The sequence below is a fragment of the Piliocolobus tephrosceles genome, chromosome 6 (assembly GCF_002776525.5).
Source record: "Piliocolobus tephrosceles isolate RC106 chromosome 6, ASM277652v3, whole genome shotgun sequence".
NCBI lineage: Eukaryota > Metazoa > Chordata > Mammalia > Primates > Cercopithecidae > Piliocolobus > Piliocolobus tephrosceles.
In genome coordinates, this window is record NC_045439.1 from 55,396,317 (window position 1) to 55,540,495 (window position 144,179).

Sequence of the window (144,179 nt, forward strand, 5' to 3'; positions counted from 1 at the left end):
TTACTCAAGGAGTTGTGTAATAACATTTCAGAGCGAGTAACATCAGAAGCAAAGTGGGGAATAGCCAGGCACGGTGGTGGGTGCCTGTAATCCCAGCTACTTGGGAGGCTGATGCAGGACAATCACTTGAACCCGAGAAGTGGACGTTGCAGTGAGCTGAGATCACGCCACTGCTCTCCAACCTGGGCAACGGAGTGAGACTCTGTCTAAAAAAAAATGTAAAAAGCAGCAAAGACAGGGAAGTGGGATGAACTCACAGCACAGTGAAGGAGATAGGATGAACTGGAAAAGAGGGTTTGGAAGGCAAGATGGGATTAGCCAAGTGCGGCCTGACTCTCAAGGGCCTTGAGAGCCAGGTAGTTGAGATTGGACGTGATGTGGTTGACAAGAGCACTATGAACCAGAGAACCTTGGGTTTCTGAATGTGGTGAAAGATGAGGTAACATCAATAAATCTGTTAAGATGTGGTTAGCATCAGTTGCTTTTTGCCTTTAACTTTCAATCCTACCTCCTGTTGCAAAAGCACTTCAATTTCCTTAGAACCACTGTTCTGCCCACATGGCCCAACGACTCTACCTCTATCCCTGGGTCCAGGGGTGGGTGAGCACAGGAACCAGATCTAGCCAATAGTGTCTTAGGAAGGGTTCCAGGGATATAGCTAGAGGCTTCTGCTAGAGCTGTTGTTATCTTTCTTCCTTGATCGCTAAACTGTTGAGATATAAACCTGGGCCTGCTGACACCATCTTGATGCTGCGAGGCAAGAGTCTGAGAATTAAACCAGCATAGAGAAGAGCATAACCAAGGGATGACAGGGACATCCCATGACATCCTCTAAGCATCTGGATCCAGCTGGGCTTGAAGTGGGACCTATTTTGGGGCATTAGGTTTCTATCACTTGCAATCAAAGAAGTCCTAATTAATGAACACTCAGGGTCAATTGGGTGAAAGTGGGAGAAGATGAGTGTCAGAATGGCCATACCAGCTGGTGTGATGGGAATTCAGACATGAGACACTGAGGGTCTCAACCAGGGCGTTTGGGGACTAAGGAGAAAGGAGGCGAGTTAAGAGGTAAGCAGGAGCTATCTAGCGGTTTCCTTTCTTTGAAGGTTGCTGTCAAGTAGAGTCTAATGGTTCTTTACCACCTCTGCCTTCATGATGCCCCTTTACCTCTTTCATTTTTCTTTTCTTTCTTTGAGATGGAGAATTCCATAAGGTCTCGCTTTGTCACCCAGGCTGGAGTGCAGTGGCGTGATCTTGGCTCACTACAACCTCTGCCTCCCCGGTTCAAGCAATTCTCATGCCTCAGCCTCCCGAATAGCTGGGATTACAAGTGCCCACCCACCACCACCCTTGGCTAATTTTTGTATTTTTAGTAGAGGTGGGGTTTCACCATGTTGGCCAGGCTGAACTTCTAACCTCAAGTGATCCGCCTGCCTCAGCCTTCCAAAGCACTGGGATTACAGGCGTGAGCACTGTGCCTGGCCTCTTTCATTTGTTTTTGAACATTTTGTGAGATAAATGAATCAGGTATTCTTGTCCCCACTTTATAGCGGGAGAAGTCAAAGGACTTGCCCAAGGTCGTATGGGAGCACTGGGGCCTAGTTCTGGTTCTCTAGTGCATGCTAATGCTTGAGCACAGGTGGACTGAACTCCCCAGGCACCGTCTTTCTGTTGCTTCATAGTAGAGATGCAATACCCGGCTCCCGGCTGTTCTTATGACTTCCAGGGAGAAACAGCAGTAGTTCTTGCTGAGGAAATGCCCAGGAGCCCATGGCCTTCTTCATTAAAATAAATTCTGCCTGAGTCTCCTGGTTCTAAATAGAAGAAAATGTAGATGTGGGGCAGAACCGAAGGGAAAGGGATTTCCCTTGGTAAATTATTTGCAATTTGTGGATTGGAGCTGACCCAGCTCCAATTCCCTCTGTCATTGTAAGCGCCGTCTACAATGTGACCAGCTTATTAAAGATTGAGAACTGGAGGCAGTCCTCCCACAGGGGCACAACAAAACAGGAGCAGAGTCAAAGCCCAGCGGTGTCTTCCTCAATGTGGCATGTCTAGTTGCTGGCTAGATTCTCACCCTTCAGTTACATGTTCATGCCTAGGCAGTCACTTCTGGAGGCTGTGGGAAGAAGAGCGAGAATATTTATGAGTTGTTTGTGCCTTTCCTTTGGCAGTATGAAAAGCTAGCTGTCATAAATACTGTAGTGGTCCTCAGACTATAGCATGTAACAGAATGCATGTTCCTGAGTCACGGCCAGGGATTCTGAGTTCGTGGGTAGCTCAGGATCTGCCTTGTAAAGAGGCATTCCAGGTATTAACACTTCTGAAGCAAGTGGTCCATGGACCACAGTCTCAGAAACACTGATGTCAGTGGAGCACTAGTGTGCAAACTCCAAGTGGCCCCGTTCATCCATGGTTTAAAGATGCCGCTGTTGTTGGCACAAGTCCCAGGAGATCCAGTGTTTACTTCTTTACTAACAGGGTCTGTTACTGGCATAATCTGAGGGACATTTGAAAGTCTTTCTTGACTAAGAAGATCTCTGAGGAGCAGCTGCATCTAGAGTTCTAAGGACTTGACTTCTCCTGTACTCGTTTTAAATCACAGATAGCTACAGAGAATAGCACTTCTGTTGTTCAGTTTTTATTTTTCCTAAGGGAAAAAGCCCACTGTGGCATACCTGCAGCAAGTGAGAGTGTCAATACAGCTCCTCTGTCTGCATAGTCCACCCTGTCACAGAGCCCCGGACTCTCCTCACAGCTCCCACCTTTCTCTGTCTCCAAAGGCTGTACCCTAGATGTACAGACCCAGTAAGAAATGCTTTTAGACTGTCAAGTGAGGTTTTTCTTCTTCAGGACATCTCTATTAACGAAATCCTAAAGAAAATCAATGGATTCCTATTTCCCCATCCATTCATACCATCAGGTTCTTCTCCAATTAGCGACAGAATCAGTGGGTGAGGTGGTCCACAGGCCTCCACAATGAAATTGACTGCATATGAAATGAATCTGAAAATTCCATTTATTAAAACACATACATTGTCCATGTGGGATGAAAATGTGCACATCACATTCAGGTTTTCCTGCTTTAACATTTCTGTAGTTCTCTCTTCGAAACACACACTCCACAGATCTTATATAGGAAAAATGTGAACAACTTTTGGGCTGCAAAACATTAATGCATACATAACAATTCATCATTGCCAAGAGCAGCTAGAAGCAAATATTTAGGAAGAAAAAGAAGTATAAAAATTCCTAGAGACAGCATGCTTTATTTTCTCAAAATTCCCTATGTGACTATGAGTGTATGGAGAAATCGTTTGTTGTTTGATTTTTAAATGTATTGTTTAATTTGTCCTTGGTAGGCAATCTCCTTCAAATATTATTAGCAAAATCAGACATAGATCAAAGTATTTATTTGCATCTTCTGACTGAAATTAAGCAGTACTTGGTTTCAAATGTTTTAAAAATAACACCTTTTAAACTGGAGTTGATATTGAGGATCATGTAAAATTGTTCTTTATAGACTTTGCATTCTAAATATGAAGTTTATTTTTACTACTTATTAGTTAATTCCATGGCAGAGTTTCATTACTATTGAATATATTATATGTAGAAACTAGGGTCTTAAATAATTCAGTTGACTTTTCCTAGTAGTTATTCCTTAAGAGAAAATTATGCTGGTGATGGGACTGTTGAATTTCTCAAGAAATTAAGCTCTTTAGAGGCATAAGTAATCGAAAGACTTTTTCCCCTGAATAAGTACAAATACCAATAAGCCAAAACTCATATAAAGATTTTTGTATTATAATTCCATACTCTAAGACATAAAATTATGAAAAAGCCAAAACATTTTCCTTAAAATGCTCCCTAGAAATTGTAATTCCATCTTAACTGCTCCAAAGATCTAGATTTACATGGAAATATAAAGAGTCCTTCTGAGAAAAGGAAATACTGTGAATAGTGGAAATCATCTGGGCCTTCTAATGATGCCTCAAACACTACCAAAGAGTGCTTTATTCATTCATGCTTGTTTTCATGTGACCACACAATCAATTCCTGCTTTGGCCCATTTAAAAACTGTGATATGTTTTAGCTTATTCCACAGTGTTACTAAGCTAATTGTACAATGCTGTAGTTTAATAAATACTCTGCTGTTACTTTCACCCCTAAATCTTCATGGGTGTCCTGACTGTAACAAAAACCCCACAATTTGAAGAGAAGCATCTGGTTACAGAAGTACATTGATACATTTCACAAATGTTTCAGTATCTTCTTCTCCCCGACCTCAGCATGAGCTTTAATTGGATGTATTTATTCTTTTCCCCACATGCCCATGAAGGAGCTAAGGAAAACATTTACCAAGTCTGTTTCAAAATCTGTCCTTGGCATACCAAATCTTTTTCTCTTCCTTTTTCATGCCTTAAAAAAAAAAAAAAAAAAAAGACAGGAGAAAGAGAATAGAGAGGAAAGAGGGGAGAATAAAATTAATTGGGAGATGGAGATGGTATTTGGGGATTTGAAAGCAAACAAGATGTAAGAGAGGGCCTCTTTGACTGAAAATGACACAGAAAAAGGTGATCAAGCCTTCCAGGGCCTGCTGTTACTGATGGAGACTACAGCTACAATGAAAAATTACTCTCACTACCATATCTTGGGAAAGGAGCACGCTAGTTGCCAGGAATTTGTAAATAAAGACCAAGAGACTCTAACAAACAAGATGGAGAACAAAAACAAAGATTCTATTAAAAAATTTGTTAAGTGAAAAACCAAGACCATCTCAGTGGACAGAAGAGCCAGAACTCTTCCTGGTAGAGCTGGCTGTGGGGACCGCACCTGCTGCCCAAAGAGTGGCGATTTGAGGTCCTTCTGAAGAGCCAGAGTTCTGAGAATGGTCACCTTCTCTGGAGCTGTGGGTTTATTTCTTCCAATGCTTGAACAAAGGAGGGCCAGGGTTTTCTTCTTAAGAGCAGAAAAAATGTTCTTTTATTCTAGAATGTCCATGATTCAGGGAAGGAGGGAACTTGCTCAAACTCATGGCAAAAGCACTTCCCAACTCATGGTGAATCCTTAACTCTCCTGCTTGGTGACAGCTGTGCTGCCCTGGGTTCCGGATAAACCAAAATGCTTTGGATTCTGGAAAACGTATTGAAGAGGCATTTATACCACTATTAACTCAGAGGTATTTTAGGCATGGCTAAGGCTCTGAAGTAATCTCAATTTTCAAAATACTGAGATTTCCTTTCCTCCCCAGGGTCTTCCCCCTCTCATTTCCTTTCCTGGCTTTAGAGTAAAACAACAAAACTTCTGAATGGATGTAACATAGGGACATTTTCATGCAATATTACTCAAAAATTGTCACAAGTATATGAAAGCACCAGTCACAACACATGATTTACTTTTACTTGCAGAATCAAAGCTATCATGTACACGTTAGGAATAGTGAAAAGAGAACACAGACAACCGGCATTTTTTGTCATTGTTACCATGAGGATACACCATGGGGAACATCTCCCTACACATTTCTTGTGATCATTCTTGGAGTTCAATCTGATAGACAAGTCCAGCCTTATCTCCACACTACTCTAATGGGAAGGGGTGGAAGGAGGGGTAGAGGAGAAGGAAAAAAGAAAAAGAAAGGCACAATGACTATACATCAATGCCATTAAACAGAATGTCGGCTACACGGGACAGCGCAGCTTATCAAAGGGTATTCTAAAGACAATATTCATTCCAAGAAGGTCATACATATCTTACCTCAGTACAGCTGTCTGTTTTAATTGTTATTCTTTAAAATATGAAGCAGAAACATGAGGATTTGGGGGGGGGGACGGGGGGATAGCAGAAAAGAAGTGACACCAATTTTATTTTTATATATTCCCCTCCTCCAGGCAGTTCGGCAGAATCAGATCTCTTAACTCAGGATGTGGATCAGCTTGCATTCTCATAAAGGGGACCAGATCTTTAAACATGCATAGCCTGGAGTTTCCAGGATGGTTCTCCTCGCGCTCTTCAAATGCCGTGGACTAGAAAGGTGCCCACTTTGCTAAAAACTCTACGTCAATGTCCCAGGAGCCCAGAGGCTCTTCAGGCCCCTCTTGAAGACTTAAAGGATGGCACAGAAAAACTTCTTCTCCCTAAACGGGTTTTCTGAAGCCGGAACAGGGGTCAGGAGGGGATCTTCCTTGGCATGTGCTTCACAGTAGGCCATCAAATCTGCAGCTGCCTTGGACACCTGGAAAACGAGACAAAAACAACCAACACTGGAATCTGGTACAGTCAGTCAAGGCCCAAGGTTTTGGACCCCAATGTCCTGGCGTCAAATCCTTGCTCCATCGTTGTGTGAAAGTGAAGCAAGATACTCAGGCTCTAAAAGCCTCTGCTTCCTCATCTGCAAAGAAGAAAGTTGATGACACTGACCTCACAGGATTCTTGCCAGCAAGTCTGGGACTAGGTTAAGGTGAGTGAGGCACTTAGGGTGCAAAACTGAAGGATGCACTTGCTGGCAGGGGCATGCAGGTATCAACCCTGCACTTACACAGCCCCGCGGGTGGCTGTCTCCTTCATTTTTTTTTTTTTGAGATAGAGTCTCGCTCGGTTGCCCAGGCTGGAGTGCAGTGGCTCGATCTCGGCTCACTCCTGGGTTCGAGCAATTATCTTGCCTCAGTCACTCTAATAGCTGGGACTACAGGTGTGTGCCATGGTGCCTGGCTAATCTTTTGTACTTTTGGTAGAGACAGGGTTTCACCATATTGGCCAGGCTGGTCTTGAACTCCTGGCCCCAAGTGATCCATCTGTCTCGGCTTCTGAAAGTGCTGGGATTACAGACGTGAGCCCCTGTGCCCGGCCCTCGTTCACTTTTGTGCTCCGATATCTCATTGCGCCACCCTAGTCCCAGCCCTGGTAACAAGGGTTAAATGAAATAATCCATGTAAATCATTTAGTGTCTGGCACATAGCAAGCTTTCCACACAGGCTAGCCGTTATTATCATTCTGTAGCCGTGCCTCTGCTTCAGGAGTTGTGCTAGGGATGCTTAAAGCCATGTCAATTTCCCTTTTTAAGCAGACACATCAGGAGGTATATCTATGTATACACACACTATATAATACATAGTTTTATATATCATATACATTTAAGTGTTATATCTGTGACTTTAACCAAGCATTGTGCCCTTTAGTGATGTTTCACTGGGAGGCCGTCACTGATTCTGGCGATGCTGTCATTTCTTAGAACACATTTGTAGCTGCTTGTTAGGAGTTCCCTGTAGTACCGTCCTTTGACCATCTTCACCAGAGGAAATTTTTACTACATGAGAGGGTGGATTTAATTTCAGGAAATAAACTAAAAGTCATCTATAGCTACATCTGAGGACTAGGTAAATGATCAACCTGGGGAATGCCATTTGGGGTCAAATTTATGATATAAAATAACACCACTGTACTACTATGAAATGAAAGCACCTACTGAAAGGATATCAAAGCAACTACTGAAAGGATAATCTAATGTAAGATTGGGGCGAATTATATTATTACTAAAGATAGTCACCGCCCCTCCCTACAAGTGGGACATACATGCCCACATGACGACACCAGATTTGCCCAGTGACATAAGCTTGCTCTGGCCAGAGAGACGTGAGCAGAATTTATATGGATAACTTATGGGCAGAAGCTTTAGGAGCCAATGCACAGTTTGCCATGTCCCTTCCTCTATGCCACTTTATCCAACTGAAATAATTTATGAGGAACCCTCCTAATTGATGCAGAGATTTTAACAAATGGCATAGTGGCCATACCCTTGATTTGTTTCTTGTCCCAGGGCTGAGTTGATTAAACCTTTGTCACTCCTGCCTCAGCCTCCCGAGTAGCTGAGACTACAGGTGCATGCCACCATGCCTGGCTGGTTTTTCAAACATTTTCTTGCTATGTTGCCCAGGCTGGTCTTGAACACCTGACCTCAAGCCATTCTCCCACCTCACCTTCCGGAGTCCTGGGATTACAGATATAAGCCACTGCACCCAGCCTTTGTTACTTAAGGCTCCTTCAACTTTATGATTTACTGGTTGGGTAGGGAAATCAGTTTCCTCTTCTCATCCCATAAACCCTTCAACTTTTTGACTCTCTGTTCCCTTTGCCACAGAACAGATAGAGGCAACATTCCAGACAGAGGCTGCTCTGTCTGCCAGCATTCCTGATGAAGGTGACATGGAGTGGAGTGGCAGCTGATTTATGATTGACATGTGGTAGGAGTGAGAAGTGTGCCTGTGCTGTTGCAAACCCCTAAGAATGAAGGGTAGGGCACCTTCTGTTACTACCACAACATCTAGCCAACCCTAACTGACACAAAGAGGTACAGGTATTGGTTTGTGTATTTGTTTCCTCAGGCTGTCTTGAACAAGTCATCACAAACTGGGTAACTTAAAACAACAGAAATTTATTCTGTTAGAGGCTAGCAGTTTGAAATCAAGGCATCAGCGTGGTTGGTCCCTTCTGGAGGCTCTGAGTGAGAATCTGTTCCATGCTTCTCTCCTAGTGTCTGGTGGTTGCTGGCAATCTTTGGGGTCCCCTGGCTTATAGACATATCACTCCAATCTCTATTTTCACATGGAATTCTCCCCTGAGTGTCTGTGTCTTTATGTGGAATTCTCCTCCCTGTGTGTCCAAATTTCCCATCTCACCAGTTAGAGTTACCCTAATCCAGTATGATTCCTCTTAATTTGATTACATCTACAAATACCCTATTTCCAAGTAAGGTCACATTCTAAGATTCCAGGTGGGCATAAATTTTAGGGGACACTAGTCAACCCAATACATGATATGTACGTAAAAATCAGTCTCACTCTTTAATAGACATTACAGTACTTATAAAAATATTTTTATTGTGTCATTATTTTGTTCCAGACATTGAGTTAAATTTCCTCTTTTGATCTTCACAGTAATCCTGAGGTAAGAATTATTATCCTCTTTATATAGATGAAAAATTGAGGCTCAGCAGATTATGTAAGTTGTTCAATATCATACAGTAAAGCACACAGCAGAAAAAGAACTTGAACTCGAATGTGTTGCCATTAAGTCACGGCCACCTGCATATAAACTACTCAACTGTGGGCTTTGCTCCAAAGGTTGAGATTGAAATTCTTTATGAAATGCCTCTATGACAAAATGAAAGGAAACAGCCTGTTCATGTCTTAGCTCCCCTACATGAAAACAAAGGACAGATTTTCAGACTGAAGTGAGATCACTTTTTTCTGTCTTCTTGTTTGAGCAATAGTCATTGTTACACCAAACAGGAGCTTAGCTGTTACACAGCGGAGACTGTAAATCAGTGATATCTGAAACTCATTTGTTACGAAGAGAAGCAGCACCGTCCATCCCTACTCATTTGTAACACTCACATACAACTATGTGGCATGAATATTCAAAATCTTTTTATGATACAGGAAGTGCTATACTAGGAAAATTTAATAACTTAGAGTTGCTCACATCTTTATATTTGAACATTTGATTCTGAATGGTTTCCTTCTTAAAATATATTATGCGTTTTATCTTGTTTCCTCAATGAGATTGCAATCTCCTGTGGGCAATGCTCCAACAGTGTCAGAATCCCAGCAGTCATCAGAATAATTGCTAATATTTATCAGCCCTTGCTATGTGTCAGAACTGTGCTAACCACTTTATATACGGTATCTTATTTAATCCTTGCAACAACATTACGGGTCACAAGCTATTATCATTCTCATCTTAAATATGTGAAGTGGAGGCTTCATTAAGTGTTTGCCCCAGGTCCCACAGCTCCTGAGCTACTGAGTTGTGAGTCTCAGTGTCCCTGACTTAATCTTCATGAACATTCCTCCTTTTTAACCTGTGGCTGTCTTCCTTGTCCTTTGCCTTATAATGAGTCACAGCAATCGTGTGCTTAGCGGATCTTTCTGCTTTCTGACAATCCCTGCTAACATTCTGCACACAGCTTCTTTTACATTCCTATGCCTACTTCTACGAAGATTTCCCCACTAACTCCACAAAATCTCTCCCTTTTCTGACCTGTTGATTCTTCCTCCAGAGATATCTCTAATTTGGCTCCCTTCCTGTTATCTCTGTTGCAGCTACCCCAGTTCATACTGCAGTCTTCTCTCTTTGTGATTACTAAAATAACTTTGTAAATAAAAAGCAATTAGTTTGGATTACCCCAGGGGTCCACAGATAGAATTTGGGGGGTGGTATGTGAACTTCAAATAATACAAAAAATTTCCATCTTTATTTTTCACTAACCTCAAATGGAAATGTAGCATTTCCTCTCATTATAAATATAGACAACACACTGTAGTAGCCCTAGCAGGACATGTGACTTGGCCACTGATAGAAACCAGGTACTTTCAATCATATTATATTCATTGCAGACACCTCAACATTGCATTTATGTTCATCCACCTTATGACTGTAGGCCTATTAGATCTTACATAATCAGTTAACAAAGGAGTACGTTTGTGTAACTACATCATATATATTTTTAAAAATTGATATTTTAAAATATTTTAAAGAACATTATTTAAAATGTTTTATAAAAATATTCTAATGACCCTCATGTCAATATCGTCAGTTCCTTTTGTGTTTAAACACATAATTCTGAGAAGGAGACCATAGGCTTCAGCAGACAGGCAATTCAGTCGAGAGCACAAAAATGTTTAATTTCCTCAGTCTTAAACGACTTTCTATGTTCATAACTATGCAGGAGTAGTATTCTCCACACTGTAGCTAGAAAGATATTTTAAAAATATAAGTGGATTCCTATCATTCCCCTATTTAAAGCCTTCAATAACTTCTCATTGTAATTTGTAGAAAACCAAAACTTTGTAAAACAGCCTGTGGGTATTGCATGTTCTGGGCCTGCCCCTCTTTCCAAGTTCATGTCGTAGCATTCTTCCCTCTCACATATCGCCTTTACTTTTCGAAAGCTCCAAGTTCTTTGTTTGCCTCAGAGTGTCACATATTCAGTATCCTATAACATTCTTCTCATCATCTCCTCAACGGGTTGGCTTCTTATCTTCCTTCAGAAGTCAGCAGAAATACCACCTCCTTGCAGAACCTTCACTGATCGCCTCATCCACAGCGACTTTCCTCATTATTCTCTCAGAGTACTTTCTCACATTCTTTTCTTTCACAGAAAATTATAAATTGCTATCACAATTTATAATTGCGGACATCGTCTGTTTATTTGCCATTTAATATTTGCCTTTCCCTTTAGGCTCTGGGCTCCACGAAGGCAGGGACCACACCTGTGTTATTTACCACCGCATAATCAGTGCCTGACACGTATTCAACACTCATAGTAACTGCTGAAGGAGTTCTCAAACATAATCTTCTTCAACAGATATTTCATGCAACGAACATTTACTGAGCATCTAATATGCCAGGTGTAGTCTGGATACTTGCAATAACCAGGGAACAAAATGTACAAACATGCTTGTCCCTGTAGAGCTTGTATAGCATTCTATACTTCCGATTTTGACTATGACGGAGTAATAAGGGCCAACTAAACTGTCCTGCCTCAAATTAAAAACTGGGCAGAATATATGAAGAAATAATTTTTAACTGTTAGACAATAGGCAGCACAGAGGAGTGATACCTGAGAGAAGGGAGATAAGATAAATTCTACAGTTTCCCCAGCTTACTGCCTGCCACTGCACAGGGAGGGAGTACCCAGACAGAGTTCAGCAATCTCCCTGAGTTGAGGAGAGAATAGCAGAGAAGAAAGAATTACACTGGGGGAGAGAAAGCTCTTAAGGCCTCTGGAGGATTCATCTTGAGTCTTTAGTTAAAAACTGATTGGCACATGCATAGGAGAAAACCACTTGAGGCTATGCAAAGAATATCAGGAAGGAGCAAGGAAAACAATCCTGGAGATCACATAGGGACAGAGTAGAAAGGCTTCCTAGCACACAAGACATTAAGTGGAGTCCTAGCAACAATGCATGATGATAGTAGCAGACTGTAAACCACTGAATAAAAGAGCAAATTCCTTCCCAAACTCCAAATACTTTTTAACTTCAAAAAGAAAACAAATAGGTTTGTGTAGAGAAATCTGGAAAACACATTAGTCAGGTAATGAAACTTAGCATTACCAGTCAGTGACAATTTGAGATAATGTCCCACTGATAGAACAGAATGAAATGAATACTCCATTAGTTCTATGATATTAATGCCAAAGTTTTGTTACCTGAATTTAATTATAATTATCTGACAAACCCAAACTGAGTGACATTCTAAAAAATGGTCTATAATCTCCAAAAGTGTCAAGGTCATGAAGGTCACGGAAGTCTAAAGAACTGTGCCAGACAGGACAACTAAATGCAACAAATGATTCTGAACTCAGTCCTCTCGCTAAAAGGGACATTACTGGGATGATTTGCGTACTTAAATGGGATCTCAGGATTAGAAGGTAGTAATGGGTCAATGTTAATTTCCTGATTCTGATGATTGTATTATGAGTATGTAGAACAATATCCTTACTTGTAGAAAATACACATTACAGTACTCAGAGGTGACAGGACATCTTTTGACAACTTATTCTCAACTGGTTCAGGAGAAAATAAAATTCTTTGCAACATACATGCAACTCTTCTGTAACTTTGAGATTATTTCCAGAATAAAAATGACTTTGCAAAAGAAAAGGAAAAGAGAAATTAGAGATGGTGGATATAGATGATTTTTTTTCAAAGTCATACTGCAAAAAATGTAAACAAATGGGGCAGTTGCTGGAAGGGGAAGTGGAGGGATCAAGGAAAACATCAAATTTTATTTAAGATGGAGAAATAACACCATGTTTGTATGATAGTGGAAATGATGTAGGGAATCAAAAACTGTTGATGCAGGATAGGCAGAAGGTGGAAGAATAAACTGCTGGAGGAGGTTTCTTGGTTAGAGAGATGGGATCTACTGCACAAGTGAAGGACTTCACTTTTGATCACAGCAAGGATCTCCCCAGATCAGCAATTGCTAAAATCCTGCTATCCAGCATCCTCACCAAACCAGACTGGGACTGCGAACCAGGAAGTAAGGAGTTGTGGGGGTGGCGGGGGGCGGGGGTGCTCTAGACAGCTTCAATGAAGGCTACCGGACTGTGATTCTAGGCTCCAACAAAACAGGAGAATTACTCTAGGAAGACTGCTTGACAATGCCAAGAGGAAGCAGTTGTCAGTGAGGATAAAAACCAGATCCCCAAGTTTAAACAGAAGGTAGAGATATAATCCATCTTCATTACATCTGAAATTGAGACACATCTTAAAATTGATGTTGCAAAATGCTTGCAAGCCATCAGGCAAAAAAATAAGCCCGGACAGGCTGTCATTGCCTGTACACATGGGAAATTGCCTCTGCATTAAGGATATCAGTCATAAAATCATGGCTTCAGTTGGGTTGCCTGCATTAATGGAGCCATCTAAGGTTGACTTAATTTTAATTTGTTTTTTAAAAGGATTTCAAAGATTATACTGGGTGGAGGCTTGAGATTATACAGAAAAACAATCCAACTGTTTCCTCCTACTCTATACTCACACCACTCTACATACTTCTTTTCTGATACCAGATGTGCGGGTTTTCCCACACCAAGCAATTCTCTGGCCCACCTGGGTGTCCTACAATTTAATTTAATTCTGATACTATCTACGTGGAGATAGAAACAGATCCCACAGGTTAAAAGCTTAGTCTCACAAGACTGTCCCCGCCCCATTTCAAATGCCAATAGCAAGTAGTAGGCCCCCAGGTTACTCACAACTTCTGTTCGACTTGGCTACAAATCGGAGGTTCCTGTGGCTACCTCTTCAGGTTGGATAATTTGCTAGAGTAGCTCACAGAACCCAAGAAAACAGTTCACTTGCTATTTCCAACTTATTGCAAAGGGTATTTTAAAAGCTATAAATGAGGAGTTGGAGAAAGAGATATATAGGGTGAGGTTTGGGAGGGTCATGAGGGTAGGAGCTTGTATCCGCTTGGAGTTGGGGTATTCCACTTTCCCAGCAGGTGGATGTGTTCACCAACCCCAAAACTCTCAGATCTCCATTTGTTGTTGTTGTTGTTGTTTATGTTTAAGAGACATGGTCTCCCTCTGTTGTCCAGGCTGGAGTGCAGTACCATGATGATAGCTCACTGCAGCCTCAAACTCCTGGGATCAAGTGATCCTCCTGCCTCAGTCTCCCAATTAGCTAAGATTACAGGTGCACACCACCAGGCCCAGCTAACTTTTAAATATTTTGGAGACATGGGGTCTCACTTTGTTGCTCAGGCTGGTCTCAAACTTCTGGCTTCAAGCTATCATCCTGCCTCAGCCTCCCAAAGTTCTGGGATTATAGGTATGAGCCACTGTATGTGGCTCTGAACACTGTTCTTTTGGAATTTTTATGGAGGGTTTGTCATGTAGTCATGATAGATTATTAGCTCATCTAGAAGCCCACCAAGAGTCGCCTCACTGAAACAAAATATGCTCTTATTACCCAGGAAATGACATAGGTCTTAGAAATCAGGGTCAAAGACCAAATACGAGAACGAAGATTGTCTTAGCCCCCTTATTTACAAAGGTTTTAGGAGCTCTGTGTCAGGAACTGGGGGCAGAGACCAATGCATATATATGTCTTACTACTTCACAGCATGTTATTGTAACAGAACATATACAGGTCTGGCAATGTGGGCAAACACAAAACAAACTGCCTAATCACTGGGAGGAGATCACAGAATTTTCAAACAAGGAGAGGTTGGTCTGACATTTATTTAGAAAGTTCTTTTACCAGGTCAAAAGCTGTTGGCTACTTTATTTATTTTTTATTTTTAATAGAGATGGGGTTTCACCATGTTGGCCAGGCTGCTCTCGAACTCCTGATCTCAGGTGATCTGCCTGCCTCTGCGTCCCAAATTGCTGGGATTACAGGCATGAGCCACCCCACCTGGCCAATTGGCTACTTTAAAGAAAGGCTTTATTTTTCTTTGAATCATTAATGTGTAATTCAAGTCAGGAAAATTAAAATCTATGTCAAGCAGTGTAAATGCATAAGAAAATTCAGTACTCTCTCATGTGTCTTGAAATTATACTAAAACTATGAAATGTGCTATGGAGAGCAAGATCACTAATGTAGGGAATGAAAAGCAGAAGTTGTCATGATGCCTGCATCACCATGATGCCTGCATGATCATGATGACTGCACCACTATGATGATGGCAGCACTATGATGTCTGTGTCACCATGATGACTGCATCACCATGATGTCTGTGTCACTTTGATGCCCTACATCGCCATGATGGCCTGCATCACTATGACGACTGCATCACCATGACGTCTATAACAGCATGATGACTGCAACACCTTGATGCCATATATCATCATGATAGCCTGCATCACCATGATGTCTGTATCACTTTGATGCCCTATATCACCATGATGGCCTGCATCACTATGATGACTGCATCACTATAATGTCTGTGCCACCATGATGACTATATCACCATGACTGCATCACCCTGATGACTGCATCACCATGACATCTGTATCAGCATGATGACTGCAACACCTTGGTGCCCCACATTACCACGATAGCCTGCATCACCAGGATGTCTGCATCACCATGTATACAATACCTTGATGCCCTACAGATCACCATGATGGCCTGAATCACTGTGATGCCCGTATCACTGCCAGTGGCCAAAGGTGAGTCTAAAGGATTTTGCCACTATGATTGTGAAGAATGCCCACAATCAAACTTTGATTGTGACACTAGAGAAAGTATAATTGTATGAACAAGTGTCCACTATTTTTGTATTTATAAAATCATGTATGACTCTCCCAAGTTGTCTTCTTCTTCCTGCTCCTTCAAGGTGATATTAAGCTGAATGTACTTATTGATAGGATTCTTTTTGAAGGAAGTAAATAATTCGCAAAACAGTCATTAAGCAAAGTATATTATATGTATTTATTTAATGAAAGAAGAAAGACATTCAATACTAGCATTAAAATAGTTACATTCTTAAGAAGGGAGAGTTTATCTGGTATAAAAACTAGGCTATTCAGAAAAATTCACTTCCCAGAGGTTTCAAATTACCAAAGTTACATAGTACTACTTCTATTGCTGTTAGATGTGATGCACAAGGCTAAATATGTACTTGGTAATTAGTATCTATTGAACTTTTAAAAATTATATCAACCATCATAAAAATGAAGTTTTATGCTTCATTATTAATGTATGCCTTACTTCAACTTTAAATGTGTTTGCTTCATTTTCAGCAAATTAAATGAATTAGCATTGGCCATCTTTGAACACAGCCCTTTCCTCTATTTAGTCCTTTGATACACTTTACTGATTTTATCATGCCTGATAATACTGTCAGTTGACCCAGAAGGAGGATTGTATTCCATTTTTCCTAATAAAATTGAACACAAGCATTTTAGGGAAGGGATACTCTCAGCTCAAATGCTGGAAAAATACTCAAAATGTCCTAAACCTGGAATACATGTCCTCTCTCTAGTTCCAAGCATAGTGTCTAACTGGACCATTTCTCACTACAGGGTTCCATGAAGTTCAATTTCAATCTATTATCATAATCATCATAAAGATGACTTAATCATTAGAAACGTCCATATTCAGCTCACTAATTTATACATATTTGTCCTCGTTGTGGAGAAAGTCAGTCTGTTCTTTTTATATGTTAAAGTGTTTTAAACAGAAGGCACACTATAAACGCTAGATACTTATGATCAATACAATGATATGAAACAATTTACCTTTCTTTAAAATGACTAATTCTATCCTTTTAAAAAATATTTAATTTGAATTCCCCATTACTACAGTTTTATTTGTCCAGTTACATTCATGCTTGGAATCTCCAAGTCCATAAATATAATTGGGAATGTCATGGGGAATACAGTAATGTTTTGTTGTATGACACTCTTAATATACAAATTTAGAGCTGTCTACTAAAAAAAGTTTTTACAAAATGCTTATGTACCCCAGTAGCATGAAAGATGCAAACAAGTAGACAACATGGTCTTTGAAAAGGACTATGTAGTTTAGGTGGAAAAATTTATTTGATGAAGATGAAACTAATTAGTAAATTGGTTAGTAAATATGATCAGAATAGAAAAAAAGAGATTCATGAACAAGTAGGAACTTGAGCTGACCCCTAAAGGAGGAATAAGATTGGCAGAGGCAAAGAAATAAGGGGGAAGGGTATTCTCAGTGAGAAACCCAGAATAACCAGGGAGGTGACACTTTGCATGGCACACTTTTAGAACAATAAAGGGAATCACTTGGAAAGGTCTGTGGTGAGTATATGGGAGAAATGAGACATTTTTTCCTGTGGGGTCAATTTATGGAACAGCCAATTAATTAAGAAGCAATAATTTTACCCATGCTCCTGGCCTTGCATCTTATATCTTTTGCTCTTAAATCTACATTATTTTTCATAGTACTGATAGCAACTCCTGCCAAAGAGCATCTTTCCAGCTTACAATGATTCCCATTCCCATTCCCATTCCTCCAAATGGGCAGGTTAATTCCTAGGGTCTATGTCTGTATAATGGAGTTCAATTCGAATGTCAGTTGATTGAAGCTGGAGACAGCTCATTCTTGCTGGAACAGAGATGGCACTCTAGGACTATGTGCTATGGAGACTGAAAAGGATTGAATCAAGCCATCTCTTTTTTCATGGAGCTGGAACTATGAGTTGTGATCCTGGGAACCATGGCCAATCATCTTGTGCCTACTATATGGACCTGGCAGCTAAAACATCCCTTCTTCTCAGGAAAAGGAAGAGGCAGACACAAAGAGAGAAGCAGAGACAGGTGATGGAGCACTCGCAGTTCTCAGTGGCCTTCCAGTTCTCGCTTCCACTGCCTATCCAGCCACATTTCTGCTCTTGGATTGAGACATCCTGTATCTTTTATAATCAGTACCTCTTTCTGCTTAAGCTAGCTTGGTTTAGATTCCTATTATTAGAAACTCAAAGAGTCCTAATACAATGATGAATAAAGAGATTTACCAAAGCCCTGCTGTCCTTTACTTTTGTGCATGTTCCCTCCTCTTGTGCTCTAAGGACAAGGTTTATTTCATTTTGTCTTTGGTTAGTGTTAATGTGAGGTTATTGTTGTTTCATTCATCCAGGTGTCACAGTCCATAGCCCCCTCTCCCCCTTCCCCTAACTCTCTTCCCAGTTTCGTTTTATTTCTCTTTACCGTCTGTCCTTGAATGAAATCCTAACAAAGAAATACTCCCAAAGAGGCTGGGAGTATAATTTATACATGCCTGAGGCTTATGAACAGATAATGGGTTCACTTAGCCCAAATCTCCCAGGGTCTGTGATGTAAAGGAATAGAAAACAAGAAGGCTTAAAAAACAAACATGTTATCCATGTGACTATGTTATTCATAGAGTAGGGCTACTCTACGCAGCGTAATTTATTCTGGGGGTCACATGAGGGATAAGGCCACCGCCTGCTTAAGAGACCCTCAACAACTCCAATTCCAGCTGTGTCCCCAAATCCTCTTAAGAGTCCTATTCTTTGCCACCTCAGTTGCAGTAGGTTCTGCCAGACATATATAAAGCCATTTCTATCCTTTATAGTTTGAAGAGGTCACTACTCTCACTAGAAAATCACAAGCCTGGGATCTTCAGAGAGAAGCCCCTTTCTGCTGACAGGATCGTGTATGGGAAGTAGGTGGAGAAGGCTGAATGCTCAAAAGCCTTGAAAAGACTTCTAAAGGCAGATAACCAAGCCCTAAACCAGCTAGCTGACAACCGTGTCAACACAGTCAACATTTTATCCAACCGCTCAACTAAAAATAATCTGTCACTTCACCACAGCAAGGCTGCCTGGCTCTGAGGTACACAGCAAATGCTGAAATACAGGCTGCTGCTATATTTCTAACAATGTAAGGTCCAGTGGCGTCAAGTGGGATTCAGAGATTTGAATGTGAAGATCACCTAGGAAGGCAACTACTCACTCCCAGTTTTTCAGGTTCATGCTTTGCTTCTTTTTCAGTAGTGATTTATTTGTGTCTCTTCAAAGGGCAATCAGAGTGTGGAGTTGGCTTCTTTCTGACGACATTTGGTAACTATGCTTCTTGGATATCTTGTTTGCATCAATAACAGGCCTTGTTCAATTTTTTTGTAGCCCCCAACTAGGTCAGGGATCTCTGAGAGCAAGAATCATGTTTTTGTCTATCTCCATCTCTTTAGAACCTAACAAGCCCTTGCAATTTAGAAAGCTCTCAGTAAGACAGCTTTATATAAGTAAATGTATGAACAACTGAACAAACAGCAAAAATCTAACCTTGTGATGAGGATCTAGGAAAACTTTTTAAAAGATCTAATAATTTGATCTGAATCTTTAATGATTCAATGCAGTGAAGTGTTAAGTAAAGTCAGGTAAGTAAAGCAGCGAGGTAGAGGGGCAAAGGAGATTGGATGTTCTAGGTATTTGAAATTTCCATCAAAAGAATTAAAACTGGTTCTACATGGCATGCAGAAAAGAGAGCAGGAATGAAGCTGAAGAGATGACAGGGGTCAGAGGAACTTTATACACTGCTAAAGGGTCTGAATTTTATTTTACTGGTAATGGGGAACCATGAGCTGATTTTCAGTGAAGAGGAGTATAATTAGATTTTCTTTTAGAACATTATATTTGGCAGGAATATGGAAGGTAATTGACGGTGGGGATGGAGATGTGTTCAGATGGAATTGCAGACAGCAAATAGGAGCCCCTTGCATTCAGTAATTCAGAAGAGGGATGATAAAATCTAAACTATTTCTGAAAAGCTCTATTTCTATTATCTTTCTTCTGCTGTCAGTTTTCATCACCCATAAGCACATTACATCCTCCTTCAGGAACAGTAACTGGGGATGCTGAATATTAACAGAAAACATCAACCACAGTAAAGCTTTGCAAATTTTTATCACAGTTGGACCACCTCAAAAATCAAAGTGGTATTTTCTAGAAGGCCCATAGGCAGAACCTCCTCTCCCTCAAAAATAACTGAATGGCCCTTTCTGATTTGACAATCCATGGGCCACCTTACTTCTCTCAGCAGTTAGTGTGCCCACCTGTCAACTTGTGCTTTTTCAGCAAGATAGTGAAAAAGAAGAAGCAAGAAAAGGGGAGAAAAGGAAGATGGCAAAGGAGCAAGGTAAGGTCCCTTTATTGATCTCAGTCATGAGTAAAGAATAAGAATTAAGGCTGTTGAAAGAAGAGCAGGAGCTGATTAAATCCTGTGGTCCATTACTAGGCATCACATTTTACAAAGGAGATTCAGGATAAATGGGAAGACATCCATGGGTATTTTCTCATCTTACTTGTAGAGCAAGAATAGCTCTCTCTTCACTCTCTAGCACATACCTGATGAAACTTAGCAGAGGCACACTCCTTCCCATAGGACAGTGGTTCTCAACCTTGGCCATACGTCGGAATGAACTGAAATATTCTTTTTTAAAAATACTGATGCCTGAATCATACCCCAGTAGATTCTAATTTAATTGGTTCGGGTGTGGCTCGGTAATTGGTCCTTTTATAGAGCTCTCTGGGTGTTGGGAATGCACAGATGAGCTGAGAACCACTGCTGTAGCCCAGGGGTCAGTGAGCTTTCTATAAAGCACCAGAGAGTAACTAGTTTAGCTTTGTGGGCAATATGGTCTCTGTTACAACCACTCTACTCTGCTGTTTTAGAGTGAAAGTAGTCATAGGCAATATGTAAATGAGTGTGTTCCAATAAAACTTTATTTATAAACCTAGGCAGTGGGCTGGATTTGGCCCATAAGCTACAGTTTATTGACCCTGTCAGACTCCAAAGGACAGCTGGATTGCCCAGGTGCTGAATTAAGTATGGAGAAAATAGGAAAAATATTCTAGTTTTAAAAGGGCATTTGGAAGAATGTTGTAGCTTTAACTTAGTACAATGAGATATGTTTCTGAGTTGCATTTCATAGAATTCTTGGGTAAGGCATTTTACTTCTGGGGCAGTAAAGTTTTGAAGGTTAACAAAAATTCACTTTGCCACCATGCCATAGCCATCTATTAATAATGACAGCATATTAGCCAACTTTTCATCTGAAAACTACCAACAAAGGGTCTGAATTTGAAGTCTTGGTTCTAGGTGCATTAGCCCCAACTTACGGCAAAGCTGTCAGGTTAGGTCTGGGGAGGGAGAGGAAAAAAAGAAACACACAGACTTCTGAGGGAGGCAAGGTGTGACTTCTGTGTTTTGCAGGAAAAAAAAATTCAATAAAGAAGAAAAAACTTACAATGTGCAAGGATAACTAGAAGGGTTAGACACAAAGGATAGACATTTAGCCTTGGAACCTGAACCAGGACAGAAAAAATTAAAAACCAAATGAGAAAAAGGTTTCTGTGAGGACAGGGAGGGGAACTAGTGCACTGATATGTTTCATATGTTCTCTAATTTCTGTCACTGGAATTTAACCATGAGCCTGTTTTGCTTTTTTGTTGTGTTGCATTATTTGTTTTTAATTCTACATGGGAAAGAGCATCTAATTTACTCTATTGTTTTATGCTGGAGGAGGGAAAGATACATTAGAAATGAACTTCTGCTCTCCTGTCATTACTGGTCTTATCCCTCTCTAGGAAAGAGTGGTCACATGACAGATGATGGCAAATCATGTTCCTTAGACTCAGGCTAGATGAAGTGTGGGGTTAGGCCATCCTCACCTTTATCCTGTCGATGTTGGCTTCCATCTTAAGCTGCTCTACCAGCTTCCTGGCTTGTGCTATGCTGGCGGTGTTGTTGCTGGCCATCGGAGTGCTGGATAGATCTTTCAGAAACACTAGAAAAGAAAACAAAAAGAAGATTATATCAGAGAATTCACGAGCCAGCAAATGTGCAAGTTCATCGCAACTAGGGGATCTCAAAGCAGTGGCTGTAGCCAGGCCGGGCTTCTCCAGCCCTCTCCATCCACGGTCAGTATTACCTCAGATTGGCAGGCAGACCAGAGGATGACGTTTGATTTTCCAACTCTCCCTACTTCCCCATCCCTTCTTCAGAGAAAAAAACACACACACACACACGCACACAAAGAATGTTACCAAATGTTCTCCCAGTGGGCTCAAACTCTATCCTTCTGGTTAACTGTGACCACCTCAGCGTATTATACTACAGAGACACGGTAGTGGGAGGCTTGGCTTTTCAGTGTCACTTAATCCAGCATTGTTGTAAATAGCCATTCCTCCCCACTCTATTTGAAATTAAGTTTGAGTCACAACGATCTACGTTACTCGTAATTCCTCAGGGACATGTCTATCATGCCAAGTGGGAGGGATTGCCATGCCTAATGGTTAAATATGTCAATTAGTTCACCAGTGTTATTCTAAATGAAGTACAACAAACTTATTAACTTATTTCTTTTATAAATCTGGAACATAAACATTTTGAGAGTAGAGTTCTTGGCTGGGCATGGTTGCCCACGCCTGTAATCCCAGTACTCTGAAAGGTCAAGGTGGGAGGATCCCTTGAGGCCAGGAGTTTGAGAGTAGAGTTCTGTTCCTATGCAGACTGTGAGATCGTTTCTTTGTCTCTACCATACCTCTTTCTCCATGTGTGCTCTCCTTCAAATCCTATCCCACATTCATTTCTCTTCTAATCCTTTCTTGATATACCATCTCACTTTATTATTGTTGTTCATCTTGGAAAATATCTTATTTTATTCTCAATGCCCATTTCCCCCACATTCTGAATCAATCTTACTTTGTGTCAAGGTGTCATATGCAATTTTAGGACCATCTGTGTAAATGTGCTCCTTGAGATCACTGATATCCTATTGGATAAAGCAAAACCTAAGTGCTTTGATTTGACTAGAGTGCATGACCCATGAAACAGAAACATTAAATACTGCCTCGTCGACACTAATGGAATCTTGTTCTGAAGATACTATATAAAAATAATGACTTCTGCTAGCTTTGGGCAATCTTTTTACCAAAGGATGAAGCAAGATCAGGTTATTTATCTTAAAAAGAAAAAGAGAGAACACACAGAAAAGCTGGAAAAGGAAGAATAACCCATAACAAATTCTGTACATAGATTTTTTTTTTAACATACCAACTAAAATCAACAAATAATTCTTTTCTTAATGACCAAAAAGCAAAAATCTATGAATTATCTCTTTTGGTACTTATTTCTTGATATCCAATTTTTCAAGACAAAAGAAGAAATTATGTATAACTCTCTGTAATATACAAGTCCCTTCATGGAGAATATTATGTTAAAGAATACTACAAAATAAGCCACCCAACAACATTTACAGAATAAATTGGAGGGCAATTAATTGTTCCCTCAATTTCTTTTCTTTTCTTTTTCTTTTTCTTTTCTTTTTTTTTCTTGAGACAGTCTTGCTCTGTCGCCCAGGCTGGAGTACAGTGGCACGATCTCAGTTCACTGCAAGCTCCGCCTCCCTGGTTCACACCATTCTCCTGCCTCAGCCTTCCAAGTCGCTGTGACGACAGGCGCCCACCCCATGCCCAGCTGATTTTTTGTATTTTTAGTAGAGATGGGGTTTCACCGTGTTAGCCAGGATGGTCTCCATCTCCTGACCTCGTGATCCGCCCACCTCGGCCTCCCAAAGTGCTGGAATTACAGGTGTGAGCCACCGTGCCTGGCCATCCCTCAATTTATTTTCAAGGAGTTTGGAGACAATAAAATGGGAGGGAAGACTGAAGGAATTTTTGAAGTCACAGAGATCTCTGAACTCTACTTTTGTACATTTGGAGATCAAAGGAAGGAGAATTGCATGGAAAAACAAAATAATAAAAGGAGACTTTAACAAGTATTATTTCATCAGCATGGTTAGGGACCCAATCATCGCAGCCTCATAGGGAAATTACATGCCCCACAATTAAACAAACATCTAACAGCCTAGGAAGACTTCACAGGGCCAAGATAGATCATTGACTTATTCAGAAGAGTAGCTTCTTCTATTCATCCAACGTTGGATGCAGCCACGATCTACAAGCCCCTGGATGCTGTTCTGCGAAGCTAATGTTTCTGCCAAACTGGAATTCATTCATCACGCTGGAATGCAGACTATCACAGAATTACCAAATTCTTATTGGGAGATTTAAGATTCTGGCCAGTGACTCTTTTGCCCTGAATCTACATCAGATTACAGGGTGACCTGTGGCAGAGATCACAACTTGCCTTCTAATCCCTCTTCCTTTCTTCTTCATTAGTAATGGGACTTTTTTTCTTCTTAGCGGAGACCACAAGAACCCTGAATTTTAGCTAGGTGTATTTTGCTGAAAGATACATTCCAAGCCTCCCTTGAGGCTAGGTATAGTTACATAACTAAGTTTTGGCCAATGAGATATAAGCAGAAATGTTCTTGAAGGGAAGAGGTATATGCCTTGTCTCTCCTTCCCCCTGCTACTGGTCTGGGAGGCATCTGCATTGATCACAGAAATCCATCTTAAACCTCTAGAATGACTGCTACACTAGGGTGAACAAGAAGGATCTGGGTCCTTACTGACTTTGTGGAGCCACCATGCCAACTGTGAGATGGCTACCTTTGATGTGAGAGAGAAATAAGTGCCTATCTTATTGATGCCACCATTATGGAGGAGTTCTCTGTCATTAGCCAACAGACCTGCTATTAACTGAGTAAATGACCCATTATTGTCATTCAAGCATCAAGGAAAGTCTGTGTCTCAATGCCTTTCATGCTCCCTGGGAAAAGCTCCATCTCCTGATGGAGTGGCTTGAGGAGACTGAGATAGAGAATATATTGGTTCTATTGCTGCTGTAACATATTACTACAAGTTTAAAGGCTTAACAATAGAAATTTACTATCTTATAATTCTGGAGAGCATTAGTCTCAAATGGGTCTCACTGGGCTAAAATCAAGGTACAAGTAGGGCTATGTTCCTTTTTGAGGCTCTGAGAGTCCACTTTCTTTTATTTTCTAGCTTCTGGAGGCTGTCAACATTTCTTGGCTCTTGGCCCTTTCCTCCGTCTTTAAAGCTGGCAAAGGTGAGTGGAGCCCTTCTCATGTCACATCAGTCTGACCTCCTCTGAAGTCACATCTTCCTCTGACTCTGACTTCTGCCCACCTCTTCCACTTTTAAGGACCCTTGTAACTACATTGTGCCCACCCAGATAATCCAGGTTAATATACTTTCAGGTCGGCTGATTAACAACCTTAATTCCATCTGCAACTTCTTTGCCATGTAATGTAATGTATTTCTAGGTTCTGGGAATTGGGGCATGAACATCTTTGTGGGGGCTGTTATTCTGCCTATCATGGAAGAAGTCCTCTGTATAGGCAGGGAAGGGAAGTGGGGAGGCGGGAAGTTGAGATGGAGAAACAAGAGGGATGGGGTAGTAGTCTAGAAATGCAGGAGGGAAAACACATTTGAAACCTCAATGGACTTAAGAGAAAAAGTAAACCTAGGCTTTGGTTTGTGCTCCTAGTTTTAGGCAGCTACACCCTGAATGTTCCTGCTTTACTGTATGAACCAGGCAGAGTCGAGCACCACGTTTAGAATCAATTAGTGCATTTTTCCCTTTTTTTCACATCCAGCTGATTTCCCATAAAAGCAATGAAAAAATCCCCTCCTGAAGACTGAAAGAATTGTAAAGTACTAGGCCAGTGTTCCAAAGAAGTGTTTATTTTCCTAAGAGGTGACAGTGCATTTGGGCTAAGGGTGAGATTCATGTAAAATGGATACTGGATCCATTTTGGGTTTAGAGTCACGTAGTGGGGGATCTCCACAGGCCAGAAGCTAAAATAGGAGCAAAAGAAGGACACCAGAGAGTAGAATCAACTGGTGAAGGAGTAGGGCTGGGTAACAAAAGCAAAAAAGACAAATTGGACTCCATAAAATATAAAACTTCTGTGCTTCAAAGGACAGTTCAACAGAGTGAAAAGACAGCCCATAGAATAAGAGTAAATATTTGTAAACCACTTAAATGATACAGAATTAATATCCTAAATATGAGGCACTTAAAACTCAACAACAATAACAAAAACCAATTCAAAAATGGGCAACAGACTTGAATAGGTATCTCTGCAAAGAAATATGAATGGCCAATAAACACATGAAAAGATGCTCAATTCATTAATCATTAGGGAAATGCAAATAAAAACCAAAGTGAGACACTATCTCACACCCATTAAGATGGCTACTATAAAAATAATAATAATAACAAGTGTTATCATATGATCCAGCAATTTCACTTCTGGGTATATCCCCCCAAAATTGGAAGCAGGGTCTTGAAAAGATGTTTGGACCCCCTTATTCACAGCAGTCATAGTAGCTAAAACATGGAACCAACCAAAGTGTTCATCAAGAGGTGAATGGATAAAGAAAATGTGGTATATACATACAATGGAATATTATTCAGCCTTCAAAAGAAAGGACATTCTGACAGGCTCAAGTGTGGATGAACCTTAGAGACATTATGCTAAGTGAAATAAGCCAGTCACAAAAAGATGAATACTATATGATTCCACTTTTATGAGATACCTAAAATAGTCAAATTTATAGAGACAGAAAGAATGGTGGCTGCCAGGGGTTGAGGGGAGAAGGGAATTGGAAGTTATTGTTTGATGGGTATAGAGTTTCAGTTTTGCACGATAGAAAGAGTTCTGGAGATGGATGGTGGTGATAATTGCACAACCGTATACATGTATTTAATACCACTGAACTATATGCTTAAAAATGGTTAAGATAGTAAATTTTATATTGTGCATTTTATCACAGTTTTTTAAAAAAGAAAAACGAATCAGTGTAGAGGTCTTCTTTTAGCATAGATGGAGGGGTGTGTGCATGTATGTGCATGTCTGTGTGTGTGTGTGTGTGTGAGAGAGAGAGACAGAGAGAGAGAGATGCAGGGTCCAAATACCTCAAGCTTAGAAGACAAACTTTTTCTTATTTACACACTTAAAAATCAGAATGCGTTTTCTTCTTTGTTTTGTTTGCGATAGTTGGCTTTATAAGGTTTGAACAAATTCAAATAAACCATGAATAGAGGTACATCACTTGGCGTTTCAGAAAATAGCTAGAAAGCATGGATGCATGTATGTTGTCTTTTTTATCATATACAAAGTCAATACTTGCTTCTCGGACAGCATGCGTTTAACGTTTTGGGGTGTAATATTTCATTTGCTTGACCCTCAAATTGTGCAGAAGTCACAACATGAGCAAAAAGTCTACAAGGAAATGAGCTTCAGAAAATTATGATCTGTTTTTAAAAGATCCAGCAACATAGCATTCAAAGTTGGAATTTTGTGATTCACAGTAGAGGTGGGGAAGATTGTCTATTGTGGACCACGCTCATGGATGGAAAATTAGATGTAGGCAAATCAAAAGCAACTAACAACTAGTATTCAGATGTTGTCTGATGTATGGGGAAAGTGGAAGAAAGAAAATATCTTAAGAACACAGGAGGTAATTCAGCAAATTCCAGTGAATATTTAGATGTACATTCTACATTGTGGTCAGTTTAAAAGAGAAAGAAAAAGGAAGAGACTGATCACAAAGAATAAAAAACCACTGGGTGGAAAGGAATGAAGCATCAAAATGTGCACAGTTTCAGAGAAGGGTGTAAATGGCTTAATCCAGAGTCTTCTCACACTGCTCTAGCTCCACCCCAGTGTTTCCAGTTGTGGTCATCTTCCTCTCTTCCGCTCACCAACACTGGATGCCATTGTGTCTCCTCCAGCCCTGGTGTTATATACAAATCCAATGTCATGAAGCTTTTGCCCTATGTTTTCTTTTAAGATTTTCATAGTTTTTAGCTCTTACGTTTAGGTGTTTGATCCATTTTAAGTTCATTTTTGTTCACAGTATTAGGACCAACTTCATTCTTTTGCCTGTGGACATCCAGTTTTTCCATCATGATTTGTTGAAAAGGTTGGCCTTTCTCCATTGAATTATGGCCTGGATGTTTGTGTTCTCTCCCACAATCACATGTGAAAGCTTAATCCTCAATATAATGGTATTTGGAGGTGGAACCCTTGGCAGGTAATTAGGTCATGAAGGTAGAATTCACATAAATGAGATTAGTACTCTCATAAAAAGAGAAATGATTTCTCCCTCTCTCTCAGCCACGTGAGTAAACAGGAAAAAAATAGCCATCTCCAAATTAGGAGGAGAACCCTCACCAGAACCTTATCATTCTGACATCTTGATCTTGCACGTTTAGCCTTTAGAACTGTGAGAGATAAATGCTTATTCTTTAACCACCTTGTCAATCACATTATTTTTTTTGATAGCAGCCCAAATTGAGTCAGACAAATGGTCTTGGCATCCGTCTCAAAAATCATTTGACCATATATGTAAGGGTTTATTTCTGTGCTCCCTATGCTATTCCATTGGTGTATATCTATGAGTTGTCTGTCTTTATGCCAGTGCCACACAGTTTTAACTACCATGGCTTTGTAATAAATTGTGAAATCAGCAAGTGTTGAGTCTTCCAACTTGTTCTTTTTCAAGATTGCTTTGGCTATTTGGGATTCTTTGAGAATCTATATGAATTTTAAGACAGATTTTTCTATTCCTGCAAAAAATATTGGGATTTTGAAATGGATTACAGTGAACTTGTACACTGCTTTGGCTAAGTATTGACATTTTAACAGTATTGTCTGCTAATCCATGAACATGGGATATCTTTTTCCATTTATTTATGTGTTCTTTCAGTAATTTTTAAAAAAATGTTTGTTGAATAAGTCTTTTACCTTCCTGGTTAAGTTAATTCTTAAGTATTTTATTCTTTTTGGTGCTACTGTAAACGAATTTTTTTTCTTAATTTCCTTTTCAGATTACTCATTGTTAGTGAATAAAGATACTACATTCACTGATTCTTTTTATTATTATTATTATACTTTATGTTCTAGGGTACATGTGCACAACGTGCAGGTTTGTTACATATGTATACATGTGCCATGTTGGTGTGCTGCACCCATTAACTCGTCATTCACATTAGGTATATCTCCTAATGCTATCCTTCCTCAACCCCCCACCCCACAATAGGCCTCTGTGTGTGAGGTTCCCCTTCCTGTGTCCAAGTGATCTCATTGTTCAATTCCCACCTATGAGTGAGAACATGCAGTGTTTGGTTTTCTGTTCTTGTGATAGTTTGCTGAGAATGATGGCTTCCAGCTTCATACATGTCCCTACAAAGGACATGAACTCATCCTTTTTCATGGCTGTATAGTATTGCATGGTGTATATGTGCCACATTTTCTTAATCCAGTCTGTCATTGATGGACATTTGGGTTGATTCCAAGTCTTTGCTATTGTGAATAGTGTCGCAATAAACATACATGTGCATGTTTTTATAGCAGCATGATTTATAATCCTTTGGCTATATACCCAGTAATGGGATGGCTGGGTCAAATGATATTTCTAGTTCTAGATCCTTGAGGAATCATCACACTGTTTTCCACAATGGCTGAACTAGTTTACAGTCCCAACAACAGTGTTAAAGTGTTTCTATTTCTCCGCATCCTCTCCAGCACCTGTTTTTTCCTGACTTTTTAATCATTAAAAAGTCAGGAAACTGGTGTGAGATGGTATCTCATTGTGGTTGTGAGACTGGTGTGAGATGGTATCTCATTGTGGTTTTGATTTGCATTTCTCTGATGGTGAGTGATGATGAGCATTTTTTCATGTGTCTGTTGGCTACATAAATGTCTTCTTTTGAGAAGTGTCTGTTCATATTCTTTGTCCACTTTTTGATGGGGTTGTTTTTTTCTTGTAAATTTGTTTGAGTTCTTTGTAGGTTCTGGAAATTTGTAGTCCTTTGTCAGATGAGTAGATTGCAAAAATTTTCTCCCATTCTGTAGGTTGCCTGTTCACTCTGATGGTAGTTTCTTTTGCTGTGCAGAAGCTCTTTAGTTTAATTAGATCCCATTTGTCAATTTTGGCTTTTGTTGCCATTGCTTTTGGTGTTTTAGACATGAAGTCCTTGCCCATGCCTATGTCCTGAATGGTATTACCCGGGTTTTCTTCTAGGTTTTTTTTATGGTTTTAGGTCTAACATTTAAGTCTCTAATCCATCTGGAATTAATTTTTGTATAAGGAGTAAAGAAGGGATCCAGTTTCAGCTTTCTACTTATGGCTAGCCAGTTTTCCCAGCACCATTTATTAAATAGGGAATCCTTTCCCCATTTCTTGTTTTTGTCAGGTTTGTCAAAGATCAGATGGTTGTAGATGTGTGGTATTATTTCTGTTCCATTGGTCTGTATCTCTGTTTTGGTACCAGTACCATGCTGTTTCGGTTACTGTAGCCTTGCAGTATAGTTTGAAGTCAGGTAGCGTGATGCCTCCAGCTTTCTTCTTTTGGCTTAGGATTGTCTTGGCAATGTGGGCTCTTTTTTGGTTCCATATGAACTTTAAAGTAGTTTTTTCCAATTCTGTGAAGAAACTAATTGGTAGCTTAATGGGGATGGCATTGAATCTATAAATTACCTTGGGCAGTATGGCCATTTTCATGATATCGATTCTTCCTATCCATGAGCATGGTATGTTCTTCCATTTGTTTGTGTCCTCTTTTATTTCATTGAGCAGTGGTTTGTACTTCTCCTTGAAGAGGTCCTTCACATCCCTTGTAAGTTGGATTCCTAGGTATTTTATTCTCTTTGAAGCTATTGCGAATGGGAGTTCATTCATGATTTGGCTCTCTGTTTGTCTGTTATTGGTGTATAAGAATGCTTGTGATTTTTGCACATTGATTTTGTATCCTGAGACTTTGTTGAAGTTGCTTGTCAGCTTAAGGAGATTTTGGGCTGAGACAATGGGGTTTTCTAAATATACTATCATGTCATCTGCAAACAGGGACAATTTGACTTCTTCTTTTCCTAATTGAGTACCCTTTATTTCTTTCTCTTGCCTGATTGCTCTGGCCAGAACTTCCAACACTATGTTAAATAGGAGTGGTGAGAGAGGGCATCCCTGTCTTGTGCCAATTTTCAAAGGGAATGCTTCCAGTTTTTGCCTATTCAGTATGATATTGGCTGTGGGTTTGTCATAAATAGCTCTTATTATTTTGAGATACGTTCCATCAATACCAAATTTATTGAGAGTTTTTAGCATGAACGGCTGTTGAATTTTGTCAAAGGCGTTTTCTGCGTCTATTGAGATAATCATGTGGTTTTTGTCTTTGGTTCTGTTTATATGCTGGATTACGTTTCTTGATTTGTGTAGGTTGAACCAGCCTTGCATCCCAGGGATGAAGCCCACTTGATCATGGTGGATAAGCTTTTTGATGTGCTGCTGGATTCAGTTTGCCAGTATTTTATTGAGGATTTTTGCATCGACATTCATCAGGGATGTTGGTCTAATATTCTCTTTTTTTGTTGTGTCTCTGCCAGGCCTTGGTATCAGGTGATGTTGGCCTCATAAAATGAGTTAGGGAGGATTCCCTCTTTTTCTATTGATTGGAATAGTTTCAGAAGGAATGGTACCAGTTCCTCCTTATACCTCTGGTAGAATTCAATTGTGAATTCGTCTGGTCCTGGACTTTTTTTTGTTGGTAGGCTATTAATTATTGCCTCAATTTCAGAACCTGTTATTGGTCTAATCAGGGATTCAACTTCTTCCTGGTTTAGTCTTGGGAGAGTGTATGTGTCCAGGAATTTATCCATTTCTCCTAGATTTTATAGTTTATTTGCATAGAGGTGTTTATAGTATTCTCTGATGGTAGTTTGTATTTCTGTGAGGTCGGTGGTGATATCCCCTTTATCATTTTTTATGGCGTCTATCTGAATCTTCTCTCTTTTCTTCTTTATTAGCCTTGCTAGTGGTCTATAAATTTTGTTGATCTTTACAAAAAACCAGCTCCTGGATTCATTGATTTTTTGAAGGGTTTTTTTGTGTCTCTATCTCCTTCAGTTCTGCTCTGATCTTAGTCATTTCTTGCCTTCTGCTAGCTTTTGAATGTGTTTGCTCTTGCTTCTCTAGTTCTTTTCATTGTGATGTTAGGGTGTCAATTTTAGATCTTCCCTGCTTTCTCTTGTGGGCATTTAGTGCTATAAATTTCCCTCTACGCACTGCTTTAAATGTGTCCCAGAGGTTCTAGTATGTTGTGTCTTTGTTCTCATTGGTTTCAAAGAACATCTTTATTTCTGCCTTCATTTCGTTATGTACCCAGTAGTCATTCAGGAGCAGGTTGTTCAGTTTCCATGTAGTTGAGCGGTTTTGATTGAGTTTCTTAGTCCTGAGTTCTAGTTTGATTGCACTGTGGTCTGAGAGACAGTTTGTTATAATTTCTGTTCTTTTACATTTGCTGAGGGGTGTTTTACTTCCAACTATGTGGTCAGTTTTGGAATAAGTGCATACATTCACTGATTCTTAATGGAGAAGAACGCTTTTGTCTTCTACCTTCACATGAGTTTTAAAGTAATTGCATATAATAAGAAGTCTTCCTGAGGAAAGGGTGTTGCACCTTGTGAATATAATGGGGTCAATAAAAAGGGTTGAGAGAGTCCCATTAGAGGCTTAGGCAGTTTCAACAGGGAAGCACAGACACACATCATATATGCTTTGCAAGTGTCCCTTTTTCATTTTACATGTAATCCAAATTGTGCAGAAGTGTTTTTTAAAGAGACAAAAGAGGCTTGAATTCATTAACCACTGAAATGGCTTTAAAATAAATGTGCTGAGAAGATCATGTAGACAAAGCTTCAAAACATACATACCTCTTAAACATAAATGACAATAAAACAAAACCTTTTAGTTAAAAAAGAGGGTGATTCATTTTTACAGACTCCTCCCCCTCACCCCATCAGCCTAGTCTTTGGTGATGCCCTGTGACTTGTGATGCCCTGGAATTTACCTCTGTAGGGCCCACCCTGGCTTTGGGGCCACCAGAGGACCACCCCAGAGGCATGCCCAGCAGTAGACTTCACCTTTTCTAGGAGTTGATGGGGCAGTGGTAAATGGAGTCAGGGTAGGTTCTCTTGGGGAAAATCTGGGTTCCTGAAATCACTTCTGGGATCTCAGAACATTTCTGGAAATCAGCTGGGATGATGACCAAAGGTTGGATAATGCTAGAGTGACATTCTTTGGTCCAACAAGCTGTTGTGAGCCCAGTAGTTGCCAGCACCTGCCAAGTACTGGATCATATGGCAACCACAGGATAGCATGGAATACATGTGGTTACACTTCTTTAAATTTGAATGAGAAAAGCTTCACAACACAGGTTGATCCTGTAAGAATTCTACAGCCAAAATGTGTTTTAAAACTTCTAATAATCTAACCAGGTCTGGTGGCACATGCCTGTATCCCAGCTACTTAGGGGTGCTGAGAAGGGAGGATTGTTTGAGTCCAGGAGTTTGAATCCAGCCTGGGCAACACAGTGAGTCTCTGTCTCTAAAAAAAAAAAAAAAAAAAATCGAAAAAGAAAAAATAAATAAAATTCTAATAATCTACTATCTGGAAATTCTAATGGGACTCAATCCTTTCTCAAGGTCCCATACTAGACTTACTGGCAGTGGTAACCAGCCAGGAAGGTACTGCCTCTTACGAGGCATTTGGAAATGCGTGGGGTTGGTTAGGGCTATGACAATAACTGGGGGTGCTACTGGCATTTAGTGTGCAAAAGTGGAGACTCTGATGCCTTGTAGTACGCCAGTCAACAATGAATTGTGCTGCTCAAAGGCCCATAATACCCTCAGTGAGAAATATGAAAGGATACCGAAAAAATAGCCATAAAGCCATGCATGAAAAATCTACTCAAAGAAAGCACTCCATGTGCAAACTTTCAACTCACTAGATTTTTATAATCTTATGTCTTATAATCTCTATTATTTTCTCAGTGATGATGAATGAGTGTTAAGTATTCATAATTCTCAGTAATATTGTGCTTTATGGAGATCTCGTCCCTGCTCATCTAGAACAGAGCAGAGTCTCTTTTATGCAATGTACTGACAGAATGAGATTATTCTGGGTTATATTTGCCAGTAATCAGAAAAGATACAAAAAAGCAAAATTCCCTGGAACAATTATAGGAAATGTGTATAAGAGATTGATAGAATTCTGCAAGAATGCCCTAATTATCCCACCTGAATTCCATACTGAAGAATAATACAGAAGGAATTTTATTCTTTTCAACTGATGAGACGAGTATAGTCCTCGTCCCACCCATCCAACAAGAAACATGAAAAATAGGCCTGTTATAGAATAACCATTAGAGGAGATATCATTTTCTAAAAATACATTTAGCACTTTAACTTCTTCAGAAGGAAATTTTCTGTTAAGAAACCACACATTTTCTTGTCATTTAGGCTTACTAATAAACACACAACCCCTTATTTCTGTGGCACGAAGATAAATAAATGTTTTGTTAATGGGTGGAGAGAGTGTAGGTTAATTGTGGAGGATTCCATCCTTTTCATACTTCAATGGCGTTTTTCAAGGATGGCATCCAGACAGATTTCCCTAGGGCCTGTAATTTCAATTACAACTGTGTGTTTCTCAAGACTATGTTTTGGTATTTGCCGTAGGTGCTGAGAGATTTTGTTTTGTGTATTTACAAGTTAGGATTACATAGGCAATAAACAAACAAAATGATTTTTGTGTCTAGAATACAAATTGGAGGTTTATAGTCTCTCAGTCACTTGATAATTGTTTGTAAGTTGCTTTTGAATTAGCAGACTAATTTCAAGATGTTCCAGTTTAGAATTTGTCAGAGATTCTGCAATTAGTCATCTGGATAAATGTCTTTGTTAATTGCTCATACTATAATAACCCATGTTTAGGTTGGTCATTTTTGCCGCTCACTTTTTTTGATCCCTACTCTAATTTATTCTGCAGCAAGTAAGTAAACCATCATCAAATTGATATTATATATACTAACATATGCTATATTATATACTACTAAATGATGTATATATACACACAACATAAAATGGATCATATTTATATACATTAATTAGATTGGTGTATATACTACTACTAGATAATATATACTAGAATACTGTTAATATCCATTCCTCCAAAGGGCTTTCACAAACAGAACTCTAGTGAACTTATCAATAGTGGCTGCAATGTGAATTGTGAATCAAGTAATAATTGCAAAATATCGGCCTGCCAGGTTTCAGGGTCATTGTTTGTCAGTCACCTTTTTCTACTGCCAGTTCATCACTTTGACCTAAAAATACTAAAAGAGCACATTTCAATCTCTATTAATCAGCAAACACTAATTTCTTTTGGTTTCTCAGTCACTAAGGAGATTTTAAATCAATAAAGATTTATTGGGACACTTACTGCTTTTCTCTCAACTCTTACAAGCCCTAGAGGATCTGGGTGGGAATCCACCTTGAACACTCAGTCACTCCTTCCCAATCATGTCTTTCAACAACTGGGAAGTCACAAAGATCTTTTAGGTGTCATGATGTCCTGGTTTCCTCACTCAACTTTGTTCATTTTTGAGCAGCAGTGTGGAGGGTTGAGATGAACAAAAAAGGAGATGAGAATAAAGAGGGTGGGGCAGGAGTGTGTAGGGTAGATGTCTATACCAACAGGCGTGGACTAGCTTGGAGATAAAGGGTACGGAATAATCTTGGGCCCCCTAAGTTTGCATTTGAAGAGGGGAGGGCAGGGAAAGAACAGGAAGATATCCAACTGTGGATAGCCTCAGGGGGTTCACAGCGGGGCCAGATGCAGAGAGCTGGACTCACTCCATGGTGCTGGCTAAGATGAAGAATGGATTTGTAAACAAAACAAAACGAAGCAAAACAGGAGCCTTCCAAGTGCCTCCCCACTCCCTCTGTCCCCACTCCTCATCTTTTTAGTGCTTCTCATTTCCGGAGATTTGATTTTACAGGCCAAAAGCTTTGTTCTTCCATGGAGGACCAGGAACTCACACTAATATGAAGATTTGCTTATGGACCAAGAGCTCGCCACATGCCAGGAACTGGGCCAAGGGCTTTCCGTATTATCTTGTTTCATTCTCACAACTCAAGGGAAGTGAGCGCTGCATCCCTTGTTGAAGGAAATTGAGGCTTAGATTAGGTCAGCACATTCGTCAGAAGGGTGTTTCGGAAGCAGTCTCCCCAGGGAAAGATTTTTTCAGTTCTTCTCAATTCACATTTTCAGAGGCACCAGACTGATCCTAATCTGGGGTCTATGGTATATTTGGCCATTTTCACATACATAACAGCAATTTTATGGCCTGTATGGCCACAGGAAGAGCAAATGCAAATGAGGACCAGTGTGGAAACCCCATCAACCAAACCTGCTGTGGAGGTCAAGAAGGAAGAAAATGACCCAAGGGAGCAACATATCGACAGAGCCACCTAAAATTCACTCTGGACTATTTCCATGAGGTTTCGCTGGGAAGTTGCCACTTACCAAGTGGGAGAGAGACAAAACCATGTATTTCTTCCCTCAAATCAGCATGGGAGCCATCTTTGCTGTGTGGGTGGAGAGTAAGACACAACACGGCTTCCCTGTCTCACGCAGGTGCCAGAAGCCATCATTTGAAATGACAGCTCTCTGCTTTCCAGTAAACTGCTGGTTTTGAAAACATTAACCTTACAAGATGCAGCCTTCCTCTTGGAAAGAGGGTCATTGGTTAGCTGTTTCTAACAACCTTGACAAAAAACAGCGTCCTTGAAAAATGATTTAAGTCATGGCTTTCACAAATTTTGTAAAATGAAATGAATAGGCCATGTTGCAACTTTAAAATGACATGTAAGCTTTTAGTTTTCATCTGAGATTTGGATAAGGAAATGGCTTGTATCTATAAATGGGAGCTGGCATTCTTAGACGCTAGGTGGGCTTTGTTCACTCCAAGGAAAAAAGATTAGTACTTTGAACTGTGTATGTTGGACTTTTTAAAATACAGAAGCCCAGACCGTGAACCAGTAGGGTTCCAACAAAAGAGAAATAAGGAACTAGTTTCCATAAAAATGGCTCTGTTAACCTATGGATGCCTAATACTCTGCAATAGCACGCAAGGGGGATCTGACAGGCAGCAGCCTTCTGCCTCCTTGCAGGAAATTATCTATTGGTTAATTGATTTATTTATTTAAAAAAAACATTCACACTTTTTCCATCCTAAATCCTCAGTGTCTCTCGAACCTCAGGCAACCCCTGTAGTTCAGGCAGACTACCCTGGTGGAGCTTCCTTGCCATTGCTCAGATGATCTCTTAGGCTTCCAAAATCATAACATGAGAAATCCTTTGGTGGACAAAGGATGCTGAGCTCCCCAAATAGGAACTGGACCTCTTCCACTCCCTTGTGTAAAATTCACTTTGTTTGCCATCACTGTGTTATCTGGGGATATTTCTAGTGGTACAACTGACACTAGGTATAATAGTGAGAAAACATGTGCCAGGAGACAGAAGAGCTGGATTCTAGTCCACTCTGACACTCCCAGCCATTTTAGAGTGAGAAAATGATTTAATTTTTTTGGGCCTCAGTTGCTCAGCCATAAAGCGGGGATAACAACTCCTGGATTGTACATGCATGCCTAATATTTGTGACAGCACGTTGTAAATTAAGGAGTGCTATACAAGGAGTGGGAATGAACAGAAAACAATTACCACCACTGTTTACTGAGCAACTATTAAGCACTGTGACCTCAAACATTACATGCATAATCTCCATTCTTCATAACAAAGAACATGAAGAAAGAATCATGAAATAAGAATGGCAAAGGGAAAAATCTCTGGATACAACCAACTATGACTCTACTAAGCAAAAACTTAATGAGCAATCCTAAGGGGGGTAAATTTTTTGAGGGAGGGTTGGTAAATCCTTTTTTGAAATTTCTAATTTTCATGAACAACCTATTAAAGAGATGGTGACTATTTTAAGTTGCGGTTTAAAATTCATTAACAAGGATTTACTGCGTGCTTAATGTGTGTGACCCAGAAGCACATGCACACATCATGCTAAGTTTCTAAAGAAACCAGCCACTGAACGAATGTGAGAGCCTGTGGGTTACCTCACTAATTCAAGACACTTTCATTGTTTGTTAAGGCTTCCTGTGGCCACAGAATAAACTTGCAAGCCTAGCACCTGAGGCTTCCATAATTGGCTGCTCCCTTCTCCCCTTCAGGCCTATATCTTATATACAAAGGCTCAGCAGAGCACTTGTCTCCTTTTATCAGCTTAGTACAGGGAGGGCTGGTAACACACATGTTTCCCAATTCGCTTTCAAAAATACTATTTCCCAACTCACTTTTTAAAATTATGTATTTCTTTTATAAATAAATACATAGCCATTTTTGGAAAACTGAAAAGCTTAGAGATTCAGAAAGTAAAAATCTTCTACAACCCTAGCACCTATAGACAACCAATTTAATCTCTAGAGTAATTTTTCAAGTGCTTTTCCCCACCTTGGAGTGTTTACATTTTTGTGTCTAATATCATGCAGTGAAGGAAATATTAACTAATATACATAACCATTTGTGGGGCCTGCATAAATGCTGACCTTTTGGGAAGATTTCTCATTATCTACACTGCAAGATTTACCACCCTGCTCCATTTCCTTTAGAGAATGAAGTTATTTTAATTTTTCCCCATTACTCAAGTGTCAAACTTTATTTTCCATCTTTTAAGGTTATTATACATCTCTGATGATGTATAGTACAGAGCCACTTTTTAGTCTTTCAATCAATACTGTTTTTAAAATGACTTCCCTAGCTACTTAAAATAAACTGCTATGCCAATATCCCTTTGATAATAAGGAGTAGAGGGAAAATATAAGAAATTAAAGATGAAGGGACAAGCAGCCTTTCCTTTTACTTGCTCACCAAGGGCATAAACAGTTATTGCCCATGCCGATAGAGAAATACCCTGGGTTGTGGGGAGGAGAACCAAGACAAGGGCCCTTTTTACAGAATGACTGTTTATTTGCCATCTCCAAAGGGTGAAAGGAGCTTGTTTGAAAAGTTGACTTGATGACCAGCATTTATCTTACAGATATTATTTTTTAAAGTCAGTTTTATTAAGACATAATTTATATACATTAAAATTCATAGCTGGGTGTGGTGATTGACACCTATAATCCCAGCACTTTGGGAGGCTGAGGTGAGAGGATCCCTTGTAGCCAGGTGTTTAAGACCAGCCTGGGCAAAAAGACCAACCTGTCTCTACAAAAAAAATTAGCCAGGCATGGTGGCATGCACCCTATAGCCCCAGCTACTCCAGAGGCTGAGACAGAAGGATCGCTGGAGCCAGAAGTTTGAGGCTGCAATGAGCTATGATCATGCTACTGTGCTCCAACCTGGGCCACAGAGTGAGACACTATCTCTAAAAGAATACGAAGTAAAAAAAATCAATGGAGTAAAAAAAAAAGTTAGTGTGCCAATGGAAGGGGTCGCCAATTGTGTATATATAGTTCCTAAGCTACCATGCTTGCAGAAGCTATTTTAAGAAGCTATTTAGCCACCTCTGCTGCTCACCTTCTTCCTTTTCTAGCCTATCCTCATAGAATGAACATTTTTGAGACCAGTCCCCAGGTACCAAGAGCACTTCCAAGAAAGCAAAGGCTGTGAACTTGACTGACCTTACTTAATATATACCATGGAGTACACAGAGTTCTTAAATCTAAGTGTTTAGCAGGACCCAGACATATCTTGCAGAACCATCTATCCAAAACAGAAATCCCTTTAATACACTTTAATCACTTGTGATACAGGTTTAGAAAATTCCTCCCAAAGCATGGAGCCCAGAGTGGCACTGTGTTTTATTTAACAAGTTTGGTCCAGTTCTGGCAGCCCCTGGAGACTCATGAGAGGAAGGACTCTCCAGGAGCTTGAGGATTTTTCTAGGAATTAGCAAGTTAGAAAAATGGCTCCTCTGCAAATTTATGCCACCAAGCCTTAAAGAGAGATTAAATATGAGGCATTTAAAAACCCACTGAACCTCGACTCGGATTTTGCAAATAAAAAACTTAAGGGACAGAGTGATTATATGAATTGCCTCAGAAAACACAGCTATCTCTCTCCTGCTCTCTCTCTGGCCATGTGACTTGCCTGCTCCCACTTCACCTTCCGCTATGAGTAAAAGCTCCCTGCAGCCTCCCCAGAAGCCAAGCAGATGCCGGCGCCAGGCTTCCTACATGGCCTGTGAGCCAATTAAACCTCAAAGAAAGGAAAGAAAAAGAAAAGAAAAGAGAAAGAAAACATAGTCATAACACAGTGGCAGAACAAAGGACTTAAACCCAGGTTTAAGACACCTGGTTAGATATACTTTTTACTGTCTTGAATGTTTCTAACATTTTGCCATCTCCCCAAATTGGGAACATCATTCAGGTTTAGGTTTCTCACTAAGTTGCCTTTCTTCCCTTCCAAATGTAGGGTCACTATTGGAGAAACCCTGTTAGGAGAATGGATGAGTGGGAGTGTGTGAAACAAAAATAATATCCTACTGTCCCTGTTGACCCCTCCCTTCCCTACGGTGATCACTACTCAATAGTGAGGCATTCTGATGTATTAGGCTTAAACTGGGCTGGAATTTCCACCTTAGTTGTTATTTTTGTACACTGTTTTACAAAGACTAAAAAGCCTGCAAATTTGACTACAAAGGCTCCCTGATTAGTGTGTGAATAGTATTTGCTAAGCAGGTCTCTGCACTTTAATAAAATAGGTTTAATGTTGTACAAAGGGAGAAACAGATAATTGTGTGGATCTCCAGGGAGCTTTTAGAGGACAGCTCTTTTTTATAAATGTGGTATCTTGTGATGAAAATGTGAAGGGAAAGACAGAGGGGCATGGAAGTAGCAGAGACATGAAGATGCTTAATGAGCTGACAGTCCTGGCACCCCGAGGTCTGAACCGATGTTCACACAGAGGATGTGGGAGTCAGTGTGGGTGACACGGAGGGTACTGAATGCTGAGGCTGAAGGTCTGGCTTTGACTTTCAACTTTGCTGAGTGATCATGGAGGAGTCATTTCCCTCGGGGCCTCAGTTTCCCCCTCTGTAAAGTGAGAGTGCTGAGGTAAACGACTGCTTGATTCCTTTCTAGTTCTTTGTGCCAGTTCAAGAGGTCGATTGTAGTTTTATTCCTATCACTGCATCAGTGAGTCAGACAGCTCTGGGACTTTCTCAGTGTAGTGAAGTTTCAGTCCATGCTCCAAAATGAAATGTACAAGGAAAGTGGATGAATATGCAGAAAAGCCTGAAGACCTATAGGATTCCAGTTGGTTGGAAAGGGGATTTTAAGCTTTTCATTCTTGGGTGTCCATTTCCTGGCTTTCAGGATCACTCCCACTGTGTCCTGCCACTAGTGATTCTTTGCCTCTAGCAGGACTTCCATCCACTGAGCCTAATGCCTTTCCTCCGGCCCTCAAAACCCTCATGCCCTCACATGCTGCTTTACCAGGCCTCGAGTCCGTGGCCTATCATGGAACCACTCCCTTTTAACTCAGCAATCCTCCCTCTTTCTTTCTCCATCATACTGGCTCATAAAATCCCCAATCCTGGTTGGATTCAACTCTAAACCTATTCGGGAGCAAATAGAGTGCAAAATAAACACACATCACGAGAGCTGGTCTCATTTAAAATTCACAGATATTAACTTCAAGTGGATCCTCAGGGCTATCCAGCTTTCCCTCCACATTTCCTGAGTCACCTCATGATTTTCACACCTTCCCTTCTCTCCTCAGACCTTTGATACCTCCTCTCTCCTCATCCTCATTCTCAGCTGGTGAACTCGCTGCTTCTTTCGCTAAGAAAATGGCAGTAAGAAGAAGAGAATGCCCATATTCTCCCATGACCAACTTACCTGCATCTGCACTTCTGTCTGCATAAGCTCTGCCTTTTCTTCTTTTGTGGTGAATGAACACTCCTGTCCCTGTCTCAGGGCAGCCCCTTCACTCAAGCAGTGGCTCTCATTTTCTTTAGCTCACTAAAGGACTTGATTCTTGTAGTTTTTTCCTGGTCCTTTCTGGCATCATTAATTTTCCTCTCCACCTTACTGAAGCAATGCCATTGGCATATAAACATCTAAAATATCTCCCATCTTAAAAAAATAAAAGCAACACCACCACAACTAAAACCTGTCCCTTGATTCTGCTTTCCCGTCCCAGCCAGTATCCTATTTTTCTGCTTTCTTTTATAGACAACTTGAAAGAGTTGCTCTCCTTACTATGTCTACTTCCTCTTCTTCAATTATTTCTTATATCCGCTATAAATAGTTTCCCCCAGTGCCTTTCCTGAAATGACATTTGTTCAAGTCACCAGCAAATCCAACTTCCAGTTGGCCAAATCCAATGACCACTTCTCAGTCCTAATCTTATTTGACCCCTGTCTTGGTTGGCTGTGGCTGCTGTAACAAATTCCCACAAGCTGATGGCTTCAAACAATGTAAGTTTATTCTATAACAGAGAAGCTAGAGTTTGAAATCAGCTTCACTGAGCCAAAATCAAGGTGCCAGCAGAGCCATGCTCCTGCTAGAGGCTCTGGGGAAGAGTCCATTTCTTGCCTCTTCCAGCTTCTGATGGCTACTGACATTCTTTGACTTGTGGCCAATTTGCTCCAATCGCTGCTTCGGTGGTCACGTGACCTTTTCCTTGTCTGTCATTTCTGTCCTCTCTTATAAGGATACTTAGGACTGGATTTAGGTGCCCCCCCCCCATCTCCCCCACCCCAGGATAATCTAGAATAACTGTTCCATATCCAGAGCTTTAACTTAATCCCATCTGCAAACATCCTTTTTCCTTACAGTTAACATTCATGGATTCTAAGGATTAGGAACCGATACTTTAGAGATCATTTATTCAGGCTACTACAACCTCCCAGCAGTATTTAACACAGTGGATGGTTTCCTTTTTCTTAAACAATTTTTTCACTTGACTTCAGTGATCTGTACTTTCTTGATTCTTTTACCAATCACAATTATTTTTATTTTATTCATTTATTTTAGAGACAGAGTCTCCCTCTGTCCCCCAGGCTGGAGTGCAGTGGTGCGATTATGGCTAACTGCAGCCTTGACCTACTGGGCTCAAGTGATCCTCCCGTCTCCCAAGTAGCTGGGACCACAGGTGAAAGCCACTATACCCAGCCCAGCCACAATTCTATTTCCTGTTTCTATGAGTTGACTATTTAGATACCTCATAAAAGTGGAATTTATTTATCTTTTTCTGACTGGCTTATCTCACTTAGTATAATGTCTTCAAGGTTCACCCATGCTGTAGCATGTAAGAGGACTTCCTTCTTTAGAGGGCTAATAATCCATCGTGCATATATACCATATTTTCTTTATTCATCCACTGATGGCCATCTGGGTTGCTTCCACCTCCTGGCTATTGTGAATAGTGGTGCCATGAACATGGCATGCAACTATTTCTTTGAGATCCTGCTTTCAATTCTTTTGATATATACCCAGAAGAGGCATTGCCGAATCATATGTTAGTTCTATTTTTAACTTTTTTTTAAAACTCCGTACTGTTTTCCAAAGCAGTTGAACCATTTTACGTTCTTACCAGCAGTTCCAATTTATCTGCATCCTCACCAACACTTGTTTTTTTTTGTTTTTTTTTTTCTCTCTTTTTGGATTCTTGTCTTGCTTTCCTGTCACTTCTTTCTCAGTCTCCCTTCTTGGTTTGATTCATCTCCTTGATCCCCAGGTCTCAGAGTGTTTGCACTTCATTCGTATATGTTGACACTTACTCCCCTCAGTGATCTCATTCACTCTCATGGCTGTAAACACTTTCTCTTTGCTTATATCTCCCGATTTTGTATCTTAGTTACAAATCTTGGCTCTCACCTCTAGGCCCATATATCCACTGCCTACTCACCCTCTGTATGTGAATGAGCCCCTCTCACTTGACATGTCCCAAACCAAACTCTTCTTTTCCAAACCTGCTCCTCCATAGTCTTTCCCATACAGCAGTCAACAGCAGCTCAATTTCTTCTGGTTGCTCAGATTAAAAACTTTGAGAGTCTTCTTACTGCTTCCTTTTGCTTCACATCTCCCCTCCAACCTACCAGCAAACCCCTGGACTCTTTCTTCAAAATATACTGATAATCCAACCCCTTATCCTCGTTCTACTGCTATCACACTAGCCTGGCTACCTATATTTCTGTATTTTCTTTTCTCTTTCTTTCCTGTTTTTTTGTTTTGTTTTGTTTTTGAGACAGAGTCTTGCTCTGTCACCCAGGTTGGAGTGCAATGGCATGATCTCAGCTCACTGAAGTCTCCTGGGCTCCCGGGCTCAAGCAATCCTCCCACCTCAGCCTCCCCAGCAGCTGGGACTATAGGTGCATGCCACCACCATGTGTTGGTGCCATCCTCACAGTAAAAAGTTCTCACTCTGAATTCAGGTGAGATCTGGTTGTGTAAAAGAGTGTGGGTGGGTCTCTCTCTCTCTCCCCACCCCCTCCCTCTTCCTCCCTCTCCCTTACTCTCTTTCTCTCTCTCCCTGTCTCTCTGATGTGCCTGCTCCCCCTTCACCTTCCACCATGATTGGAAGCTTCCGGAGCCCCTCACAAGAAGCAGATACTGGCACCATGCTTCCTTACAGCCTGCAGAAGCATGAGCCAATTAAACCTCTTTTCTGTATAAATTACCCCCACTCATGTACTTCTTTATAGCAAGGCAAGAATGGAGTAACACAAGTGATACATTTGATAGTGAAAGGTCGCCTTCAAGGACTCATATTGTATCTTCCTGTTTTGGGGAAACACTTCTGAGGCAAACCAGAAACCGATTTTGCAGATGAAGAGACAACAGAGAGATCAGGTGACATGACCAAGGTCAAGGATGGTGACCAGAAACCGAGTTTTGTGTCTCTGAGAACAAGAGCTTGCGCTAAGAAACCCTAGGAAACAAAGTCCTTTTTCACACTAGTTATTTCCTGTGAAAATGACTAGTTTCCTCTATAAAGTAGGGCCAAGGAGAGAGCTCTCATCTGAAATCATTTTGCTTTGATAGTGGGTATGGATTAGTCAGGCTGCTGGTTACTGTGTCCCTCCTCACCAAGAAATGTGGCTGGGCCGGACAAGGCTTTTTTGTAGCTGGAATAAAGCAAAGCTGACGCTGGTAGGAGAAATTAGCATGTTCTGACTATATTTGTACAGTGTATTAACCAAATATGCCAAAAGCAGCACACACGAAGGAATCGGAAGACCAGCTCATGCCTGGTTAGGGCATCATTTGCTTGGCTGAGAGTTATTCAGTGTCACATGGCTTGAGGCCACCTTACCGAGAGGGAGTGGTGATTGGTACTCTGCATAGAAACACTATGGAATTTCTAGAGAGAGATGTTTTTATTACTGGTGAACTTAAAATTAAGGTGATATATTTTCTTCTGGCTGACAAGAACAGATACTATCATCCTAGCAAATAGTTTTCTAGAGGCACTGAGTCTCCTATAAACATTTTCATTTATCTGTCTAACTGGCATCAGAGCAGCCCACGCCACAACTGTTGCCAGCCTCTTCTCTCGACGCCAGCCTCATATCGTCCTTGTGTGTTCCACCCTACCAAGGGTAGAGGGATCAAGGAAGCTCCTGTGGCAAACGGATTCAGTTTTATCTCATCCTAAAAAGATACTGTAATGTCATGAAAAATCAAGCCAAAACGGAGGAGGAAGGAGAGATAGACATGACTTTTAGTTTTAACACTTGTCTAGTCATTAACCCCACCCACGTCCAATCACTTCTGGCTTCAGGTACATACGGCTTATATTTATGACTAATGCCTGGTATTAGACCTTGGGCCTTGCTTGGAGGAGCAAATACTGCTGGAGCTGCTAGAGGGTTCTGTGATTTATGGATACCCATTTCAGAAACCCTGTGTGTCCTGAAAGGTTGCTTAGTGCTTCTTGATTCTCAGCATCCTCGCATTCTTTTCACTTCTGCAGCAAATGTTAGATGAGTCACGCAGATATGAACTGCGTCTACCATTGGGCGTAGATAGGAATGGGATGAACAGAAATGGTCCGTGGCCCCATTTCAGCAGCTATTTAAAATAGCTGGAAAGGAAACAACAAGCAGCCCTGTATCTAAGCCAGGTTACTTGCTGGCTGGCCCTTTAACTGAGGTAACTCCTGATTAAGTAAATGAGTCTGATTCATTTTACAGAGGTCTAATTAATACTTTACCATTACAGAGTCACTTCAAATTCCCAGGATTGGTCCTACAAATCCTAAGGTCAGGATTTCTCAGTTGCTTGGGAAATACTTCTTATTCCTGAGCTTCACACATTGATAAACGACAGAACAGAATCTTTAATAAAAGTCTTTAAAAATGCCTAATGTTAGAGTTTGGTGAGAACAAAGAAAGCACATCATTTATTATAGACCATGGCTTAGTTCTCACTAGTTATTGTGATGGTATGGAGGCTAGAAAAAGGCAAACACCCAGCCAGGCGCGGTGGCTCACGCCTGTAAATCACAGAACCCTCTAGCAGCTCCAGCAGTATTTGCTCCTCCAAGCAAGGCCCAAGGTCTAATACCAGGCATTAGTCATAAATATAAGCCGTATGTACCTGAAGCCAGAAGTGATTGGACGTGGGTGGGGTTAATGAATAGACAAGTGTTAAAACTAAAAGTCATGTCTATCTCTCCTTCCTCCTCAGTTTTGGCTTGATTTTTCATGACATTACAGTATTTTTTTAGGATGAGATAAAACTGAATCCGTTTGCCACAGGAGCTTCCTTGATCCCTCTACCCTTGGTAGGGTGGAACACACAAGGACGATATGAGGCTGGCGTCGAGAGAAGAGGTTGGCAACAGTTGTGGCGTGGGCTGCTCTGATGCCAGTTAGACAGATAAATGAAAATGTTTATAGGAGACTCAGTGCCTCTAGAAAACTATTTGCTAGGACGATATTATCTGTTCTCGTCAGCCAGAAGAAAATATGTCACCTTAATTTTAAGTTCACTGGTAATAAAAACATCTATTTCTAGAAATTACAGGTGTGAGCCACTGCGCCTGTAATTTCCAGCACTTTGGGAGGCCAGGCAGGCAGATCACAAGGTCAGGAGTTCAAGACCAGCCTGCCAGCATGGAGAAACCCCATCTCTACTAAAAATACAAAAGAAAATTAGCTGGCGTGGTGGTGTGTGCCTGTAATCCCAACTATTGAGAGGCTGGGGCAGGAAAATTGCTTGAACCCAGGAGGCAGAGGTTGCAGTCAGCCATGATCTTGCCACTGCATTCGAGCCTAGAGGATGGAGCGAGACTCCGTCTCCAAAGGAAAAAAAAAGAGAGAGAGAGAGAAAGGCGAACACCCAATAGAGACTTCAGAGGAGACTTGTTCTAGGAAATGTTTTGGAGTCATGACGAAAACCTCAGGATTCTAATTACACAAGGGGATCAGCTCATGTTTTCTTCTCGTTTGCAAAAAAAAAAAAAAACAAACAAACAAAAAAACAAAACAACAAACCACCAGAAGACTTTATTTTAAAAACTTTCAGCCTTCCTTTACATAACAGATCACTTTCTAAACATCTAGGTGGCCTTATTTAATCTAACTGGGCAATTGAACAGAAACCCTGCCAGCCCTCTGGGCCTACTTTCCTTTCAAATCTCAGTGTCATCAAGAGATTTCAGGCTTGCCTATTTAATGTACCAGGCAGTGCTTGGAGCTAGGGATAAAACAGTGAACCAGGCACAGTCCCTATTTTTAGGAAGCTTACACTCGAAAGGTAAAGACAGACCCATAAATACAGAATTTCAACATGGTGTGATTTGTACTAAGGCAGGCCCCAGGGTATGGTGGAAACACCTAGAAGAGGCATTTTTTTTTTTTCCAGACTGAAAGAAAATTTTAGTTTATAGTACTTATGTGAAATACAGCAATCTGTTATATTGAATAAGAATTTTTCTCTAGTTAATAAATACAAAGCTCAGTGCACTCCCTCAGTTAGCAAGGAAGTGATATAAATTCATTTTTGATCCTTGGCTATCTGATGGAGATAAACTGGAATCAGAATTTGAAGCAATGAAATCAAGAATCAGACCTGCCTGACTTTTGAGGTCTCATGTTTTTACTGTTATTCACCCAAAGGATCTTAATTGAAGTAGACCCACTGAGTGAATAACAGTAAATAACATGAGACTTCAAAAGACCTGACTTTTGAGTAAATAACACGAGACCCTGACTTACAAAATAAAACGTGAATTGGAAGAATTTTAATACTACTAAAAGAGAGAATGGGATCAGAGTAACGAAATGTGATGACTGTAATTCAAAATGACATCGGTTTTGGGTAAGTAATAGAAATTTGATCCCAGACAAAATTATTTATCATGTTGCTGGGCTGACTGTCCACTTAAATGAAATTATCTGACCAAATGGAACTGCCAATGGCGGGGAAAGACAAAACATTGTTGTAGGGCTTTCTCCTTAGTTCAACTAAAAACGGGGTCCTTGTCACACAACCATGAAAAATTAGGCTTGCGGACACTTTGAAGGGTGAGAAGGACAGGGTGTGTTGGGTGAAAAGAAAAAAAAGGGAGAGACTCTTAGCAAAGTCATAGTCCTGCTAGGAGGCTTTCACGCTCAGAGACCGAATCCCAGGTTCCACCCACAACAGGAGAGACCAGGCTCCTACCCCCAGCAAAATGGCGCCAACTTCCTGAGGCTCCACCCCAGCGTGCACTCGGGCCAGTGCGCAGGCCGGTCGGGGTTTCTAGGGGAACGTCTTTATGCTTGGCTGTCTCCACCTGAGAAGGCAAGGGCAAGCATCAAGGTCATTTTGGGTTTCTCACGGCATGCTGAGCACCAATCAGGTGGCCTCTGTTCCTGGCCATCCTACTCTGACTGCTGAAAAAAATTAGTCCAAAACTCATTCCACAGTCAGATATAAACTCTCTGCTTTTTTTTTTTTTTTTAAATTACACAGGAGTCTACTTTTGTCCATAGTTTCTATGACTTGTTTAGAAGGGAAGAGATGGAATATTTGTGAAGGTTAAGATCTAAAATCTGCTTTTTGCTTTGTTCTTCATGACTTTTTTTTCCCTAAATAAACTTAAATGTTCCTTGGTGAAGCTTGGTGTTAGAAGCAAACATAAAGTCAAACTGACGATTTCAGGAGACTTCAGAAGACAGAAAAATGACATCATCAGATTGAGAACTCATTAAATAATGTTTCTTTAAAAAAAGTAGACTCTTTTAAAAAAAATGGACACTTTACCTTCTCAATGTCCCTAGACCTCTGTTTTCTCAGTCATCTATTCAGCTTAAAAAAAAAAATTAAACACAAAAACAACTGATCACTTCCTTGGAGCCTTTTTCTCTTTGGCCCTACTTCATCCTCACCTCTCCAAGTATATTTAAGACTTCAGGCCAGGTGTGGCGGCTCACACCTGTAATCCCAGCACTTAGAGAGGCAGAGGTGGGTGAATCACTTGAGGCCAGGAGTTTGAGACCAGCCTGGCCAACATGGTGAAATCCCATCTCTACTAAACAAATTACAAAAATTAGCCAGGCATAGTGGTGCATGCCTATAATCCCAGTTGCTCAGGAGGCTGAGGCACAAGAGTCACTTGAACCTGGGAGGTGGAGGTTGCAGTAAGCTGAGATCATGCCACTGCACTCCAGCCTGGGTGATGGAGTGAGACCCTGTCTCGAAAAATAAAATAAAATAAAGGACTTCAATGTCAAGTCTTGCATAAGAGAATTTGAGCAGCAGGCCCCCAAGAAGGCATCATCCTCTGATTTTCAGAGGAGCAGATTCTGAGCGTTTCCTATCTTGTGCACATTTTAATTATCTTTACCTACAATGGCTATACCATAGGTTGGGAAGAGGTTAGCCTCAAAGAGGCCCAGAATCTATTCAGGTCTATTGTCACCTGGATCCTCTGCCATATACTAACTGGTCAAGTTACTTCAACATCCAGTCTCAGGTTTTCAACTGTCAAATGGGAGCATTTTTGAAAAATTTTTAACTGACATGTATTATATGTTATATTGTATTATATGTTATATTGTATATGTTAATTGTATTGTATTATATTAATTACATAATATAATTGGATATAATAATTCATGGGGTACACAGAATGTTTTCATACATGTATACAGCATTCAATGATCAAATCAGGGTAATTAGCATATCCATCACCTCAAACATTTATCACTTCTTTGCATTGTGAACATTCAAAAATCCTTTCTTGTAGCTATTTGAAAATACAAAATCAATCATTGTGAACTTTAGTTACCCTACAGTGCTATGGAACACTTGAACTTATCCCTCCTATCTAGCTGTGATTTTGAATCCTTTATAAAATGAGAGTTAAAGAATATACTTCTTAGGGTTACTGTGGGGATAAAAGAAGATGGTTCATGGCCAGTGCTTAGAATAGTGACCTGTACACAATGCAAGCTTAACAACTGCTGTGTGTTATTAGGATGAGGAACACAAGAGCAGAGATGACAGGCAGCATTGTCAGACGTGCTCGAGAACAGGATATTTTCTAGATGCTAAGTGAGACCAGTGTTTACCTCCAATTATTCACACTTTTCAGTAGATCCTGGCTTTGGAAAATGCCATGCGCAGAACCGTAGTATAGTACTACTGTGTCTCAGTCTATGTATTGCGGCTTGCCTAACAATTTAAGATGAATCTCATCATGGACTTTTCTCCTTAGAGCAACTTAGGTTGTCTCTTTCTCAAGGGGCTGTTTCTTTCTCAAAGTTCCTCTTTTGAATCGCAGAGCAGAAGTTTGTTGTGGCATTGACTCTCTTCCTCTTCCTTTTTGCCTCTGACCTGTAGTATTATACCTTCAAACAGCAAAGACTCTCGCTTTGGCCCAAAGACTCTCACATATAGGCCCAATCTTCCTAAATGTTTTATATTTCAAAATTACCTGTCCCATCCCATTCTTCTCTATTAACTAACCTCAACTCAAATGAATAAGCCTGATGATGTACTACTAATTTCAAGTAAAATGATTGGTAGTGATGACTGATATATAAATAGTACTTCATAATTTAATAGGGGTCTTCCACGTATAGTCTGCCATTTTGACTTCATAGCTATTATGTGGTATCTAGGTGGGTGTTATCATTCCTATTTTCAGATTAAGAAACTGGGGCTCAAGTGAATTAACTGGCTTGCTCTAGTCTACAAAACTGTTAAGGGACCTCAGTTAGGAACCCAAAGGTGCTTCTGTGGTCTATGAAGCCAATCTCAATATGATGTTAGTTGCTTAAAGTAATTCATAAGGTATGAATGACCAATAGCTTAAGCCTATCAAGAAATAGGCACATTTAAAAAGAGACCTGGAAAGGATCATAATTTTATAACTACAGAATGAAGGCTGGGTGGGAAGCAGGAATTCCAGTATCTCTGAGCAGAGAATCTTTCTGATTTTTGTTGCCTATTCCTGCTGACCTGCATGCTCAGCCCTAGGCAGAGGTGTCCCAGAGTCTGTTGAAGCTGAGAGAAGAGTCCGCCCCTACCCCAGAGAATCTGGGATCCTTTCCTGTCCAAGCAAGGGTTGTATTCCATTTTATCTTAAATTCATATACATTTTATATTCCATTCCATGTCTATATACATATTTTTAAAATAAAGTGAAACTTTTACCATAATTATCTTGGCACATGGTGGCAATTTCTCCATTTAAGAAAGTGCTAAGATAGTATGAAATCCATTTAAGGTCTGCCAAACAAATATTTATTTACTTAAATCAAAATCAAGAACATATGCGTGTATATATATACACACACACACACACATATTTACCAATACAGAATATAAAAATGTAAACATGTATACATATATTTGTGTATGTATGGGGAAAAGTGAACACTAACTATCCAATTTCACAGTTTCAAAAAATGTGAATCTCTACACCAAATCTCAAACTTTCTGATTTGAATTTGCTTACCCCTATGTCATTCTAACTTAAGACCTAAGACCAAAAAAGGAATCCTCTTTGAAATGCTCCCTGTCACTCCGGGCACCATCTTGAAGGTTCCAACAGAAACGGCAACACATCAGCTTACCATGGCAGCAAGTCACCAGCCCACAAGAGAAAAAAGCTTTAGACAGGCTCCAAGCATTTCCTGCTTAATGCCTATTATTTTCTCTGCTCAGTTGTCATTTTTAAATAAGGTTATTTTGTGAAAAACAAAACCACCCTGTACATGGGAAACCATAAAGAAAGTTATTTGCCAGAAAGAACTGCCTTGCTAACAAAACATATGTTGGCATGTTTAAAGACAGAGCTCCTGGGGCTGCCTGGAGTAAGTCTTGCTGAAAGTGTCTGCATGGCACTATACACAAGGCTTTCCCTTCTTCTCTGCCCCCACCCTGCAGCCTTGGAAATTTGCAGTTGCAATCTTTGACTGGACTCTATTGAGACTTTCCACCCCCGGCTGCTCAGGAAACACATACCAGCAAACAGAATGAAAGGGCCTTTTATAACTAGGAGTCCGTTATGTCTTAAACAGACTCCCACAGAAAGACTCTTTTGTTTCTTACTCTTTAGGAAAAACTGAGCTCCTTCTGAAAAGTCTTTGGAGAGGGAGGAGAAACCCAAGACAGGGAGAAGGCTCAAGGGAGGAAGATAGGAGGCTAGGGACAAAGGAGGGGCAGTGGAAATTGTCAGAAAGGTTGAACTCTACTTTTCTAAGGCAAAAGTGACCGTGTTGGATGGCTGCTGATAGGGGTAGAGGCCAGGGTGTGGTTGTCAGGGCTAAGAGAAGAGCTGGCTGCTACTATCCCTTGGAGTCTTCCCCCTCGCCAACTACCACCATCCCCAAAAGAGCTGGAGTCATCCATAGCGAAAAACACTGAGAGACTCTAGTGCTCTGGTCTCCAGAAAAGTTTCAGGAAACTAGATTTTTGCTAAGTAAACTTAATTTCTTGTCTGTCTCTTCTCCTTTTCCTTTTATCTAAAAAGCTACATTTTCTGTTTTACAAGATCCACGAACAATTTCTTTCCCATGATAGTATCCTAGTTTCTCACAGAAAAAGTAGTTTCTTCTCTTCTATAAGAAAGTATAATCTCCATTATTTCAGCCATCCCCAAATCACAGTAGTCTGAATTGTCAGAGTTTTAGCTGTCAGAGGATTACACAAACACGCATATACACACAGAACATGGAAGAAATGTAAAAGTCTTACTAATTCATTCTTTATTAAACATTTAATAACCATTTATCGTAATATAACTGAGTCCAGGCAGTATCATTTATGAAGAAAATGCTAAAGAAAATGGTGTGAAGGAACAAAATGATCGAGTTTCAGAGATTGGGTGTGTTAAGAAATGAAGAGAAAATGATGCTGTTTATTGCAAATCTGTGTGGGTTTAATTAAAACAGAATCTCTACGATACAGTAAGTCAACTGAAGTTAATGCTTATACATTTTTAATGAATTTTTTCATAATTTGAAAAATCCTTTTCAAGTTTAATTTATGAGGTCTCATGTTGCTTAAGCAGAGCAAAAACCCACTGGCATAAGAGAATCTACCTCTCAGCCTCTGAAATAATGGCATCGATTTCTCCTGCTTTGTTGTCCTGGCCGCAGGTGTGAAAGCATTACGAAGAAAGCACTAGTTCAATATCCTGTGTGCACCCCATCCTCAGGGGCTTAATTACCTGCCTGTGTCCCAAGGAAGAAGTGGGTATGAAATAAAGCATTCTATGGTTTGAGCCTTCTTCCAACAATAAAAAGTTGTGCTTTAAAACATGCCTAACACAAAGCAAGGTTTGGTAAGAATTGTGGAAATGTCAGTTATTGGTTCCCATACAATATTTTGTTTATATGTTCACTCCAGGGTCTCGAGTATTCTGCCTCTACAGGAGTCCAGTCCTTAGAAGAGGTGACCTTCTTCCAGGGAATAGTAATAGCAGTTAACACTTCTTACATACCGTGAGGCAGGCACTAAGTACTTTACTAGATGAATTCACTGAATTCTCGCAACACTATGAGGTGCAAACTATTTTATCTCCCATCTTACAGTTTTGGAACAGGATGCACAGGGAAGTTAAGAAATGTACTTACATCATTGGCAGGTGACAGAGCTGGGATTTCACCCCTCACAATCTGGTTCCCGAGTCTGTACATTTTTTCACTATACGATACAGCCTTTTAGGACACTGAATATAAAAGGACCTCAGAGATGACCTTATCTGAATTCTCTAATTTTATAGGAGAAAGAATGAGATTCAATGAAGTTAAGTGACTTATTCAGAGGAATATGGTGACTTCTTGGCAATGTTTGCAGAAGAACCAATATCACTCTAATCCTAATGAAATGTATAGATACCACACCCTTTACCCCACCCAAAGAATTCAGGTTCTCCTAAGCAGCCCAGCTCCCATGTTTCCATGGCCCCAACTGTTGCAATTTATCGGGGCTATGGAAATTTACGATGTCTTGGTTGAGAAAGATCGACACCTATACTGGCAGTAACACGGGTAAAATTCATGGTGAAGGCATCTTTCACTGCCTGCATAGTATGAAACAAAAAGAGGGAATAAGAACCATTCAAGGAACATTTTTCTAAGAGCTCAAAATCTCTGATGCTCACCTGGACCTTTCCATTTATAAATTCTCTCCAAAGTCAGTCTTTCCAATTGTATCTCATGTTTCATGGCTTTCTGTTCCTATTGTTCAGAGTAATTCTGTATCATAATTTGTAATTATATTCTGCCTTCTGTATCTGTAAAGTCAGCCAACCATAGATTGAAAATATTTGGAAAAAAATGGGTGGTTATATCTGTACTGAATATGTACAGACTGTTCTTTCTTGTAATGATTTTCTAATGATTACAAGATTTTCTAATGATTTTCTAAAACTATAGTATAACAACTATTTACTTATTAGAGTATTATATGAGTATTATAATTATTATATTGTATTAGATATTATGAGTAATCTAGAGATGATTTAAAGTATAGGGGAGGGTTTGTATAAGTTACATGCAAATACGGTTGTCTCTTGATATCTTCAGGGGATTGGTTTCAGGACCCCTGTAGATACCAAAATCTGAGGATGCTCAAGTCTTGCAGTCAGTCCTGCGTTAGTTGCAAACATGGTCCTTAGTATCTGCAGGTTCTACATCCCACAAATACCATATTTTTGATCCAAGGTTGGTTGAATTCTCAGATGCAGAACCCACAGATAAAAAGGGCCAACTCTACAACATCATTTTATACAAGGGACTTGAGTATCCGTGGATTTTGGTCTCCAAGGGGGTTCCTGGAATCAATCCCCAACAGATATAGAGTGAGAACGGTTTATATCTAATTGTGTGTGTGTTTATTTCCTCTCCCCAGATAGACTGTACACTCCGTGACCGGGGGCATATCTATTTTTATTTGACTATAAATACCTAGAATCTGGTACATAAACAGGTGTTTGGTTAAAATTTGTTAAATAAACTTATACCAAAGCCTCAGCAACAGAGTGTTAAAAGATGATCTCCGTTTTGCCTGATAAACATCTGTTGTTCAGTGCTCATTATCTTTATCCAGTTACTGGACCGTATCCATGACTAGGGCAGAACGTGTTCAAACAAATGAGTCTCAGTCAGCCAAAGCTCAGCTGCCTTACAAATCTACCTTTCATTCAGGGTCCAGGAACCCACTAGCTGGGACTGGTTATGTTGTCAAACCTCAATCATCAAACTAAGGAAAAAGACCAGTCTAAAACATCCAAATTGGGGATACATGTATTACTTTTAAGTTCTGAGGCTAACTCATAGTATGTGAGCTAGATTTGCTACAAAACACTTCTTCTGGGGACCTGCTTGAAAGGCTAGATAAAACAATTTTTGTTTGGCATGTGCAAATTTATATGTAAAGAGCTATCTTTAAAGACTTTAAAGATGTTCAAAGACAAATTATTCTTTTAACATTTTAAGCATTATTCTTACAATCTTGTTTTCACATTATCGCATTAAACACTTCCATTATTATCTACAAAGAAAAGATTTTTTGAGTAATATTAAACACCACTCCAATCACTTCTGAAATAAAGCAAATTGTGAATCAATAGAATTTAAATTAATGAAGACTTTAAGTTATAAAATTTAGAGTAAAATCATTAAAAGTTTTCTAGGCCGGGCGTGGTGGCTCACACCTGCAAACCCATCACTTTGGGAGGCCAAGGTGGGTGGATTATCTGAGATCAGGAGTTTGAGACCAGCCTGACCAACATGGAGAAACCCTGTCTCCACTAAAAATATAAACTTAGCTGGGCGTGGTGGTGCATGCCTGTAATCCAAGCTACTCAGGAGGCTGAGGCAGGAGAATCGCTTGAACCCAGGAGGTGGAGGTTATGGTGAGCCGAGATCGTGCCACCCACACTCCAGCCTGGGCAACAAGAGCAAAACTCGGTCTTAAAAACCAAAACCAAAACCAAAACTAAAACCAGAACAAAACAAAACAAAATTTTCTAAATTCTGTTTCCTTGATGATGATACACAAGAATTTCTCCAAAAAATTCTCTAAAAGCTTGTTTTTATAAACCCTTTTACAATGAAGGCAATAAGAAAACAGATGCAAGTTCGTAGTTTATTTTGTGCCTAAGTAACAAATCTGCTTTAGTTTCTATTCTGTAGCTGCTTTTGTGCCTAAGTAACAAATCTGCTTTAGTTTCTATTCTGTAGCTGATCTCCAAGTATAAATTGTCTTATTTTTGTGTTATATAAATTAATGTATTTATTTTTTTACTTATTTTCACAACCATAAATTATTGGAAAGAGAGCCTGCAAACACAAGGCAAGTATTCTGTCATGGAGGTCACACCATAGATGAACAACTCTTCTTTTATTTTTAGAAATATCTTCGTGTAAGTTGGGATAGATAATTTTAAAATGTGGATTCAACCCTTTGCCTCATTTTGTCAAGACACAACTGCAAAATCTGCTCTTTTTTTTTTTTTAATGAAGGAGGTAAAAGTTGACTTTATTTTTTGGAAAAATGCTCTCAGCTGCGACTCATGTCTACATAAGGACAACTAAGAAGCAAAATTGGCCAAAAGCAGCTCTTTGCAGAGTGGAGATGGTGCATGAAGACAGCTTGGCGACATGGCCAAAGCTTGTTAGGTCACCACCTCAGCAGGTGTTTTTGACACTGTCTAATAAAAATGCTTTTGGGATGGCTTTCAGCCCACTGTTTTGCCTCTATCGTTTCTGGTTTATTATCTTGTAGCTTTTGTATTCACTTTTGAGGGATGTAGTGAGGCTTGGTTTATCCGTTTTTGTTTGTTTGTTTTTTGGTTTTTTGAGATGGAGTCTCTCTCTGTTGCCCAGACTAGAGTGCAGTGACACGATCTCGGCTCACTGCTACCTCCACCTCCCAAGTTCAAGCAATTCTCCTGCCTCAGCCTCCCAAGTAGCTGGGACTACAGGCGCCTGCCACCATGCCCAGCTAATTTTTGTATTTTTAGTAGAGGCAAGGTTTCAACATGTTGGCCAGGCTTGTCTCAAACCCTTCAGGTGATTCACCCACCTTGGCCTTCCAAGGTTCTGGGATTACAGGTGTGAACTACCACACCCGGCCATTTATCAGTTTTTAATATGGTGTTTCTGATGCTTAATAAGAAAATAATCCAAAGTTCAGATTTTCCTTTGTGATTAAAATAATCATGACCAAATATCTCAAAGGTATGATTTTAAAAAAAAGTCTGATTTTTACTTTCAGGGAACAAGAAATCTCCCTTGATTAATCCTAAATACCTTTAATCAGAGGTAATTCAGTGTGTGCAAGATTTATACTGTTTGCTGGAAGTGAAGTGATTTAAAAAAAGACATGGTTTTAATAAACTCTGCACTAGGCTAAGGTTCCAACTCACTCCCTGGAGGATGTTACGTCTCACAGGAAGATTACAGAGGCGATTGCAGTATGAAGGCAACCAGCCATGTCGTTGCCTGTCTGACAAATGGGATGCAATTTTCTTGTGCTTTACACCTGGGGCTCAGTAAGTACAGCTATGGAAAAATTGTTTCTTCCTTATCCTTCTTTGTGGCAGTGGCTGGGATTCACTGGGAAGTGTGCTGACTGGTGGATATTTTGACTCCAGAGCATTTGGGGACTTTTCACTATGATGGAAGAAATTTCAGAAATGAGATATCATTTTGAAAGAGTAAGGATTAGCTTAGGATGTACTTACATGCCTAAGGGCTACCAAAGGTTTGGGAAAGTCCATCAGATCATGTTTTTCCTAACTCCTACATCCTCCCCTCTAGCCACAGCCTTGCTTTCACCAGTCTCTGCCCACCAGTGCCCAAGCCAGCCCTGAACACGCCTGGCAGTGTAGATGAAAATCAGATCTCCATCAATGGGTGAGGTCTGAAATAGATTTTGCTTCCTTAAGCCTCATAGCCAGGGACCTAGGAAACACCTGATCACCCAGATAATGCTCCCTTCATCCCACCGTTTTGGCTGGGTCTTCTGCAAGGCTTCAATCTCCAGTGGCCAGACCTTCTTCCCTGAATTTTAATAATAGCCATTACATGGGAGGCCGCTTCAAAGCTAGCAGATAGCCCTGGAACCCTGACACTATCTACTACCTGATATACCCGGTCCATCACACTTCTCCCCTGGGATACCTATACCAACCTGGTCCACAGCAGCCTGGCACTGCGCCACCACACCACAGGCAGGTAGGCCTCCCAGCACCTGGGTCGTCTACTCCTGGCTTCCTCCCCCTCAATGGCTACTGTTGAAGCCGCGCCAGCTACAAATCCGCTCTCCCAGGAGAGAAGCTTAATTGGATTAATTTCCATTTCTTTTTTTTCCCGGGATTATTTTAGTGGAAAATTTTTAGCATTTTGAGATGTTATAACACTGGCATCCTAGAGACCGAAATATGAAATAACTTAGCACAAAATAGGTCCTCGTGGGAAGCCAATGTGCACATTTTCCCACCATCTCTGCCAACGGTGCACTATTCTCAACTACTCCATTTATCTCTAGGGGGCAAATAATGGATGTGTTCCAGCGCCCACTCAATTTCGATGTTTGCGTCTAGCTGAAATAATAATAGACGTAAAATATGGCTCTCTGTCTAAAATTAGCCTCTGGTTAGACACTATCAGCTACCACACAACACAGAAAATTTTACACAGAAATAAAATGATTATATAGGTAGAATGATGTGTGATGTCATTTACTCAATCAATAATTCTTTATTCTTTTGGTGCCTACTATATGTAGTATGTTGTACAGTAAGGGATAAAGAAACAAACAGGAATAGGCTCCTGTTCTTAAGGAGTTTATCTTTGAGGTTGACATTTTAATTTTTTTTATAGTTGTACTATGTAACTGTAATGCCTCCTGCCCTGAAAATGATGGTTAGTACAGGTTTAACTCACAATAAATATTGTTACCTGTAACCTACTACCACAGTCTCAGGAGAACCCAAAAACCTGGATGTAGCATACTCCGGTGTGTCTTTGGGAACACAGGACAGTAGCTGTTTCCTAAGTTCTAAACACAGGACCCGTAATTCACATATGCAGGCAAAAGTGATTCAGGCTAAGTATGTGTTCCTTTCAAAGCACTAATTTAGGCAAATACCACTTTTTTTTTTTCCCCCCCAAATAGCATTTAGTCACAAAACATTTTAGAAAAATACCAACTTTCTGTTGAGGAGAAATCGTTTAAGGGCTGGGCTAAAATTTCAGAGGAAGACTTTTGTTTGTTTCTTTCTTTTTTAAAAAAAGGTCACTTTATAAAAGAGAACAGATGGCTTCTAACATATCATATTTACCCATTTCCCTTCCCTAATTTTCCATTTACCCCAAATTCAATTTTTTTTCTTGCTGCCTCTTTAAGCCCCTCCCATATCCTCAGAGCAGCTTAGGTGTCTTTTGTGAATTCATTTAAGCTCTTTGTTCCATTCATCGTATTTAGGGCAGTAACAGTTTACAAGAAGCAAAACACATTGTAAGTTAGTCATAATTATTGCACTCAAATGCATCCTCTCCCTTATAATGGAGCAGAGGTGTAATATGACAAAATAGAATTTTCTCAATCCAATCAGTGAACTGCCCTTCACAGAAGGCATTGGCTCTTTTTCTTTAAGGATGATGCCCTTATTCTAAGAAAAGAACAGAGGTGAGTGGTAGTACAGGGAAGAGAAAACTGAATTGATTCATACACCTAAGCTCTAAACATGGCCAACATCTCTTAGTAGCCGAAGTGGGGAAATGGTAAATACTTTGGATTACATAGTTTTCTGACAAAGTAAAGGCAAAGCATATTCCTAAGTAGAAAGAAAGGACTCTGGACTTTTAAACTCAAGCAAGCAGTCATGGACTGACAGGCTCTTTGGCCTTGCCTGATCACAGTGTACATGACAGAAAGGCATGATGGCAGGGCCCGTATTGTCTTTGTCCGTTTCCCCCATTTTGTTGAGACCCCAATCATACCATATTCAGGTTTCTTCCACAGTTATGCATAAATGAGTGACTTTGGTCAGTATCAAAGACCAGTATTTGGTCTATGTTACACTTGAAAACACAAAAACCATGAAGAACTCTTCAAATGAAATCTGATAAAGCTAAAAGCCCATGAGGATCAGTTCAACAAGTTGCATCAGCAAAGACCTCTCTTTGTTACTGGATCTACCAGATCCAGGCCGCAAAGGAGCTCCCTTAGACTGCTTTAATTAGGTATTTCACTTACAAATGAATTAATTAATTAGAGATAAGCACCCGAAAGCACATTACTCATGTGGTCTAGTTAAAGCTTTAAATAGATAAAAAAAACTGCTGACACCTCATTACTATTAGATAATTTTACACAGGACTTAACACCCAAGATGATTTACCAAACCTCTTGCCAAAACAGCATTTATTCTAATCCCTCCCACACCTTGGGAACCCTTAGCACAAGGATCCTTCAAGAAGATTCAGGGAGAAAGGATTAAAGCAGGAGCTATGGTTACTGTGGCCTGTGTTTCTTCATCAGTTTTTCTTTCAGACATAGTGAAGTGGCCTGAGACGGCAGTCCTTTTCCATTCTACCTTGGTCTGACTCGTCTGTTTGATGTTGTCTAATAACTCCATTCAATGGCACAGTCATTTCTGGCAGCCTCCAGCTAGAATCAGAGCGGTGGCAGACATACTCAAGAGCCAATATGGAATGACTCCATTCCCCCAAAAACAAGCTGATTGCAATTTCAGTATCTTCTGCAAAAGTAGATAAAAAGGCAAGCAAGCAAACAAAAGACCTTTAACTTTATATTGGATAGAGTGACTCCCAGTTTTAAGCACACATGGAAATTCTTACCTACAGATAAAATTTTAGTGATATTCTTCCCACTGTTTTTCATATATATGAAATGAAACATATGTATAAAAAGATATTTGGATATATGTAACATATGCATATATTATATATGCAGCATATGCATAAATTATATACATGCAACATTTTCATTGTTGGTGGTCAGTTTTAAGGGAGAATATACAGTACTTTGATCCCAATCATAGAACTTATAAATGCACCTTAAAGGAAGTCACCTCCAATCCCACAGTAACTTCTAGTTTTACAGCAGTACTAAGAGCTCTGTGCTTATTTTTATCTAGAGCACAGCTTTTTGATCTGTTGCTCCTCCATACAACCTCTAGACCTCCTCCCTACGTCTCTCCTTCTTCCCTGATCCCAAAGATGATGACATGGGATAAAGGACCATTCATCCTGTACTGTCCTCTCATCCTACCGATCCCATAGCACCTGTTCTTTCTGCTCTCCCCCATAAACTTATTAGTTTATTTTTAGAGACAGGGTCTCACTCTGTCACCCAGACTGGAGTGCAGTGATGCAACCTCAACTCACTGTAACCTCTGTTTCCCAGGCTCAATCAATCTTCCTGCCTCATCCTCCCAAGCAGTTGGGACTACAGGCACAAGCCACCACACTGGCTAATTTTCTTGTTTAAACATTTTTGAGAAACGAGGTCTTGCCATGTTGCCCATGCTGGTCTCGAACTCCTGGCCTCAAGTGAGCTTACTGCCTCAGTTTCCCAAAGTGTTGGTATTACAGGCATGAGCTACCACACCTGGCCTACTTTTTAATGCTTCTATCATCCTCCAACTTATTAACTTTTTAAAAATATAAACATACATTACAGGTGAAAGAATAAAACAAGCAACACCCACATACCGACCACCTGGAGTTAACAATGGTCACTTTTGCTTCCCCTGTCCCTCTGTTTCTCCTACCATTTGAAACTAGGTAGCAGATTTCTTGAGACTTCATTCCTGAACACTTCACGGTATCATCCCTTTGAAAGCAGAAACATAAGCTTACAGGTTCAATTAATTAATTTCTAGCAGATTTAGTGAGCTTCAGCAGTTTTACTTAAACATTTGTTTTCATTTTTCTTGGGCTATCTTCCACCTCAAAGAAACAAAGCACACACATACATACACATCCCCACCCCCAAAAGCAAGCCAGTAGCTGAAATACAGGTTGCAGCATAATATCTGATGTAACGTTTTTGTAAGGACTGCCCACACGATGTTGTTCACCTGTGTGGTGCCTTTGGCCTCCTATTAGAATCACTGACATTTTAGAAGAAAGCATCCAGGCTGGTAACCCTGTAGAGAATAGCTCTCCCGAGAATGTCAGACTTGGTCAATTATGCAATTGTTTTGGGAATTTTACCCCTGGGCACTGGTTTGTCTGAAGAAGCCCAGCAGTAATGAAAGTCGACAGGACTCCACCCACAAGGGGAGTTTTGTCCTGAAAATGGTGTCAGGCCGCTCTGGAAAGACCTCTGCTCAACCTTCACCAACCAGGGCAGCCTCAGCAACAGCAGGAAGCAACGATCTTTCCCTCACCTAACTGGAGTCAGGGAGGGTGTAACATTATCAGGATACACTCAGTATTTAGGCTGAGCCACTGGAATTAAGGGATTTTGGGGATTGGGGTGTGGGGGTGGAAGATGGGAGCAGCTCACAGTCCTGCCTCAAGTACAAGGGAATCTTAGTGCTCTCTTCCTTTTCTGGTCATTCCTACTATATACCCCATTCTTTCTTCTCCATCTCCCAAGAATAATGAAAGCTAACATTTATGTATGACTGAGAGGCAGTGCAGCAAAGTGGTCAAGAGCTTGGACTCTGGGCCACACTGCCCAAGTCTGAGTCTCAGTTCTGCCATTTACTCAATATGTGATGTTGGGCAAGTTACTTAACCTGTGTGCCTCCATTTCCTCATCTTGAAAGTGGGGATGGTAACACTACCACATATTTCCTGGGCGCTTGGGAAGATTAAATAAGTTAATATATGTAAAGTGCCTAGAACAGTGCCTGACACTGTTAGCTATATTTTTTCATTTACTAAGCAATTACTTTATCTAAAGCCTTTTTCATGCTTCAACTCCTTTAATCTACCAATAACAACAACAACAACAAAAAAAAAAAAACATAAGAAAAGGCTATCAGGATGGGCATGGTGGCTCACGCCTGTAATCCCGGTGCTTTGGGAGGCCGAAGTAGGCGGATCATTTGAGGCCAGGAGTTTTGAGACCAGTCTGGGAAATGCAGTGAGACCCTGTCTCTATAAATGTTTTTTGTTTTGTTTTGTTTTAATTTGCCAGGCTTGGTGGCATACACCTGTAGTCCTAGCTACCGAGGATGCTGAGGTAGGAGGATTACATGAGCCCAGGAGTTAGAGGTTACAGTGAGCTATGATAGCACCACTGTAACCCAGCCTGGGCAATACAGCAAGATCTTGTCTCTTAAAAAAAAAAATAAAGCTATCATTAGTCTCGTTCCACAGATGAAGAAAATTAAGTTCAGATCAAGTTCACTAAATTTCCAAGATTTCCCAGTCAGTAAGTGGTGGGGCCACGATTTGAACTCGGGCAATAGGTCTCTAAGGTCACATCTTTGGTCATTCAGCTCTGTGACGTCCCAAGTCAGGACACAAGAACCACCATGTTACTGGTTAGGGACTACTTCATTCTCATAGGCCTTGATAACCATTCTCTTCCCTACTCCATACCAGAATTTATTCATATTTTCCCACCCCAAGCACACACATACATACACATGTACATAGGATTTTTATAAAGCTTATTCCATTAAAGCATGACACCAAGCCACATTACACTTTCTGTTTTCGTTGCTGCACATGCCGAAGCTGACCAATGGTACTGACAAACCCCTGCCCCAGCTTCCAGGGCCCTGACCACATTCCCTTCTCACCCCCAAATTGCAGCACTAGACAAATTCTGAGCTAGAAGCACAGTTCCCAACTGTACACCTCTTTGTTAAATAATGGCTCAAAACTGACGTGAGTAGCAGTGATGCATTTCAGAAGTTCAAAAACTAAAGACAGAAGGGAGGAAAGTAGGTTGTTCTGGAAGCTCTGCCAGCTAATTCCATGTAGACAGGTGACCCATATTATGTCAATTAAGTGCTGTTCTAGAGGCATGCTGCCATGGGCTTTTTACAACATTGAACATTTTAGGGTAATGGGGAGCTGGATTAAGGTTTGCTGAATGCACTAGGGCCTTTCCTCTGTAATTCAATTAATAGAACAAGGCATGGACTTTTGTTGAAATCCTCCCAGGTGGATGAAAGGCAAAGTGGGGCACAGACTTTTAAGTCCATGATGGTAAAAGTAGGCTCAGACAAGGCTGTTCAGCTTCTGGAGTGTGTGCCATGTGCAAAGATGGGGCACAGCAGTGTTTGCCCATGACGCCCAGGTAGACAATGAGGGGTAAAAGATACATGGCTAATAGAGCCTTGAGATCTCCTGCCCCAGCTGAGATCTCTCACTTCCTGCCCATTGGCTGTCACTTTCCCCCTTCCTTCCATCCCTGGGCTTTTGAACACTTCCATATCCTGAATTCTTTTTCTCAAAATGCTTCCAGGAAAATGTATCGGTCCTTTATGATTTGGCTCCCAGCTTCTTCTTCAGCCTCATTTCTTGCTATGATTCCCTCTGACCACATTGGCCTTTTTCAGTTCCTTAGTTAACCCCCCTCTTTCCTGCTCAGTGCCTTTGCACACAAACCATTTGTTCGTTTGTTTTCTGCCTGTCATGACTCTACCAGCAACTCTCTTAGTGACCTCAAATTCATTCTGCAGATCTCCATTTTCCTGGCTTCCTGGAATACTAATTTCTAGACATAAATACAGTTTCAAAATATGTATTTGTGATTATTGTACATCTTCCCCACTAGACAGGAACCTCCATGCTGGTGCCTGTCTTATTTCACAATTACATACATATGGCTTATTTTAGCTTCCTCACCATGCTGGGAACTATGTTTATTCATTGTTGAATGAATCCATGAATGAATGGATCAATTCCATTCTTTCAGAGTCCTGGTCTCTCAATGCATTTCTTTTCTCTATTTGTATGCTGCTTAAAGGATCTTGAGTCTGAGGTATCAACCAAAACAACAGTGGGATTTTTCAAAAAGAAATGGTTGTAGGCTGTTGGGAAGAACTGCAAGAAGCCAGCTTTCCATAATCCATTTCTCTTCATTTCTGGCTATTAGTGCCTTCATCAATGCACAGACAGATGCCTGAAGATGTCAGAGTTTAGCTCATTAACAAATGAGGTATGTAAACATCCTCAGTGTTCCTACTCAAGGGGGAGAAGTCAAATTTGGGCCCTGGAGCTACATGCAGCTCTGAAGGGCTGCCTCTGCCTACGAATCAGCCACTCACTGGGTCCTTTTACGCAATCCCTGATGGTTGCTATGATCTTACAGCAGGCCCTTTGTTTTCCTTTTTGGCCTTAAACTCCTCTGCCAAGTACGACACCATGCCTTCCTCAAAATCATCGTAAGGTATATCAAAGTCGAGTGAGGCTGATTTTAGAAGGAAGATGTTATTGCTAGTTTTGTCACCATCGTAAAGAGTGTAATTAGGTACAACATTTTTAGCAGATAATTCAGCAATATCTGTTGAATTTTTAATGTCTATACCCTTTCACTTGAAAATTCACCTTCTGAAGATTTGCCCTGAAGAATTCTTGCACAGCACAAAAAGATCAAAAAGATTTATGTACAAACACGATTCATATTTTATAAAAAGCTGAAGGAAAAAGCTCTATTGTCCAACAGTAGAGACTGATTAGATAATTCTGGTAACGTTATTCTATTTGCCAGAGTCATTCAATGGAATATTATGTAGCCAAAAAACAGAATGAATTTTATATACTGACATTGAAAGATATACATAATATGCTGTTAAGTGAAAAAAAAAAAGATTCAGAATAGTGCAGTTCTTTATTCTATAATGATATGTAAATATCTGTTAATACCTATGGTTATTACTTATAGAAGTTTACATGAAAATTTTGATTTCTATATTGTACCCTAGTATTATTTACACTTTATAAGTGTATTTTACTTAAATATAACCATCAAATTTACATTATAAAAGTGAAGGTTTAAAAATTTTCTTTAGACGGGTGTGGTGGCTCATGCCTGTAATCCCAGCACTTTGGGAGGCTGAGGTGGGTGGATCACTGGGTCAGGAGTTTGAGGTCAGCCTGGCCAACATGGTGAAACCTCATCTCTACTAAAAATACAAAAAAAAAAAAAAAAATTAGCTGGGCGTGGTCGCGCATGCCTGTAATCCTAGCCACTTAGGAAGCTGAGGCAGGAGAATTGCTTGAACCCAGGAGGTGGAGGCTGCAGTGAGCTGAGATCGCGTCACTGCATTCTAGCCTGGATGACAGAGCAAGACTCTCCTCTCTCCTCTCTCTCTCTCCCTTCTCTGTGTATCTTTATCTATCTATCTATCTATCTATCTATCTATCTATCTATCTATCTATCTATCTATCTATCTATCTAAAACTTTAAAATATGGGCCGGGCGCGGTGGCTCAAGCCTGTAATCCCAGCACTTTGGGAGGCCGAGGCGGGTGGATCACGAGGTCAGGAGATGGAGACCATCCTGGCTAACACGGTGAAACTCCATCTCTACTAAAAACTACAGAAACATTAGCCAGGCGTGGTGGAGGGCACCTGTAGTCCCAGCTACTCGGGAGGCTGAGGCAGGAGAATGGTGTGAACTCGGGAGGCAGAGCTTGCAGTGAGCTGAGATTGCGCCACTGCGCTCCAGCCTGGGCGACAGAGAGTCTGTCTCAAATAGATAGATAGATAGATAGATAGATAGATAGATAGATAGATAGATAGACAGACAGATAAAATATGACAGATCATTTTTATTAACTTGACCAAGAGTCTGTCCTTAGACATAGCACCAGACTTAAAAGAATGCAGCTCTCCATGGTTTCTAGAAAAACTAGGCATTTGGGCCTGTAGTAGCCAGGCTCCAAGATGACCTGCAATAAGCCCTGCCCTGGTATTCACATCCTGTGTGGCCAAGAGAATATTGTAGAAATGATATGTTACTTCTAAAATTACATTACAAAAGACCGTGGCTTCTGTCTTGGGCCCTCTTTCTTGGATCGCTTGCTCTGGGAAAAGCCAGGTCATGAGCAGTCTATGGAGTGGCCCCGGCCAAGAGAAACCGAGGCCTCCTGCCTACAGCCATATGAATGAGCTTAAAACCAGATCCTCCAGACCCACTTAAGCCTCAGATGACAGCCACCTCGGCTAACACCTTAACTGTATCTTCATGAGGGCGCCTGAGCCAGAACCACCCTGGGTTCCAGACCCACAAAACTATTAGACGATAGATGTTTGTTGTTTTAAGACATTAAATTTGGGTTAATGTGTTATGTAGCTGTAGATAACTAATACACGACCCAGTCAACTCTATAATTTTTAGTGCCTGTTTCCCAACCTGCACATACCAACTTTATACTCTAAGCCTAGTTTCACATTGGTTCTGTCTTTATACCAACCTCAAACTGATAAAGACCAGCAACTAAAGTTAGTGTAGGGTATTCTGTTCTCTCCTCCGGAGGATACCACTAATGATGAGGAGAGGGGGACTGAATCCAGGGGACATCACCGGGATCACAGGAGCCAGGAATCAATTTGGTTATCAAACCTTAAAATGAAAATCCTTTGCTTTAAAAAAGACTTCTACCTTTTCTATCTGACCCAGTCAAATTGCTACGTATTGAGTCAGGCAGTGGTTCAAATTAAATGTCACAGAAGAACACCCTGACAATGAGAAAAGGACAGAACACTGGGTAAAGCTGTCCATTGTTTCCTTGCTAAATGCAATCTCTGATGAAAGAGGAATGGACTTCTTTCCAATAAAGATTTAGTTTTGCTGAGCACCAAATGCAGAGAGGGAAATGAATTCTCACTGCAGACATTCTTCTGCTATTATTGTTATTATATTTCTACTCAAGACCCTTAATTTCAATGCTTTTGAATCTAGCCATAAATATGTGTTCAAATAGTTGTAGGATGATTTATTTTCTGTTTAAAATGGTTTGTACATGTATTTTTATATAATTAAAAAAACTTCTGAATGAATCAGCACTTCAAAAATCAATGACAGGTCAGAGGAGCATGGCCAGCATGTCTGGAAGGAACCAATTTCTCCCATAGCACCATCAATTCATTGCTAGCTTGGTCCAAGGAGACTTGGCAGTGGCTGTCAGCCTGAATAAAATCCAGGAGCTGTCATGCCTGTGCCTCCAGCGTGGCTTAATGATAAAGTCACGGAGTCCCTGTAAAAGATTCTCCAGCAGGCTGCATGCAAAATATATTCTACACACATATGTTCTATTTTCACGATTATAGGGAGATGGCAGTGTGATAGATCAAATGCAAATTCATTTAAAAATACTTTACAATTAATAGCTTTCTCAACCAATGGATATTAAAAGTACATCTCCTATCCTATAATGTATTGAGATTTATAAAATGTTATTTAAAACGAAATCTTTTCCAATTCAAAGTGCTGGGAATTATTGTTCTAGAGATGCCATTGCGAGGTTAAAAAATTCTTGTTCTTCACTAAGATATAATGGCATTCTAATCCAGTTTTACCACTCTGTAAAAGTAAAAACTCAGTAAATTGATTAAACCAAATCATGCTTCTGGCATAAATTTACATTTATAGAATACGAATTTTAAACAAAAAAAGAGAACAGGCTCATTTTATATCAGTAAGTACGGTACATAAAATGTATCACAATGTCTTCATTCCTAGTAGGTTTTTTAAAAAACAAAGCTTAATATGAAATAGTAAAACAAAGAAGCAGGAGGAAAGGGGCAGGGCCCCTGAGGCTCAGGTGGTACGAAAGGCAGAGAGTAAAAACTTTTGCCTCATGTGGAAAGCCCAGATTCTAGCAACTTCTGTGAATTAAAGTGATAGCAAGAGTCTCCTCTGAGTTTACTGGCTGAGAAGGTAAAGAAGGAAAATGCTATCTGTTTTAGTTCTCTGTTGAACCAAATGGTACCCTATGTATTAGTCTGTTCTCACACTGCTAATAAAGACATTCCCAAGACCGGGTAATTTATAAAGAAAATGACTCACAGTTCTGCATGGCTGGGGAGGCCTCAGAAAACTTACAATCATGGCATAAGGGGAAGCAAACACATCCTTCTTCACATGGCAGCAGCAAGGAAAAGTGCCGAGCAAAAGGGGGGAAAGCCCCTTATAAAACCATCAGATCTTGTGAGAACTCACTAGCTTTCATGACAACAGGACATGGGGGAAACCACCCCAATGATTCAATTATTTCCACCTGGTCCCTCCCACAACACACAGGGATTATGGGAACTACAATTCAAGATGAGATTTGGGTGGGGACACAACCAAACCATATTGCCCTGCCAAAGAATATCCCCTCTGTTGCCACGGTTGACGTCTATGGCAAATTCAGCTTCCACTCCTTTGGAACTTGTCTTGTCATTCAGACTAAAGAGTAAAGGTAACCAAGGTGGATCTAATGTCCCTACATTTATTTTTATTTTTTCACTGTTAATCTAAAGGTATGGCCAGAAAAGTTCAGCCAAACTATGTAGTGAGGTATTTAGGATGAAAATTGTATTGCAGTTTTAACACAGGTCATGATCATTTTTATTTTCAAGGTACTTATCTACTGTAGTTTTCATTTATATGGTAAACAGAAAATATAAACCGCCTCAAAGATTGAAAACCACAGCTATCTCACAATAAAAATGTAAAACAAATATACTTCTGTAAAATAATTCTTTCAAATGTTATTGAATCTTAAGTGTCTAGGAAGCAAGAATAGACTTTTCTTCATATTGGGGTCACAGTAAAAGGTAAATAGTTACTTGGGACCAACTATTTCCAGTCCCTGGGTGATGGGGTGATTCAGCAGCATGGATGCAGCGAGCCAACCGAGTCAGAAGTTGCAGAGAATACAAACTCCTCCACCTCCCACAACCCCTCACACTCACATAACAGGAAGTTGACACTGAAAAATATTAAATACAATGGCAAAAGAAAAACATTTTTGGGGTCATTCATTCAGACCTTTATTAAGAACCATGTGCCCAGCACTACACTAGACACTGTGAGGGATACAAAGATATACACAAGACAGAATCCTGCTCAAGATAATGTGTCTATCTTGCTAATTATAGTCCCCAATAAGTACAAGAACCATAGAAAACTACAGAAACAAAAGATGAAAATTGTTTCAGTGAGCAAGTTCTCTTAACCCTGGGTCATTTTCCATTTTTCCTATTATTTCCCTGTTCCCTCTACTCCACAACTCCTCTATTCCTGATCTCATTCTTTGGACACATACTGCCCTTCCTCTCCCCTCCTCAAGTTACAGCCCAAGGAAAAAATATTTTTAATTGTAGATATATTTCCATTTACATTTATCTGTCAAGATCTGTCAAAACCTACATATCCAAACCGTAGTGTTCTGTGTGTCCCCAGTTGGCTGGGCAATCAGGCAGACGTAGCAACTGTTTGAAGATGTCTCATATATCAATGAGCACAAAGTGCCTTCAGAAGAATAATTTTTTAAAGAAATGAAGCTGATCAACAACTTGCTAAGCCACAAATATGACACCAAAAACTCGACTTGAATCTCACAATGGACGTGGACACAAACATCTTTAGAGTCTTGATGTTGCGTTTGTTTTTGGAGCATGAGTGAGTCAAAAAACTTGAAGTTTGGTATTAAAAATTTTTTAATCACTGTATCTGGTTTCTCTCTTTCTCAACACTAGAGTGGAAGGGGGATATATACAGAGCAGTTACATCAGTCTGGGAAGCCCAGGCCCCTGCACGAATCGTGCTCCAGCTGCCTTAGTTTGGAATGGGTGGGCCAGGGCAGTTCATCCCAACAACCTCTCCCTGTGGTGCTCTGAGTAACCCCAAATGAATCCCTCTCTGTAAAGAATTCTAACACAGCCTGTGCAAGATGGTAAGGCACTTTTACTATTCTTTTCCCCTCCTTTCCCTCTCTTCCTAGGTTTTGAAGCAGAGGCTAAAATTCATTTCCCAGGCTCCCTTGCAGCTAAGGTACAGGTACACACTCAGGCTCCTGCCAGACCCTTAACTGGAAGCTGGTAATGTGGAGAATCAGCGATGGTAGATATGGGTGTGATGGCAGCTACTTTGGACTTTCAGGGACAGCTGTGGCAGCAATCCCAGTGGCAGTTTTTGAGCACCCAGGGTCAGGTGTTGGCTGTGTGAGCTGTGGTGTTTGCATTCAATAGAGGCAGGTGGGGCACCTTCTTAGGATCAGGTCTGTGGTGTGATTTGAGTGTTATTCTGTCTACCCATCCTGCATGTCTGAAGATTCTCTAGCTCTCCCAAGATTCTCCGAGCATTGCATGGCTTTTGAGAAATTCCTTCTACGGTAAAGTTCACCAAAGCTTCTGACTACTGCTTTTAACTAAGAATGCCCATGGTGGATACAGCTTGGGAACAGAACAAAATTCTCTGAGGTCGGAGTCCTTGTTATTTGCAGCAAAGTTATTTGATTAGGATTTGGGTCACAGCTACCCTGCCACTATCTGAGTTCTTCCCAAACCATAGAATTGGTGGTGGTTTTCATTTTCTGACCTTGCAGGGACACAAGGGAAAATATTGAGTACATCTGTGAAAGTCCCTGCCATCTTGTAAGGATTTATTGTGCAGGTCTATGCTACTCAAATAACGATATTCTTCTTGACCTTAGAGGAAAAAAAGAATCAGAGAGTTGAAAAATTCCAGAAAAGACTGAAAATCATAGAGGTCTGGAACTGTGTATGTTCTGCCAGAACTGCCATAGGGAAAACATATTTTTTTTAAAAAAATACAATAACCTAAAAACAGATTTCTGCCTTACCCAAGATTTTGAATATCATCAACAATATTTGAGCAGCTGTGAGCACGTAAGTCCACGCCCTTGCTCAAACCACATATTAAATATAATCAATTCTTATTATTCATGGTAGTTATGTTCTATAAATTGCCAAAAACACAGAACATTGCATCTAGCAAAAATACGGGGTTAGGTTGCTGGGAGCCTCTGTTATACATTTTGGTCAACCAATCAACATATAACCTTGTTTTCTGTGTGTTTTTGTTTAAAAGACATTTAGTATCTATTGTTGATTCATTAACATTAAACTGGAGGTGAATATAATCACTTGATTATATCTGAAATATATCATTTCAAATATAAAGCATTATATTTCACTGAACTATTGGGTATGTAAATTGCTTATAGTTTTTGCTTTTAGCTCTATTGCAAACAATTTTAAAGGAAAGTTTTCATCTTCTTGACCATCATTTCCTGAGGATAAATACCCCAAACGGGTTGAAGAAAGTATCCCTGATTGCTCATAATAAACTAAATAGGTCCTTTCAGAAAGTGATGACAAGCTTTCCTGTTTCCACAATGGTTCTCCTGCATTGAATTTTTCTCCTGCATTGGATTTTAATTCACTTTCTTTCTTTTTGAGATGAAGTCTCCCTCTGTTACCCAGGTTGGAGTACAGTGGTGCAATCATTGCTCACTGCAGCCTCGACCTGCCAGGCTCAAATGATCCTCCCACCTCAGCCTCCAGAGTAGCTGAGACTACAGGTGTGCACTGCCCGGCTAATTTTTAAATTTTTTTTAACAGTGTCTTTCTATGTTGCCCAGACTGGTCTCAAGTTCTTGGATTCAAGCAATCCTCCCATCTTGGCCTCCCAAAGTGCTAGGATTATAGGCATGAACCACCATGCCCAGCCTATTTCTTTAGTTTTAATAAATTAATAGATATGACATTATATCTCATTTTTGTTTTCATTTGCATTTACTTAATTACTGGTGAGGTTGAAGAGTTGTTCATACATTGACTCAGTTATTCATTCAATTAATTAACATTTATCAAGATCCTACTAGGCAGACCAGGAAACCAGGCCTGCGTCAGACACTGTCCGTGCCTTTGGGGAACCTCTCCTCCACCTGTCTTTACTTTTATACAAACTGTCTATTAAAATTCAACTGTCTGCTTATAGGAGTCTTGTGCCATCTTTTTAGCTTGAATAAGCACTTCATGTAATTTTAGAAAACAAATATGTACCTATTTTATTGCCAGTATCTTCCCAATTTCCTCTTTTCTTAGTTTTGATGGTTTGGTTAAATAACTTTAATTTTTATATAGCCAGAAATAACAGTCATATTCAAAATGAAAATGTTTATTAGAAAGATAAAATATCAATATGTGATATAAAAAAATCAAAAAGATTTAATCAAAATCTATTTAAAATTTCTTTTGTTTGCTGAATTAACTATATCATAAAATAGACATGCTATATTATGGAGAAAATAATTCACCAAAATATTCTAGAAATTTCCATATCATTGGTCTTTTTTTTTTTACAGATTGTTATTGTGATCTTAGTTGATGTAGCTGTCATACTGACAGTCTGCTCCTGGGCACACCACAGGCTCTGCACTACTGGGTTATTATATACCTAGATGCTAATGCCTCCCAGAGGGTCTGTGCTCCAACTGACTCTTAACCTGTACCCCCATTCTCCCCAACCCCCACTTCCAAAACACTGCCACCAATGCCACCTGCTCCACTGCCTGCTTTGTCATCCCTGACAACTCTAGGGCAGAGGGAGGGCACTGTGCACACCTCCACTGACCACTCAGTGGCTACTGGGGCTGTCAGTATCTATGCTGGCCATCCTCCCAGGTCCACTACCCTGCCATGGCCACTGATGGATGGCATGATTAGATGCCTTATAATCTCAATAAAGAGACACTTTCTCAGCTGGGCGTGGTGGCTCACATCTGTAATCTCAGCACTTTGGGAGGCCTAGGCAGGCCGATTGCTTGAGTCCAGGAGTTTGAGATCAGTCTGGACAACAAAGTGAGACTGCTTCACTACAAAAAAATAGAAAAACAAAATTAGGTGGGCATGGTGGCACACACCTGTGGTCCCAGCTACTTGGGAGGCCGAGCTGGGAGGATTGCTTGAGCCTGGGAGGTTGAGGCTCCAATAAACCATAATCACACTGCACTCCAGCCTGGGCAACTTTTTTGTCTCCAAAAAAAAGATACTTTATCTTTACCAACTGGTATGAAAACATTTCAGTATGTTAACACCCAATATAGCTCTAATGGTGCATGCCAACTCTGGATATCACACAACAAATGCTTTATATAAAATGATAATTCAGAAACATAATTTTGGCAGACTTAATACTTACTTAGATAGCAACTCCTAAGCATTCTCAAATATTTTAGATGGTCAATATGGCAGGATGTGGGAACACACTGGTATCATCCTCAAATGCTCCACATTTGAGCTTTGCATGCACAGACTGAATATCTAACCTACATAAACAAAACCCAAAGTCAACTGATGAAAGCATATAAAGGATGGATACATTTGCACCATCGCTTTTATTCAATCATAACTGTTGAGCTACTCTTTTTGGCAATTAGACTACCAATAGATCCAAAATCCCACTAAGGTCGGTTGGAAAGAACTTTAGGAAAGCAAAAGTTTCTCTCTGCTCTGTTCCAGGCCCATTTCTACCCTCTCGCAGAGAACATGGAAAGAAGAAACAGAACTGGTTTCTGGGAGTAAAAGTATTGAGTCTGTTAAGGAAAATGTTCCAAAGCTCAGAAAGAAGGTAGAAAGATTGTTGTGTCCCCTTCAATGTCATGCTAGATCCTACATTCATCTGACACTGTAGAAGGACACTTATTTGAATGAAAAAATAACCCCAAAGCTTACAGTTTTATTGCCCTGTGGGACATTAACCAGTTTTGAATATAACTTGGCAATCTCGTTTCAGCACTTTTTCCTTCATTGATTGTATATAATTCAGTCTCTTCTATTCTTGAAACCAGGTTTTTTCACTCAGTGTTTCCTTCAATGAGTTAATCAAATCTTTTACATGTGCTTGTTACATATTTGTATGAGATTTCATGTTCTTAACTTTTTCAATAAGTATATGAAAATGCTCAAAGTCACTAATCATTAGGGAAATGCAAATAAAAATGGCAATGAGATATCACCTCATACCTTTCAGAATTAGAATTTAAAAAACAGAAAATAACAAGTACTGGTGAGGATATGGAGAAATTGGAGTCCTTGGGTACTGTTGGGGGGAATGTAAAATGGTTCAGCTGCCATGGAAAACAGTATGATGCTTCCTTAAAAAATTAAAAATAGAACTATCATATGATCCAGCAATTTCATTTCTGAGTGTATACCTGAAAGAATGAAAATCAGGGCCTTGACCCAGCCATCCCACTACTGGGTATATACCCAAAGGATTATAAATTATGCTACTACAAAGACACATGCACACGTATGTTTATTGCGGCACTATTCACAATAGCAAAGACTTGGAATCAACCCAAATGTCCATCAGTGACAGACTGGATTAAGAAAACGTGGCACATATACACCATGGAATACTATGCAGCCATAAAAAAGGATGAGTTTGTGTCCTTTGTAGGGACATGGATGCAGCTGGAAACCATCATTCTTAGCAAACTATCACAAGAAGAGAAAACCAAACACCGCATGTTCTCACTCATAGGTGGGAACTCAACAATGAGCTCACTTGGACTCGGGAAGGGGAACATCACACACTGGGGCCTATCATGGGGAGGGGGGAGGGGGGAGGGGGGAAGGATTGCATTGGGGAGTTATACCTGATATAAATGATGAATTGATGGGTGCTGACGAGTCGATGGGTGCAGCACACCAACATGGCACATGTATACATATGTAACAAACCTGCACGTTATGCACATGTACCCTAGAACTTAAAGTATAATAAAAAAAAAAAAAAAGAAAGGAAAATCAGGGCCTTGAAGACATATTTGTACACTCACGTTCATAGCAGCATTATTTACCGTAGGTAAAAGGTGGAAGCAACCCAAGTGTCCATTGATGGGTGAATGGGGAAACAAAGCATGACAAATACTTCCAGTGGAATACGATTCTGCCATGAAAAGAATGGAAATTATGACACATGCTACCATGTGGATGAACTTTAAAGACGTTATGCTAAGTGAAATAAGCCAGTCATAAAAGTACAAATACTGTGTGATTCTACTTATATGTATGTAGAGTAGTCAAATTCACAGAGACAGAAAGCCTAATTCTGATTGCCAGGGACTGGGGGGAGGGCAGAATAGGGAATTATTGTTTTTTTAAAACAGAGTTTCAGTTTTTAAATTTTTAAAAAAGTTTTTATAGAGATGGGGGGGTCTCACTATGTTGGATTTTCAGCGTTGCCAGATGAAGAGCTCTGTAGATGGATGGTGATTATGGTTGAACAACAATGTGAATGCATTTAATGCCACTGAACTGTGCTCTTAAAAATGGTTATGACGGTAACTTTTATGCTATGGGTATTTTACCATACTTTTAAAAGTTGATTTTCCTTTTTCTATCCTCAGTTTTGAACATAAGCCCTAATTCTGTTTAATGTCAGAACCATTCATACTTCAGTTCCAACTAGTGCCGGAGCTAGGGATGGCCTAACCCCCAAGGGAGTAGGGCTGACTCAGAGACTGTGGCATCAGTTAGAGAATGGCTGGAACCTGGTGGAGGCAAAGCCAGTTAAGAGCTGATGGGGGTAGGGTTGGGGGCTGAAATAGGCAGGGAGAGGAGAAAGGATCAAGTTCCCCAAACAAGCCTTAGAGCAAACTATTTGTCAGAAAGGGGTCAGGACAAGAAATATGCTGTAGAGACAGGGTAGTGTTAAAAGGGAGAGTATCATACACCGGGACATAGGTCCTTGAAGATCAGGTCAATTCCAGAGTAGAGATGGGGGTCCCAGAAAGCTCAATAAGGCACCATTAGATACAGAAATCTTCTCACAGCTGCTCTTTCTTTCCACTCTTACCATCTTTCCTCATTGCTGCTGAAGGGAAATAAACCAGAATCTTGTGGTCTTTATTAATGAGTGTTCTGGATTACCTTACCATTTGATTTCCACCAAATCCTCATGGTATTGCAGTAGGAGCACTGAAGGGAGAATTGACAATACCCAAGTGCTGTAGCTGGCTGTCAAAGAAAGGGGACAGTGCCTTGGTCCCAGGAGCAGTTGGCCAGGAAGCTCTTCCCTATGGGTGGCAGAGACATTCCTCATCTCAGAGGTTGCAATGTTACAGAGTTCGAGGGCTCTGCAATGAATTGCACATTTGCATTCAGTGCACATTGTACCATTTTTAGTTATTTTTAATTCAGACAAAGAGCTTTCCCTGGTCTTTTGTGGCTGCTTGTTTGTTCCATTGGGCTTTTGCTGGAGCTGTTATTTAACAGTTTCCTCTTTCTTTCTTTAATAAGTGATCTTTTTTAGCTTTGTTTCATGTTACTTGCTTGTATCTTTCACTTTTTATTAAACAGGGATGAGGAAGCAAGGGAAGAGCTCGAAGAACCATCCCAACTTTTCTCCTGGCCGGGTCTGTGGTGTGCCTTCGTACATCCATTCCAATGCTCATCAGACCCATATGTCAGACCCAGCAAAATCTAAATGCAGGGGCTACTTCTACCCCTAAAATTGTTCTTGCAAGTCATTCAAAAGAACCACTAAGGAAAAAAAAATAATTCTCTGTCCTTTCCTGTATAATTTAAATATTTCATAATCATTTTTAAGCAATAATATTAGCCTCAAAGGCAGCTTGGGGACATGGTTGGAATAATGCCACTCCAAAATTTTTAGAAAATGAGATCTGTAAACTAGTATTCATGTTCTCTAACATATGTAACCACAGGACACAGGCAATTCACTTGAGAAGCCCAGGCCATACATGGAAAGTAAAATAAGTGGGAAACAATACCCAGAGAGCATGAACCCTCTAGAGAACAGTTAGGGAGTGTTAAATACATAGCCAGAGGGTTCCTCTGCTGATAGAGCCCCTTTCATACTAGCAGGCCTCCCAGTCATCTCATTTTAAGGCAGAACTTGAAAAGAATGTTAGTACTCTGCAGATATTTGCCACTAACTTGCTTTAAAACATTATTCCTTCAAAACATTGTGGGGCACACAGCTGTTACGCCCCTGTGGGACCCTGGCTTCAACATGGCAGAGCCAAAGGACAGTCTGTCTACTTGGCCATGTTCAGTTCCATCTAGCCTCCCATCACATAAGTTCCTTGCCCTCCCAGAACCAGGTGAGAAGGGACCCTACACTATTTGGTAATCTACCAGGAAATGAAGGCAACATTAAACATGGGCTTATGTCCCTGGAAAGCAAATTTGATCATGGATTCACCCATTTAATAACTTTTTCATCAAACTCCTCAACTTCTCTCTCCTTTTTTGAAGTTACTGCTAGAATACTAGTTCAACTGGAAATTTGGTTCCATTTGTGGGTCCACCAAGTGACACCTCTTAATTTTAACATTATCCTTTTTACATCACAGGTTTACTCCCATGATGCCCCCACCCCGAAGTTGTACAAGATGACAACCTGCCTCCTTAGTTATGGGGGCCATCACTTCTACAGCTGCCTGACATTACAAAGTCTCCTTCCTCACCCAGATGATCAAGCTAAGGAAACTCATACATTTCCTAACTGTAAGTAAATGACTTGACTCTACTGTATTCAGCCCAGATTGACCTGAACTGTCCAACTCTAGTTAGTGCTAACAAAGCAGGCAGTATACAACATATATTCCTAAATTTCCAAAGGCCAAAGTTCTTCTTTAGCCCTGAAGGCTCTTGGAATATACCCCATGGTAAGTCAACATTCACTCCTGGATTGTGGCAAAAAGAATGCCACCCAAAGAGACTGGCATCTATTCTAATATCATTCTACTGCACGGTAGCATTATATGTTTGTTCCTTTTGTTTCAACACTATTCCTCCTTTACTCACTTTATTATTTGTGATGGTGGTCATCATTACATAATTCACATATTCCTCTTTTTTGGCTTTATGTTATGTTCAATAATGACACATTATTCTATTTCCTTATGATTTTAGTTCATGTATTATAATCCTGCCTTGTATTCTAATGTATGACTTTTTGTTTAAAGTGCATATCTTTTATGTGGCATTTTAAAGTTTATAGCTATAATGATTGTTATATTTTGGCCATCTATCTTTTTTTCTTATTTTTGTATTGCTTATTTTTACTTTACAAATGCTGTAGTTATTAATTAAGCACCTTAAATATGCTCCCTTCTTTCAAGTAAAATTATTTCTATGTAAATCAAATCTGCACACAAACACATACAGACACAAGTCACTAAAATTATCAAAGTCATTTTTTGGTGATTTCTAGTTACAGCAATAGTAAAACCCAAAGCTCTTAGGCTTCTTTCTATGGGTAAAAAAGAACATTTAGGCTATTGATTTTAGTTCTTCCTCATCTTATCTCATTCTCAATTTTTAGATTGTTATTCGGAAAGTTATACTTTTCTTGGGAGTCAAAAAGACACATATTCAAATCCTGACTCTACAACGTAACAAAGCAAGTTACTTAACCTCTTTGAGACTATTTTCTCATCTGAAACAAGAGGACAATACCAGCAGGGTTTTTGAAGACTAAATGAAATAATGTGTTATAAAAAACTTGATAATTGTAGATGTTTTCTAAGTATTAGTTCCCTTCCTCTCTTCCTTTTACGTTTTAGATCACAATTTTATTCTGCAATGGGTCTATGGTCTATGTGTTGATCCTCCTAGTTAATGTTTTTAGTATCCCATCTTGAGAGCAGGACTTGATAAGATGGCCACAGTGTGAAGAAATTCCTGTTCTGAATCCAAAGTGTAGGGCAGTGACTATTTAGGGTTAATGGGTATATTAGTCTGTTTTCACACTACTGATCAAGACGTACCCAAGACTGGGCAATTTACAAGAGAAAGAGGTTTAATTGGATTTACGGTTCCACATAGCTGGGGAAGCCTCACAATCATGGCAGAAGACAAGGAGGAGTAAGTCACATCTTGCTTACATGGATGGCGGCAGGCAAAGAGAGCATGTGCAGGGCAACTCCCATTTTTAAAACCATCAGATCTCATGGGACCTATTCACTATCACAAGAACAGCACAGGAAAGACCCGCCCCCATAATTCAATCATCTCCCACTGGGTCCCGCCCACAACATGTGGGAATTATGGGAGTTACAAGATGAGATTTGGGTGGGGACACATAGCCAAACTATATCAGTGGGATATGTGAAAATCTTTCTCTAGCTTTTCCAAATGAATGACATCTTGCCTGGATAATTTTTTCCATAAAAAGAGCTGCAGATGTTGTTTCATTTCCTTGGGGAGTTCACGGTCTTAATTTCAGTTACATCTGAAATCAGTACTTGGAATATTATCTGGCCTTTTTTCCAGATGTTTAAGATTTCTTCCTCACTGAAGTTTGAAAATGTTATAAGTAAACATCTTGGCATCTTTCTCTGGATGTTAATTTCCAGATTAACTTCCTAATATGTAGGCCATGTCCTTAATGAATTCTGGAAATATTGTCTACCTTAAATTGTTGATTTATTAACATTTATTTAGTCTATCAGCTCAAGTACTTTCACTTATTATTTTTAAGTTAAAACACTGTGTTCCATTATAGAAGTGGATCATTTTGGTCTGGCATTATTTATACATGTTTATTTAAGCTATCTAATTTTTTATTTGATTCTCTAGTTAATAAATATGCTTCCCTAATTAACTATTTAGTAGTTCTCCATGTAAACTCTTCTCTTTACTAGTTCTGGAAATACTCTTAATTGTATGTAATACTGTAATTTTCACTAAATGGCTTTTTATTTCCTGGCTTTAGTTATATCAGGCAATTTTAAACTTCATTGGTTTTTTTTTTTTTTTTCTATTCTTTTATAGTTTTATAATTTGGAATTACAACTTTTAAAAATTAGTTGAATTATTTTAAAAGTTCTCCTTTGTTTTTTGGATACTGAGGTTATGTTATTGAAGATTTTTGTTTGAGACACTGTCATTGGCATTTGAATGGGTTTACTATGAAGAAGGCTATCTATACTGCTACTTAGGCCATTAATTTCCCAGAAGCAACAGTATTTTTTACTTGTAAATACTACTTTTTAGAAATAAGTACATAAGTACTGTAGGTTTTGTTAAACTAATGATAAAATTCTTCCAATAAGTGAGACTCCTCCATGTACTTTTATGTACCAATAAGCTTATATCTTGAGGTTTTATCTTCAAATGAGCTTCTGTCCAACAGATAAAATTATACTTTAAAAAAAACTGAAATGTAATTAGTTTCCTCTGTTAGAATTTTACTCTTAACATCATAGCTGATCTAGAACTAAAAGAAGAAACACCCTGCCTAACCACACAGAGCTCAAAGTACTGTTCTCCTCTATAATAATAATCCACAATAATACGATCCATTGTAGCAAAGTTGGAATTAAGTCAAGTGGTGCAAAGCTCTGCTTTAACATTTCTTCATTTCTTAAGTCAAGCTTATGACATCTGTCCCTGGAGATCTGAATTAGGAACTCCTCAGTATGTCAGTCTGAGGACAAGTTTTAGCATTAACAAAAGAAAAGCTATTTATTTTAATATTTATCATACACTCAACCATTTTACCAAATTTCCAATACTAAAAGAAGCAAAAACCTTTATATATTGATGAATGCACTTTAAAATAAAGCTACAATATATTTGAATTGAGAGGCATGTTTTCCAGATGGAAACAGCAAAATATAAAAAAAGTCCTTTCCAATAATACATGGTTTTAATGCAGTTGTAATTGGAATCTCCAATGGTTGTTTTCCCCTTTTGGCAATATAATAAAATGAGTTTAAATTTTATATGGAAAAAATGTCAAATAATAGCAATAAATGTTTAAAAAGAAGAACAAAATGGGACCCAGTTACTTTTCTAGATATTAAACCTGAAATCAAACTATTATAATGAAGATGGTATCATTGATATTGGAATAGAAAATAAATCCAGGAAATATAATACAAAGTACAGAAACTGATCGAAGTATATGTGGAAACAATATATGATTAAAGTCGTGTTTCAATTCAGTAGATAAAAGAGGCTTTTTAAAGTAAATGGCGTCATGGAGTTGGCTGTTTGGAGGAACATATTTATAGCTCATGTCATATACAAAATATATTCTAGATGGATTTAATATATAACATGGAGAAATATTTTTTAAAATATTAGAAGAAGAATAAGGAGTATATTTATATTACCTTAGATAGAGGAAATATGCCTAAGCAAGACAAGAAGCCAAAAAACCATAAAGGAAAACATAGACATATGTGAATACTTTAAAAAAAAGAAAGAAAAAGAAAAAGTATGGCAAAGGATACTATACACAAAACAGACAAATGATGGGTTGGGAAAGAAATAACTTCAGTGTGTAAAGTGATAAAGTATTACTATCACTAATAAACTAAGGGTTCTGTATAAATTGAGGGAAGAGTCAGATAACCTTACAAAAACATGGGCAAAGGATTCAAAACGATATTTGCAGAAGAGAAAATACAAAAGATCAATGAAAACATATGAAAATATGCTCAACTTCACCAGAATTCAAGGGAATGCAAATTAATATAGAATACCATTCCTCACCCATTAGAGTGGTAATTTCCAGTGATGACTAGGAGATAGAAAACAGGCAGGCTCATACTTACTAATGGGCATCCAAATTGCTACAACCTTTTAAGAAAGAAATCTAGCAATATATTTTAAAATTTAAGAGATCTAAGTGCTTTGACTCAACAATCCTCCTGTTTGGGATTCCACCACAGTGAAGCACGGATGTATGACAGGCTAGTCAGAAGAAACACAAGCACAACCAAGAAGACAAAACTAACATCGCTCCACAGGCGACAGGGGAGTGAAGATGATGTAATCATTAACGTGAATCTGTTAGATCCACAACTACAAGCTAGGTGAATTATGTGACATTTGCCACATAAAAGATAGTTGCACATTAACTCTTACATTTGAAAAATTTCCATACAACTACCTAATATGCATGCATGTGATTGAACTATATGCAATTGCTGATTTCAACTACTTTGGCCTAATAAAATAATAATCTCATAAATTGCAACCCAACATATATTTATTACACATTTATGAGCATGAAGAAAAATGTGGAATGATATACCCCAAAGCATTAACATTGGTTACATGGGGGAGGAGGGAAGTAAGGGAAAAAGGAGAAATGAGCTTCTTCCTATAGCTTTTTACTTGTAAAAACAAGAACATGTTACATTTGTAAATTTAAAATATCTGATAAAGAAAATAAAGAAGGCCAGCCACGGTGGCTCACGCCTATAATCCCAGCACTTTGGGAGTAGGCTGAGGTTGGAAGATCACCTGAGGTGAGGAGTTTGAGACCAGCCTGGCCAACATGGTGAAATCGTCTCTATAAAAATTACAAAAATTAGCCAGTCATGGTGGCACATGCCTGCAGTCCCAGCAGAGGCAGGAGAATCGCTTGAACCCAGGAGGCGAAGGTTATAGTGTGCCAAGATCACGCCACAGCACTCTAGCCTGGGGGACAGAGTGAGACTCTGTCTCAAAAAAAAGGAAAAGAAAGAAAAAAGACTCTCAGGTTCAATATTGCTTGAAAACATATCTACATTTGTCTATGGTAATGGCTCACTTTATCAAACGTAATAACAAATAATTTATGTCCTTGTCTCTTTCACCAAGATAGTTAAAAATGAGTTGTTTAAATAACAACTCTGATATTTAAAAAAATAGAATTCCAGAATATATTTGCAACTAGCAAAAATTAAAATTCAGAGAACTGAATGACTGTTCTGTCCAACACTTAACTGTTGACAAGTGGAGCAACAAGAACTCTCATACTGCTAATGAAGAATAAATTGGTATAACCACTAATGGTCAACCTACTAAAGTGAACATTTGCAATGTTCTATGCCTTAGCAACTGAACTCCAAAGTATATGTCCTAGAAAAACTCCTGGATGTGAACCAGGATACATGAACAGAATGCACACAGCAGCGTCGCACATCAGAGCAAAAAGCTGGACACAACCCAAATGCCCAATGTGTGTAGAATGAATAAAGTGTGTGATATTTCACACAGTGGAAGAATGGTACACTAATTAATGCTAGATAGCAGTAAAAAATGGGTAAACTACAGCTATGCACATCCACCTAGATGAAACTTAAAACATAATGTTGGTTAAAAATCCAAGCCAAAGAAGAAGCATGATGTCATTTATTTAAAGTTCTAAAACAGGCAAACTAAACTATATATGCAGGGAAGTGATAAATAAAATGTCCAGATTATAGCTTTCTGGGAAGGAGGAAAAAGGAGGATGGAATTGGAGAGAAGCATACAGGAGTTTTTAAAGATGGTACTTAAAAGATGGGGAATATATGTGGGTTTGTTTTACTAACAGTCTTTAATATATATATGTATATACACGTATGCATTCTTTTGATGTATTTTACATATACACACATACATACACATATAGACACAGAAAGAATGTCCTTAGGTCTATGTCTAACTTTCATAGCTTCATGCCTATGAAGCTACGAAAGACCAGAATATGCAACCCCCAAATGGGAAGGAATGTTCATCTGGAGGTTACCAAGAAGTAGACGCAAGAAAGTTCTTTACCTCCTTCTATTTGCCTTAAAGTAGGACACAGATTATTAAAGACAAAAGGTATCCCGCCCTGCACTCCCCTCCTTCTGTACCGGGGAGAACAAAGGCTAATTACTGGGGACAACTTTAGACACTTATTGGCCTGGAGATGATATGAGAGGAATCTACATGAACAAGGATTACTAACTTGCTTTTATCTGCCATTTATTTGCCTTCCCCACAGTTGGCCCAGTTAAAGACTCAAAGTTCTTTTCCATCATCTTGTCACTTCTCTAAAGAATGTACTGTTCTTTGCTGAAGATGCTCTATAAACTGGAATTCAAAGCCATCTCTTTAGTAACTACTCAATCTTTGTGTGTCTCTCATGTGTACTATGTGTATATGAAATAAACATGTTAATAAACTTGTTTGTTTTTTGCTTTTTAATCTGTCTTTTGTTACAGGGGGTAATTCCAACTAAGAACTTATAAATATTGAAGAAAAACTTACTGTATTGAATTTATCTTATTGAAGATGGGCTTCTTATTGAAGAAGCCACTTAACCATCTTCCAGGTGTACTTTGTGTTGTAGATTCTTAATACATAACGGAATGAATATATTTCTAGAGTAATACTCAAAGGAACATTGCTGGGAGCCATATTCTTCCAGTGCCAGAGTAAAATAGAAAGTTATGGAATTTTTTGTTGTATGCCAGAGCTGGAAAGAATATAACAGAAAACCCAAGCTAAACACACACTGTGACATAAATGTTTCCAAGTCACCTTGGGAAAATAATTTACCAAGTTATAGCAAAAAGCAAAGGTAACATTTCTGAGTAGAGTTACATTGGTTTTACTTTTACCCTGGGTTAATAATACCTTTCTTTCACTTTAAGATCTAAACTAAATGACACCCAAACTCCAACCTTGGCTAGTAACATTTTTGAGGGCAGGTGAAAAAAATGCCTTTTCTCAACCACAAATCTCATGTACTCAGGAAACAATGATTTGTTGGGAATAGACCAGGTGGAGCTCTATTTCCAGATATTACAATGTTGGTCCTGATTCACAGCAGTTGAGCGGCTAAAAGCATTCTAAATAAGGCAGTGTTTCACCAGGTGAAGGAAGACAATTAGAAAGGGAGGAAGTCTGTCCTTATTCCCATCCTCCACAGCTGCCTGAAACCAAAGTTGTACCCATGACTAAATCACTACTCATTTTGATCTCCCGGTTTCTTTTCCTTTCCAAGGATTATTTTGAGTACTTGGACTTCTATTTTACTCACTCAGTTGTATCTACTGTGGTTAGGAGTTTGATAAATAATCAGATTTAGCTAAGATGCTTTACTGACAGGATATCCTGTATCTCGTTAACTAAGTAAGGCTAGAGGAAAGAGTGATTAGACAATCTGAATGCGTGTTATTTTTAAAAAGTAAAGGAAAAGACAAAAAAGCCAAAGTAGGTACAGGGCTTTATTATCTCCAATAAACCAAAACAGTACGGCACTGAACTACCTTGTATCTGCAAACACAATTTATCTGCAGATGTCACATTTTTATTTTCTAATGCAACAAAGTTCTACATTGTGCTCAACACCTGGAAATATAGGTGCAGTACAACCAATGAGTTAAAAAGCTTTAAGTTTTCCCTTTGGCAAACAAAAAAAAAGGAGGGAGGGAGGGAATTAAATTAATGGCTTCCCTTGAATGTTTATTTTTCCCAAAGTTTTTCAGACTGCTTTTATAAAATAGCGGCTTTACTGAGATACAATGAAATACCATAAAGTTCACTTCGAAGGTATACAATTCAGTGTTTTTAGTATAGTCACAGATTAGACTGTGAATTCTGTACCCAACACCACGATCAAATATCAGAATATTTTCATCATCCCCAAAAAGCAAACCCAATGACTGGGCGTGGTAGCTCACTTTGTGAGGCCGAGGCAGGCAGATCACCTGAGGTCAGGAGTTCGAGATCAGCCTGGCCAACATGGTGAAACCCCATCTCTACCAAAAATACAAAAATTAGCCCGGCGTGGTGGCACACACCTGTAGTCCCAGCTACTTGGGAGGCTGAGGCAGGAGAATTGCTTGAACTTGGGAGGCAGAAGTTGCAGTGAGCAGAGATCGCTCCAATGCCCTCCAGCCTAGGCAACAGAGCGAGACTCTGTCTCAAACAAACAAACAAACAAAACAAAACAAAACAAAACAAAACAAAAAAGAGCAAACCTATACCCATTAGCAGTCACCTTCCCTTCCCCTCTTCCCTCCCCCCTCTCCCCTAGCCTGAAACCACTAATCTACCTCCTGTCTCTATGGATTTGTCTATTCTGGATATTTCAGTGCCTGGGATCATATAATATGTAGCCTGTTGTGTCTGGTTTCTTTCACCTAGCACAGTGTGTTCAGGGTTCATCCACACTGTAGCATGTATCAGTACCTTGTTCCTTTTTATGGCTGAATAATCCATTGTATGGATACACTACATTTGTGGTGTTTCCTCCAGGTTGCTTGTTTATGATAAGAAACAAAAGCAAGCCTAGGAAGCAGAAAGAACCAGATTCCAGCTGTGTACCCAACCTAAACCAGGGATTAACAAACACAATTACTATTATATCCGCATTTATACCCAATTGTTGTAAACTGCCCTACTCCTGGAGGATGTTAATGAGATGTTAGCTGTGGTAACATGGAATTCTAAAACTTTCTCTTACACTCTTAATGAGAAGAAAGAAAATGGAATTTTAAAAAATTGAGGCTGAGATAGGAAGATTACTTGAGCCCAGGAATTCAAGACCAGCCCAGGTAACATAATGAGACCCCATCTCTTCAAAAACATTTAAAAATTAGCCAAGCGTGGTGGTGTGCACCTGTGGTCCTAGCTACTGGAGAGGCTGAGGTGGCAGGTTCACTGGAGCCCAGGAGGTCGAGGCTATGATCATGCCACTGCACTCCAGCCTGGGTGACAAAGCGAGTCCTTGTCTCAAAACAACAAAAACAAACAAAACCATAATTGAGTAATCACCACTAATAGGTAAGCAGATAAACATTGTGGTTTACCAGTACAATAGAATACTACCCAAGAATAAAAAGAATAAATAGTTGATGCATACAGCATGGATGTATCTCAGTGTAATTATACTGAGAGGGAGATAGAAGGGAGAGATGATCATGGAGCATGAGAAAACTTTTGAATGAATATGTTCATCTTGTTTGTGATGATGGTCTCATGGGTGTATGCAATCAAAATTCATCAAATCATACCCTTTGAATGTGTGTTATTTATTGTATATCAACTATACATACATAAAGCTGTTAAGAAATAATTTTTTAAAGGAGCATAGGCATATTCATCAAATTACATATATCAAATATGTGCATTTTTTTAAAATCTCAATTATACTTGCAAATGGTTGTTTTCAACAAGTGTATACATCCTAAAGAGGCATTTGCATGACTACTGTGTGGAAAACACTGCCTTAATTTTGCATATATAATTTCAATTAATTTTACAGCAAGTCAAGTTATTCTCATTTTTCATACTAGGAAACTTAAGGTTGAGAAAGTTCAGTAACTTGCCAAGGTGGTCACAGTCAGTGCTACGCTAACTTCAGTTAGTTTTAACTCCACCGCCCCAGCTCTTTCCTCTACACCACACTGCCTCTCACTGACCCAACCCTTCCCAGCACTTCCCAAGTCAGGGAATTTTCCCATTCACAGAGGAGGTTTGTGCTTTAGGATAGCATTCCACATTTGTTTTGTCCATCATTTTGTGCTGACACAAATACTTCCCCAACGAATTTATCTGAGATTCAGTGGATTTATTCATTTTCAGTGGATCAGAGTGGTTAATCTAGATTAGATCAAGGCAAGTAATCCTGGTCCCTGGCTCAAAGAAATGAAAATAATTCATCTGAGATTCAAAGCAAGCTGGACAACACCAAAAACTGGCCACTCAATCCACTAGCCAGGCATGGCATTTCTTTGGGATAACAGTCATTTCCTTTGATGTTGGGAGGCCCAAGAAGGTGGCTATCTAAAGGTGCTCTGAGGTGTCCAGCTACTTTTTGTAGCAAACTTAAACTGTAAGTTGAGGTTGCCATCTGTCTGTGAATAGGGAAAACATAGGGTGGTTTTCTCTCTCTGTGTAGCTCCTCCAGATCATCTTTCACCACACATACAACTGAACTCTGTCCAAATGCTACTATTGTAGCTGGGTCCATTTGAACATGAGCTATGACCTTGACTAAGTAAAATTAATAAAAACGTGAAAGCTGGCTAAAACAATTTCTTTTTCTAAGTTATCTACACTTTTTGGAAATGCTGCCATTTCCTTCATGCAAGACTTCCACGATGAAGGTTAACTGTGCTGTGTATCTTCCATTTGCCCCTCCAAATCCATTCTCCATCCACCTGGTTAATGCCCCAGGAAACTAAACTGCATGAAGCCAGTAGCAGACTTCCTTGCTCTTTGCCTCCCAGTTGGGTTTGGCCAATGAGGAGCATGAGCAGGCAATCAGAATAAGTGGAAGAATCAGTTCAGGCTACTTGTTTCCTGGGTTCTCTGCCTGCAGGATCATTATAATCTGGCTATATTCCTTTCCTGGAGGCCACAGCTCCACTAAGGAGGTCCTTTCCTCACTGTCCTCATACCTCAGGCCAAAGGATAACACAGGAGCCCTGGGAAACTGCATTCTCCCTTGCAGTTTTCCTATACTCTGCCCTCATCCTTGGAAATACTCTTTTTACTAAGTGCTCTTGAAATTAACCAGTTTGAGGATGCCAACTGTTTCCAATACAGCTGACGTTTCCTGAGGGCTGAGTATGCCCTATTCAGAATATGAACTTATTCAAAGTTCTCAGTTTATATGAAAACACTGACATTCATGGGGTTAATAACAAGCCCAGGCAAAGATAAACAATGGCTAGATGAGGTGTAGAGTGGTCAGACAGCATCAATTCAGCCTCACACCAATGCTCATTGGCAATTGTGTAAGGTGAAGGCATAGTCACACAGACTTATGAGAACAGTGAAGGTGGTAGCTACATTTCACAGATTTTAAAATGTGAGGAAAGCAAAACATTTTCGGGTTGATATGTCATGCTTCTTCATGCTTATAAATTATATTTCCACAGTGACATCAACTTTTTTGCATATGGTATTCCACTTCGATTGAAGCTTTAAGCCATTTTTTGGTTGTAATTATCAAATATAAAGAAAGAGACACTTGCTACAATAAAAACTGCCTAAATGGCAAATCTAAGATTTCAGAGAGGTACCATCTGTTTTTCCTCATTGAGAGGTATTATCATATATAGTGAAAAATGCTATAAAAGTGAAGTGATGCTTTTTGTGTCATGAATAAGTTATAATCTCAAGTAGATTTTGATTACTTAGAGCTTATAGCAAAGACATAAGTCCATTAAGGAAAAGATGGATCTTGATCCTATCTGACCCCAAAACAAATAACTTCCTATCTCCAGAATCACCTCAACTATATCATTCCCATGAAGTATATCTAAAATAACTGCTTTAAGATTTATTTTCCTTGATTTTTCTTTAATGAAGCCAAAATGTTATTAATATTTACATGAATCTGTAAAGGTCTTTTAAGTAAAAAGGCTAAAATGTTGAAATATTAATAGTGACATTTTGTTTATTTTTTGTTTGGGGTGTGCGTGTGTGTGTGTGTGTGTGTGTGTGTGTGTGTGTGTGTGTGTGTATGTTATAGAACAGGGTGGGGGATAGAAAAGAGAAACCCATTGAATAAATCTAGGCCAGAAAGGTAAAAGCTCTATCTTTGTATTCCTTATGGGTATTGATTAGAACTTAAAAGAGTACTTGAAAGAAGGTCTCAAAAGAAGATCTGGAGGACCCCGGCAGGACCCTGACATCAACTTTTTTGCATATGGTATTCCATATGCAAAAAACTCTTTCATTTAACTCTGCATAATATCAGATGGTTCTTAGAAAGCACTCACTTATTTTCCAAATAAGTGGTAATTTCGCTCTTTCAACTTTTCCTAACTCAGTGTGACATATCATTGAATAATACCATCTTATATGTGTGTCATATTTTACAATTTATACAGTGTATTCCTATTCATTATCTCAATTGATATTTACGTATTTCAGGTAGAGTCAGGGTGAATATTACAACCTCCATATTACAGATGAGGAAACTAAGGCCTGGAGGTATAAGTCAAAACTCTTTTAATCACAACTTGAATTAGCTTGGGCAAAACATGGGAATGTATTGGCTCATGTGGACTGGATTCATGGACTGCAATTATGACTGAGCTCTCTCCTTCTTTCCTTTCTCTCTCTCTGACTCTCTCTGCTTCCCCTCTGTGCACTGGACCTGATTCTTTCCACAGACTGAAACACAACTTTATGGGATTCTTACTGCCTTGGGACCAGAAAGGATGGGACCTCTCCTCTCAACTTGAGTTGGAAAATTCTAGAGGAAGAACCTCCTGGCCCCTGCTGATGGCAGGCCCACCCTCTGAACTAACCACTGTGGTCTGGGGATGAAATACTGTGGCTTCCTCAGCATGGGTCAAGTCTCCTCCCCTGTGGTCAGTGTTACCTAAACAGCCTAACAAAATCGGAACAGAATAGCCACTGAGGAGACTAGGAGGAGAGAAGCAGCCACCTTAATTTGTTTCTACTGCCTTAAATAACTTGTCCGGGGCTGAATCAAAACAACTGCCCAGATTTTCAGTCTGCATCCATCTCCTTCACTTCACAGCCTTTTCCTGCAGAAGCCACAGAGGTGTAACTGCGCTTCTCTCTTCCTCACAGTTACCACGTGGTCTGGGTCAAGACTAGTTGGAAAAGACTCGATTCTGTCTTGATTCTGTCACTTTTCAGCTGTGTGACCCTAAGCACATTACTTAACCTCTGGGAACCACAGCTTCCTCCTCTGTAAAATAAACAGTTCCTGCATTGCAGGGTCATCTAAAGGATAAAAGGAGATAATATACCCCAGATGACTTTGAAAATCATAAAAGAACTACATTAAGGTTTATTACTTAAGTTCCACATGTAAATGTTAACAGAGGCTAAAACTACACATTAACATGCTTCAGCTGTAGTTCTCACTACCACCAGCCCTCTCTGTTAGCATCACTTTGGTTCTGACATTTTTTTTTCTTTCAGTTTTAAAAGGCACATTTTAAAAAGACGCATAGTAGTGTCTCAAAATGTAAAATTTAGCTTAGAAGGAAAGCTTATGAACAGATGGTTCAATGGCACTTATACTCACCTTTTTGATACCGATTAACCAGGAGATGAAAAATCTCTGTAAGAGACACAAGAAACTCTCAACAGTGGTTGCCTCTAGGGACTGAGGCTAAAAGTTGGTGGAAAGAAACACTTTTATTTTTCATTTATGCCTGTCTCTACTACTTGAATTTTTAAAATCTTTCACATATATTCTTTTTTTTCTGCATGAATTCCTTTCATAATAAAAAAAAAACTGAAAATAAAATCATAATTGCCACAAAAAAGGATCATATACCAGTTATAGTATACGGTATATAGTATATGCCCGTTATAGTATACAGTATATAGCAGTCATAGTATATAAATGATATAGTGCCTGGTACAGAAAAAGCTTTCAATAAGTTCGTGCTTATTGATCTAGATATTCCTAGTTACCACCTAATCAGCTAAAATAAAATCTAGTTTTAACACCAAACATGAAACTTCCTTTTTAAATTCTCAATTATAAACACAGTACATGTGGCTACCTTTCAATGCTGTTACTGCTCTTCTTATAAGCTGACTTCCTTATTAACATTGGACAATGCTGGGCTTCTAGGAACCATACCATTTTACAGCTGCGGGTTTGCATGCTATTTCTAAGAAATTAAAGGTTACATGGCAGCATATGCCAAAGCTAACAGAGAGATTTAAATAGTATTTTTTTAAAATGATGTAAATGGCTAGGAAGTTTGAATGCTATGCACTGGTTAAGTGCTATACTGGTTGCCTAGTTACATCTCTGTAGAAAGGTTAAAATGGTTGCCTCTAAATCTAAAAGAAATTTAAAGTCCTAAAGTTTCATGATTAAGCTAAGGATTGCTTGCGCACCCCTCTGCAGTCACGCCTTGAAACAAATCCCCATCAAGTAATGGTGCTTGGGAATGTCTTAAGGAGATTTTTAATAAAAAGTATTTATATATATGAAATTTGTTACCTTGCTCTCATTTCATTAATGTTATTACATCTGGACTCTCCTTTTTTCTTTTTTTGAGACAGAGTCTCGCTCTGTTGCCCAGGCTGGAGTGCAGTGGTGCGATCTCGGCTCCCTGCAAGCTCCGCCTCCCGGGTTCATGCCATTCTCCTGCCTCAGCCTCCTGAGTAGCTGGGACTACAGGCACACGCCACCATGTCTGGCTAATTTTTTTGTATTTTTAGTAGAGACGGGGTTTCACCGTGTTAGCTAGGATAGTCTTGATCTCCTGACCTCGTGATCTGCCCGCCTGGACCTCCCAAATGGACTCTCCCTTTTATAACTACGAATTGCAGTCTGCTACTATAGGCTATTAAAACACTTTCCAGCCTAGCTGGTGCAAATTCTATCCCACGATAGGTGGAAGAAATCCAGTATTTTAAATTTTTAAACTTAAAAGCAATTTTTTACTGTGACCAGCTCTGCAAAGTATAGGCCAGTCTACAACATAGTAACAAAAACTACACAAACTAGTATCTTAACTCTCAGAGATGTTCCTCTTTTACCTCTCAAGGGTTTCCTAATTAGTTCTACCTTGCAGACACGATTACATCCAAATATCTGCTCCCAGCAATGGAACAGAATAGAACAACTTTGGTATAGAAATTTAATATGAGTGTATTAAAACGGATTCACACTTCTTCCAGAATTTGAAGGTAGGAGGAAACAGTCTTTTTCTTTTTTCCTCTTGACGTTCAGTCGGCATTTTGTTTTGAATTGAGGTAAAATTCACATATAAAATTACCATCAGCCATTGTAAAGTGTACAATTCAATGGCAGTTAGTACATTCACGGTGTTGTGCAGCTATCACTGCTATCTAGTTCTGAGACATTCCATCACCCTGGAAGGAAGCCCTGTACCCAGATAAATAGTTATTTTGATCCTTATTTACATTTACTCTCTAATTTCTCCTTGAAAAACAATAAAAGAACCTAAGTTTAAATTACAGCATAAGAACTTGATGTGTTTTCATTTCTTCTGAAACTTGTTGATTCACAAAAATCAGTAAAGATTTGAAGCTGAAATGAGGCTAATCCTAGCAAAATGAAACCAGGATTGAAAGTCCTGAAAGGAAGAAACCCAAAAAGAGATTGAGGAAAAAAATCAAAATAATTCACAATTCTGTCCAGGCCCCATCCTTGCCAGAAAGCCAGATTCTACTTCAATGACTGATAGTGCTGGATCTTTTTTGGAAAGAAGAAAAAAAAAAAAAAGAATTGAAATATGCTTTGGATCTACCAAGTAGGAAATTTTGGAAGACAGGAAACGATTAAATACATTTTTAAAAAAAGAAGTCTTCCAGCTCCTAAAAGTCAAATGCCTATTCTAGGGAAGCTAATTTATTGTTCTTTCAAGTACGATTACAGCTCTCTTTGCTTAGTCCTAATGATTTAGAGAACAAAATTCTCCAAAGAAAAGCCACAGAAATGTGAGGGATGAGGCCCCAGGACCTTCAGTTTTCATGGTTTCTCAGTGTGGCTTTGCTATGGATGATGTGGGCAGAGTACTGCAGAAGTAGTGTGGAAAGGCCCAGCAAGCGTCTTTACCCAGATGCAGCAACTTTACATGGGGGTAAGTGGCTCATGCTCCACCGCTGGGAGGTCAGGAAGCACCATGTTCTTAGAACCAAGTAAGACTCCAAGACATGATCCACTCCAGTCCCCTCCCCCTGGGCATTCAAGATAGTCTTCCTAATACTTACCTCTTCTTGAACAGTCTATGCTCTCTCTTAGCGGGGAAAAGTTCAATTTTGCTCTATGAAAGGCAGGATTAAAGCTAAGAGAGCTCTGCGCTGCATTGGCAAACTTGGGTTTTATAACTTCCATGCAGGCTGACATGCTGAAAAAGATTCAGCGAGGTCCTGTGGTCACCTCAGTAACAAAGCTTTTAAAGCTTCCATCATCAGAGGCAACGTGCAGAAGCCTGCTGGTAACACAGGAAAACTGAAAGGGCAGCTAGGGCTTGTGACTACAAACGTGGCTGCTGCTTCTCAGTTCTGAATCTTAGGGGCTTTTTTGGTCTTTTTAAGCTGGTCTGAACAAACATGCATATATAGATATAGATTTTCCAAAAGAGTTAGATTAACCCCTGTTTTCAACCCAAATATTATGGGATATGGTCATTATCTGGTTCACTCAAAATTTATATTTTAACAATGCATCAATGTGACAGCTACTTTCTATTAGAGTCATTTTGTTAGGCATCTGGAATGACCAACTGTCCTGATTTGCCCCGGATTCTCCCAGTTTTAGCACCGATAGTCCTGTGTCCCAGGAAAGCCCTGTCTTGGCAAATAAGGGCAGTTTGTTGCCCTGCTGCTAGCTCTAGGTTTGGACTTCAGGTCTGTATTGCTGAAGTGTCTAAAAGTGGATTTTAAGAGGCCTTGCTACAAAAAAAAAAAAAAAAAAAGCTGAAAATTTTTAAATCTTCACCATAAATTTCCAGCCACATTCTACTCAAAAGATGATTAAAACAAACAAACAAACAAACAAACAAAAAAACCCAGTGATCTATCTCATACGCTAGGCAAGAAATGGTTTCTTACTTTGTGGGGATGACTTAATGTATGGAGGAAATTATACCATACCTAGAAATTGGCTATAATAAATACCACTCCAGTGAGGTTCTGTATTATTCCGTTATTTTTTCCTCCAATTTCCACATTTTAAAGCCTAATAAATAATACATAAAATGACAGGCAGACATAACAGCATAAAATAAAAACCTCACATTTCTTTGGTTCTATTCAAGACCTTGTAACCTGTACAGTGTAGGCAAACCCTCCAGAGTTGGAGAAATGATGAAAGCAGCATACTCTCTAGGGCTCACACCTATAGTACCCAAAAGTCTGGCCAAGAAAGGAACCATTGGACTTCAACCTGTCCCCTTGATCCAATGCCAGATACTTCAGGACAACCAAAAGGCTTCAGTACCTGGACCTGCAAAGTGAGAACTGTAGAACCAAGATGAGAATTGGCTTCATCAATGTTGAGAATGTTAACGTTTTAATCCTATACACTTAGACATTAGATGGTCTGCTATCTGAAGCATTTCCACCGTTCTGAAGAATTAGTCTCTTTGACTTGGTAGTAGGCAGAATAATAGGTCCCAAATATGTTCAGTCCTAATCCCAGGAACCTGTAAATACATATCCTTACAGATAAAGGGACTTCAAAGATATGATTAAATAGAGGCCCTGGTGATGAGGAGATTAGCCTGGCTTATCCAGGTATGTTCAATCTTTTTTTTTTTTTTTTTTTGAGACGGAGTCTTGCTCTGTCGCCCAGGCTGGAGTACAGTGGCTGGATCTCAGCTCACTGCAACCTCCGCCTCCCGGGTTCATGCCATTCTCCTGCCTCAGCCTCCCAAGTAGCTGGGACCACAGGCGCCGGCCACCTCGCCCGGCTAATTTTTTGTATTTTTAGTAGAGACGGGGTTTCACCGTGTTAGCCAGGATGGTCTCGACCTCCTGACCTCATGATCCGCCCGTCTCGGCCTCCCAAAGTGCTGGGATTACAGGCTTGAGCCACCGCGCCCGGCCGTTATGTTCAATCTTATCACAAGCGTCCTTAAAAAATCAGAGAACCTTTCCTGGCTAAAAATTAAGAAGATGTGACTATGGTAGAAGGACACATAGAGAGGCAATGCTACTGGCTTTGAAGATGGAGGAAGCTCTAGAGGCTGTAAAAGGCAAGGAAATAAATCCAACCCAGAGAGCCTTCAGAAAGAAACACAGTCCTATTGATACTTTGCTTTTAGCCTGGTGAAATCCCTATAGAATCTAACCTACAGAATGGTAAGATAATACATTTGTGTTGTTCTAAGCCACTAGGTTTGTAATAATTTGTTGCAGCAGTCATAGAAAACTAATACATCTTTTATCACAGTTGCTGTTCAATAATGCCTGGGTAGTATTTTGCTTCTAACCTCAATATTTGACCATTACCTCATGTTTAATTTGCTTCCATGTATATACTTTGAAAACCAAATTTAGGACTAGACCAAATATTCTGAAAATTCCCCTGACAGTACAGAATGATAATTCCTTTTACTTGTCTACTTTGTTTAGCTTCTTGCCTTTGTTAGCACAGAGACTACTTACATCAGGAACTACTGAGTATAACTGAAACCACTGATTTTGTATGAAGGAAAAATGCTTTTAGGTGAGTGGAAAATGCCAAATAACCTCTTTAAAGCTGTGTGCAAAGACACTGCAGTTCACCATGTTCACAATGTCTCCCTAGAGTGCGCTGGATGTCACAATGACTGGAAGATGCCACAGCCTTTTGTGAACCAAGGACAGGGATACCAAAGAGGATAATGAAGAATTGTCCCATTGGACGTGCCAGCAAACTCCATTGACAAACTCTGCTTGGATTGATTTGAAAAAGTTAAGCATACTTAGTACCATGACAGAAATCAACTCAAAGAACATCAGATACTTATAAAAGAGTCATTATTAGTAGCATTTGATAGAATATGGGACGCCTCAGCCCTCACCTAAAAGACATTAGGTACTTAAATCCAAAAGAACTTGACTATAGGGTAGCAAAAGCGATACATGGTCTTAAAAGCACACATGCACAAAGGGTTTTCTTCCAATCAGCTCTAGAGCAGAGATTCTCAACCCTGGCTGCACGTTAGGGTCACCTGGGGAGCTTTAAGAAACACCTATAGATGTTCAGGCCCCAACCATGGAGATTCTGATTCAGCTGGTCTGGGTAGGGCCTGGAATTAGGGTTTCTAGATGCTCCCCTGGAGGCTCCAACATGCAGCCAGGACTGAGAACCACTGCTCTGTCCATAGGGAGCAGCCTCCTGCACATACTCACGTGAATGTGGCTGCTCCACAGATTTGAATCAGTTCTTCCCTTCCTGTTTTGTAGTACAGTTATCACCACCCATTCATTGTTCCAAAAAAAGAAATCTGGGAATTATTCTAGACGTCTTCCTTTCCTTTACTTCTCACCTTTAATCAACAATTTCCTCAGTTCTCCCAAATCCAGCCCAACATTTCCAGACCCAAGACCTCCACTCGTCTCCCTTCCATTAGTCTCTCTCCACTTCTCTGCTGCCTAAGGAATTATCCTGTAAAACAAAATTCTGATTGTGGGCCCTTTTCTGCCTCCCCACTCAGCAGAGAAAATTCAAACTCTGGAGCCTGCCCCTTAGGGTCCCTCCTAGGCTTCACCAGCCTTCTTCTCTAGCCTTATCTCCTCAGTTGGCTACTTTCTGGCCACACTCTGGCCACCCTAAATTTCGAAAGCTTCCTGGAATAAGTCATGCCCTCTGGGGCCTCTGTGTACACTTACACATGATTTCTTATTCTTGGAATGCCCTTCCCTACTTCTCTGACTGAAGACACCTCATGGATAGCTCAAAGACCCCTTTCCCTTCAAGCTTCTTCCCCTCCCCATCTTGGTTCTCTCCTCCAGCAGCATCCACCACACCCTGCTCCCACCTTACTCAGCTGGACACAAGCACCTCCTTCTTTACATACTTTTCTCCTCTGTGAGACTGAACAACTCTGGGCCAAGGCCTGTGTATTTTTCATGTTCATATTCCCAGTATCTGGCATGAGTTCTTTTGTCCATTCATTCAACAGTTTTATTAAATATATAACAAGTGCCAGACACCTTGCTAGATGCTGGAGGCAAATGGTTAGGAAGTTATTTGCTATTCTGGCACTCGTAGAGCTTGTATTCTTGAAAGGGAGGCAGATGGCTGGATGAGTGTTTGTGGTAAAACAGGAAGGTCCATCAGAGGATTGGGAGCTTTGTTTTGTTTTATGCTTGCATGTTTCCAATATATTCAAAAGTGAAGAAATGTCAAAAACAGGTTTCAAAAATTATGGCATATTCTGAATGTTTACATTTGACTGAGTTGTATGATGAAGGCCATTGTTTCATTGTCAGGACATCTCTGACAGATCACCTCATTTGGAGATATCTAAAGTCCAAATTTGCAAACCTTATAAACATGAGTTGAGGAAAATTGATCCTCTTATCCTAAGGAAGGTCTGATACCTAGTCAACATGAAATAAATACCTGCTGAATGCATAAATGGATGGATGATTAGCTCCAGTAAAGCAAGTCAGGTTATGAGTAGGTTTTATTTTTTATTAGCATTTGCTGTATTCCCTAAACGGTTATGTAAATAAACAATTAAAAGCCCAACAATTCAACAAGTGCCCATAATCCAATGAGGAAAGAAGAGAAGTAGGTAGAGGTATAAATGAAACAATTCCAGCCACGAGTTGACAACTGTTGAAATTCGGTGATGGAGATGTAGGGATTCATTATATTATTCTCTCTACTTTGGTATATGCTTGGCATTTTTCATAATGAAATTACATTTTAAAATGTGGCGGGGGGGGGGATCCAAGTCATTGACTACAGGAAACTGTGTATCTGGGAGTAGGCAAACACATTATCACCTGTCTAGGATTATGGTTACCTTTCAAGTCTACAACAAGATTCAAATGCTATAGCTACTTCCAAAAGCTAAGTAAGCTTCTTCAAGATGAAACACCTACAGCATTAGATTGACATTTTGTTATTGTTGTTGCTGCTGCTGCTGGAAAAGCCCTTACAATGTTTACAACCATCTGTTAAGAACAGGGTTTACTTTTCTCTGACTTCATCTGCCTCATCTGAGGTTTTATCTTGCACAGGGTATGCCCTCAATGTCTGCCACCTATTAATGATGTTTGTGCCATAGGGATACATTCTGTTAAGGCAGCAGCCTCAAAGGCTCTCCAACTCAGGTTTTTAGAAGAAAATGACAAAAGTCTGGATGAAAATCAATTTTAAATATCATTAAAACAGCCATTTTTTCTTTAAATCCTGAAGTCATGTCACTATTGATAAGGACTCTGTGACTGTTTCTTTCAATAAAATATCACGTTTTCATCGATAGACCACTTAACATTTTTTTTCCTCTTTAAGTTCTGGTTAAATTCGGGATTCTAGAAGAAAATATTTCAGAATTCTTACCTCTTCAGTTCCTAAAGCCTGAGGCTCACTGGCAGATCTGGCTGTTGAGAAAGCAGAGAGAAAAATGAATTTTTTAAAAGGAAAAATAACGTGATACACAAGAGCTGGATGAGCAGAATGAATGAAGTTTCTGACACGGGGGTTGGTGGTAATGGCAGTATAGTTATAAGGGCAGGAGGTCTCACGGGTTTACATTTCAGAGCCTAGAAATGAACCTTTTATTAACTCTTTTCCTTTTAAGAAATAGATTTGTGAAATTGGAGTTCCTTTCTTTGTGAAATCCCCTAGCGTGCGAGAAAACACGAAAACACAAAGCCCACTTAGGAAACTAGACGAAGCAGAGTTCCTGGTGGGAGAGGCTGTATACCAATGGAATGAATAAGAACAATCTTTCCCTCTGACCTAACCTAATTTGCTCCGAGCAGGACCTAAGTAGCAGAGACCAACACAGTCTTGCTCCAGGTATTAGGGACAGAGTTTGAGTGTATACAGTTTGTGTGTATCTGGCCCTTTAAGAGGGTGGAGAGGACATGTTGGTGGTTATAAGAGTATCTTTGGCACCCAAAGCTTCAAAAGGCTGTTTAGAAGTAGAAGACACCTATGCCCTTAGCCACGAATGACCTCTGTGGCTATCGAGCAGAGGTGGCCTACTTTTGTCCAGTGCCGATTGTGGATCCTACGGGAGAAATTTCCTGCGTAGATGAGCTTCTTTATTCCTGAAAAGCTTTAGAGCGCTCAGCTCAAAGGGAATTGCTAAAGCCTCAAGGAACACTTTCCCATTCCTATTTTGCTGTGTCTGAGAACAAAGAGATATCTCACATCTAGAATATTATGAATGAGGGTGGAACTCAGATTCACAAGGGGTTCTAGGACCAAACGAACATCAGTATTTCCAGAGGCCTCACATGACTTGAAACTGGCATGTGTGCTACAATGTCAACCCAACCAATTATATTCCCAGACTACCGTAGGGGCCATACATTTTTAAATGGGCTAAAGTTATTAGAAAACCATTATCTCATGATTAATGACAACAAAAAGGAAAAAAAAAAAAAAAAAAAGCCAAGGGCTAAAAACAACTTATTTTCAGAGAATGAACCCTAGAGTAACAAAGACTAGGTGGGACATGCAAAATAAGCCTGTTCAAGGGGGTTCTGGACCGGCACTCATTTGTTATTGGTGATAGTGGAAGCTGGCACAACTTCCCTCGACAGCCATCTGGTCCTGTTTATCAAGAGACCCAAATATGCTCTCAGTCATTGTTTTAGTGATGCCACTCCATGACTTTAACCAAAACAAACCCAAAATGTGGACAAAGAAGAATTATCAAGGTGTTAGAAATAGCCTAAATATCAATAATTCAACCTATTAAGTAAAACAGAAACTCTACATGATAAAGTTTTAAAACAACAAATACAAGAAATTTAAATGGGCCAAGTGCAGTGGCTCACGTCTATAATCCCAGCACTTTGGGAAGCCAAGGAGGGAGGAACACTTGTGTCCGGGAGTTTGAGACCAGCCTGGGCAACATAGCGAGACATGTTCTCTACAAAAAAAGTCAAAAGTTAGCCAGGTGTGTTGACGCACACCTGTGGTCCTAGCTACTTGGAAGGCTGAGGTGGGAGGATAGCTTGAGCCCAGGAGAGTGAGGCTGTAGTGAGCCATAATCATGCTACTGTACTCTAGTCTGGGTGACAGAGAGAGATGCTGTCTCAAAAAAGAAAAAAAGCTTTAAATGATGAAAACATGCATTTTATATTCTCTTTTTACTTAACTTTATTTTAAAATTAATAAATACTGTTACTTTAAAAAGTAACTTAAAATAAGTTTACTTTATTATAAAGTGAAAAGAATATAAAATGTATTTTTGTCATTTAAATTTTAAAGTAAAAATATAAAATATTACATAGTGTGAACTCAACAATTTTCTAATATACATATTTACATATATTAATTTTTTGAATATATATTTTCTGTCAATATATTTTTCTTATATATGTACTAACATATATATTATATACATACATACATAATATATGTTGTATTATATAACACATTTTCTAGTATAATTATACACAGTATCTTTCTAATAATAAAGACTAGAAGAAAATACATCAAAATATAAACAATGTGTTTCCTCTGTTCAATAGAATAACCAAAGTGGCAGAAATTGCTAGATATACCCCAACATCTGCTCTTGTCTTCTTCCATGGTTTTAATAGAATTCTAAGCTAAGCATCTACATATCAATAATAGTTACCTTCCCCAACCTCCCTTGCTGCTAGGTATGTGGCCATGTGACAAAATTCAATGGTACAGCATCAAAAGTGGTATATGTAACTGCTGGGTCAGAGCCTCCCCTTCTAACTTCTTCCATACTGCCCGTGATAGCAGAGCCTTTATGGTAAGCCACATTAGACGATGAAAGTGAGAGAAACCTCATAGGAATGATAGAACAACAGGATAGAAGGAGCCTGGGTTCCTGCATGATCTTGTGGAGCACAGCTACCTTGCCAGTCCTGGGTCATCCACATCTGGATTGTCACATTAAAAAGAAGTAACTTCTAACTTATGTTAGCCACTGTGAACTCAGGCCTCTGTTACATGTAGTTCAACTAACAATTTAATTAATAGATGGGGCAATTTTCATTTTTTCTTTCAAATTTTCAATAATTTCCACATTTTTCAAAAATCAGTATGAATTACTTTGCTGATCCAAAAAAAAACTAAGTTTTGTTTACTAATGTTAAGAAAATTAAACATAGAATAAAATTTGGGCAACATGTGCCTTCTTTCCACATAGGAGAGGAAAAACGAAATCTATAGTTTAAGAAGTTCTGCTTTAAAATCTGATTGAGGCATACTCTAAGCAGTAAAACTTTAGTCAATGCATTATAATTATTCATTACAGAGGATACCCAGACTTTTTTTTTTTTTGAGACAGGGTCTTGCTCTCCCAGGCTGGAATGCAGTGGTGTGAATGTGGCTCACTGCAGCCTCAACTTCCTGGGCTCAAGCAATCCTCCTGCATTAGCCTCTCAAGTAGTAGCTGGGACCACAGGTGTACACCACAATGTCCAGCTAATTTTTTTTTTTATTTTCTATAGAGACAGGTGTTTTTCTACATTGCCCAAGCTGGTCTCAAACTCAGGGGTCAAGCAATCCTCCTGCCTTAGCCTCCCAAAGTGCTGAGATTACAGGCATGAGCCAATACACCCAGCCAGACTTTTTTTTCTTCTTTTTTTTTTGAGATGAAGTTTCACTCTGTCACCCAGGCTGGAGTGCAGTGGTGTGATCTCAGCTCACTGCAACCTCTTCCTCCCAGGTTCGCGCCATTCTCCTGCCTCAGTCTCCCAAGCAGCTGGAACTTTAGGCGCCCACCACCACGTCCGGCTAATTTTTTGTATTTTTAGTAGAGACAGGGTTTCACAGTGTTAGCCAGTATGGTCTTGATCTCCTGACCTCGTGATCCACCCCACCTCAGCCTCCCAAAGTGCTGGGATTTCAGGTGTGAGCCACAGTACCTGGCCCCAGACTTCTTAAAGTGAATTTAGAAACAGTCTTCAAAACTGATTTGTGTGTACACTCATACCTTTAATTTAAGGGTGCTGTTGGTTCTTCACATGAAATCATACTGGATTTCTCCTACAGTAATTCCACTGGCCCAAGAATTTGGTTGACTGTCCATCAACCAAGTGTATGCTTTGATTTTATTTTCCCTTGGAGTAGTAATAGATTTGGCAGAGCTCACATAACCTTCTGGGTCTCCTTTGTGTCCCACAGGTCTGCATTATAAGATCACTGCCCAAGATAAAGGAGTCATACCTAGTCCATAAAATACAGAAAAGATATCTTGCCTACTTGGGAATCAGATCTGAAACAATGGCCTCATTAAAACCACCTCTAACCATATATTAGAATAATATGCTGAGATCATTTAAACCTGCAATAATGTTCATCAGCAGCATTTGGTGCCTTTTAGAGGATCATTAAAACCTTGTGCAGAGGCACACAAGACACTCCACAAGGTTGACCTTAGAGACTTACATGAAGTCATATACCAGAGAAAGAAACTATTTTTCCCCTTTTTCCCAAGAGAATGCCAAATGATCCTTTTCTCCCTTGTGAACCACAATATCCAACACTAATATGACTAACCTATATTTAATAACAAAGACAGGATGCCAGGGTTTCTTCACTTCCCTCTCAGAATGACTGTGCCAGTACATTCTTGAGAAACCCCTTCACTCTCTCCTGCAGTAGGCAAATTGAAGCTAATAGTCAAAGCTCTGAATTCTGTTTCTCTCCCCCTCTTGCCTTTGCAGGAACATAAGCCAACTCAACAGGCCTAATTACCATGGTAACAACATGCACCGTGATTATGAGTGTGTTTGTTTTTTAAAATGACTCACAGATTGTTCCCCCAGAAGCCCCAGACACACAGGTTTCTGGCTGGTTTATAAAATCCATCTGAAGTTTTCTTGCACATATCTTGTGCCTATTATCATAACTGGTGTGATGAAGAAAGATTCATCAAATCAAATATGCCTTTCTCCTTAAGGATGAAAAAAACCCATTTTGTTCCTTAAACACTCCAAGATTAATCAATTTAAACCTCAGGTTTATAATGAAATTAATTTGAGTTTGTACACTGGAGATAATTAATCTGTTCCTAATTTAAATAATTAAGGTATTTCATAATGTGGTTTTAGAGATCCAAATGAAATAATCAGGTGAAATAAACTTAGTGAAAAATATAAAACAGTCTAAATCTACAGTATTTCATAATGTGGTTTTAGAGACCCAAATGAAATAATCTGGTGAAATAAACTTAGTGAAAAATACAAAATAAAACAGTCTAAATCTATGGGTACATGACCACATGTAAAGTGTTACAAAAGAATAGTTATCAGTCTTCATATCAAGATGTTTCTAAACAAATCTACAAAACAATAGCATCTATTTTAAAAATGCAAACACAAAAGAGTCCAGACATTTGGAGAACTGTGGACTACTTGCACTCATCTATTCAATAAATATCACTTTAGACCCTCTATGTACTAAGCACCATTGTTTATAACTGGAACATCACAGTAGGGCTTAGGGCTATTTTCTCATAGGAGGCAAAGGCCATGGGCATGGCTGAGTGTGTTTTCTTCTCTTAGGGAGCTCCTTTGCTTCACAAGGCACCATTCTGGGTAAAGTTATCAGTGAGAGGGAACATTATCTAATGATTATACCAGGCCTGGAGTTCAGAGTCCTAACATCAGCATCACAGTGGACTCCCTCAAAACAAATAAAACATACAGATGCCAGTAATTTTGATATGTTGATTTCTTCTGTGTGAAGTGGTAATAAATCCTATTTTAAAAGAAATTTAAATGGAATTTATATAAATCTATTTCACTTAAATCCCTTGATGCTAACACATAATACATTACACACACACAGAGAGACACACACACAAAATAGTCATTTAAAATTACTATATTCAAATATCTACTGTACTGTAACCAATAATATATTTTTTCTCTAGAGTTTGAAGGGCAAACCAGATTGTTTCAATCCGTATAGGCTAGGTTATATTGTGGCAACAACTCAAACATTCTCTGGCTTATTTGAGCAAAGCTTATTTCTCACTTTCTCTCCACGTCCACTGCGGTTTGGCAGAGATGATCCTTGTGTTGTCTTGACTGTTCAACCCAGGCTTAAGAGTGCAGAGACCACTTGTATCCTTCAACCACGGCACTCACATGCTAGTTCTGATGGCTTCTTCCAGGAAGTGACACATCTCACTTCTGTTCACTTCACCGGCCAAGGCAAGGCATGTGGCCACACCTAACCAAAGCAGACCGGGAAGTGGAAGCCTATCCTGCGTTGGAAAGGAAAACTGGAGATATTGATGGCCAAGCACATGGATTCCTGAACAAATAGCACAAACCCAGACTAACACTTCATGAAGTCAAAACGACATCCGACGATAATAGGATTCCTTCGGGGATGCCTTATTCCAAGGTCTGAGCACCTACGATTAATGTTGGGTCATAGCAATCATTTCTGCACAATTTGGTGGAAATCCCTTGAATAGAATAAAAGATAGTCTACTGCAGACTTGTGGTAACAATAACTTATACTAATAATAGATTCATTTTGAATAATTACGCTACAATTCAGGCACCTTGCTAAGTAAACATTTCACATTTATTATGTAATTTTCTCCTGACAGTTTTGTGAAGTAGATATCATCTTATTTCCCATTTTACAGATGAAGAAGCTGAGGCATAGGAAGCTTAAGCAACTTGCCCCAGTAATTCTGACTCTAAACCAATGTCCTTTAACTACTACGCTCTCCCACGTGTTATCTTTGAATGTTACTTTTCTACACTTCAGTATTTTATAATTATTTTAAGATGAATAAGAAAAGACTAGTTGGACCATATATATATATATATATATATATATATATATATATATTTTTTTTTTTTTTTTTTTTTTTTTTTTTTTGCCTAGGACTTTTCACCTCTACTTAAATTTTTCTTATTTTAATTTTAAAAGTCATAAAACTATTTAATATCAACTTTTTTTCCAAAGAAAAAATAAAAATGTCAGTGAAATGCCTTAATGCCCATATACAGCAATGTTCCCTAAACACAACCATCATTCATGAGGTTTAAAAAAACGGCAAAGGATCAATTTAGTTTTCCTAAATAAAGCCTCTAAAATGAAAGAAAATGAAAGTGAGGGTTTTTTTCGGTTTAAATTTTCTCACAATTTTTCTTATATGGTTCTAACATAGATCAGATAAATACTCTCCTTAAACAGAGCTCTGTTGGCAAAGTCTAGAATTGACTTACTTTCCTGTCTAAAAGTGCAAATCTAAGAGTAGGAAGCACTCCATCATTTATTTAAAAAAGTACTCCTACCATTAATGCTTAATCTGTTATGATGAACATGCACAGAAATACACCTTAGAGACAAGTAGTCAAAACACTGTAATGACAGCAGTTCCACTGAAATTTCCCTTTTTCACTATTGCTGCTTCACATACATAGCCTCTGAAATATAATGCCAAAGTAGGAGGTAGCAACCATAAAGAGAATGTAACAATAATGGAACTGTATATGCTGCCTCTGGAGCTGGAAAGTGGAAACTATTTTCTAAATAACTCATAATCAGAAATTCCAGAGATGATCCATTCTTCTTTACAGGTACTGTAATCAACAAAATACCTACCTCTCTAGAGAAAACAAGGTTTTCATTTAAGTTTGACAGATACTATACACAGAACACTTGGCGTCTCTAGCTCATTACTTGGCCCAGGGTAGATTTTTACGTAGACCAAATTGATTTAAATGACCAGTCAGGAAAATTCAATTTAATTATATATATATATATATATATATATATATATATATATATATATATATTATAATGCAGATATGCAGGGCTGGTTGTCTAAATTAAATGGCATTCTTATTGCTTTATAGGACCTGATGAATTTCCTTCTGGAATATTTTGTTTAGGAGGTTATTCTTTACTTTGCCTAGCTTCCTCCAGTCTGTGTTTTTCGCCAGGATTCTTCCTCTGGCCTACCTAGATCATTGCTAAAAACAAAAACAAGTTTTTAAAAAATATATATATTTTCTTTTAGGTTCAGGGGTACATGTATAGGTTTGTTATATAGCCAAAAACAAGGCTTTTGTTTGTGTTTTTCTCAAAGGGAAATGCATGGAAACTCTGTTCAATTCAATGTTGTGTGATATTGCTCAGTTATTTAACCTTTTTAGCCTTGATATCTTCACTTATAAAATGGGAATAATAATAGTGGCCAACTCTATTGACTGTCTACCCACTAACCCCCTCTTCCTTGCTAATAGAACCAGATCCTTTTGCTAGGGTTTGATGACTTTGTTTTTCAGAGGCTGGGCTGCTCCATGGCCTCAGGAGGAAACTCTTAAATTAGCCAATCACAGTGGTTCTGTCTGCCTACTTACTCACACATAGAGCATGTGAGTCGTGAGGGGAAATTCCACTGGACACAGATTTTCTGTGACTTTCAAAAGAGCCATGGCAGGGCAAGGTAGCTCGGGCCTGTAATCCCAGCACTTTAGGAGGCCGAAGTGGGTGGATCTGTTGTGCTCAGGAGTTCAAGACCAGTCGGGATAACATGGTGAAACCCCATCTCTACTAAAATACAAAAATTAGCTGGGCATGGTGGCACGCACCTGTGGTCCCAGCTACTCAGGAGGCTGAGGTGAAAGGATCAGCCCTCCCACTGCAGGCTAAGGCTACAATGAGTCATGATCATGCCACTGTACCCCAGCCCAGGCAACAGAGCAAGACCCTGTCTCAACAAACCAAAAAGAGCCACATAACAAATCAGCCGCCCCTTGATATGCCTCTACGTATGAAATATGCCTTTAATTCCAAAATTGTAGAAGCCATGTCCACACAGTGAGGGGAAATCAACCTGCTGAAGGTGTCACAGTAGAAGGAAGGGAAGAGTCCAGGTTGCTAAAGACATTATCCAGCTACCACATAAGTAACTCTGAAGCTACCCTCCTTTCAGAGGTCTTGGGATCAATTTCCTATTGTTTACACCATTTTTGTAGTGCATTCCTTTACCAGCAGCCAGAAATATCCTGATAGAAAAATAGTGGCCTTATTTCATAGGGTTATTTTAAAAACTAGCTAAAACAGTAATGTATATAAAGTATCCAGCACAAACTGAATGTCTAACAAATGCTCACTCTCAACTTAATTCTTGACATATGTTCATCTTCACTTATTCAAACTAATTAATGCTTTCTTTACTCTGTGTGGTCTGAACGACTCCTCTAGGAGGTTTTCCCTGGTTCCCCAAAACAGAATTAAGGGCAGAAGTCATTGCTTTCTCCTCTTTATTCAGATAAAGATAATATCAGGTACCTAAGGTTATTTTAAACAATAAGAACAGTATTTAATTCAGACAAGTAGTGTAGTGCTGATTGCAGTGTAGAACAAAAAAATGTAATAAACAGAGTAGTCTTCCTGACTGTGTAAATCAATTTGAACTAAATAAAATCCAACCCAGATCAGGTAATCAACACAGCAGCCAAGTGTTCTGCATTTGGAGTCCACAAAGTTTATTCAAAAGCTGCTTTCTGTAGGGAAAAGACATATTTTGTAGATTACAGTACATGCATGTGAAGAAGGACACATTTCCTCTGAAATTTCACCTGATCCTTATTTCAGAAAGGCACCTGCACCTTCTGCTCAAAACCTTCTCCACAAGCCCCCTTCACCCCAATATCTTTACATGGCTGACTCCTCAGCATCGTTTTGTTCTCAATTCAAATGTTACCTTTTCAGAGAGACCCTTCAGGGATTACTCAATAAAGTAATCTCCCAATTACCCCTGCCAGCATAGGCACAGTCCCCACCGTTCAATCTGTTTCTACTTCAATCCATCAAAGCACTCACTGTTACTTGATATTTTATTTTATTGTAAGTCATTTCTGTCAATGGGTTCCAATCCTAGTTGATTCTGATTTAATTACTCTGTGGTGAGGTTGGGACATAGATATTTTTTTTCAAAGTACCCACTCAGTGATTTCTAACGTGCAGTTAGATTTAAAAACCACTGGTTTCTGTGTTTATTGAATCTCTCCCAATTCTTGAATGTAAGTTTCAAGAAAACAACTGGACAGTTTTGTTCATCCTAATCTCCCTGGCATCTTGAAGAGCACGTGGCACACTGCAGACGTTAAGACTTAGAATAGATCGACTAATTGTATTGTAATTATATTTCTGTATTTGTCTGTTTTCCCCATGAGTCTGTGAGCTCTTAGAGGACAAGTACTATGTCTAACCCACCCTGCATCAAAAAATGAGTCACTCAAGAATGTTCACTAAATAAATGAATGATAAACAAACTGCATTTTGTGGTATAAGGAAGACAAAGATGAAACCAAATGTGACCGCTGTCCTCAAAGAGATTGGAGTGCGGTCAAAAAAAAAAAAAAAAAATGCAGATTGCTCTTATACACTAGAATGAGCTAGATGCTGTGATGAAAGAACAAAAGATTTCAGAGAAGGCATTGTTTTCTATTGGGGAAAAAGGGGAAGAAGCCAAGGTAGGCTTCATGAAAGAGGCAGCATTTGAACTGAGCTTTACAGGACAGATGGAATTTGGTTATTCAGAGAAGTAAGACTGTGGGGACGAAGTATGGAAGGGGAAGCAGGAACTAACCTATCCCAGGCAGACAGAAAAGAACTCAAAAAACAAGTCAGCCCAGCTGGAGGTTAGGAGGGCCTGAACTAAGACACCGCCTATAAACATGCAAAAGAGTCAGTATGAAGATATTTTCCCAATCACAATTGCAAAGGGCTATACAACTTCCTGCAACTAGGGGTGCTTGCTGAGGAAAATAGTGAAGTTGAATTATCATAACTGAAGTAATGAGAAATGGGGTGTCATTAACAGTTACAAAATCAGGTGAGGAGCTGGTTTTGAGGAGTGGGAAAGGTGATGGTGAGCACGGTTTTGGACACGTGAGTTTCATTTTCTGTGGGTTGGATGTTCTGGTGAATTTGCAGGCAGCTTGCCGTGCAAGCTGAGAGAGGAGGTGAGAGATCAGGATGCTTAATCAGATTTGGGACTGACCAACACAGCAACAATGACCAACAATGACTGAAATCACAGGACAGAATCTGATTAAGGGAGAGGGAGAAATTAAATGGCCAAAGACTCGTATCTTGAGAACACTCATATTTGGGGACAGGAACTGAAGTTAGTGAAGTTGGAGCCCTCAGAGAGGTAGGAGGAAATTTGTTTCATCTGCTTCTTAATTACTCTGTGTGAGTATAGAAAAACCAAGCATGTTTACAGGCAAAGAGGAGAGGACCAAGAAAGAGAAGAAACTAAATATGTAGGACAGAATTATTGTCACAACATGATTCCTTAGAAAGTAAAAGGGAAAGGTATAGAGAGTCCAAGTAGAGGGTTTACTCTTGGCTTGAAGGAGAGATGGTGTTAATTTGACTTAGGAAGAAGAGGAGAATGAATGATGTGAATGATGCAGATGTTTCTGTCCCCCTACATATCCATATGTTGGAACCTGATCCCCAAAGCAATGGTATTAGGATGTGAGGCCACTTTTGAAAGTGATTAGGTCATGAGTATGGAGTCCCATGCATGGGATTAGTGCCCTTATAAGAGAGACTGGAGGGAGCCAGCTGGCCCCTTTTGCCACATGGGGACACACAGAAAGTGATGTCCATGGCCTTTGCCAGACATCAAATCTGCCAGCACCTTGATCTTGGACTTTCCAGCCCACAGAAGTGTTAAAAAATAAAAATAAAAAAGATTTCTATTGTTTCTGGGTTACCTCATCTTTGGTAATTTGTGACAGCAATTCAAATGAACTAAAATAAAGGAAAACATGGGGAAATTTGGAGGTGGTAAGAATGAGGTTGAGGAAGTCTGTAATATGTGCCTTCTCAGAAAGACAAAAGGTGAGGTCACTTCTAATGAATAAAGGCAGTAGGGACTTGGTTGAATGGTTTCCATTGAAAAGGCACAGTAGAGAGTGAAAAGTGAGCTACAAAAGGAAGAAGGAAGGAATTTTGAAAGAACAGCAATGGCCCTACAGAGGGAGATGCAGTGAATCTGGAGTAGAACCAGTCAGCTCAGTTTTCAGCCCCTCTCCTCTATCTCTGAGTGCTGGGTTCCTGGGAAAAGGATCAGGGGAATGCCTGACCCCACACCCGGGCTGGCCAGGGAGCAAGGGAAGGCCAGGGAACAGGGAAGAAGTGGTCAAGAGACTGGTTTTTCAAAGCCTTTTCATTAACAGCTTGACTGTTGACACATATTTGCCAAGAGATAAAGGGGCCGATCCTGTCTTATCTCAGGCTTCTGTATACAGTGGTACTACTTCTAAGAAACGTGTTATCACTAAAGTTTGAGAATTGAGCTCCCTTTTTTTATTTTCAGTGTTTAATGAAGTCCTCTAGAGATTGTCTGAACATTGACTCCCACTAAATACAACTTGTTGTCTTTAACATAAGAATTTTCAAGAACCATATATTTATAGATATCTCTAATACTCTTACCTGAAAATTTAAATCTCTATTCCACAGTGGCAGCTTTTACACCTGAACAAGTTTGTACACAGAAACTCCATATTTACATAGGGTACTAAATGTAAACAGTCTACTCTTTTTTTTAAACAAAATATTTTAGTCTTACAAACAATTTTAAATGTGATAACATATAAAGACTTTGCCCTAATACGGAGGTAAGTGAGATGGAGTTTTACCCGGGAGGTAAGGAATTAATGAACTGTGCAACTCTAAATTCCAGGCCTATTTTATTATCCCTTATGAAGAGGTCGATATAGGCTGGGTCACCCCCAGATCGTTTTTAGCTCTACCATTCTAGCATGTCCTAGGCCAGGGACTAAGTCCTTCATAAAATTTGCATTATATTTTTCATTGAAAAATAATAATTGTGTATATTTATGGGGTACAATGTGATGTTTTGAGACATGTATACATTGTGATGATCAAATCAGGCTAATTAACATAGTCATCATCTTGGGGGTGAGGGTGGGAGGGTATGAGACTAAATCTTAACACAGCTCTGCAACTCTCCTCTCCCACCCAGATCTAGTAAAGCCAGGCACCTGCGTTCTCCCAGTAATTGTAGAATGAATAGATGTGCACATTAAATAAAATTAGGGGTCATTATTTGCAAACTTCCCCCCACCCCTGGCCCCCAGCACATGGACAAAGTACGTTACAGAAAGTTAACATGAATTGTTCAGGAGCTCTTCAAACCATGTAAGGTCAATATCTGCCCCCACACCATAAAGCTCAGATATTGTTGCTCTTCAATAGGGTCCCTGCTAACTGTTCTGCCCAACACTCCTCAGCCTCACCATACCCTGCCTCACCAGTTTAAGGATTAGGAGTAAAATCTGTCATGGAAAAGGAAACAGAGGATTCATTATTTTTGAAAGTGAAATTTTGGTTAGACTCACATTTCATTAGTAGAAACTTGTTGTCTCAGAAACCCGTTGTATTGTTTAACTACCATAGCCCCTCCCCGCAAGTTAATGTTCCCCTTTATAAAGGATTTGAGAGCGATTTAGTACTTTAATTTCTCCCCTCCCTTTCTGACCATGTACCTATTGAGCATTTTTCTCTGCTGAATGAGAGGGGACCAGAAAAGCACTGAAGAAACAGCTCTCCAGTTTCTCTGTAGTGGTAGCCTGGTCTAAGACTTGACCAGCAGAATCACCGCTGTGACTATCTACAATAAAGGTTTGAATTTCACTTTCAGGTTCTGGACATCACCAACTACCAGAAACTATGCACATTTTCTTACCCTCTCCTTTTGATTTCAAATGTTACTTTTGAGAGAAGTATTTTATTTGGGCAGGGATAATACTGTTGTATAAAGGATGTTAAATATAAAGATTATGATTATGATCTAATGACACGTTAAGTTAAAAGATCCCACCATTTGAAAATGTCTCCTTGAAAATCTGACTAAAAATTGGCAAAGATTCTCAACACAGTATTTCTGGGGAGAAACATCAGCAAGGAATATGAAAAGACATTTTTCTAAGAAGATATACAAATGGCCAATAAGCACAAGAAAAGATGCTCAACATCACTAATGATTAGGCAAATGCTAATCAAAATCACAAAGACATATCACTTCATACTCTTTGATAATGGCTATTATCAAAAACATAAATAAAAAACTAAATATTGATGAGAATGTGGAGAAAATGGAATCCTTATTCATTGCTGGTGGGAATGTAAAATAGTGCAGCTGCTATGGAAAACAGTATGGCAGTTCCTCAAACAATTAAATATATAATTACTATGTCCCATCAATTTCACTTCTGGGTTCCCAAAAGAAGTAAAAGCAGGGACTCTAACAGATATTTGTACACCGTGTTCATAGCAGTATTATTTACAATAGCCAAAATGTGGCCCTGGGGCCATCAAAACAGTAAACAAAGTATTGTTTATACATTCAATGGAATATTATTCAGCCTTAAAGAGAAAGAAAATTCTAGCACATGCTACAACACGGATCAATCTCAAAGACATTATGCTAAGTGTATTAAGCCAGTCACAAAAGGACAAATATTGTATGATTCTACTTATATGGGATACTTGGTCAAATTCATAGAGACAGAAGTAAAATGAGGGTTTCCAGGAGCTAAGGAGGGAAAGAGGAGGTATTGATAAATGGGTATAGAATTTCAGTTTTGCAAGATAAAAACAGTTCTGTGGATGGACGGTGGTGATGATAGCACATCAATATACTCGCTACCACAGAACTGCATACTTAAAAAAATAGTTAAAATGGGAAATGTTATGTTATGTATATTTTATCACTATAAAAAAAGTCTCCCTAAACCTGTGAGGCAGTGGTAAAGGCCAAGAATATGCTAACTTTTCCTTATGTCACCAAGGAAGAAAAAATAACATCTGAGTATCTTCTATGCAGAAAGCACTCACTTATCTGCACACAAAAGGAAAAACAAAAGAAAAACTTCGATTATGTATTACTAGCCCTTCTTTACAATGAGGAAACTGAGGTTCCTAAGTTAATGTACCAAGTTAAGTAGTAAGAACCAGTGATAGGTTTCAAAGGCAGATCTGTCTGGCTCCAAAGCCTGTGTTCTTTTCACTCCACAGTGTTTTCTCCTACCCACAGAAGTCTTTTATGAACAGGCTTTCTACTTTGACTATACAATTTTTAGACTTAAAAGTTGGGCTTGCTTTCTGAAGCAGGCTAAACAAAGTCAGTCAACTAAACACATTCACTACATGCCCACCATATGAGGCCCAAGGCTGGCCATGAAATAATGGAGTCATGTTTCCATTCAGCCATTGGCCATATGGCAGAAAAAAAATAGTACAATTAAAATTTCAGTGTTGGTCTACTCCTCAACAGCCAGTGAATACCCCAAGAAAAATCATTATGTCTTTCAATATTCCATATGGCCAGAATACGTGGAAATAGTTTCATTTTACAGCATAGAAGCATATTCATCTTTTTCCTAAACATTCTACCATCATAGTTACTGATCTGCTGTTACTCACTAATGTTCTGCTTCAAGCTGGAGTTTAACAATTAAGAAATGTTTTGTGCTGTGCAGAAAATAGGCACCTCTGAGTTGTTTTCAGAAAGATAGCAGGGCCCTCTGGACTCTACTATGCCCGTCGGGTAAGGTTTCATTTTCTTACTCATGTGTGAAACACACACAGAAGAGTAATGCAGATTGTCTGTGCCTCCCCAAACAAAGCAGGGTGTTGGCATTATCTAGTGAATACAGCCTGCAGAGGAGTAAGTACCAAAGGGTAAGCCTGTCCTCATCCATGCAGCTCAGGTTGCCAACTTTTTACTTCCTTTCATGATGTACAGCTTGATTCTAGAACTCCCCTGGGTCATTCTGGATCTATGATCTACCCTAGGTCTCCTCTCTAAGAAGATGATCTTTACGTATTTCCCTGTAGGACACAAATAGGAAGCCGAACTACAAAATCCATATCACGACTTGTTTTGCCCACAAGTTTGATTAAATTCAGTAAATCCTTCAAGGAGTTCCATGGTTTCAATACCAGCAGTACTTTGTCTCTTAGGCATGGGGCAGGTTTACTTTAATGAGTAAAAAACCTCTGAGAAATAGACATTTTTTTTATTTAGTAGCTATAAAAGCTTCCCATCTCTCAAAATGTGCTGCTACTCCACAGATTTTGAGAAGCCATATCGATTTCATAAAGATAGCATTAAAAACAGCCCTATAGCTCTTCACAAGTGAGAATGATGATAAACGAGGACGTACATACATACATACACTCTCAACTAGCATATCTGGTATTTAAGAACTTATGTTTCAAGAATTTGTGAGTGTCAAAATATTGACATTTTTGTTATTTTCACTCCAATATAAGCAGTTTCTTCTCTTTCTTTTGAAAAATTATCTCCTTTCATTATAGAAACTCTAGAAAAAAAACCCTTTTATCAATGACTACTTACTGCTTAACTGTACTTTCTGTTGAAGATTAAAAAAATAGCTTAATTCTTTAAATCGTGCTACACTAGGGTATTAAACTCTCCTATATATCCTGTCAGAGGAATCTCACAATCTCAATTCTCATCTGCCAGACCTATTTAGTATACTTTTACATATCATTCATAAATATGAACAAGCCATAGACCCAAGCCGTCATTAAGAACATTCTTGGCTCAAGAAAATCAAAGAATAAAAATCATGTTCTGGTTTTACTACTTCCGTCTATCTACAGCATATTCGTGTAAGGAAAGAACCCAGCTGCACTTTTTTACTTTGTCCCTCACCGAGGCTAACATGCACCTTGACCTAGAGGTGAAGAAAACACATACAAACATAAAATCCATACATATACTAGTATCTGATTCTGGACAAGTTACTGGCCTTAAACCCGCCACACTCCTTTGAACAAGGATGCAACTTTAGGATAAGACCTACTGGCAAATAATAGCTGTGCCTGAGGTTATCCTGAAAGCAGCTGCAGAAGCTAAGGGAGGAAGACACTGTTTTTTTAATGGTAAATACTGCCCCTCACATACGCAGTTGGAGCCTTTGTTGGCAAAATCTAAGTACAAAAGAATTTAACTCCCCCAAAAGCGAAATCACAGCCATTATTTTTGCAAATCAGAAGACATCCCAGTGCAATGTGTAAGAAAGAGAATACAATTAATATTTTACACCACTTACTCCCCTAAAACAAGGGGACTGCAAGGCTCCGATGACCAGACCACGGCTGCACAGCCCCAGATGGATTTCGACTCAGCCCTGGTTTTCTTCCGAGAGAACTATACAAACAGCTTCTTGTATTTAGCATGTTGCCCTGTCGAGTCATCAAATCTAAGCACTGATGATGAGGTTTTTTTTAATCAAATGTGTCATAAATGTGGTCGTTCTCAAAGACCCTTCCAAAAGAATCTAATCATTTCCCCTAGTACTGAAGCGATGTCTCTATCATCCCTTAGAAATCGGACCTTAAAACCACAGGAGACGGTCATTTGTCTCAATTAAAAACGAGCAACATGGAAAACGTTTCCTTTACCTTAGCTCCCGAGGCTTGGTCAGAGGAGTGTGGTTTTCCCCTGTCTCCGGAGCTGATCTGTGCAGGCGAGCTCCGGCGCAGCCCAGCCCAGCCCAGCCCAGCCCAGCCCAGCAGTAGTAGGAGTTGCCCACGGAGCGCGGCGGCAGCGTTGTGAGTATGTGTAGCGGCGGCTGCAGCCCAGGGACTAGTCCCCACCCAGCTTTGTCTTCAATCAACGTTCTTTCTACAGGAAGCAGCGCATCTCCCACTTCCTCCTCTTCTTGGTAGCTGTTAGCGGCTTGCTTCTTTTCTCTCTCATTTCCATTTCAGAGCTTACTCTGGTGGTTTTGTCTGCTCCTGGGCTGCTGACAGTGATTTGACTTTAATCCCCCTTCTCCCTTTGTTCAAGTCCCTCTGGTGCTGTCTGTTCCTTCCTTCCCCTTTTCTCATGGCCCCACCGTCACCTCAGCGACAGCTTCCATACACTGCTCAGTCGGCCCCCTTCCTGGCACATTGCCTGCTTTTTTAGCCTGAACTTGGCTTGTAGCTATTGTTGTTCTTGCTGCTGTTGTTGCTACTGCTGCTGCTGTTTTTTTGGGTCAACATCCCCTGGTCAGGTTCTGGCCCCCAAGATCCCACACCAGCCTCCACTGTTCCTCCTGATTGACTGTGGTCCCCATCAAGCCAGCTAGCTGGGAGCTTGCAGCTTGCAGCTTCTCACTGCAGCACTTTTCTCCGTGGCCAACATTTCAGATGCTTCATTTCTCCAAGGTCCCACTACCACTGAGATCTTACTTAACCCACATGCTCAGAAAAGAATGGCCTGATAAGTATTCTTATGGGGCACGGGAACTAAACCAAGTTTGGCGATGCTACCTATAGGCCTAACAGTGAGGACTATTCTCAAAAGATTCTCATAGATGGGAAGGAATGAGGTGGTGCTGAATGCTACACGTTCCCAACAGAGAAACTGAATACCCCTCTCCCCATCCCACACACGCTAGCAGGGCTGAAAGGACCCTGGTGATCCTCCAGTCCCTTCCCTTCATTTTAGGAGGTAATATCGTGAAACACACACGGGTAGGGACTGCAAGCTGCCTGCCTGCCAGAATTTCAATCCAAGTTGCCATTACTGACTGTATGAACTTGGGCAAATTATTTAACGTCTATGTGCCTCAGTTTCCTCATCTGCAAAATGTAGTTGATGATAGTCATGCTCTACAGTAGAAATCTGAGGATTAAATGAGATGGTATACAAAATAGTTCTGGGGACACAGCAAGTATTCGGCACATAATAACTCTTATTATTTTTAGAGGACGTTGGGCCTCACATTCAGCAAGTGATTTGGGCAGTCAGCAGCCAAACCCTCACCAGTACTTGGTTTTCCAATTCCTCACTATTAGCATGTTCGCAACTGTACCCGGATGCTTTAATAACAATTTATTCAACGTGTGAGTCATTCTCCCCCCAGTACTAACAGAAGGTACTTTGGGGAAGCTACAGATTAAACATGAGATGGGGGAAGGAGAATCCTGTTCTAGTGTCCAGGCAACACTATGGAGTTAAAAACAACGACGAAAAAAAAAAAAACACCTCTTCTCAGGAATCAGTGCCTGGAAAGCTAATCTTGCCAGGCACTAGTTAATTCCTCAACTGCTCCTTTTTAATCCAGTCTTGCCTTAATCCTCCAGCAAGTAAACTAAGAGGAAATGTTAGAAATCTAGGACTGACGGAGAATAACTCACCAGGTGAGCCTTCCAAACACACCATGGGGACCACAGCACATTAACCTAGAAGGTACAGAATTTAATTTCTATGAAATGTTCTGAGACAGTCCCAAAACACCCTTTGTTTCAATTTGATGTTCCATGAACAGAGTTTGCTTATTTTTTCAAGGAAATCTTTCATCAAAAAGGACCCTGATGTCAACTCACTCACACCTGAAAACTACAAAATGGATTGATTTAAGATTAAAAATGAGCAACTACCTTCGATCCACCAGCAAATAGATTTGCAGTAGTGAGAGGATTGGTCATGAATCCACCAACATGTGAGTTACCTCCACACCACGAACCCTGGTGCCAAAGGTTACCAGGAGCTTTTAAATGTAAATTTAAATATGCATGATGCCAAGTCTAAGAAAAATGAGAAGCATGTTATTAATGGTTGGAAACAAGACTATGGTTAATTTGAGACCAGTAGGTTCTGGCATTAACTCTAGATTCAAGTACAGTAACTTTTTGTGTCTTTTTGTTTCTAACTCACTCTCCCTCTCTCTCAACCATCAGAGAGTGGCTGGTATTTATATTTAAGCCTATATAGTAAAACCTCTTTCAAACAATAAAATCTCTAGGAATTTTGCCTGCTGCCTTCTAATCAGTTCTTCCATCTCTGGCCCTTATAAAACTCAGAGTAGGTTAATTGCCAGTGTTAGGAGGTGCCAACAAAACTCTATACAAAGCTAAAAACTAGATTTTAAGATCTCTCTCTCTCATTAATACCTCATTGCTTTTCAACTGATCCTAATAGCCTCTTTTTCAGGAGAGAAAAGTAAAGTGTTGGGGTATAGCTTGGCCAGGATAGATTAATCCAGTTTAGAGCTCTTAACACAAGTTTGCCTACCAAGTTTGCAAAGTGTTAATTTCTTAGGAAAATGACATCTCACCATTAATAGTTTATGCATCAATTGCTAACCATGAGCCTATCCCAGTACATTTTATCACTGGGTAAAACAAAAGTCTGTAAAATACTCTAACATTCATGCATGGCCGTATTTGCAGGCATTAATACTTTGTATTTCTTACATCTACTGGTAGCGGAGGTTGGGTAATGAAGAGGACATAATGTTGGCCTGATGTCTCTCCTACGTTGTTGAGCTTTCTAGCTGGATGTTCCTTGGAGTTCTTATGTTTAATAATCCACAAATTATATACTATACCTTCATCCAAAGGCTGTTCCTCTTTCTATATTCTCCATTTCATTTAATGAGGAATACAAACCATTTGCCCACATCAGGAATATAAGAATAACCACCAAACCTTTTATCTTTGTTATCCCAATCTGACTTAAAGTTCCTCCTCCTTTCATTCTCACCACCAAACTATCTCCTTGCCCAAATTCCTCCTCTCTCTTCCTCTTGCCACTGTCTTATTTCACAAATGCTTTGTTTTTTTTTTCTGTGCAATTACAATACTTTCTACTTTGTCCTCCTACCTCCAGTCTCTCTTCAAAGCCATCCCCACCAGAAGCACATTGCTGAGATGGAGAGTTGATCAAATCACTTCCCTACTATAATACTTCAGTATCTCCCCTCCGGGTTGCTTACAGGATGTATGCCTTAATTCCTCTGCATGGCATACAAAGCCTTCTGTGATGTCACCTTTCCACATTCTCCCTTAGTGCCTATTGCAGCCTTATATGCTACAACCTTCACAGCAGGTTCCTGAAGGGGCTGTGCTGTTTTCTCCCTGCATCTTGGCACATGCTATTTCTGTCGCCAGAAATGCCCTATCCCTTCCCCTATTTTGCCTACTAGTAAACCCCTACTTATCCTTTAGGACTCAGCTTTTCTCAGAAGCCTTCCCTGACCGTGGAAACTAAGCAGGTGCTTCCTTTTCTGTAAGTGTGACTGGTGCCTTGCCTCTACTTCCATTTCAGCACTAAGGACATTATTTTCATGTTTTGTTAGATGTGCATCTCACCCCTCAGCATTTGGGTCCGTTAAGGTTAGGTCCACGTTTGCTTGTCACACAGTAGGTAGTCAACAGATGTTTGTATAATGAAAAGGCATCATTGGCAGAAATTCCATTCCTTTGAGTGAGGGGAGAAAAAGGAAGTCTCAAAAACGAGAAGTTGGTCATGGGGTAAGAAACAATAATTCCTCTTTCTCTCTCTATATATTTTGCAAATTTTCTATAGAAATCCATGGCACATGCACAACTTAATATTTGTTATATGGGCAAGCCTAAAAAATTCTAGGACAACTCCTAGTTCCATTTCTGCATTGAACTTCTTATAAAGAAGCATAATCTGGCAACAAAAAAGTAATTAGAAAATAAATATTAAGGCTGGGCTCAGTGGCTCATGCCTGTAATCCCAGCAATTTGGGAGACTGAGGCAGGCAGATCACTAGGTCAGGAGTTCGAGACCAGCCTGGCCAACACGGTGAAACCCCATCTCTACTAAAAATACAAAAATGAGCTGGGTGTAGTGGTGCATGCCTGTAGTCCCAGCTACTCAGGAGGCTGAGGCAGGAGAATCACTTGAACCCAGGAGGCAGAGGTTGCAGTAAGCCAAGATTTTGCCATTGCACTCTACCTGGGCAACACAGCAAGACTCTGCCTTGAACAACAACATCAATAAAGAAAATAAATATTAAAAAGAAAGCTATTCTTTATTTGTATCTCTGTAGGAACTTTAAAGAGACTGATGAATAAGCTAGAAACACTTCTCACATCCCCTTCTGTACTCTCAAATCTTTGCCACATCCCAACTGTCCCAGAGCATCTCATATGCCAAATCCCCAAACTCCCTAATCTCTCTGCAATGCTGTACACCTCCTTCTCTCTCCTCCCCCGCTATGCCCAGCTAGTTCTTTATTTTTTTATTTTTTTGAAACAGTCTTGCTGTGTCACCCAGGGTGGAGTGCAGTGGCACAATCTCAGCTCACTGCAACCTCCACCTCCCAGGTTCAAGTGATTCTCCTGCCTCAGCTTCCCAAGTAGCTGGGATTACAGGCGTGTGCCACCATGCCCAGCTAATTTTTGTATTTTTTTGTAGAGATGGCATTTTGCTATGTTGCCCAGGCTGCTCTCGAACTCCTGACATCAAGTGATCCACCTGCCTCAGCCTCCCAAAGTGCTGGCATTACAGGCATGAGCCACCGCACCCGGCCTAGTTATTTTTTGATTGACTTGCCTTCTCTGGCAGAGCCCACCCTATTTTTTCTTTCCTGTCTCAGCTTTGGTAGGTAGGTTGGTCAGTTGGTCTCTTTCTCTTTCTCTCTGTTTCCAATCAGAAAGGAGCCTATCAGAAAGGAGCCATCAGCTGTGCCAGCAAAGCCACCCCTTGAGTGCATGTGTGGGCTGCAGGGAAGAAGGAAGAGTAAATGGGAACAAAAAGGTAAATCCATGTAGTCATAAATCTTGTCCACTCTTTTACATTGATGGTACATTTAATGGCTTACTTAATTGTTCAGCTGAATAGTAATCAAGAATAAGTAAATTACCGAGCTGTTATTTTATCACAGAAAAGCTAGAATTCCAGGCATTTCTTGGATCAACTAAAGGGAACAGAAGCCTCTTTAAAGAGTTCTTCAAAAAGATATAATCATGATCTGATCTGTGTGTCACAGGATCATTCCCTACCCCCAGACATCTGAGCCTAAGCCCAGCTGTTAGGAGCCAAGAAGACTGAATCATATTTGGCTTGAAGAGAGTCAGGGGGTGGGTGGGCAGAACTAATCTTTCTGGAGAGAGAGTGGCTGGCCTTCACTAATGAAAAATGTCAGTCTCTGTCTCACGGCCCAGCATGAAAGCTAGTGGAACAAGGGACATGAAGAGTAATAGCCAACTCTTTCATCAGAGAGAAATGTGTTGGAACCATGAGTTCTCTCCTTTTGCTCTGGGCACAGCCAGTAGCGTGAAGCCCCCCAGATCCTTCTCTGATATTGCCTGAAATGTCACACACATAATACATGTGTGTGTTGCATATATCCACACACTCCTGGGGAGGCTATCGGTGATGAATGAGTTAAAGATGCTTGCTTTCCTAACTCCTCATGAGAAAACAAACACAAATGTTGATGAGGAGAGGAAGGGGATGGGTAAGGAGGCCGAGTAGATGGAAGTTGAAGAAGGGTGCTGGAGGAGGGCTAACCATGAAGCCTGAGGTCTTACTGAAGAGGACAGTAGCACAGAGGGACACAGGCAGGGAGAAGGCAAAAGACAGGAGGGAGGCAGAAGTAGAGTTGGAAGTAGGTAAGAAAGAGCCATGGCCGGCCTGGTGCGGTGGCTCATGCCTGTAATCCCAGCACCTTGGGAGGCCGAGGCAGGAGGATCACTTGAGTTCAGGAGTTCAAGACCAGCCTGGCCAACATGGTGAAACCCCATTTTTTACTAAAAGTACAAAAATTAGCCAGGTGTGGTGGCAGGTGCCTGTAATCCCAGCTACTTGGGAGGCTCAGGCAGAAACATCACTTGCAACCCTGGAGGAGGAGGTTGCAGTGAGCCGAGAGAGCGCCACTATACTCCAACCTGGGCAACAAAGCAAGACTCCACCTAAAAAAATAAACATAAAAACAAATAAAAATTTTTTAAAAGAGTCATGGAGGTCTTGCTGTGGAAACAAACAGTTATGCCCAGAAAGAGTTTGACCAGGCTACTAGGAACAAGGGCTCCACACCCCCAAACCAGGGCTGCCTTGTATGTTTCTGAAGTTCTGGTCTTCCCATAAGCAGAAACTGTTCCAAACCCCAGCAAAAGTTGGAGCTGGGCTGTTGACTGGGGTCAGGTGAAATAATTTAAACCAAATGTGTTACTACCATAAAAACAGAAACAGTGATTCTGCGAAGTAAAACTCGTTGCTTCCAAAAAGTCCCTGAAGATCAATATAGATATTCAAGGACGGGATGGGCATGGTGGCTCATGTCTGTAATCCCAGCACTTTGGGAGGCCAAGGCAGGCAGGTCACCTGAGGTCAGGAGTTTGAGACTAGCCTGGCCAACACGGTGAAACCCCGTCTCTACTAAAAATACAAAAATTAGCCAGGCATGGTGATGCACGCCTACTCAGGAGGCTGGGGCAGGAGAATCACTTGAGCCTGGGAGGCAGAGGTTGCAGTGAGCCAAGATAGTGCCACTGCACTCTAGCCTGGGCAACAGAGTGAGATTCTATCCCCGCCCCCACCACAAAAAAAAAAAAAAGGGAAGAAAAAGAAATTCAGGGACAATAGGAAACAAACAAGAAGATCAAGAAAAGTCAGTCTGCAGTGAAGTGTGACAGAGGTTAGAGAACACTGTGCACCCACAAAGCCTTGGAAAAATAGCCTTTTAAAAGGAATGTCAGAATTAAAGGACACAAATCTGCAAGATTAATATCACACATGTAAATCATTTTGAAGTATCTTGAAAGAAAAGCTATACAATAATAACTCCAATAATTCATAGGCAAGGCAGAAAGGCAAGACTTAGTTTTTCTGTGCCAAAAATGTAGACTAGACAGCGTGATCTATTTTGTCAGTAAATAGGTTGGCAAGAGAGGATAGGGAATTAAAGGAGCTGTTTAAAGGCATTTTTCTTTGTGTCTTTGTTGATTTCCCTACTGGAAGGGGTTTTCATAAATTTACTTGTGACCTTCCTTGGCTCCCCTGCCTCTATTCTGTGCCTAAGTTTTCAGGTTCTCATTTTGAATTTTCTATGACAGAATTTCACGAACAGAACCATAGCAGTGGAGGGAACTATGGCTTGTGAATGTATCCCTTCCATCAGAGTCCACTAGTGTGTGATCACTAGACCTGCCACTCCCTGAGGGCAAGGGCTGGGTCTCACATCTCTGCATCTTCAGCACCCACCTCGCACAGCACTTGGCACATTGCATGCACTTAGTATTTGTTTGTTAACTTTAACTGAATATAAACAATTAGATCCTGTGGAAGAAAGTTATGACCACTCCTGACCATTTTGAAAATACCAGAACATTTTATAAAATCAGCTAAAAATCTAAGAGAATGAGTGAATAACTACTAAGACTGCTTAAAATATTACCAAAAATGTCCCCAGAAATCAAAAAATGAGAAGAGGATGTAGCAAGGGGGTAAATTTGATAGTGATTTTGAAAAAGGAAAGACCGTGAGGTTACTGACCAAGTAATAATATTAAACCAGCAGGAAAAAAAAAATCTGTCTTTACTCAGATGATAGTAAAGTCCCACTATATGTAGAAAACTCTTATGAAGCAAAGTGTTGTCAATTGATTGCTCTTCTGGCAAATCTGTGAACTCTGAAGGTGCATTTGCAGTAATGCAAAACACTTCTCACGAAATGTTGCTAAAATGATTTCCATTACTTTTGTAAGAAGTTATTCAGCATTCTTTAAGTATTACTTGTATGATTACACAGGGAAATTTCAACAGAGAAGAATTATGTAGCATAGAGTAAAACTGGAAGTCTCAAATTATTGACTTGGCAAAAATAATCTATAATTAAGATTCCTTAGCAAATTACTATCTTTTGTGCAGTTTTATAACTCCCCTCCCTTGCCCCGACAAATTACCACTTCTTTATCCTGGTTATAGCTCTTATCACATTGTATTATTGTTGCATGTTTACCTCTATCTTCAACCACATGTGAAATCCTAGAATTCACAGGTAATGTCTTACTCAGTCTTGTATCTCTAGTGCCTTGCACAGTGCTCAGTGCATAGGACACAGTAGGTGTGCGATAAATCTTATTTGCATATTTGAATAAAGGCAAGAGCATGACAAGTAAGGTCCAGATATTCATTTTAGGAGGAGGGAGATAAGTCAAATTTCTGTAGGGCTCTTTTTATTTTTAAAATATTAACAAAGTCCTATAGTATCTGTTAGTATGGCAAGTTTGTTCATTATACATTATTGTTTATGATTTTATTTTCCAAAGAAAAGAGTGAGTTACATGTTCAAGATCAGTTACGGTCATTGATTCCTTCCTAGTTCAGAATATTGAAATTTACCCAGACCACAGCCAAGTCATTTATTTACTATTAAAATATTTATGTACATCCCTCACTGCTAAATTTTTACATCTAGAAAGTAGATTTGCATAAACTGAAAATTAACAGCATAATATGACTTAAGTAAATCCTGCCAAAATCCTATCAACACACTTGGTGCAGAGCTGATATAAAAGTGGAAAAATGACATTACATGCACCCTTATTTAAGGATTACATATATCAATGCTTTTATATCTGAAGGACATGACAGCAATAACCACAAATAACTTAGACAAGAGAGAAAAAAGTTGTTTATGCCCCACAGCTGAGAAGGCACCACCAGGAAAACGATAAGATTTTAAGGAATAAATTACAGTGTTCAGAATGGATATATTTGCTTAATCTATTTATTAGTGAGACAGACTCCATTTTATTATGGAATAACAGTCTAAGGAAACTCTTCAAAGACTCACCATCTATGACAATCATCAGATGGGAAAATAAAAACATCTTTCTACCCTTAAGTCTGTAGGAAGACAACAACTGTGTGCTTGATTAGGCAGGGTCTTGATGGTGCCTGATACACAGTAAGTGCTCACTAAATCTTTGTCAAATGAGTAAATGAACTCCATAAGAACAATGGAAACTCACTATTCCCATTTATGATATAAGTAAATGATGAGGTTAGTATGTACTAAGAGTATGTACTCTTAGTATAAGAGTCAAAACTGCTGCTCTAGTACCATTGGGTCAAAAGATGATGGTGATACGAAGGGCATCTTATGATCAAAGGGTTTATGATGAAGACTCCTGTGTAGATTTTGTGTAGAATGATGAGTATGCATATGGGGAGCCAAGTTATGTATTTTGACAACCAGATTATCTCCCCTGCTCCAAGGGAACCTGCTTTATAACCTAAGGGGCTGGTTTCTCCCACTTGGTATCTGGAAAGGTGTTAATTTATCATTGGTTTCTAGGGCCAATGGAGGACAAAAATCATCCTTCCACCCTCTCTAGATTAGGGTGCAAATGTTCCTGAGGCTGCCTTCTTCTTATAATCAATTGATTGGGATAACATTGTGTACATAAGCTCCACGGTGGGTTGGCATTGCATATGCAGGTGATATACTTGACATATTTGTCCCCACCCAAATCTCATGTTGAACTGTAATTCCCAGTGTTGGAGGTGAGGCCTGGTGGGAGGTATTTGGGTTGTGGGGTTGGATCCCTCGTGAACGGCTTGGGCCATTCTCTTGGTGATAAGTGAGCTCTCACTCTGAGTTCACAGGAGATCTGATGACTTAAAACCAGGTGGTACCCCGCTCCCACTCTCTCTCTCTTGCTTCTGCTTTTGCCATGGGATGTGCCTGAACGCTCTTCACCTTCTGCCATGGTTGTAAGCTTCCTCAGGCCTCCCTAGAAGCTGAGCAGATGTCAGCACCATGCTTCCTGTTCAGCCTGCAGAATGGTGAGCCAATTAAATCTCTTTTATTAATTATCCAGTCTCAGATATTTCTTTATAGCAATGCAAGAACAGCCTAATACAATGGACTCTACATGTTCCCCAGTGCCCAGAAGAAAGGTTTTTCTGCTTGTAACCTGTTCTTTTCCTCCGACCATCAGTAACCATAGGTCAGCAATCTTTTTAGCCTCATATGTGCCACAGAAGACAAGAAATTTTCACTGGTACATTTGGTAGATTTCAGGAATAAACAGAAGAAAGAGAATAAAGGAGAAGATTAGGAGGGAGGGGTTTATTCTTTTCATGAGAGCTATGTTTTAAATAAGATTACTGCAAAGAGAACTCAAATGGGAGCCACATAAACAGGCAATTTTAACAGCCACATAAGAGGCAACTTGCTTTAAGAGGGAGAAACATGAAAACTTACTTCTAAAATCAAGGGGCGGGAGTGCAAAAAACAAAAATAAAAATCTCCAAGGAACAGCCAAATGAAAACAACAGAAGCCAAAGAAAGAGAAAGGACCAAGAGGCAACTATGTTGCTTCCAAAACTCGCAGAAACAAAGTTATAATTCCGTGATTAGTAATTAGTCTTTTTAGGGATGGAGTTGGGTTGGGAGGAACAACTTTTTAGTTTAAAAAGGATGGGGATATTACTGGAATTGGCTATATAAAAGTATTTACTTTTTATTAGCCAGGCATGGTGGTACCCGCCTATAGTCCCAACTTACTTGGGAGGCTAAAGTTGGAGGATCACCTGAGCCCAAAAGATAGAGGCTGCAATGAGTTGCAATGATCATGGCACTGCACTCCATCATGGGCAACACAGTGAAACCCCGTCTCAAAAAAGACAACAACAACAACAAAAACACCCATTTGCTTTGTATCTAAAATTGGGTATAATTCATATATTTGAATATACAAATATTTATTGGAAGTTTACTAGGTGCCAGAAGGAAACAAGACAGTGTTTCTGATCTCATGGATTTTATATGATAATGAGGGAATCCAAAAATAAAATCATTAATAGATAAATATGTCAGGCAGCATTAAATTTGGAGAGGAAAAATAAAGCAGTGAAGGGGAACAGAGCAGCAGGAATGCATACAATATTTTAAATTGGATGATCAAGGAAGGGTGCTGGTTATTCTCTGATTGCCATCTCCTCCCTCACCGTTTTCTATTCATTCTCCATTTTTCTTTGCTTTGCTCTCCAAGATGGCCCTTAATTATTCTGAGATTCTACTGTTCATACTCTAGTATAGTCTCTTCCCACACTGACTCAGAACTGATCTGTGTGACTAATAGAATGTGACTGAGATGACAATGTGTGATTTTCAAGGTTAGGTTGTAACAGGCCCTGTAGCTTCCACCTTGGCCTCCTTGATCATTTGCTCTGGGGGAAACCAAGTGCCATGTTGTGAGGTCACTCAAGCTGCCCTGTGGAGAGGCCCACATGGGGAGGATCTTAGGTCTCCTGTCAACAACCAGCACCAGCTTGCCAGCCATGTAAGCAAGCCACCTTGGAAATGGATCCTCCACCCCAGACAAGGCTTCAAACAACTGACATTTTAACTGTAACCTCAAGTGAGCCTGAGGGCCAGAAATACCAAGATAAGCTGCTCCCAAATTCCTGACCCACAGAAACTGTAAGAGAAAAAAGTATATGTTGTATGAAACCTCTATGTTTTGGGGATCATTTGTTATGCAACAGTAGATAACTTAAATAGTACCCAGTACTTCATTACTCCAACTCCCTTAGTCTCTGATTTCCATCTGTGTTAGACCAGCGGGTAGAAAGTGAAGTCAGTGTGTCCATTCCTCAGCATTGTTCTCTGGTCCTGGTTTCCTTCCTCAAGAACGACAGCTTCTTCTGGGCAGCCCCACAGGTGTCCAGGACTGCAACTCTCTGCATTCCTACAACACTAGCCCCTTCAAGCCTAGATGTGGCATCAGATCTTGCTGTTGGTTTCCTGATCCCCACACATACCTCGGTAAACACTCCCTTCATTCTCCTAAAAATGGTGCGCCTTCTATTTCCTAAAATACCCAGGATGATACAAACATCCTCCTGCGGGAGAAGACATTTAGACAGAGACCTGAAGGAAGTGAGAGGAGGCCTCCTAACATCTAGGGAAGAGTATTTCAACAAGTGCACAATACCCTCCCAAGACTGCGGAAGCTGGGGGTGTTCAGAAGCAGCAAGGAGGGGTCAGCATGGATGGAGCAGAATGCACACATAGGGTATAAGGATGGGACAGTAGTCGAGGGCTATACTTAATCGAGTTTTGTGGGTCACGGTTGTATTCTGAGTGTGATGTACAGCCATGGGGTGGGAAATGGTCTGAACAAGGGCATGGCATGATCTGACTTGCATTGTGAGACCAGAATGAAGGTAGCCAAAATGGAAACCAGAACAATGAGAAGGGCCTTTTGAAATTTAGAAAGATGATGTTGGCTTGGCTTAGCATGACGAATAGTAAAGGCGATGGGGAGAGACTGGATTCAGGCTCTATTTTGAAACTAGGGCTGTAAGAATTTGCTGCTGACTTGGATGTGAGGGAAGGAGAGTAAGGGGGAGGAAGACTCCAAAGTGAATGGCGACTGGTGGAGCTATTTACTAGGATGGAATCTCTTAAGAGAGTGGAGGGGGCAGTGTGGAGGGAAGAGGGGAGGAAATAAAGAATTTGTTCATCTCAACTTCAAAAGAGGAAAAGCGTAACCTTCTACTGTTTAAAAGGAAGATGAGAAGTCATTTTTCATTTTACAAAAAAAAAAAAAAACGGACCTGTATTCATAGAGTAACATCACTACGTCCTGGCCTATTAGAATATTGCCATTAGAAGACTTGTTAAAATCAAGGAGCACATTCTCAATTTTAGTTGGAAGTGCAATCAACTGTTGGTAATTTGCTCTCCAAAGATCAGACTAAATAAATCCAGGAGCTAAGGCCTTCTGAGGGTCCAGGGCCCCTCTTGTCTGTGATAAAACTCAACCCGCCTATAGGTGGAAGATTTTACACCACTGAGGATTCTAATTATCCTGCCTGTAAAAGATAATCTCACTAGTTAACTTCCCATGACTTTCTTTTTTTAAATTTGAAATGTGACTACCTTCAGCTCCAGGATGTGACAGGAAACAAGACTTAGCAGATACTTCCGTTTTTCTTGGGACAGCACCCCTCAGCCCACTTCCGCAGTCAGGGCTCCTCTTACCATAAAAGTAGAGCTGTGCCCCCACCCAAACCAAGAGGCTCACTTCTTACACAACGTCGGTTACCTGCTTTCCTTTGCAGACTTGAAGTGTCAGAGAATCTGCCCATTGGGGTTGGCACTCCCGCTTACAGACTTCCCTCTACAGACGCTGCAGAGACCAAGTGGCATTCGTCACCTCTCATCTGTGCTGAGGGGAGAAGGTGACGACGTCCTGTGCCTCATGGTGGGGTCGGCTGCATGCTCACTCCCACCCTCCCGGTCTGCATCTTGCCTGGGGATGCCAGTTCATAGGCCTGTCTTGATGCTAAAGGGCGTTTGTTGTTGTTGATTTCATAATGACCTCTGTCTAAAAATTCTGTAGGCTTCCAGGAAGGGACACAGCCTACCATGATAAAATGGACTTCTCCTCCCCTCCCCCCTCTGGTTACCATGGCAACTCTGAATGACTGATTTCCTGGTTGCCATGTAGATGCAGTGGGATCCCAGCCGCTGCACCACACAAAGACGTCAGTAAGAATAGCAAGCAAACAAAAAACAAAACCAAAAAAATCATGTTTGAAAAGACAAAGGATTGCATCTCAAGCTTTCTTCTCTCACACCAAAGTGGAGGGAAGGAAGCAATTGTAATTACGAATGGTGCCCTTCCCGGAGTAGAGGTGCGTGCACCTGTCCCACATGGGAGGGAAGACTGGAAAAAGGGGAAATCCCTTTTCTTGTAGCCAGGGGTGTTGGCATGGTGACGGGAAGGCAGATGCCACTCTCAGGTGGCTAGAGCCCTTCAGCGCTCAGCCTGCGTTCCACCAAGGAAACCTGAAATATTCAGCTGGGTAGCAGAATTAAGTTAGGTAGAAAACAAAGCAAAAAACAGGTCTCACAGACATTTTTTTAGAATGTTCTTCTTTTCATAGTTCTAAATTTTAGGATTAAGATTCCAAATGCTCAAATTTAATATGGGGTTGAAGTTGGATTTTTACTTCTATTCAACAACGTCAGAGAATTAACAACAAATTTAAATGCTTTCCTGTCTTTTTAAAATTGATGTGTAACAGCTTGATAAAACCACGTAACAAAAGTTGGTTAATCCAGGTTTCTATGGTTTTCATAGCCTGGGTAATATCTGTCTTTAGTAATATGTATGAAGAGCACTTGTGTGTGAAAAAATTGTATGTAAAAAATATTCTATATTACTCCAAATATATACAAAAACTAAAATGGTTGATAACACACCTCCTTGATTTTTCATGATTATATCTGAGTCAAGTAGTTTAAAATTAATCTGGTTTTCCTTTTCCAATATCCACCTTTCTACCTTTTGACAAATGGTTTATACATTTAAAAAACTGAATTGAGTAGGATTCACACAGAGTTACGGGTGCTTTACTGTTAATTTTTGGCTGCTGAATCATGAGGTCATTTTGTGATACCTATCTTGTCAAAGGTAGAAGCTGCAATGAACTACAGTGTCCCACGTTTTATAAATGCTGGAGCAGTGACGTCGACAGACAAAGCTCTGTGCCCAGGGGACTACAGAGCACAAAGAGGATGGATCCAGCCCTGTAACTACCATTTTTTAATATTATTTCCAGCATGTACCACTGCCTCATCACTCAGGTCAGCATGTCCCAGACTGGATCAATAGGTGGCGCACAGGGTAAAAAGTGCAGATGGGGAAATCAGAGCTCAAATCATTTTTCAAAATCTTAGGTTCAAGAACATTGACCAGGTTTATTTACCATGGGACTTCTCGGGGCTTTTGATATTCTGATATCTGGGATGACTCGCTGAGAGGGAATTCTACAGAATAAGAATGTGGCATTTCCCAAACATATTTGGCCACTGAGTACTGCTTTCACAGAATCACTCATAGTTCTTCAGAGCATCCTTTGAGAAATGCTGGGCAAGATTGTCTCTAAGATCTAATTATAGTTTAAAGATCCATGGATATTTATGTATTTATTGAGACAGGTCTCACTGTCACCCAGGTTGAAGTACAGTGGCATGATCTCAGCTCACTGCAGCCTCGACCTCCTGGGCTCAGGCAATCCTCCCACCTCAGCCTCCTGAGTAGCTGGGACCACACAGATGCGCACCACCATACCCAACTAATTTTGGTATTTTTTTGTAGACATAGAGCTTTGTCATGTTGCCCAGGTTGGTCTCAAACTCCTGGACTCAAGCAATCCACCCGCCTCGATCTCCCAAAGTGCTGGCATGAACCACTGCACCAGCCTTTATTAATGATTGAAAATTACATATTTTGAAAAAGTGATTTGGCCCATATGATACACTAATTTAGCCCAGAGAGAAACAGATTTTTAAGAGAGCCAAGAGAAAAAAAAGAATTCACAATAAATTCGGTGTCTTTTATCTATTTTAAATCAAAGCAAGAGCACCAAGTTGTTTCAATAAAAATTGTGGCAGGAGGGCCAGGCACAGTGGCCCATGCCTGTAATCCCAGCACTTTGGGAGGCCAAGGCAGAAGGATCACGAGGTCAGGAGTTTGACACCAGCCTGCCCAACATGGTGAAACCCCATCCTTACCAACAATACAAAAAATTAGACGGCGTGGTGGCTTGCACCTATAATCCCAGCTACTCGGAAGACTGAGGCAGAAGAATCGCTTGAACCTGGGAAGCAGAGGTTGCAGGGAGGTGGAGGTTGCAGTGAGCCAAGATTGTGCCATTGCACTTTGCACTACAGCCTGGGCGACAGTGCAAGAATCTGTCTCAAAAAAAGAAAAAAATTGTGGCAGGAGGTGAAGAGGAACAGATACCGAGGGCCATGGTGTGGCGCCTCCAGCTGGGAGTCAGCTGGAAGCTATGGTAGGATCTCCTGGGAAGGAACCACCAATGCTCAGGGGACCTTCTTGGAACTGAGTCCTCTTCCGTGGAGGTTTTGGGGCTTCCATCTGAGCATACTAACTCTTTATACAACACTCCTCTCCACCCACACACACACAGAGCTGTCAACAACAGCAGAGTCACCAGCAACTTCAGCACCACTGAAGCCAACAAAGAAAACAATGACTTAGAGAAAAACTCCTCCTCCTCTTCCTCTCCTCTGTGACATCATGAGTAACAAGGGGAGAGTCTCAGACATAAGATCTGCCCCCTACCCAGCCTAGTCCAGCCTACCCTGGGAAAGAGAGTTTGAACCAAATATGAGATGGGAAACCAGACCAGATTGTTTTAATAAACACAAGTGACGACTTATGAGTTATGACATAGAATCAAATGTTGTTAAGGGGACTGGGTCCCTAGAGGGAAAGGAGAGTCAATAACAGGAACGTACAGCTGGTAGCAGCCATTTGCAAGATAAAACTGCTCCATGTTTTTGCCTCAACAAATTGAATGTCTTCAATCAAACTGGCTGAGTATCTGGGAAAGCCACATGAACAAAGTAGGAGGGAGCAGAGTGAACTGAGAAGAGAACACACAGCTGGGAGATGCACAGAAAGGAGATACATTTCCTTTGCCTGAGTCACCAGGAGAGTCTTGAGAGCAGCAGTGGAAACCAAGGTGGTGGCCAAGGGCTGGGGAAGAGAAAGAGGGCCTTGCAGGCTGAGGCAACTGGCTGCTCAGAAGCATGAGTTGGGGCAGAGCATGGCTTATTCTGTGAGCCATGAATAGCTTGGCATAGTGGGACCAAAAGGCCAGGGTATGTGGGTGTGGTGGACTGAAGAGGTGGGCTGGGGTTAACTGAGCCCCATGAATTCCATGGCAATTCGATCAAAATGGAAACATAAGGAACCATTAAAAATGTTAGTCAAGGGGACTGATGTGACCGGGTTTGTATGTTGGAAAGACTGCCCTGTGACAGTGTGGGATAGGCATTGAAAGAAGGGTTGAGGGCAGGAGCAGAGTGGACACACTCAAAATATTTGAGGTTTTTATTTTTTAACTTTAAGTTCTGGGATGCATGTGCAGATCGTGCAGGTCACATAGGTATACATATGCCATGGTAGTTTGCTGCACCCATCAACCTGTCATCCAGGTTTTAAGCCCTGCTTACGTTAGGTGTTTGCCCTAATGCTCTCCCTCCCCTCGCCCCTGACTCCCCGACAGGCCCCAATGTGTGATGTTCCCATCCCTGTGTCCGTGTGTTCTCATTGTTCTGTTTGAGGAGTTTCTATAGCAGTTGGCAGTCAGGTGTCTGGGTATGTCTGTGAGGAGGTAACAGGGAGAGAAGAGCGAGAAAGAGGTCAGTATTAATTCCAAGAGTGAGACAACCAAGTAGATGTCTGTGCCTTCATCCAGCCCTTCAACAAGTATACATTTGCATTAATATAGAAGCATCATTTCTTCCCTCTCCCCTGAAGACCTTGCCTATGATTTACGGTGAGGAGGGCATTGATTAAAAACACCTGAAATAGTTCAGCTAATTATAACTTAATTGGGTTGTTAGTCTCTTCTGCAGTCTTTAGCTGCAACATCTCAGCCTGCTACCTTAGTGGCAACAAGATTAACAGCAGAGTTCTCCAGAGGGAGAAGAAAATTTTTCTTCAATTCTGGCAAATAGGCCAGGTGTGGTGGCTTATGCCTGTAATCCCAGTACTTCTGGAAACTGAGGCAGGCAGATCACTTGGGGTCAGGAGTTCGAGACCAGCCTAGACAACATGGCAAAACCCTATCTCTACTGAAAATACAAAAATTAGCTAAGTGTGGTGGTGTGTGCCTGTACTTCCATCTTCTGGGGAGGCTGACGCATGAGAATCACCTGAATCCAGCAGGCAGAGGTTGCAATGAGCTGAGATTGTGCCACTACACTCCAGCCTGGGCAAGAGAGTGAGACGCTGTCTCAAAAAATAAAAATAAAATAATTCTGGCAAATAACTGTACTCTGAAAAAGGGTCACATACAGGCCATTTGTGGTAACATAGGCCAACCAATCATCTTGTTAAATAAATTTTGGGCCCTGAGTAGGTCTGTGACCATTGGGGTGGGACCTCAGGAAAAGCTACTCCGGAACTGGGACAGTAGGCGTCCCAGCTTCTGAGCACTTCCATTTGTGTGTGCGGAGCCCTGTGGCTGCTGCAAAAAAAATCCTGCCTGTCGTCATAGGTTCCATTATTTCTGGACACAACTTGGACAGCTCTAGAGGATGCAGAAGGAAGAAACAAATGAACTGTTCTGGTATAGACCTGGGGAAGATGCTTCCTTGTTCTCTCTACAAAATAACATGTATTAACATCAAATTTTTAGAAAATGTATTTCAAGACACCAACGCCAGACTAAAATATTCTAATTGTACCTTCTTGCATGAATCCCTATGTCTAGACTAGATATTATCAGGACAATAGTCTCATATCTGAATAAGCTTTTAGTGTGCTGGCTCTGAATAGGATGATTTTTCAAGGATCTCAATTTTGTTATGGTTTAGGTCAGGAGAGGGCAAATAAGCATGACGTCATAGTAACCATCTAGGAGAGCTAAAAAGGAGGCCCTCTTGACAATAGGAAAATAACATACAGTGAATTAGAAACTTCATTAGACAGAATGTTCAGAGACCAGCCTGTTTTCCTTGATGGGATTTTCTGGGTAGCGGTGTGTGAACAGTTAACTTATATTAAACATCCTTCTTAAATATATTAATAATATAATTTTCATGCATAGTCTATTGGACACAATTTATTCTTCTTTCTTGATGGAGTCTGCATTGCCTGGAACTGTCATTAAGATCACAGTTGTCATTGTATGGCCCCAAAGAAAAGCATTTCCTTGTATCTATACCTACCTCTATATGCTGGAAGTCATGTCTATTTCACAATAATTTCCTGTTTCCTACAAAATGATTTTTCTCATCTGCCTTTCATCTCTTCCTTCTCTTCTCTTTTTATGTGCCTTAATGTTTTGCTTGCTTGTTTTCTTTCCTTTTAATGGTTCTGTTGAAATATTATTGTGGACTTCAAAGCCAGATTACCTGGGTTCAAATCCAGACTCCAATACTTAATTAGCCGTGTGACTTTTCTATGCTCTGGGATTCTTGTCTGTAAAATGGAGAGAAAAATAGTATCTACCTTAGAGGATTACGGTGAGGATTATATGAATTCACATAGAACAAACAGTACCAGGCTTTTTTTTTTTTTTTTTTTTTTTTTGGTGGAGTCTCTAAACATAGGGTTCCCAAACCTGGTCAAATATCAGAATCACCTGGGGAGAAATTTTAACGTCTAGGTTCCTGGGCCCCCTGCCATAGATTCTGACTCAGTCAGTCTGGAGAGGGGCCTGTTGCAGCTGATTCACGGAGTAACATTTGGGAACCATTACTTAAAATGTGGGGGTCTCCTGTGGTGCTGTCCTTGTTTTTCCCTCCTACTCTCTTGCATTTTCTTCCATTTGTAAGTTTGGGGTTTTCTTTGCCTGCTAGTTATGGACCTTTGTATAACTACCCATTTTCTTACTTGCTAAACTGACCAACCATAGTATTTTGTTGATCTTGGGTTTCATATTATGCATTTGTGGTCACTCCTCATGGTATGATTGTGACTTCTACTCTTGGAAAAAAATTACCAGATACATGAAGGCTCCAATTAATCTAGATTTGCTGTGGTGAAAGATAGTACATTGTTGTAGCATTATACATGAGGGACTGAACTGAGCTTTAGGAATCAGCATATTGTAAGGTAGGAGAAGCTTCAGGGATTTGCTTATCTAACATAACTAACTGATATAAAAGAAAGGAGGGGGTTGTCTTCTGCCATATAATCATAGCAGTCACTTACAGGGCTCTGAAAGGTCAGGCTACTCTCCTGGTTGTTTGACCTATGGGCAGATTGATGGAAATAGATTATTCCTCCCTTTATCCATTCCCTGAGTCCAAAACCACCTTACGCTCTATCTCAGGAAATATTCTGAGGCAACAGAATGAGTGACAATCCAGGCACAAGGCTGAGAAGCAAAATTTAAGGTGCAGAGAGTTTGAGATTGGGGCACCAGTAGAAGAGGGAGAACAGAAGTGAGGTGTTTACAGAGGAGAGAAGTCTCTCAGTAAACTGGGAACTGGGCAACTGTGGGGACTGCATCCAGGGTGGAGAACTAAGACTGTGCCCAGCAAAGAGGGAGGAGGACAAATGGGCTCAAGGAGCTACTTTGGATTCTCTGTTGGAGGTAGATTTTGTGTGGAACATTTTATAGATGTCACAGGGGACATGATTGATGGAACGATGCAACAGACACTGTACAGGAACAAAGTTTTTTAATCATAAAATAAGGGATAAAGAAAGTTCTGGGTTGGCTGGGTGCAGTGGCTCATACCTGTAATCCCAGCACTTTGGGAGGCCGAGGCGGGTGGATCACGAGGTCTGGAGATCGAGACCATCCTGGCTAACACAGTGAAACCCCATCTCTACTAAAAACACAAAAAATTAGCTGGGCGCGGTGGTGGGTGCCCGTAGTCGCAGCTACTCGGGAGGTCGAGGCAGGAGAATGGCATGAACCCGGGAGGCAGAGCTTGCAGTGAGCTGAGATCCCGCCACTGCACTCCAGCCTGGGCGACGGAGCAAGACTCCGTCTCAAAAAAAAAAAAAAAAAAAAAAAAAAAAAAGAAAAGAAAGAGAGAAAGTTCTGGGAGTAAAGGAGAAGACAAAGTGTCATGCTCCCAGACCGAGGTGCAGGCTTCCATATTCCCAGCTCCTACGATGACATCTAGCTATTGATGCCCAGGTGGAGCAGTGATTTCACTAGGCATGAGAAACTCACCTCTGCCCATTCTTACAGGTACTTTCATACCTTCTGGAGTCCTTCACAGTATCCTGGTTGCCAGATGCAAGTAACTGATACAAAACTACAACACATTTCTAAAGCTTATTGCAAGACAGTTAATCAAAGACCAACTCCCCAGGAGCATCCTACGACTCGCTGAAGTTGCAAGACTGTTGGAGATCTGCCCCAGAACGGTAATAACATGAAGATAGACATGGTTCTGCATATATTCCAGGACTCCATATTTATCCTGAATGACTAAAAATAAATCTGTTTAAAAACTTAAAAGTGTTATGGTACATCTTGCTCTTTTTCCATTTAAAAAAAATTAAAGCATAATTTACATATAGCAAGATTTACCCTTTTTAAAGTAGTTATGTGAGTTTGACAAACACACACAATCATGTAACCACTGCCACGATCAAGACACAGAACAGCTGCATCACCCCTAAAATTCTGTCATACTCCTTTGTAGTTAACTCCTCCAAGCCCTGGCATCTGACAACCATTGATGTTTTTATCTTGTGAAAGGAAAATAAGTCTTGGGACACCGAAGTCACTAAGCCAAAGGGAAAAGTCAAGCTGGGAACTGTGTAGGGCAAAGCTACCTCACAGTCTGTTCCTAAAAAGATAGCTACTAAGATTAAAAAGCTATGTACCTCCCTCACAAGGAATTTCCTCGAGGACAAAAGACAGACAGAACTCAAAGTCACCCCTCTGCTCATTTTGGGAAGGCTAATCAGAAACTCAAAAGAATGCAACCATTTGTCTCTTAGCTACCTATGACCTGGAAGCCCCCTCCCTCTTTCGAGTTGTCCCACCTTTCCAGACTGAACCAATGTTCATCTTGTATATATTGATTGATGTCTCATGTCTCCCTAAAATGTATAAAACCAAGCTATGCCCCGACCACCTTGGGCACATGTCGTCAGGGCCTCCTCAGGCTGTGTCACAGGTGTGTTCTTAACTTAAGCAAAATAAACTTCTTAAATTGACTGAGACCTGTCTCGGATACTTGGGGTTCACAATCTGTTTAGTTTTGCTTTTTCCAGAATGTCAAATACATGGAATCATTACAATAGCTGGCCTTTTGGGCTTGAGTTATTTGACTTGGCACACTGTAATGGAGATTCATCCCTGGGGTGTACATGCCAGTGGGTCAGTTATTGCTGAGTGTCTTGCATTTTTTTTTTTTTTTTTTTTTGAGTCAGGGTCTCACTCTGTTGCCCAGGCTGCAGTGCAGTGGTGGCACAATCATAGCTCACCGCAGCCTCGATCTCTCAGTCTCAAGCAATCCTCTCACCTTAGCCTCCTGAGTATCTGGGACTAAAGGTGTACCCCATCAAACTGGCTAGTTCTTCATATTCTTTGTAGAGATGGGGTCCGTATTAGCTAGGGTTCTCTAGAGGGACAGAACTAATAGGATAGATGTATATATAAACGTGAGTTTATTAGGGAGTATTGCACTTTACCATATGAATGCTGTATCTCAATAAAAAATTTAAAACACTTTTCTTTTTGTCAATATATAATTTGTAGCAAGTGGAACAAGGACTTCCTAAGTAAACAGATCTGGGTAATCATTTGTTATGCTGGATTTGGACACATTTCTTGATCTCCTTGATTTTCAGTTTATCTGTGTAAATGGAATTAATAACCACTTTTTTTTTTTTTTTTTTTTTGAGACAGAGTCTCGCTCTGTTGCCCAGGCTGGAGTCAGTGGCACAATCTCGGCTCACTGCAAACTTTTCCTCCTGGGTTCAAGTGATTCTCCTGCCTCAGCCTCCTGAGTAGCTGTGATTGCAGGTGCGCGCCACCATGCCTGGCTAATTTTTGTATTTTTAGTAGAGATGGGGGTTTCACCATGTTGGCCAGGCTGGTCTTGAACTTGTGACCTCAGGTGATCTGCCCACCTCAGCCTCCCAAAGTACTGGGATTACAGGTGTTAGTAAACACTTTTCAGAATTGTGTAGCTCTCATAAAATAAGAATATTAAATTCGCCCATATAATATGCATAAAGTACTGTTAACAATTATCCAAGACATGGAAATTAGCAAGTCTTTTCAGTGTCAGTGGGGCTTAAGTATAGACCTGAGTGGGTGATTATCTAATTCTCCAGGTGGGTACTTTTGTTTGACTTGCTATTTACTACTGACGAGGATATTTTACAACTCTAAGTATAAAAGTTAATTCATAGGAAACTGTTAGCAATGCAAATAATTCTTGTCAAAGAGCAATGCAGAGGGATAAAAATATCTTGGTTGGAAATATCACTCCAAGGTTACACTATTATTTGCCCTCTGGACATGAACCAATCTTTATCTAAATTATGAATCTTATTCAAACATTCTTCTTTGTTTTTCAGCCTCTATAAATACTTGTTTTTCCTATTTTAGCTGCCTGCTGGTTCCTTCATTAACAAGTTAAAAAACCTTTGACTTGTGCTCCCTTTATATTTGAATGAGTCATACTTTTTTTTTGAAACGGAGTCTCGCCGTCACCCAGGCTGGCGTGCAGTGGTGCAATCTCAGCCCACTGCAGCCTCTGCGTCCTGGGTTCAAGAGATTTTCCTGCCTCAGCCTACCAAGTAGCTGAGACTATAGGCATGCGACACCACACCTGGCTAATTTTTTTTCTATTTTTAATAGAGACAGGGTTTCACCATGTTGGCCAGACTGGTCTCCAACTCCTGACCTCAGGTGATCCGCCCACCTCAGCCTCCCAAAGTGCTGGGATTACAGGCATGAGCCACCACCCCTGGCTGAGTTATACTTTTAACTTTGTATCTGGCAATAATTAACAGAATGCTTTGCCCATAATAAGTGTTTGATAAATTTTAGCTTTTATTCTCATCTCAACTTTTTTCTCCCTATATCTAGGTATGGGAAATAATATTAAATGAGGCATGTTTCTTTCACAACTGATTTTCCAATTTATTTTTGTTTTATTTCATCAACATTAAGATGAGATCAGGCAAGGCACAGTGGCTCATGCCTGTAATCCCAGCACTTTGGGAGACCAAGGCAGGCAGCTAATCTGGAGTTGGAGTTCGAGACCAGCCTGGCCAACATGATGAAACCCTGTCTCCGCTAAAAACTACAAAAATTAGTCAGGTGTGGTGGCAGGCTCCTGTAATCCCAGCTTACTTGGGAGGCTGAGGCAGGAGAATCACTTGAACCCGGGAGGCAGAGGTTGCAATGAGCCAAGATCGTGCCATTGCACTCCAGCCTGGGCAACAAAGGAAAACTCCGTCTCAAAAAAAAAAAAAAAAAAAAGATGAGATCACTTAAAATCATAATATTGAAAATATTTTATTGCATTTATAAAAACAAACTTTTCATGATAGGTTAACATTAAGGTTTTTTTAATTGGGAAGTTGTAAGGAGCAGGAATAGAGAATCCTATAAATTTGCTTTATGTTTTTTTTTCCAGGTGCATTTGTTTAAGGGTGTGTAGAGAATGGAGTAGGGGAAGAAGTACATTAGATTTAATAGATTTTGGTTAGGTTATGCAAAGCCAGCGGTAAATGGCATACTGGTGCTTGCTAAAGTTGTGGCGAGGGGAGAGGACACTAATGAGGCAGGGGTATATTAAAAATTAGCAATAAAACTTTGTGTGACTTTTTATATTTTTAAAAGCATTTTCACATACTTTATCTTATTTAACCCTCAAAGCAACATCATAAAACAGATTCTTCTGTTGCATATAGAATACTGGCTCAAAGAGCTCAAGGTCAATCAATGAATTAGTGACTTTTATAGAACAGAGACCACTTCCAAATCTAGTGCTTGCCCTGTGGTACTGCATGACCACCACCCTAGCTACTGCTATGCATTGGGTGTTTTCATTCCCTCACTCATTCATATGTTGAAGCCTAAACCCCCAATGTGATGGCATTTGGAGGTGAAGTCTTTGCGAGATAATCAGGTCGTGAGGGTGGACTCTTGCTGAATGGGATTCATGCCCTTATAAGAGACAGGACAGAGATGATCATGATCTCTCCTCTGCCAAATGAAGGTGCAGTAAGAAGACAGCCTTCCACAAACCAGGAAGAGAACCCAGACCAGACACTAGATCTGCCAGCGCCATGATATTAGACATCTCAGCCTTCAAAACTGTGAGAAATAAATTTCTATTGCTTAAGTCACCCAGTCTATAGTGTTCTGAATAGCATCCTGAACTAAGACACCTACCAAATCTATTTGTAACGTAAGTTTCCCTGTAAAGCCCTTATCCTGAAACTTCTAAGACTGGACATTTAAAGCTTCCTTAAAGTCCCTCCCAGCAAAAGACCTGAAAATTAGTAATGAGACTAATATTTACAATAGAGAAGAAAAAGAAAAATATAGTTTTTGCTCAAGTTTTCTACTTTGTTAAATGTTTACATTTATTCTCAATTCTAAAAGGAAGATACTTTGGGCTTTGGGAGCTTCAAAATTTTGGGTCTTTTCTTTATTGAGAAGTTGTAGGTGAGGGGAGCAGTGAATGATCCTGTAAATTTACCTTAAAATGGTTTTCTAGATGCATCTGTTTGGCTGTTTGCAGAGGCACACAGAACATGGGATTCAGGAGTGGATTAGACTTTGACGTGCTAGGTCAGCATATCTCAAATCAAAGGTAGGGGGTGGTGTGGGTTTTTGCCGAAGTTGAGAGATGGGGAGAGGCAACTGGGGAGGACAGTTTGAAAATAGCTATCTTATTTACCTGTATGGTCTTGGACCTCTGAAATATTATAGCTAAAGACAGCTGGGAGAACTGAGGTCTGCATATAAATAGTAATGTTTCTCCTTCTCAAGATGAAAGAAATGGAGTAAGAATGTAGGTTTAGATGCTAAAAGAGTCAAAAGTCTAGATGCCCAGTCTTTCTCCTCATCTCCTACTTTCCGGCCCTTTATGCCTCTTCTGTGATTCGATTAGTTCACTGCTGCTTCTTGCTTCTTACAGTAATTATTGACTCTCAGTTTCACTTTCACCTCAACTGAACTGGGGGCCATTCATAAACATCAGGTTAACCTAGAAGCTTTCTCTTGTCTCCTCTTTTGCTAGTTCCTCAGAGAGGGCATGAAAGCAGCTGACCTTCAGAGCCCTCAACTCTTTTAGCACAGAATTTTGTCCTTATACATTTGTATAGAAGTGGGGTAGACATTTAGGATATCTTTAAACCAGGTATATAATAAAGTATTCTAACTCGGAGCAGAACATAGCACAAATAAATCAAACGCCCTGAAGGGAATGGAAAAGAAAATCTATTTCCAGAATATTTGCATTCTATTAACTTCAGCTCAGATACTCAACTTCAGGTCAGGTACTTAACAACTTTGCATGCATTATAGCACTAGATGTGTTCCCAAATTCACTTAGGTGACGTCTCCAATGCTTTCCCTCTTACCCATGGAAAGGATCCTCCTGGAAATTAAAATGGCTTTAGCAACCTCAGTACTGAGAGGGCGAGTGCCTGTCCTTACCCAGGACCCAGTGGCATTGGGATCCATGGAACAGAGGAGCATAAGACAGAGGCAGCTGTCTTCTGACTTGTCTCACCCTCTGGAGGTAATAACATTAGCACCTCGCCAGCCTTTCATCTGCCACCTGTACCCAGCACTTGACACTTGTCTCCCAGCTGGTCGACAAGCTCTGTTTTCAGTCACCAAGGAAGGCCTCATTTCCATGTGGCTCTGACCTCAGCAGGGGAGTCTGTGGCAGGCAGAAGCCAGGCAAGTGCAGGGATGGAAGCCATTGCAGTGCTGGTATCCAGCCACCACAGCTCGGGAGGCCAAGTGCTGAATGCCTTGGGGTGTTCTGGGGGAACGTTAATGTGTAGATAAGGAGGCATTTGCATCACACTAGTTAATAGACAGGAATTCTCTGAGACAATTCCAGGTCATCTTCTCCTGCCAGCCTTTAAAATGCCCTTCTTCTCCCATCTCCAAAAGCTTCAATGTGTTATGTATTTCAAAGGCAGTTACTGAATGAAGGCAACATCCCACCAATTATTTTGTCTGCCTTTG

General features: G+C 40.1%; 1 protein-coding gene across 3 annotated transcripts; it reads right to left on the reverse strand.

Moving 5' to 3' along the window:
* Positions 1-2,996: 2,996 nt before the first annotated feature.
* GNG2 (G protein subunit gamma 2) lies at positions 2,997-117,612 on the reverse strand. Of its 3 annotated transcripts, none has more exons than XM_023222591.2 (5): positions 117,126-117,586; positions 100,008-100,048; positions 48,489-48,600; positions 21,691-21,806; positions 2,997-6,232 (listed from the first exon to the last, which is right to left on the reverse strand). In XM_023222591.2, exons 4-5 carry the CDS (start codon positions 21,775-21,777, stop codon positions 6,104-6,106), a joined length of 216 nt encoding a protein of 71 aa, XP_023078359.1. In that variant the 5' UTR covers positions 21,778-21,806; positions 48,489-48,600; positions 100,008-100,048; positions 117,126-117,586; the 3' UTR covers positions 2,997-6,103. The 3 variants fall into 3 exon arrangements, with proteins under 3 accessions (XP_023078359.1, XP_023078360.1, XP_023078358.1); XM_023222592.2 differs by lacking the exon at positions 48,489-48,600 and adding an exon at positions 92,040-92,075; XM_023222590.2 differs by lacking the exon at positions 48,489-48,600 and having other exon boundaries at positions 117,126-117,612.
* Between the last annotated feature and the right edge of the window lie 26,567 nt (positions 117,613-144,179).

Excerpts from the sequence above, each read along its gene's own strand:
- GNG2 (XM_023222590.2), bottom strand. The coding sequence starts at position 21,777 with ATGGCCAGCAACAACACCGCCAGCATAGCACAAGCCAGGAAGCTGGTA. Across the intron at positions 6,233-21,690 it reads CCAACATCGACAGGATAAAG|GTGTCCAAGGCAGCTGCAGA; the intron begins GTGAGGATGGCC and ends CTCGTTTTCCAG.